Below are 144,179 nucleotides of genomic sequence, written 5' to 3' on the forward strand. Positions count from 1 at the left end.
ATGCAAGCAAGAGAGAAAATGGAATGGGCGATATCGGGATGATCAAAGGGGGGGCTTGCCTGGAAGCTCCGCTGAAAAGGACGAAGAGTCGCCGGTGACGTAGTCGATCACAGTGGCATCAGCATCGGTCTCGGGGTCTACCAAAGAGAAGAGGGGGAAGAAACAGTAAATACAAGTAAATAGATGCATGACAAGTCAACATGCAGAGCTAGGGGTGTTCTAATGCAGGGCTACACGATACCGGCGAAGGAGGGGGCATCCGAGAATGTTTTCTGGAAGTATGGCATTATCAGACAGATGAAACGGAGGGGGACAGTTGCAGGTTTGCTATGCTAGGGGCACGTGGCAAACGAACGGACTGCGTATGCAGATTCGTCTCGTCTTTCTAAGAAACTTTCATGTGCAAAGTATTTTCATCCGACATACGGTTAATTTTATAAGAATTTTTGAAGTTTAAAACATTTTCTAATTATTAATTATTAAATTAATTGGAATTTCAACAGTGGCATATTCTTTTATTCCTAACAACAGCTAACCATTGAGTATGATAGGTGGGGTCCAGAGGCTGAGTCAGCATGCACAGTCAGCAAGTCAAAGGTCAATGTTGACCAGTCAATAGGGGGTGGGACCCAGGTGTCATAGGGTGCTTTTTTAATAGGAGTTTTAATTAGCTAGTTAATATAATTTAGATGGGGTCCACATGTAAATGTTAGAGGGGGTAATTAAACTATTACCTAATTAAACTAAACTTAATGGCCTTGGGCCCACGTGTCAGTGGCAGAGCGGGGTGGTGGTGTTAGCTTAGCGGGGGGTTATCCCCACTAATCAACAGGAGGTCGGCCGGCTCACGCGACAGAAGCCATGGCCTAGTGTGCCACAGGCGATGGTGGGCGAGCAGGCGGCGCGAGAGGCCAAGGAAGAAGAAGGAGGGGGGCTCTCTCCCCCTCTCTCCCAGGGGTGCCGAAACGTCGCCAGGGCAATCATCATGTGACGACGGTCTACTCCAACAACTCCGTCATCTTCACTAACAACTCCATCACCTTCTCCCATCTATATTGATGCGGAGCATCCTATGGACATCACCATGTCAAGAGTTCGTTTGTGATGAGGACATCAATACCATTGTTACACCCACAGCCCCTGCTGCTATACATACTGGACCAATTACTAGAGCTCGCGCACGCCAATTAAATTACCAGGTACTTTCGTTGCTTGGTAATGATTCTAATGTTCATGAGAATATGATGCTGCCTAAATTGGATACATTTGTTTTGCTTACAAATGAAGGGCCTAGCTTTGAGAAGGATGAACATTGGAGCAAGAACAAGCATGGAGATGATGGCATGCGCATGGGGGACAAGAACGGAGTTACAAGTGATGATTTCAGGACATTGAAGCCACCATAATGCGTGCATGAAGCCTTGGACGAAATATACAAGATGCTACTTCATAACTTTCGTCCAGAGGCTATTCTAGGTGCTGCGTCACCTTATTATTGGGCCAGGCCCATGTAATTTTGAAATACTTGAGTATAGGCTATTTTTAGAGTCCGTATGTGTGGGGAAACAAGAGATAGGGTTGGTTTCGGACCCCTGCCCCAAGGGCCACGAAATTCCCCCCTCTTCCTCCATATATACAGCCCTTAGGGCGCCGTTTAGACTTTGGGTTTTGTTTAGATTAAAAGTTCGCATAGCTGCAACTTCGCGTACTTCGTTTGTGTTCAACGACCAGACAAAGGCGTCACAGAACCCCACCTTGATCAATAAAGCTTTCATCTTATATTCGCAATATCCAGATTGCAATCTCAGTTTCTTGCTTGTTCTTCGTTTGCTCGCAGGAAACAGACCCTCGTGGTCAGGTTGATCGTGCTCCGGCGTGGTCAATAACCTCTCGGAGTTGGTTTAGCGATTGCTAAGGCGCGACGTCATCGCACGTTCGTAGTCAGATCGTCAAAGTCGACTTCCACCAAAGCGATATCCATCATCTCATCGAAAGACGGGACACCTTTGCCTCTATCAGTTTGGCAAGTGACACGTGCGACATCTACTTCACATACACAAAGGTGAATCATCTCCTTTACACGTGCTCACTTGACCCCTTCGAAGATGGTATACTACTTGACACTTCTCCCGTGTGCATGCATAGGTATTGTCGGAGCTTCACGGATGCTGAGGAGGAGTGCAAGCGCCAAGGAACAACTACACCATCCGCGAGGGAAGCCTGGAAGCGACGACGGAAGAAGATGGAGCTGCTGAAGCTACAGCGGCCGGACATCCGGCGCCTGTGCAGCCGCCAAGGAGCTGCACCAATAGACGGCCAACAGCATCAGCGGCCGGACATCCGGCACCAGCCCCGGACATCCGGCGCCTCGCCAAAGCCCGCACATCCGGCCCTTCCCCCGGAAATCCGGCATCGACGACAGAAAGCACCCGAAGTTTGGCCACTTCAGCCCGGACATCCGGCCCGAGCCCCGGACATCCAGCGCCTCGCGAAGCCCCGGACATCCGGCCCCCAGCCCGGACATCCGGCGCCTGCCTGCGCGCAGCCACGGGCCAAAGGCCCATGTATCTCTCTTTCCCACTTACCCCTTCGTGGCTTAGACTATATATACTACTCCCCCTCCTCCTAGTTAGGGTTAGCAAAGGATTAGCTCATTTATAGAGATAGAGCTTTGCTCATCCATATCGGATCTACTCCATGAGAGAGACCGCGGCCCCTCTACGGAGACGATCCACCTTGGATTCAAGACCTCCTCACGGAGAAGACCCCCATCAAGACCTCCTCACGGAGAAGAACCGGTTACCCTTTGTATCGTCCTTTGTTGGACTTGGATCTTGTATCTTACCTTTGTGTTCATCGATCTAGCGCATGTGTGATCTATTCTTGTTGGTTGAGTGATTTTTCTCGTGTTTACCTCGTCTATCCCCTCGTGTTCATCACGTTCTTCGTAGGGATCCGCTCCTTTCGTGAAAGATCGGCCATCTTGGGTTCCACCCTACATCATCTTGGATCAGAGCCAGCTTGTCTCATGATATCATCTTGTATCATGAGCCACGTTGATCACGATTTCGGAGCCTCCCCGTTGTGTTTTCTAGCCTAGTTTTCTTGATTTCTTTCCCAATTTCGAAAAATCCCCACCAAAAATAGCCCTAATTTTTTTTGTGATTTGTTGGTTTGATGATGTTTTGTTGATTTTGATCCATGAATTTGCTTTGTTACTAGTGGATCTAGCTTTCCCCCAAATTTCCTCACTTTCCATCCACGAAATCTCTCCAATTTTGCCCTTGAAATCATCAATTTCCGCCCCCAAAATCGAGTTCCTCGAGTTCATCCTCGGATTTGGGGCCCGGACATCCGGCCCGTAGCCCCGGACATCTGCCCCCCCGGACATCTGGCCCGTGCCCCGGACATCCGGCTCCTGGAGCGCATTTTCGCGCGTGGTTCTGGACATCAAGTCCCGGAAATCCGGCCAAAGCCCCGGATGTCCGACCCCTGTACATTTCAGCTTTTCTGTTTCACCGTTTTGTGCATAACTTCCACATCCGGAGTCCGATTTTCGCGTTCTTTAGCTCGTTGAGTAGCTATTGACATCCTCTACCCCTCTAGATAGGTCCCATCACCATTTGACTCCATAAAATTTTGACAACTTTGGCATCTTTGCCTAGGGCTTCCACCACAACTTCCGCATTGCCACCACCGACTTCCGCAACCTAACCAATTTTGTTCCCCTTAGCATTTGTGGTTGTTTGAGTTGTGATTCGAGTCTCCTAAGGTGTTTCGGCTACTTAGGGACGGTTGCTTCTTCATCAACCACCACCATAACTTCCGCATAGGCTTACCCACCATACACTTCCACCAACCCAACTTAACCCAATTTTGTTTGTGTTGTGAGTTGTGTCTCCTAAGGTGTTTCGGCTACTTAGGGACCGTGTTTCGAACTCCGACACCGTGTATAGTCCATCCACTTTACCCTCGACTTCCGCGTTACGTCTCAAAACCCATCATTGCATTTCCGCAATCCCATTGAGCTTCCGCAAAACCACCACCGCTTACACTACCACCGTTTGACTTTTGTCCTTGAGATTTTGAGTTGTGGTTTTTTTCCGTTTCCTAAGGTGTTTCGGCTACTTAGGGACGAGTCTCATCATCTTGGTATCTACATCAAGAACACCGCCACTCATCATCGCCAAGGACGGTAACCTCGACGACACCTTTGTATATTTTCCTTGCAATTGCATTGATAACCCCTAGCCCATTTTGCGTCACTTGCCTATCGAGACTAGCCATTTGGGTATTGCCGGCAACGTTACTTGTGCACATTAGTGATCGACACCTCCCATTGCATACATACCATACCATATTGGTATCATATCATCTCTTGTGTCACAAGTTTGTTCCCGCATACACACTATTGCTATCTTGGTTTGTGCATTTTGCAAAGTGGCCATACATACCAAAATAATAATAATAAGCTTTTAAGCAAAAGAGAAGAGCAAAGAAGCTTGTAAGCAAGTGCCATAGCATCATACCACATTGCATAAGATTGTCATATCCGATCATCTTGGATCAAACACCGGGAACCATACATACATAGCATACTTGGGATAGAAAGTTTATCCATTTTGCATATCATAGGTTGTGCACAAGTGTCGTATCCGCCTATAGAGCAATCGTGCTAGCTTCTCTCTTGAGTTGTGCAACACGAGCGTTTTCCGTGGACTCCACATTTTGTGCTCATTCCTTGGTTGCACGACCCCATTTATCTATCCGTGTGTGTGTTTCCGTGTGCCATTCTTTGCTATTAGTCTACTTGTTTCACTTGCGAATTTGTGAATCTTTTTCAACATTATTGACTCTTGCTAACATTTTGCATCAAATTTTTTGTGCCACTATCCTCACCGAGCTCCACTATAAGCCTTACTTGTGTAGGTGTGAGAAACCGACAAGAATTGGTACCAATTGTGCTATTTCCTTGTTACACATTGAGTGATCATTGATCCATCTTCAACATCGGTCAAGGTACATTTGGTATCGTTCTTCTCTTTCCCCCAGTCACATTTGCTCGAGTCTTGTGATGGATAGGCAAGGTATTTCACCTTCGGTCTACAACAACAACGACAAGTTCGATGCCACGAACAACAACTTCGACGGCAAGATGCAAACTCAAATGGAGGAGATCCAATCCCTCATCAAATCCTACAAGCGATCTTCCTCATCTTCGAGAAGACGCTCAAGAGCACATGCCTCCGAGCTACCATCTCCGGCAAGGTCACATCGGCATCGACACCATCACCACCACGAACGTGAAGGTCAAGAGCTCTACACCAACAACCGCTCAATGACTTCACCATCTCCTTTGGCATCTTCGCCAAGCGTCTTCAAGGCATCTTCGCCTACGGATATACGGCATCTTCGCCAACAAGCACCTCAAGACTACGCTCAAGAGAAGCTCCCCAAGCTCAAGTCCACGACTTCCACGAGCTACTACGACCTCGACACCGACCATGAGATTCCTTTCTATGGGACTCAAGAACCCGAGGAGTATCTCGAGTGGGAGCACCTAATGGATGACTACCTCAAGCTACATCAAGTTCCTCCCGAAGATCAAGTGAAGTGCGTCACAAGAAACTTCCATGACTACGCCTCGACATGGTGGCTTCACACACCTTCGGAAACCTACAACATGAGTTGGCCCAAGACGAAGAAAGCTTTGCGGCGAGAATTTGTGCCTCCAACCTACACGGAACAACTTCTATGCCAATTGGAGAACACCAACCAAGGATCCAAGTCCATCGACGCGTACTTCAAGGAGATGAAGATTGCCTTGCGACGAGCCGACGTGGACGACCCCATGTCAATGAAGTTCCACTTCATGATGGGATTGAACAACTACATCTCCAAGACTATCTTCCTCGAGAACTACAAGTCCCTCGACGACTACTACATTGGTGCTCTCAAGGCGGAACAAGAACTCATGAAGGCCAAGTTTTCTCCACCCCAAGCACACTTCTCAAAGACCAAACTCAAAGACAAGCATGAGGCTAGTACCACCAAGATGTCCAAGCCGAACGAGCTCCAAGACGATGCTCCCAAGTTCGACTTCACCGCCATCCCTCTTTGTGGCATTGATGATGCCGAGTCATCCACGACTCTTTTTCAAGATGGTGCGGCGACGAGTACGACTACGGAGACCTTCAAGGACCAAGCTTTTGAGGCAAGCGACATCGTGACGAGCAAGGATGATGCTTCCATCTTAGGAGGCGAGAGTGATGACGTGCCATCTTCGGCCTTCATCCACGGCGACGGCGATGAGATGGTTGAGTATTTCACTTCGACCACGGCGACGTATGATGACTTGAGTGACTTGTGCCACCATATTGAGAGTGAGAGTGACTTCACCACTAGCCCCATATCCGATGTGTTGCCCCAATTCCCATGTGAGGAGAGCCACAACCACCACCACTTGAGTGAGATGAGTGACTCCACCATACGTGCGATTGAGTGCACCTACTTTGAGGGAGTGAGTGAACCACCACATAGAGAGAGTGAGGCCACTTCGATTTCTAACGACTTAACCTCTACCTCTATTGTGTCTTCTCATTTGGTGCTAGGTCCCATTTATGATGACGCGCCGATTCGCGACGACTTCGTCCTTCCTATGAACATGATGATGGCCATGGTGGAATATGATGCACCTCCCACATGGTTCCATCAAGATGAAGATGACCACCATTTGGTCTTTCCCACCTCACCTACACCACTTGAGTGGAATGAACAAGGTAACATAGGTGACGGTGATGCTCTAGTCCCACTAGTGGACATTCTTGACATTGATTGGTTGAAAAAAATGATGTTGATCCACCTATTACCTTGCTTCATGCTAGTGAGATTTCCCCATGGGATGATTTACCCATTTATGATGAGTATGATGATTGCCATGTGGAGTCTATTAGTTGTGATGCCATGTTATATAGGATTTCTTGTGACAATTCTTTAGGTCGCATCATGTTTGACAATCCGCTTGACTTGTCATATGCTATGCATGAGATCAATCATATGTCATATTTGCAATCTCTTCGTAGTGACTATGCATATGCCATTCAAATTAACCCAATTTGCACATATGGCATAGATGACAAGCCCATGGTTATTGGCATTTGTTTTTCTTGTGATGATATTGACATGCTCCCTTTGCATCATTTATCTCATATGCCATGCCATGACCACCTAGCTTCGGATATGCATTGGTGTGGATGCTGTCCATTTTCTCCATATGATTACAATATTGCTCATGAGGAGACCCCCATAGTTCCCTCATACATTTTAGGCGATTTTGATCCATCCTATCCATTGCATGATCCCAATAATTATGTGCACAATATGCTCCCCATGAATCATAATGATATTGTTGTGCCATATACTAGTATGCTCAATTTGCATCCCCATCGTGTCATACATAACCACTATTCTTTCATGATGGATGACATGTTCTTATACCATGCATCAAATTTCTTTGAGTGATGCTTATCTTGTGCTAACACTCACTTGCACATACACATCATGATGGATGATGTGTACATTTACCACGCGCACAATTTCTTTGGTTTGTGTCTCTTTTGTGTAGGTACCCATGACTACTTGCCAACCTCGCAATCCCACGAGTTGACAAAACGAGCTCTAGAGAGCAATGATGACTTGGGATCCCAGGGATTGCCTTTCCCACCGCTCACTCCGCGCAAACACTTCGCGCATTTCTTTTACATGGCCCTCACATGGTTATGGGTTATTGTCCATTATATATCATTTGCCCATCTTGTCATGTTCACTTTGCATGATATGCCCATTACTATGCCTTTGCCATGCATTTGTGACCCATGCTTTGCATTACACATGATGATTAATTCTAGTACTTGTATGTGTATTTGCAAGCGTGGTGGAGATATTGTTTGTTATTGCCATGATTGCTTTGTGCCCCATGCCTATGATGATACCATGATCTTGATTTGTGTTCGTGCTTGCGATATGTCATGTACATTGCCTATGCCTATTCTTTGCTCACATGACATGATTGCCATGATTTCCTCTAGTGTGTTGCATCTTCGCTCCACTAGTTTGCACGACTTGATTATTATTGCTTGCCTTGTTGCATCACCAATGATTTATACTTGCTCACTTCATGCGGTTGATGACAACTATCTACATGCTTTGCACATGATTGTTATTGCTTCTTGTCATATCTCTCCATATGTTGCCTCTATCATGATAGATGATTTGACATGTATTGAGTGCAACAATGCTATTAGTCTTGCTTATGAGTTTGCCCCCATAGCATTATCACATATATTTGGAGATTTTGACATATTTCTTGTGAAGCCTGCTTGTCTTACCTCTTTGCACCATATACCTAGTGCCATGAATATTGCCATTGTTGCATCATATTATTCGTGCACTTGTGCTTCTAATGGTTATGTGCAAGAGAAGAGAACCATCATGATGGATGATGTGTTTATCTACCATGCGCATACGTTCTTTGTTTTGTTGTGTGCATGTCTAGGATACTTGGACTTTGTGTTGACTTCCGCTTCACGTGAGTTGACCATTCGAGCTCTTGAGAGCGAGCCTCATACATTCGACCACGACTCGTTTCTACGCCACCTTTCCTACCACTTCGGCATTGTGAAGAATGCACAAGGACACGCCATCAAGGTGATATCTTTCTTGAGCATGGATATTGCGGATCATACTACTTGTGTTGCTTGCACCATGAGACTTATTGTTCATCTTGGACCACTTGATTGCACACTTGATAGAGATCTTGCTTCGACTTGTCATTTTCACCGTCCCATGCATCATGATATATATGCCTTGTGTGTTGCATCCAATTCTTGGATTACTTGCTCCTCTCATATGTTTGGTTGCAACAATGTCATCCCTTCACATATGCCATGTCCCATTGCTTGTCACATGATTGACTTGATTGCCTCACACATGATGAACAATTGCTCTTTCTATTGTGTTGAGTGCCACACTATGTTCACTACACCCTATGCACATTATGCTTGGATTGTCTTGCACTTAACCCATGTGTTTAGACATCTCATCTTCTTAGGTGTTGTGAATGATTCCTATGCCTACCATAGACCTTTCATTGAGCGCTTTGCCCATGCTTGCTATGAACTTGAGGTAGATGCTTATTCTCTTGACACACATATTTGCATCTCTACCTCCCATTTACATGCTTGTCCCCATGATATCTTTGCTTGTGCTCGATTGATATGCTTACATGCCATGTCTCAATCCTTTGTCACACCATATGCTTTGCATGATAACGACACTTGTTTGGTGAATCACCTCTTGAATGCTTGGTTTTGCACTAACGCTAACCACATTTGTTTTTCCAAGTGTTTGTTGTCCTTACTCCTTTTGAAGGAATCACAAGATGGTGCGACATTGGAGAGTGCCCATTTCGAGCTTTAAGATGACAAGTACTTGGTGAACGTCCACTTCTACACGGCGAAGCCATCTCTTTCCCATGGTGATTTGGTTTTCGATCCAAGGTCGGATCTTTCCCAAGGGAGGGGAGATGATGCGGAGCATCCTATGAACATCACCATGTCAAGAGTTCGTTTGGCAAGTGACACGTGCGACATCTACTTCACATATGCAAAGGTGAATCATCTCCTTTACACGTGCTCACTTGACCCCTTCGAGGATGGTATACTACTTGACACTTCTCCCGTGTGCATGCATAGGTATTGTCGGAGCTTCACGGATGCTGAGGAGTGCAAGCGCCAAGGAACAACTACACCATCCGCGAGGGAAGCCTGGAAGCGACGACGGAAGAAGACAGAGCTGCTGAAGCTACAGCGGCCGGACATCCGGTGCCTGTGCAGCCGCCAAGGAGCTGCACCAATAGACGGCCAACAGCATCAGCGCCCGGACATCCGGCGCCTCGCCAAAGCCCGGACATCCGGCCCTTCCCCCGGAAATCCGGCATCGACGACAGAAAGCACCCGAAGTTTGGCCACTTCAGCCCGGACATCCGGCCCGAGCCCCGGACATCCGACCCGAGCCCCGGACATCCGGCGCCTCGCGAAGCCCCGGACATCCGACGCCTCGCGAAGCCCCGGACATCCGGCCCCCAGCCCGGACATCCGGCGCCTGCCTGCGCGCAGCCAGGGGCCAAAGGCCCATGTATCTCTCTTTCCCACTTACCCCTTCGTGGCTTAGACTATATATACTACTCCCCCTCCTCCTAGTTAGGGTTGGCAAAGGATTAGCTCATTTAGAGATAGAGCTTTGCTCATCCATATCGGATCTACTCCACGAGAGAGACCGCGGTCCCTCTACGGAGACGATCCACCTTGGATTCAAGACCTCCTCACGGAGAAGACCCCCATCAAGACCTCCTCACGGAGAAGAACCGGTTATCCTTTGTATCGTCCTTAGTTGGACTTGGATCTTGTATCTTACCTTTGTGTTCATCGATCTAGCGCATGTGTGATCTATTCTTGTTGGTTGAGTGATTTCTCTCGTGTTCCCCTCGTGTTTCCCCTCGTGTTCATCACGTTCTTCGTAGGAATCCGCTCCTTTCGTGAAAGATCGGCCATCTAGGGTTCCACCCTACATCATATATTCAGCAGTCCACTCTCCGGCAACCCGTTGTACCCTCTACTTGAACATGGTGCTTTATGCTTCATACTATTATCCAATGATATGTTGCCATCCTATGACGTCTGAGTAGATTTTTGTTGTCCTATCGGTAATTGGTGAATTGCTATGGTTGGTTTAATTTGCTTGTGGTTATGTTGCTGTCTTTTGGTGCCCATCATATGAGCGCACATGTGGATCACACCATAGGTTTGGTTGTACGTTGATAGGACTATGCATGGGAAGGCAAGGGTGACAGCAGCTTCAACCTAAACATAGAAATTGATACATACGAGATTGAAGGGGGGCCAATATATATCTTAATGCTATGGTTGGGTTTTACCTTAATGAACGTTAGTAGTTGTGGATGCTTGCTAATAGTTCCAATCATAAGTGCATAGAATTCCAAGTAAGGGACGACATGCTAGCAGTGGCCTCTCCCACATAAAAACTTGCTATCGGTCTAGCAACATAGTCAATTGCTAAGGGACAATTCTGCAAATCCTACCACCACTAATCCACATTCATTTTACTAAACTTAATTGTTTCTTTATTTAAACAGCACCTAACTTTTAGTTTCACGTTCTTTATTATCTTGCAAACCTATCCACACCTACAAAGTACTTCTAGTTTTATTCTTGTTCTAGGTAAAGCAAACGTTAAGTGTACGTAGAGTTGTATCGGTGGTTGATAGAACTTGAGGGGATATTTATTCTACCTTTAGCTCCTCGTTGGGTTATCAATCGCTGCCTCTCATATAAACGATCCCATATACTTGTGGGTTATCAATCGCCGCCTCTCTTCCACCTCACTTCTGGGCTGAGGCTGTTACCACTTCCGCCTATCTCATCAACATTCAGCCATCTGCTGCTCTATTCCTCTTGAACGTCTTTCTGGTTGTTCTCCCGATTATTCGGCCCTCCGTTTGTTTGGTTGCGTTTGCTATGTTTTGCTTGCCCCTTGTGAACGCACCAAATTGACCACTCAATCTGTTGAGTGTGTCTTTCTCGGATACAGCGATGAGCATAAGGGCTATCGATGTTGGGATCCTGTCGGTCGCCGGATGCGTTTCCCGGGATGTGACCTTTGATGAATCTCGTCCCTTCTACCCGCGTCCATCCTCCTCGGCCTTTTCCACGGAGGACATCTCTTTTCTTACGTTTCCGAATACACCTCCCTCTGTGCCAAATATTCCTACTCCTCATCCTGCTGTTGCAGATCCGATGTCGTCCTCTCCTATGGTTTCTTCTCCTCCCGAGGGAGTCCTAGATTAAGGGGTCCTCTGGCCACCGGCCCATTGGTTATGGGCCGGACTGATAGGCTACTATGGAGCCAAGCTAGAGAGCAGACCCGTGGCCGGATTGAAGATCTTCGGAGCCATGGTGTGCCCTCCAAGTCAAGATTTAGCATGATCGTTCCTTTATTTTAACCGACTGTATGTAATGCTAACCCTACTGGTGCCTATATAAACTGAAGGGTTTTAGTCTTTAGGGCTAGAGCAACATCCAACACCCCATCAACCTAGGATTTAGCTCACCTGATCTCGAGGTAGATCGACTCTGTAACCGTACAATACACACCAAATACAATCAAGCAGGACGTAGGGTTTTACCTCCTAGAGAGGGCCCGAACCTGTGTAAGCACCGTGTTCTTCGTCCCTTGTTCCCCATTGATCCTAGATCCATAGCTCGGGACCCCCTACCCGAGATCCACTGGTTTTGACACCGACATTGGTGCTTTAATTGAGAGTTCCACTACGGATCGCCAAAGGATCGATGGCCCAACTATTCATTGGAAACCCGGCCAGCACCAGGGACATCTTCGTCCCTGGCCAGATCTGGTCGACAGCATCACCTTACGCGCCGACCTCACCGGTCGTTTGGACCAGATTGAGAACCTCACCCGCCGGTGCAACAAAACCCTGGGGCCGTTGCCCAGACTGTGCACACGCACGAGAGCAAGATTACAGCACCAAGGTTAGGCCAAGGTATAAGAGATCAAGATCTTCAAAGGACCAACATACAAATCTAGAGGACCAAGGCCAATCCAGAGAAGTAAGAAATCACCAGAAGAAGAACCTCCCTTGCCGGGCATGAGAGCCTGGCGAGGACGGGGCCACCCCCGGAAGAAAACATCCTAGACATCCCGGCAGGGCCTGCCGGGACTCGCGGAGGCAGAGCCACCTCACCAAACCACCTCACCATGACGCATGTCGTCGATCGATGCGGTGTCAAGCCGCAAAGTGACTGAGTGGCAGCCATTTGCCACATGCAAGCCTCTTTCTATAGGAAATACCTACAGAAAACACCCATCCTGCGACATGTCAAGCGAGCAGGCGTGAAGCCGGCAAAGCAGCCCGGCAAGGCTTGCCGGGCAAGCGATGATGTGACATCGAGCGGCGCATTTAATGCGCTCTGTCAGCTTGCAGAGTTAGGTATGATAGCACTGTTTGTTATCTTATCAGTGCATAATGACTAATTTGCCATTGTGGTGACCCCTTAATCTATAAAAGGAGGCCCATGGCAACCGTAGAAAGGGTTAGAAGGTTGGACGGCCACACACTCATACGCATGTAGCCACTATCGCCCCAAGGCAACCCTGCCGGGCAAGTGTACTAGGCTCCACCACCTTTCTTGCACCATCAATCCACCAAAGCAGGAGTATGGTTTTACGCCTCGTGGCGGTCCGAACCTGGGTAAAACTGCCCGCGTGATCTCTGCCATGCTGCCCCACGTTCTTATGCTCTTTGTGCAACGTCCCATCCCCCCGCCGAACCAGCAAGGGACCTTTGGTCCCATAGGTGGCCGTGGTTTCCCGCGACATCACCTCCGATCATGGAGCCGGCCACCAGAACATAGAGTCCAGCGCCGGCCCTCGGGAAAGCCCTACTCCCGAAGAGCCCGCTGATCCCGACACCTTGACCTCGGATTCAGTGGATACAAAGGGAGCCAACGCCATCCGGGATCTGGCCTTAAAGCCGGATCCCATCGAAGTACCCGAAGAACATCCCGCCGACCATCACCTCGTCGCTACCATCGAAGAAAGGACAGAGGGATCGCGATCTCCGAAGTTGAAGACAGTATATATCCGGGTCTCTAGCCCGGAGACGGACACCCGTTAAGATAAGAGTTCAGACTCAGCCTGTGATACGGGATCCAACCTTGAGTCGGCCCAACCACATACAGGCGTGCGTCCGAACACTATGCGATCAGATCTGGACATAGCCCAGGCGCAGTTTGCCGTTGCCAACGCTCCGGACTCACATCACATGGGAATGCTAAAAATTCTCCCACCCACCTCCCACACAGAATATTGTCCAGATGCGGGAAGACCGGACGTATGGGACCTGATATACGTCAAGCAGCAGCCCGAAGAAACGATCCATCATTACTGGGCCAGATTTCTCCTGGTCAAAATTAAGATAACGGACTGCCGTGGCAAAGAAATAATTGAAGCTCTTCGGTTCAACTGCCGGGATGCAGGAGTCCTAAATGCCCTAGCCCGTCGCCGCGGGCAAAACTTCGCCGAACTATCGGACATGGTACGCAAATACTGCGCCATGGAAAGCACCTGGAGGTTGCAACAAATGCGCAAGGAGTCAGTCCCTGCCCCGCAGCCCAGGAAAACCCAAGCAAAGCGAGCATATGCGAGACAGTCGCCCGAGCATGAGCCTGCCAAAAAGAAAAATAGACCAAGAAAGGTCCTGGACGAATTGCTGGATAAACCATGCCCTATACACTCGGCCCTGCTTAACTCAAATCTGACTCACAGGCTTTGAGTTTGTTGGGTGGTGAGGCAGGTGGCCAAAAGTGGCGAAAATATCCTTAGTCTCACACCCCCTGATAGACGATCAACAACGCCACCCCACGACAACAACATCGTGACAGTTTACGAGATGTTCTCTTCAAAAATCAAAGGGAAAGGGCTCTTCGAGAGCTCAGACGAGTCTACCAGGTGACAACCACACAACCATGGGCGGACACACCTATGACCTTCGATCAGAAGGACGAGCCGAGGTGCCGCCCCCCCCCCCCCCCCCCACGCGCCCGCCGCACTAGTCCTTGACCCCATAATCGATGGCTTCAGACTAACTAAAGTACTGATGGACGGGGCAGTGGCCTGAACCTCATTTACGAGGACACGCTTGACAAAATGCAGCTTAAAAGATCCCGCGTCGAGCACAGTCATACCACATTGTGAGGAGTTATACCCGGCAGGGAGGTGCGCTGTTCCGGACGAATAACCTTGGACGTAGTGTTCACTACTCCCGAGAACTACATATCCGAACCCTTGTTATTCCACACCCTTCCACAACGGATACCACGCCCTCTTGGGACATGAGGCATTTGCAAGGTTCCAGGCCGTACCGCATTATGGATACATGAAACTCAAAATGCTAGGGCCTAACGGCGTGATCTCACTCGCTAGCAATCCGAGCACGGCCCTCCGTGCTGAAAATAAGACCACATCGCTCGCCCTTGAGGCATTTTCTGAGGCCCTCGCAGCCGAAGAATTAACAACGCTCTGCAATACAATCAACAGGGACGACATGGTCCTCAGTAAAAGGCTAAAATCCACATCATTTAAACTAGCTGACGAGATAGTAAAATTCCAAATACACCCGACAGACCCGAACAGAACAGCGTCCGTCGGAGCACAGCTGGCCCCCGCAGTTGATGAAGCGTTGCGCGCATTCTTACGCGAATACTGGGACATATTCGCCTGGCACCCTTCGGATATGCCAGGCATCCCACGGAGGCTGGTGGAGCACAACTTGAACATCATAAAAGGCTGCAAGCCAGTCAAACAGACACTGCATCGATTCTCCGAACCCAAACAACAGGCTATGGGTGAAGAATTGGCAAAGCTATTGGAGGCCGGATTCATCCTGAAATCAAGCATCCTGAGTGGCTAGCAAATCTGGTCATGGTACCCAAGAAGGACAAGTCCTGGCAGCTCTGCGTCGACTTCAAGGACCTAAACAAGGCCTGCCCCAAGGATCCCTTCCCTTACCTCGCATAGATCAGATCATCAACACCACTACCGGACACGACTCACTATGCTTCCTCGACGCATACTCCGGATATCACCAAATAAAGATGAAGGATCTGACCAAGCTGCAACTGCGTTCATCACCCCCTACGAGCCATTCTGCTTTAACACGATGCCTTTCGGGTTAAAGAACGCGGGAGCCACATACCAACGCATGATTCAAACATGCCTGGAAAACCAAATCGTCAAAACGACCGAGGCATACGTAGACGATGTGGTCATTAAAACCAAAAGAGTCGATCAACTCGTGGAGGATCTTCGCTTGACCTTCAAAAATTTACGGGCTTACGATATACGGCTCAACCCAGACACATGCGTCTTCGGAGTCCCCGCTAGCAAACTGCTCGGATTTATTGTCTCCCATAGAGGAATTGAGGCCAATCGAGCTAAAATCAGGGCCCTGTCCCAGCTAGCAATACCAACGGAGCTCAAACACGTTCAGAAGCTAGCAGGTTGCATAGCGGCTCTAAGCCGTTTCATCTCCCGCCTCGGCGAAAAGGCACTGCCTCTCTACGGGCTACTTAAGAAGACAAAAAACTTTGAGTGGACCAATGAAGCAACCGTGGCACTAGAGGAAATTAAAACACTCCTGGCAAGCAACACTATCCTGGCCCCACCAGGTATCGGTGAACCTATGCTATTGTATATATCAGCCACCATTCAAGTGGTACGTGCGGTACTCGTCGTAGAACGGGAATCAGAGGGCCACAAGTTCCAGGTTCAAAATCCATTCTACTATGTGTCAGACGTCCCCACACCGTGCAATTCCCGATACCCACACTACCAAAAGATAGCACATACGGTCTTTATGGCATCCCGAAAACTTTGACACTACTTTCAAGAGTGTTCGGTGATAGTGGTATCTGAGGTACCCCTCGATGATATAATCAATAATAGGGACGCCATAGGCCACATTGCCAAATGGGCCATAGAGCTCCTTCCCTTCGAGATCATATACAAACCACATCGAGCTATTAAATCTGAGGTGTTGACCGATTTTCTATCCGAAGGGACCAAAGCCGAACTCCCCAGGGAATATAATACATATGCACACTAGACGATGTACTTTGAAAGCTCTAAAATGCTAGCCGCACTGGGGGATGGGGTGATCCTAATATCCCCCCAGGCGACAATATCCGGTACGTTCTATAGATCATGTACACGGGTTCCAATAACGCAGCTGAGGCAGTATTGCAAGGTCTTAGGATGGCAACGTCGATGGGTGTTCGGCGACTAGAGGTGCAAGGAGACTCGAACCTCGCCATCTCCCAGGTCAACGGCGAATTTGATGCCAAAGGCCCGAAAATGGCGGCATACAGAAACATCGTCCTCAGGATGTCAACCCGATTTGAGGGTCTAGAATCCCACCATGTCTCTAGAGACAACCACCAAGCCGCGGATGTCCTTGCCCGCATGGGCGCCAAGTGCGACCCAGTCCCTAAAAACACCTTCATAGAAAGGCTCTTCAAGCCATCCGTGGTATTGATGAGGACATCAATACCATTGTTACACCCACAACCCCTACTGTTACATATAATGGACCAATTACTAGAGCTCGCGCACGCCAATTAAATTACCAGGTACTTTTGTTTCTTGGTAATGATTCTAATGTTCATAAGAATATGATGCTGCCTAAATTGGATACTTTTGTTTTGCTTACAAATGAAGGGCCTGGCTTGGAGAAGGATGAACATTGGAGCAAGAACAAGCATGGAGTTGATGGCACGCGCAAGGGGAACAAGAACGGAGTTACCAGTGATGATTTCAGGACTTTGAAGCCACCATAAGGAGTGAATGAAGCCTTGGACGAAATATACAAGATGCCACTTCATAAATTTCGTCCAGAGGCTATTCTAGGTGCTGCGTCACCTTATTATTGGGCCAGGCCCATGTAATTTCGAAATACATAAGTATAGGCTGTTTTTAGAGTCCGTATGTGTGGGGAAACAAGAGTAGGGTTGGTTTCGGACCCCTTCTCCAAGGGCCACGAAATTCCCCCCTCTTCCTCCATATATACAGCGGCACCGTTTAGACTTTGGGTTTTGTTTAGACTAAAAGTTCGCCATAGCTGCAACTTCGCGTACTTCGTTTGTGTTCAACGACCAGACAAAGGCGTCACAGAACCCCACCTTGATCAATAAAGCTTTCATCTTATATTCGCAATATCCAGATTGCAATCTCAGTTTCTTGCTTGTTCTTCGTTTGCTCGCAGGAAACAGACCCTCGTGGTCAGGTTGATCGTGCTCCGGCGTGGTCAATAACCTCTCGGAGTTGGTTTAGCGATTGCTAAGGCGCGACGTCATCGCACGTTCGTAGTCGGATCGTCAAAGTCGACTTCCACCAAAGCGATAACCATCATCTCATCGAAAGACGGGACACCTTTGCCTCTATCAAGTGGTATCAGATTTCCAGGTTGCTCGGTGAGATTTTACAGTTTTTCGTAGTTTAGATCGAGTCTGTTCTTCATACCTACAGTCCACGAAAAAGCCACAAAAAAAATTAGGGTTAGTTCATCATATCCGAACCAATCTGAGCCTTTGCATAATCTTTTTAGGGTTTTTGCTTTGTTGAATTTGCGTTTGCATCGTCGTGTCAAGTTGCTGGTCTTAGAGTCTAGTCTTTTAGAGTTTCGAGTTCTGGTCATAAGTTGTCACGCCGCCGCCGCACCATCATGATCGCCTTGCCATCTACCACCATTGCTTATCCGCCACCGCTCTGAATCCGTATCCATATACCACCACCAATCCGTATCCATATACCACCACCAATCCGTATCCATATACCACCACCGGTCTGTATCCATATACCACCACCGCTGCCAGATCCTACCACCATATATCCACCACCAATCCGAGTTCTTTTCATATTCGGTTTGTTTTAGAGATCCATCTATTTTCCGTTTCGTGTTTCCTTGCCTGAGTAGGTCTCGGAAAAAAAAATCGCCATCATAGTGATTTTTTTGTCGCACTTTTTAGGTCCCGGGCAGTTTTTAGGCCAAAATTTCGGCGACCAAAAATATTTTTTCCCTATCTTATTTTTAGGTCCCGGGGAGTGTTTTGAGACACTCGCCATTATAGTGATTTTTTTGTCGCACTTTTTCGTCGTCGCTGCCCTGATTTCCGAAAATAAAATAGTCAAAAAAAATTTGTGCCCATCCAGTCAGTTTGACCTGGGAAGAGTTTTGAGACACTCGCCATTATAGTGATTTTTCGCAAAAAAAAGAGGAGCGCAAAAAAAAACAGCGCGAAAAAAAAGAGAAAAAAAGATTCTAGAGTGTGCTTTTCCCTTGTTTACGTGCAGCGCCGTGATTTTGTTAGTGTTCTAGGCTCGCGTCTCTAGCACGGTCTAGCCTAGGACCAGCACAGTACCGTCGTTGAGCGTTTATTCAACTTTGCATCTCTGAATTGATTATTGCTGACCATTTTTGCTACCATATTATTAGCCTTCCCAGCTCCACATACATCTACAATATGCGTTTGACTCTCCCTGGTAATCGCTCTATCCAAGCTTTGAGAGTTTTGACTACAACGGTTGCCGATCACCACCTGCTGGTGGGGAAGAACTGGTAAGAATTTGAGATTCGCTTGAAGGATTTGTGACACACCACCATCACCACCACTTCCTAGTAGTCTGTAGGATCATATTCTTTTGTGTTTCTATTGCTGCTAACCATGGCAGGATCACAAGCCAATGAGACTGATTGGGAGAACATGACGAACAAGGAGTTGCATGATAAATTTCAGCAAATGATGAGTGGCCAGGTGGGAGATGTGCTAAACAGATTTGAAGAGGCTATGGAGAAGATAGATGCCGTGGAGAAGTCGTTCGAGACAAAGCTGGATAACAAGTTTACTAAATTACTCAAGCGTCTTCCCCAACCACCACCGGCTGCACCTGTCGCACCTCTACAACAACAACAACCACATCTCCAACGCCGCCTTCCAAATCAAGTGGGACGAGCACAGCGCGTTCCAATTGAGACTGGTCAAAATTCGGGTGCCGCTGCACCTACTGTTGATGCTCTTTGGCTCCTGCTACTGCGGCGGCTGAGGAGGATGACGATTATGCGGGCGATTATGAGGATGAGGTTGATCAAAATCAGAACTACGTGCAGCCACCAGCACCACCACCAGCAGGTCGACCTCAGGTATATATTCGCAACGGTAGGCCGGCACCACCACCTCAGGTACGAGATCATGACCATCTCCCTAAACTGAAATTGAATATTCCACCATTTGAGGATAGATATGTTCCTGATATATATCTTACTTGGGAGTTAGAAACTGAACAACGATTTACATGTTTACAATATCCTGAGGAGAGACGTGTTCCTGCTGCTGTTTGTGCTTTCACTAGCTTTGCATGTGTTTGGTGGTCTGAACATTGTAGATTATATCCTGTTCCAGCTACTTGGGCTGCTTTGAAAACTGCTATGCGTACTCGTTGGGTTCCACCATATTATCAACGTGAATTACTTCAAAAATTGCAGCGCTTAAGACAAGGGAAAAATTCTGTAGAAGAATATTATCAGGAATTACAAACTGGCATGATTAGATGTGGTATTGTTGAGGAGAATGAAGCTATGCTTTGCACGTTTTATGGGTGGATTAAATAAAGAGATTCAGACCATTCTAGAGTATAAGGATTATAATAATATCACTCGTTTATTCCATCTTGCTTGTAAAGCTGAACGTGAAGTGCAGGATCGACAGGCATTGGCGCGAACTAACTTTTCTGCAGGTCGACCTTCATCATGGACACCACGTGCATCCTCTACTTCCACTTCACCATCACCTCCATCAGGTGCCACCTCCAGCCATGATACAAGAAAGCAGGCACAACCACCACTCTCTGCCAAGAGCACACCTGCCGGGCCTGCGCAGAGCTCTTCTTCTTCCATGGCGTCAACATGGCACACAAGTGATATTATTTGTCGTCGTTGTAAGGGAAGAGGACATTATGCGAGAGAATGCAAATCTCAGCGTGTGATGATTGCTACTGAGGATGGTGGGTATGAGTCCGCTTGTGACTATGATGAGGAGACTTTGGCTCTTATTACACGTGAAGAACATGGTGGAGATGATTCTGAAAATGAGACGCAATACATGGCTCCTGAAGACGCTGACAGGTATGAATGTTTAGTTGCTCAACGTGTTTTGAGTGTGCAGGTCACACAAGCAGAGCAAAATCAGAGGCATAATTTGTTCCATACAAAGGGAGTTGTGAAGGAACGTTCTGTTCGCGTCATAATAGATGGAGGGAGCTGTAACAACTTGGCTAGCATGGAGATGGTGGAGAAGCTATCTCTCACCACAAGACCACATCCACATCCTTACTACATCCAATGGTTGAACAACAGCGGCAAGGTTAAGGTAACACGTACTGTTCGTGTGCATTTTAGTATCTCTACATATTATGATTATGTTGATTGTGATGTGGTACCCATGCAAGCATGTTCCTTATTACTTGGTAGACCATGGCAATTTGATAAAAATTCTGTACACCATGGTAGAAACAATCAGTATACTCTTGTGCATAAGGATAAAAATATTACTTTGCTTCCTATGACTCCTGATTCCATTTTGAAAGATGACATTAATAGAGCTAATAAAGCAAAACAGGAGAAAAATAAGAGTGAAATCCTGGCAAAAGAATTTGAGCAGCAAATGAAACCTAATAATAAACCATCTAGTGTTTTTTCTGAAATTAAATTGAAAAGTGCATGTTTACTTGCCACAAAATCTGATATTGATGAGCTAGATTTCAGCAAATCTGTTTGCTATGCTTTTGTGTGCAAAGAGGCATTATTTTCATTCGAGGACGTGCCTTCCTCTTTGCCCCCTGCGGTCACTAACATTTTGCAGGAGTTCGCTGACGTCTTCCCACAAGACGTGCCACCGGGATTACCACCTATTCGAGGGATTGAGCATCAAATTGACTTAATTCCCGGTGCATCGCTACCCAACCGTGCACCATACCGTACCAATCCAGAGGAGACGAAGGAGATTATGCGTCAAGTACATGAGCTGCTCGACAAAGGTTATATACGCGAATCTCTTAGTCCTTGTGCTGTTCCTATTATACTAGTGCCTAAAAAGGATGGTACGTCGCGTATGTGTGTTGATTGTAGAGGCATTAATAATATTACTATTCGTTATCGTCATCCTATTCCTAGGCTAGATGATATGCTTGATGAATTGAGTGGCTCTACAATATTCTCCAAAGTTGATTTGCGTAGTGGATACCATCAAATTCATATGAAATTGGGAGATGAATGGAAAACTGCATTTAAAACTAAGTTTGGTTTATATGAGTGGTTAGTCATGCCTTTTGGGTTAACTAATGCACCTAGTACTTTCATGAGACTAATGAACGAAGTTTTACGTGCTTTCATTGGACGATTTGTGGTAGTCTATTTTGATGATATACTGATTTATAGCAAATCTTTGGAAGAACATTTGGAACATTTACGTGCTGTTTTTATTGCTCTACGTGATGCACGTTTGTTTGGTAACCTTGGGAAGTGCACCTTTTGCACCGACCGAGTATCTTTTCTTGGCTATGTTGTTACTCCACAGGGAATTGAAGTTGATAAAGCCAAGATTGAAGCTATTGAGAGTTGGTCGCAGCCCAAAACGGTCACACAAGTGCGGAGTTTTCTTGGACTCGCTGGTTTCTATAGGCGTTTTGTGAGAGATTTTAGCACCATTGCTGCACCTCTCAACGAGCTTACAAAGAAGGATGTGCCTTTTGTTTGGGGTACCGCACAGGAAGAAGCCTTCACGGTATTGAAAGATAAGTTGACACATGCTCCTTTACTCCAACTTCCTGATTTTAATAAGACTTTTGAGCTTGAATGTGCTGCTAGTGGAATTGGATTCGGAGGTGTGTTATTACAAGATGGCAAACCTGTTGCATACTTTTCTGAAAAATTGAGTGGGCCTAGTTTGAATTATTCTACTTATGATAAAGAACTATATGCTCTTGTTCGGACTTTAGAAACATGGCAACATTATTTATGGCCCAAAGAATTTGTTATACATTCTGATCATGAATCTTTGAAACATATTAAAAGTCAAGCTAAACTGAATCGTAGACATGCTAAATGGGTTGAATTCATTGAAACTTTCCCTTATGTCATTAAACACAAGAAGGGTAAAGAAAATGTTATTGCTGATGCATTGTCTCGTCGCTATACCATGCTTTCACAACTTGACTTCAAAATATTTGGTTTGGAGACCATCAAAGATCAATATGTGCATGATGCTGATTTTAAAGATGTATTGCAGAATTGTAAAGAAGGAAGAACCTGGAACAAGTTTGTCGTTAATGATGGATTTGTGTTTCGTGCTAACAAGCTATGCATTCCAGCTAGCTCTCTTCGTCTTTTGTTGTTGCAGGAGGCGCATGGAGGAGGATTAATGGGACACTTTGGCGTGAAGAAGACGGAGGACGTACTTGCTACACATTTCTTTTGGCCAAAGATGAGACGGGATGTTGAGCGTTTTGTTGCTCGCTGCACTACATGTCAAAAAGCTAAGTCACGACTCAATCCTCATGGTTTATATATGCCTTTGCCTGTACCTAGTGTTCCTTGGGAGGATATATCTATGGACATTGTTTTTGGTTTACCTCGAACAAAGAAGGGGAGGGATAGCATATTTGTTGTCGTGGATAGATTCTCAAAAATGGCACACTTTATACCATGTCATAAAAGCGATGATGCTGTTAATGTTGCTGATTTGTTCTTTCGTGAAATTATTCGCTTGCATGGTGTGCCAAATACTATTGTTTCAGATCGTGATACTAAATTTCTTAGCCACTTTTGGAGATGTTTATGGGCTAAGTTGGGGACTAAACTGCTTTTTAGTACTACTTGTCACCCCCAAACTGATGGACAAACTGAAGTAGTCAATAGAACATTGTCTACTATGCTTAGGGCTGTTTTGAAGAATAATAAGAAAATGTGGGAAGAATGCTTGCCTCATATTGAGTTTGCTTATAATCGTTCATTGCATTCTACTACTAAGATGTGCCCTTTTGAAATTGTGTATGGTTTCCTACCTCGTGCACCTATTGATTTGTTGCCTCTTCCATCTTCGGAGAAGGTTAATTTTGATGCTAAACAACGTGCTGAATTGATCTTAAAAATGCATGAGTTAACTAAGGAAAACATTGAGCGTATGAATGCTAAATATAAACTTGCTGGAGATAAGGGTAGAAAACATGTTGTGTTTGCACCTGGAGATCTTGTTTGGTTACATTTGCGTAAGGATAGATTTCCTAATTTGCACAAATCAAAGCTAATGCCACGTGCTGATGGTCCTTTTAAGGTGTTAGAGAAAATAAATGATAATGCATATAAACTTGAGCTACCTGCAGATTTTGGGGTTAGTCCCACTTTTAACATTGCAGATTTGAAGCCTTATTTGGGTGAGGAAGATGAGCTTCCGTCGCGGATGACTTCATTTCAAGAAGGGGAGGATGATGAGGACATCAATACCATTGTTACACCCACAACCCCTACTGTTACATATAATGGACCAATTACTAGAGCTCGCGCACGCCAATTAAATTACCAGGTACTTTCGTTTCTTGGTAATGATTCTAATGTTCATGAGAATATGATGCTGCCTAAATTGGATACTTTTGTTTTGCTTACAAATGAAGGGCCTGGCTTGGAGAAGGATGAACATTGGAGCAAGAACAAGCATGGAGTTGATGGCATGCGCAAGGGGAACAAGAACGGAGTTACCAGTGATGATTTCAGGACTTTTTAGCCACCATAAGGAGTGAATGAAGCCTTGGACGAAATATACAAGATGCCACTTCATAAATTTCGTCCAGAGGCTATTCTAGGTGCTGCGTCACCTTATTATTGGGCCAGGCCCATGTAATTTCGAAATACATAAGTATAGGCTGTTTTTAGAGTCCGTATGTGTGGGGAAACAAGAGATAGGGTTGGTTTCGGACCCCTTCTCCAAGGGCCACGAAATTCCCCCCTCTTCCTCCATATATACAGCCCTTAGGGCACCGTTTAGACTTTGGGTTTTGTTTAGACTAAAAGTTCGCCATAGCTGCAACTTCGCGTACTTCGTTTGTGTTGAACGACCAGACAAAGGTGTCACAGAACCCCACCTTGATCAATAAAGCTTTCATCTTATATTCGCAATATCCAGATTGCAATCTCAGTTTCTTGCTTGTTCTTCGTTTGCTCGCAGGAAACAGACCCTCGTGGTCAGGTTGATCGTGCTCCGGCGTGGTCAATAACCTCTCGGAGTTGGTTTAGCGATTGCTAAGGAGCGACGTCATCGCACGTTCGTAGTCGGATCGTCAAAGTCGACTTCCACCAAAGCGATAACCATCATCTCATCGAAAGACGGGACACCTTTGCCTCTATCAGGTATGGCAGGGTAGGGATAGTGGCACAACAACCAATGAACTCACCCAGATCGTCCCCCTGAAAATTGAGCCCGATGACCACATCATCAGGGGCTCTGCACTCGAAGAAACACCCTCGGCCCACGATATCATGGCCATAATCGCCCCATGGACCGAGCCCTTGCTTGCCTACCTCCCACAACAGAACTTCCCGATGATCAGACGGAGGGCGCGACACATAGCCCGGTGCTCTAAAGTGTACAAGGTCCATGAGGGAGAGCTCTATAAAAAGAGCACTATGGGAGTCCTTTAGAGGTGCATTCCCGAAGAGGAGGGGCAACAGCTTCTCACTGAGATACATGCCGGCATGGGCGGCCACCACGCAACAGCTTGGGCCCTGGTCAGTAAGGCGTTCCGAGCAGGGTTCTTCTGGCCCACAGCCCGAGCGGACGCATGTACACTAGTCCAACATTGCGTTGGGTGCCACCTATTTGCAGATCAAAGCCATATGCCCCCACAGCTCTTCGGACGATACCGATAACCTGGCCATTTGCAGTCTGGGGGCTTGAGATGGTCGTACTGACGATGACATGTACCTAGGGTAGGGTCATAGGCCTGACCTAGACGCCCTACCCAAAGACACTACCCTAGAGTCAAAGACATTCAAAGTGCAACAGAAGATACCGACTGAAATCACCTTGGAGTGCAATCCACTCGACTAGCTATCCCACTCGGATACCCCAATTCCATTCCACCAAGATAGAGTCACTCGACCAAACGAAGAGTCACTCGGAGTACAGAAGATCTAAAGCCACCCAGGATGGCAACGGTCAGGCATTCACTCCGTAGTCTTGAAGGTCATTTATAGTCCTTTATCTCTAGCGTTACCAGTAACGCCCCGTCTTAGCACACATTGAACCCTGTGTAACCGAGGGCTGGAGGGGTCCGACTCACTGTATATAAGCCACCCCCTCCTCTGGCACAAGGGTTCGCACCCCTGTAACTCTCACGCATAATCCAATCGACCAAGCCTCCGGGCACCGAGACGTAGGGCTTTTACTTCCTCCGAGAAGGGCCTGAACTCGTAAATCTTGCGTGCACAACCTCACTGTAGCTAGGATCTTGCCTCCTCCTACGTACCCCCTATTCTTACTGTCAGACTTGCTCCCACGACAGTTGGCGTCCACCATGGGGCCGGTGTCTTAGCGACTTTTGGTGAGGTTGCAGTTTTTCCGAACTCCATCAACATTGTTTCCGACGGTGGTTTGGCGTTGGGCCGTGAGATCCATCTCGGCGCACTCGTTTTCATCGCCGACGACTCCGCCTGGCTCTAGGAGGCCTCCCTCGACGTCGAGGCCCTTCCCATCTGTGGGGCGGCGCACTTTCGCGCGAGTGCTTGCGGCGTCCTCCTGTGGTAGCCCTCAACCCAGTATCAGTCGGCTCCCGCGTCATCTGCTCTCCCTGCTGTATGCCATCGCATGCGATCTAGTCGATCGCGGCTCTAGCGGTGGGTGCAGCATGCGTTGGCCCACCAGTCGATCACCCGTCAAGTCGCGACAGTCGAACTCGATGAATCTCTCTACGAACCATTCGACCTGTCGACTGGTTCCACGGACACTCTTTCCGAGTGCGGAATCAGCGACCCCGCGTCGGAAGTCCTCATGGTCGACACGCCATACAGTCCGCCTGGGTTTCGTTGCAATGGTGGCAGCGGCGGCGATGGCCCGTCGTACATTCATGATGAGTATGAACCTCAAACCCTCACTTCGGAGCAGAGGGAAGAGTTGCATCGCCACAACGTGGAGGCACTCCAGACCCCCATCATGGGGGAGACCTATGAGGCTCGGGCCTTGGAGACTGCGGGCCTGGCCACCTGGGCTGAGCACACGCGTTTGGAGAACCTTCAACATTCACTCGACGAACGCGCTCGTCGATAGACCCCCGAATCCAGTCGACGTCATCGACAATTGTTTCCGCTTGAACCTCAGGTATATCGCACATCAGTCCAGAATCTTGTAGCTACAACCCATATAGCAGAGTCGATTCAGCCATCCCGTTCAGAGGCTGGTAGGAGCTTGCTGCAGATCCGAGCGTTGCTCCAGGCGGCGGGGGAACAAAACTCAGCCGTTTCTCAGTCGCGCAACAGGATCCACAGCAGATCTATGGTTGCGGACACAGTCCAGTCAGCTCATAGCCCAAGATCGCCTCCGCGGCGTGAGGATTGTGGGCACCGCCAGGATCAGTACCTGGATCGAAGCCACGGACAATATGATCATCGATACGGCCGTGATGACCGTCGTCCAGTGCCTACGCCCCCTCCTAGGGGCGGATCGTATGCGCCCGGCCGGTATGATGACAGGCGCCTGTATGGTGATGGGCGGAGAGCCCCAGTCGACCCAAGGGAGCCTAGGTTTGATGGAAGATCAGTTCTCGTACAAGGTTTGGTCGATAGAGGCCGGGCACACAGAGAGGGACAAGACAGAGATCGTCCGACTGGAAGCAGAGTGCATTTTTCTAGGCCCGAATGTTTCAGTAGAGCCATCCGAGCTGCAGAGATCCCTCCCAACTTCAAATTGGCGACATGTGTTAGTAAGTTCACCGGTGAGTCGAAGCCCGACACATGGCTAGAGGATTACCGAGTGGCAGTGCAGATTGGTGGAGGCAACGATGATGTAGCCATGAAGCACCTCCCCCTGATGCTTGAGGGTTTAGCCAGAGCTTGGTGGAATCAGCTGGCCCCTGGTAGTATTTTCAGTTGGGAAGAGTTGGCCCGAGTGTTCATTAAAACATTCGAGGGCACCTGCAAGCGACCAGCTGGGCTGACTGAATTGCAGCATTGTGTCCAGAAACCGAATGAGAGAGACTACATCTAGAGATGGACTACCCTTCATCATACAGTGGAAAATGTGTCACAGCACCAAGCAGTTGGTGCCTTCAAAGAGGGCGTTCGATACAGAGAGCTCAACCTGAAACTCGATCGCTCAAGAGACATGTCCCTTGCCCGAATGATGGAAATAGCCACTCGGTACGCTAACGGCGAAGAGGAAGACCGACTCCGCAGTGGCAAGAATAAACCAGTCGCCCAGGACACCGGAGGAGGAAATTCAAGTTGGAAGCAAAAGCGCAAAGCTGAAATTGCAGGTCCTGCTGAAGCCGCAGTTTTGAATCAAGGGAAGTTCAAGGGAAAGCCTAAAGGGCCATGGATCCCCAAAAAAGTGAAGGGTCAAGCGGGAAACGATGTTCTTGATTTGCCGTGTCAGATACACACCAAAAAAGATGAAGAAGGTAACTTGATTTACCCCAAGCATACCACTCGAAAGTGTCGACTCCTGATTCAGAACTTCCGAGAGGGTCAGCCCAGTGAAAAGGAGAAGGAATCTGATAAGGAAGAGGACAAAGAGGAAGATGATGGTTACCCCAATGTCAATGCCACTTTAGTGATTTTTGCTGACATCGAGAGCAAAAGTCAACTGAAAGTTATCAATCGAGAAGTGAACATGGTTGCGCCAGCAACTACGACATATTTGAAGTGGTCAAAGACTCCCATTACATTCGACCAGTCCGATCACCCAGCACACGTTGCAACCCTCGGGCGGCAAGTGTTGGTGGTCTACCCAGTACGTTGGGGGCACCCGACTGACCAAGGTTTTGATGGATGGTGGCAGTGGTTTGAACATTCTGTATGTTGAGACCCTTTGAGGGATGGGCATCCCGATGTCCAAGCTCAGCGAGAGCAACATGCGATTCCATGGAGTCATCCCAGGAAAGAAAGCGGATTCACTCGGTCAGATCACTCTTGATGTGGTTTTCGGTGATTCAAAGAATTACCGTAAGGAAAAGTTGACGTTTGAGGTGGTGGATTTTCACAGTGCCTACCATGCTATTCTGGGCAGGCCTGCATATGCTCGTTTCATGGCTCGGCCATGTTACGTGTACCTCAAGTTGAAGATGCCTGGCCCCAGAGGCGTGATCACAGTCACAGGGAATCGGCAGAGGGCAGAAGAGTGCCTCCAGAAGGGCTCAAAGATTGCCGATGAGCAAATGGCAGCAGTAGAAATGGAAGAGTACAACAAGAATGCAGATCCGAGTGATTTGTTGCAAGCTAAGAAGCCTGCTTCAGAGTCCGCATTTCAATCGGCCGATGAAACAAAGCCTGTTCATATTCACCCAACTGATCCCAATGATGCTCCAACCCACATCTCAACAACACTCGATAGCAAATAGGAAGAAGCGCTCATCCAGTTCCTCCGTGAGAACTGGGACATCTTCGCATGGAAACCCTCTAACATGCCGGGTGTACCCAGGGGACTGGCTGAGCACCGTTTGCACGTCGACCCAAAAGCAAAACCTGTCAAAGAGCATCTCCGTCGGTCCGCCATGGAGAAGCGGAAGGCAATTGGCGAGGAGGTAGCTCGGCTTCTGGCAGCTGAGTTCATCCGCGAGATATACCACTCCGAGTGGCTCGCCAATGTTGTCATGGTCCCTAAGAAAGATGATTCACTTCGTATGTGTATCGATTTCAAGCACATCAATCGGGCCTGCCCGAAAGATCATTTCCCTCTCCCCCGCATCGACCAGATTGACGATTCAACTGTGGGGTGTGAGTATTTATCCTTTTTGGATGCATATTTTGGGTACCATCAGATCCGACTGTATGGGCCCGATGAAATAAAAACAACCTTCATCACCCCATTCGGGTGTTTTTGCTATGTTACCATGCCCTTTGGTCTCAAGAATGCTGGCGCCACGTTCATGCGCATGATTCAGAAGTGCCTGCTCACTCAAATCAGTCGGAACATGGAAGTGTACATGGATGATATCGTGGTCAAGTCACGCAAAGGTTCCGTCCTATTGACTGACCTCGCTGAAACCTTTGCGAACTTAAGAAGATATGATATCAAGCTCAATCCGTCAAAGTGCACATTCGGAGTCCCGGGCGGAAAGTTACTCGGTTTCCTCATTTCCAAACGAGGGGTCGATGCAAACCCAGAAAAGGTTGGAGCAATTCTCCGAACGAAACGCCCCGTGCGTGTACACGACGTTCAGAAGCTTACTGGTTGTTTGGCTGCGTTGAGCCGATTCATTTCTCGTCTCGGTGAAAAGGCATTGCCTCTTTACCGATTGATGAAGAAGTCTGATAAGTTCGAGTGGACTCCTGAAGCCGAAGCAGCGTTTGTAGAGCTCAAAGCCCTGCTTTCCACCCAGCCGGTGCTTGCTGCCCCAATCAGCAAGGAGCCTCTACTGTTGTATATCGCAGCCACTGGACAGGTTGTCAGCACAATGCTCACAGTCGAGCGGGAAGAAGAAGGCAAAGCCTACAAAATTGATGCGGAGCATCCCACAATCATCCCCATGGACGCATCTACATCTCCTACGACTCCACTTGGACCAATGACAAGAGCCCGAGCAAAGGCTATCGAAGATAAGGTGAACTCGCTCCTCTCTGAGCTACTACTTTTGACACATGAGACATGGCTACTACCTCAAACGGAAACACTATGTGTGCTTAGGTACTTGGAGGAAAGCCATGGGTCATCTATGTCCAATGGACAAGACGGCGAGGATACCAAGTGCGGAGGACAAGAGGAAGAGCTGTCAAGCTACAGGCTCCGGACAACCGGCCCAGCCCGGACGTTCGACCCCTGGAGGTCGCTACAGCCCAAGGAAACCAGGCCAGCAAACGCTACAGCTGCCGGACGTCCGACCAGGTCTGGACGTCCGACACCTCCCAGGCTCCGGACGACCGACACTACGCCAACCGAATCGAATCTACGGAAATCCGAGGAAGACCGGACGACCGGCAACCGGACGACCGAACACCTACGGACGTCCGAGACCGTCGCAACAGAACCTAAACTACGGATTTCCGAAGAGCTATGGACGTCCGGACACCCGTGAGCCTCCGGACGACCGGCGTCTCCCGGACGACCGGACCCTGGCTGCGTCTAGTTTCGGGCCGAAGCCCATGTACCCCTCCACTTCGCCCCTCTTTTGCACTAAGACTATAAATAGACCTCTCCCTCCTCCTAGTTAGGGTTAGCAATGGTTTAGCTCATATTAGAGATAGAGCTTTGCTCATCCATACGGATCTACTCCTCGAGAAAGACCGCGGCCTCTCTTCGGAGAAGATCCATCTTGGATTCAAGACCCCTCACGGGAAGATCCCCTCGTGGATTCAAGGCCTCCTCATGGAGAAGAACCGGTTACCCTTTGTATCGTCCTTTTGATCGTGGATCGTGTTTCTCTTTGTGTTTCGAGGATCTAGCATATGTGTGACTACATCTCGTTGGTTTGAGTGATTCTCTCATGTTTCCGCTCGTGATTCCCCTCGTTTTCTCCTCGTGTTCTTCGTATTCTTTGCGGGATCCGCTCCTTTCATGAAAGATTGGCTGTATAGGGTTCCACCCTACATCAAAAGTTCAACGCCCAGTGTACTATATTTCTGAAGTCTCGACTCCGTCCAAGCAAAGGTATCCGCATTACCAGAAGCTTGTCTACAAGATTTATTTGACCATGAAGAAAGTTGCACATTACTTCACAGACCACTCGGTTTCAGTTGTCAGCGACGCTCCATTATCAGAAATTCTGAACAATCGGGACGCAACCGGTCGAGTGGCCAAGTGGGCGATTGAACTCCTTCCTTTGGATATCAAGTTCGAGGCAAAGAAAGCAATCAAGTCTCAAGCAATAGCAGATTTCATCGCCGAGTGGATTGAACAGCAGCAACCAACTCAGATTCACTCGGAACATTGGACTATGTTCTTTGATGGGTCCAAGATGTTGAATGGTTCTGGTGTTGGAGTGGTCCTAGTATCTCCAAGAGGTGACAAGTTCAGTTATGTTCTCCAGATTTACTTTGATTCTTCAAACAATGAAGATGAGTATGAGGCACTTCTGTATGGGTTGCATATGGCCATCTCACTCTGCGTCCGTCGCCTGATGGTGTATGGCGACTCAGAATTGGTGGTCAATCAAGTGATGAAGGAGTGGGATATCAGGAGCCCAGCTATGACTATTTATTGCAATGCAGTAAGAAAACTAGAGAAGAAGTTTGAGGGGTTAGAGCGCCACCACATACCCCGAATCAAGAATCAAGCAGCCGATGATGTGGCAAAGATAGTGTTTCTACAATTCCGAAATCTTTATGTGATGTGCTTGGTCTTACCAATCTTGAAGAATGCTCTTTGAATTTGCACTTGGCGGATTCTACTATTAAAAAGCCTATGGGAAGAATTAATGATGTTCTTATTCTTGCAAATAGAAATTATGTGCCCATAGATTTTATTGTTCTTGATATTGATTGCAATCCGTCTTGTCCAATTATTCTTGGAAGATCGTTTTTACGCACTATTGGTGCCGTGATTGATATGAAAGAGGGCAATATCAAGTTCCAATTTCCTTTGAGGAAAGGGATGGAACACTTTCCTAGAACTAGAATTAAGCCACCTTATGAATCAATCATGAGGGCATCTTATGGATCTCGAACCAAAGATGACAAAACTTAGATCCTTGCTTTATGCCTAGCTAAGGGCGTAAAACTATAGCGCTTGTTGGGAAGCAACCCAATGAATACAATTTATTTTTTCTTTTTTGCTTTCTATTCTTGAGTGTTTACACAATTATGCTACTGGTATGATTGTGTTTTGTGTGTTTTAATTAGTGTTTGTGCCAAGTAAAGCCTATATGATCTTCTTGGGTGATAGTTGTTTGATCTTGCTGAAAAAGATAGAAACTTTGCACTCACGATAATAATTTTCATACATCACATAAAAGAGCTTTTGCTCTGCTTCTTTTTGAAGAAGATTAATATACAAATTTCCCTGGTCGTCCTATTTTGGTAGAATTTTTGGAGTTCAAGAGGTATTCTCAAAAGTCAGATTACTACAAACTGTTCTCTTTTGACAGATTCTGTTTTCTTTGTGTTGTGTGCTTATTTTTATGGCTCTATGGTTTTCTTTGATGAGTTTTTGCCATAGAAAAGTTGGAATACAGTAGATATAATACAAAAACAATATAAGAATTGGTTTGATACAACACTTATATTAGTGATTTATTTTTCTTACACTAATGGATCTCACAAAGGTTTTGTTGAGTTTTGTGTGATTGAAGTTTTCAAGTTTTGGGTTATCTTACGATGGATGAAGGAAGGATTAAGAGCCTAAGCTTGGGGATGCCCCAGCATCCCAAGCTATTATCCAAATATGAGCAACCAATGGATCCCCCGAGTGGCATCCCCGCTTTCTTCCAACAACTATCGGTATTTTACTCGAGGCTATATTTTTATTCGTCACATGATATGTGTTTTGCTTGGAGCGTCTTGTACGATATGTGTCTTTGCTTGTTTTATTTTGTGCTTTAAGTCATCAATCCTTGCTGGACACACCTATTTGAGAGAGCCAAAATTATATCTTGACTTGTTAGAATTGCTCTCTATGCTTCACTTAAATCTTTTATGAGCTAGGACTTGCTCTAGTACTTCACTTATATCTTTTTGAGCACGGTGTGCTTTGTTATTTTTTAAGAAATGCTCTCTTGCTTCACTTAGATCTGTTTGAGAGTTAGTGAAATTTTGAAGAAATTCTCTCTTTCTTCACTTAAATTATTTTGAGAGAAAGAAAGAAAAAATTATGCTCATGATCTTCACTTATATTTGTTTGAGCTTGTGAAAAGCAACACATGAAAATTAGTGCCAAAGTGATAGATATCCAAGAAGGATAAAGAAAAAGGAAATGTCATGAAGATCATTGGACAAAATAAACCTGATTCTTAGTAATAGTTTTGAGATATGATGATGTGATATGTGAGTTATGTTGATGAGTAATTGTGCTCTAGTAAGAGTATTGGTGTTAAGGTTTGTGATTCCCTATGCATGCACGAAAGTCAATAATCATGCAATGAAAATTATATCCTACTTGTGGTGCATTATTCGGTGTTAATTATGCTTAATGCTTGCTTATGAGATTATTCGTTTCTTGGTTGGTCGCTTCTCAATCTTTTTGCTAGCCTTCATTTTGCACCAAGTAAGACCTCTACTTGTGCATCCAAAATCCTTTAAACCAGTTTTGCCACTTGAGTCCACTATATCTACCTATATGCGGTATTTTTTGCCGTTCTAAGCAAATTTGCATGTGCCATCTCTAATTTTCAAAATAAACTTCTCTTTTGTGTGTTTGTTTCGCTCGCGGAACGGTAACGGGTGGCTAATATTTTTCATGTTGGATGTGTTATTCTCAAGATGAGTGTTTATTCACTTGTCATTGCACGAGAGTAAGGCAAAGGTTTTAGGGATGCCCAGTCCCGAAATGCAAAAAACATATTTACTTTATGTTGTCAAATAATAAATTTCTTGGAAAGTGTTGGTATGGAGGGCACCCGTGGATACGGCTAGCCATGGAAAGTGAAAGAAATGGTGGAAAAAGGAATAAACTTTTTTTCTGTTTGGGAACCGCCTATGGCATATCTAGCATCGAAAGTGTTCGGAACTCTGAGTCGTTTTCGTTGGTGGGATGGATACACCTCCCAAAATGTTTTTATCTCTATTTTTTCACTTTGAGCTCTGGCACCTCTACAAATCCCTACTTCCCTCCGTGAAGGGCTTTTCTTTTACTTTATGAAATTTTTATTTTGAAATTTGAGTCTCCATCTTCTCTTACAAAAGCACCAACTAGGAGGCAATATGACCGTGCTCAAGTATTGGGTGTAGTTAATATTTGAGTGTGTTTCACGAATGGATCAATGTTTGAGCATGATGGGCTAGGGATAACTTGTTTTAGCATTGATATTTTGAAAGACATGGTTGCTTGTTGATATGCTTGAGTATCTAAATTATTATGTCAAAACTAGACTATTGCTTTGAATCACTTAAAAGTCCAAATGTCCATGCTATAAAGAAAAGAATATGATATGACTTGATGAACAGCACTCAACATCAAAAATTCTATTTTTATCACTTACCTACTCGAGGACGAGTAGGAGTTAAGCTGGGGGAAGCTGATACGTCTCCAACGTATCTATAATTTTTGATTGTTCCATGCTGTTTTATTATCAATCTTGGATGTTTTATAATCATTTTATAGTCATTTTATATCATTTTTTGGTACTAACCTATTGACATAGTGCCAAGTGCCAGTTGCTGTTTTTTCCATGTTTTTTACATCGCAGGAAATCAATATCAAACAAATTCCAAATGCCACCAAACTCCACGATGATTTTTTATGGGCTAGAAGAAAGGCAATGGGCCCTGGTTGCACCTGGGGGGGTGCCCCGAGGGGGGCACAACCCACCAGGGCACGCTAGGAGGCCCAGGCGTGCCCTGGTGGGTTGTGCCCACCTCGGGTGCCCCCGGACCGCCTCTTTGCTCTATAAATACCCAATTATTCTAGAAACCCTAGGGGAGTCGATGAAATATTCATCCAGCCGCCGTAGAGTCCAGAACCACCAGATCCAATCTAGACACCATCTCGGATGGGGTTCACCACCTCCATTGGTGCCTCTCCGATGATGCGTGAGTAGTTCTTTGTAGACCTTCGGGTCCGTAGTTAGTAGCTAGATGGCTTTCTCTCTCTCTCGCTGATTCTCAATACAATGGTCTCTTGGAGATCCATATGATGTAAGTCTTTTGCGGTGTGTTTGTTGGGATATGACGAACTTTGAGTTTATGATCAGTCGTATCTTTTTATATCCATGAAAGTTATTTGAGCTTCTTTGATCTATTATATGCATGATCTCTTATAGCCTCGTATTTCTTCTCCGATATTTGGGTTTTGTTTGGCCAACTTGATCTATTTATCTTGCAATGGGAAGAGGTGCCCGGTAGTGGGTTCAATCTTACGGTGCTTGATCCCAGTGACAGAAGGGGAACCGACACATATGTATCGTTGCTACTAAGGATAAAAAGACGAGATCTATATCTTCCGCCATATAGATAAACGGATCTTGTCTACATCATGTCATCATTCTTATTGCATTACTCCGTTTTTCCATGAACTTAATACACTAGATGCATGCTGGATAGCGGTTGATGTGTGGAGTAATAGTAGTAGATGCAGGCAGGAGTCGATCTACTAATCTTGGAAGTGATGCATATGGAATGATCATTGCTTGGATATCGTCATAATTATTTGAAGTTCTATCAATTGCCCAACAGTAATTTGTTTACCCACCGTTTGCTATTTTTCTCGAGAGAAGCTACTAGTGAAACCTACGGCACCCGGGTCTTCTTCTTCATATATTTGCCTTGCGATCTATTTTTCCTTTGCATTTTTATTCAGATCTATTAAACCCAAAAATACAAAAATATCTTGCTGCACTTTATTTTATTTGCGTTCTATTATTTCAATCTATCACAATTTTCTCTCGTCACGTGCCTTCTGGCGCCGTTACCCGAAAGGGATTGACAACCCCGTTAAAACGTCGGGTTGCGAGTGGCTGTTTACGTTTTGTTGCTTGGTTCTCCTACTGGTTCGATACCTTGGTTTCATTACTGAGGGAAATACCTACCGTTACTGTGCTACATCATCCTCTCCTCTTGGGGGAAACACCGACGTAGTCTTAGCAAACATCATCATGTATCCACACATGTATCAAGTTTCCGGTTAATACAATTTTAGCATGAATAATAAACATTTATCATGGATAAGGAAATATAAAATAACAACTTTATTATTACCTCTAGGGCATATTTCCTCCAGTCTCCCACTTGCACTAGAGTCAATATTCTAGATTACATTGTAATGATTCTAACACCCATAGTTCACATCGCCATGTGACCAACACCCAAAGGGTTTACTAGAGTCAATAATCTAGTTCACATTGCTATGTGATTAACACCCAAAGAGTACTAAGGTGTGATCATGTTTTGCTTGTGAAAGAAGTTTAGTCAACGGGTCTGCCACATTCAGATCCGTATGTATTTTGCAAATTTCTATGTCTACAATGCTCTGCATGGAGCTACTCTAGCTAATTGCTCCCACGTTCAATACGTATCTAGATTCAGACTTAGAGTCATCTAGATCAGTGTCAAAAGCTTGCATCGACGTAACTCTTTACGAGGAACTCTTTATCACCTCCATAATCGAGAAACAATTCCTTAGTCCTCTAAGGATAATTTTGACCTCTGTCTAGTGATCTACTCCAGGATCACTATTGTACCCCCTTGCCAAACTCATGGTAAGGTACACAATAGGTCTGGTATACAGCATGGCGTACTCAAAATGTCTGGGTATCATAACCACTTGACTCAGCTGGGAATTGATCTTCCAGTTGAGAGTGTTATTGACAGAGTTCTTCAGTCACTGCCACCAAGCTACAAAGGCTTTGTGATGAACTATAATATGCAAGGGATGACGAAAACGATTCTCAAGCTCTTCGCAATGCTGAAATCGGTGGAGGTAGAAATCAAGAAGGAGCATCAAGTGTTGATGGTTAACAAGACCACTAGTTTCAAGAAAAGGGCAAGGGAAAGAAAGGGAACTTCAAGAAGAATGGCAAGCAAGTTGCCGCTCCTGTGAAGAAGCCCAAAGTTGCACCTAAGCCTGAAACTTAGTGCTTCTACTACAAAGGAAATGGTCACTGGAAGCGGAACTGCCCCAAATACTTGGCTGATAAGAAGGATGGCAAAGTGAACAAAGGTATATTTGATATACATGTTATTGATGTGTTCCTTACTAATGCTCGTAGTAGCGCCCGGGTATTTGATACTGGTTCGGTTGCTCATATTTTTAACTCGAAACAGGAGCTGCAGAATAAACGAAGGTTGGCTAAGGACGAGGTGACGATGCACGTCGGGAATGCCTCCAAGGTTGATGTGATCGCCGTCAGCATGCTACCTCTACATCTACCTTCAGGATTAGTTTTAGTCCTCAATTAAAGCTCGATTATCACATATTAGTTACAGTGCCGATTCATCTATTCATCTTCTCCATTTATTCCACGGGCATGTATATAATCTCCACTGCTCTTCTCCTACGTTCGTCATGCATGCTTCTTTCCATGTTTCCACAGCAGCTCTATCGTCTTTCCTTCCTCACATCTTCCATCCAGGTACTGATGAGGACATCAATACCATTGTTACACCCACAGCCCCTGCTGCTATACATACTGGACCAATTACTAGAGCTCGCGCACGCCAATTAAATTACCAGGTACTTTCGTTTCTTGGTAATGATTCTAATGTTCATGAGAATATGATGCTGCCTAAATTGGATACATTTGTTTTGCTTACAAATGAAGGGCCTAGCTTTGAGAAGGATGAACATTGGAGCAAGAACAAGCATGGAGATGATGGCATGCGCATGGGGAACAAGAACGGAGTTACAAGTGATGATTTCAGGACGTTGAAGCCACCATAATGCGTGCATGAAGCCTTGGACGAAATATACAAGATGCTACTTCATAACTTTCGTCCAGAGGCTATTCTAGGTGCTGCGTCACCTTATTATTGGGCCAGGCCCATGTAATTTCGAAATACATGAGTATAGGCTGTTTTTAGAGTCCGTATGTGTGGGGAAACAAGAGATAGGGTTGGTTCCGGACCCCTTCCCTAAGGGCCACGAAATTCCCCCCTCTTCCTCCATATATACAGCCCTTAGGGCATCGTTTAGACTTTGGGTTTTGTTTAGATTAAAAGTTCGCCATAGCTGCAACTTCGCGTACTTCGTTTGTGTTCAACGACCAGACAAAGGCGTCACGGAACCCCACCTTGATCAATAAAGCTTTCATCTTATATTCGCAATATCCAGATTGCAATCTCGGTTTCTTGCTTGTTCTTCGTTTGCTCGCAGGAAACAAACCCTCGTGGTCAGGTTGATCGTGCTCCGGCGTGGTCAATGACCTCTCGGAGTTGGTTTAGCGATTGCTAAGGCGCGACGTCATCGCACGTTCGTAGTCGGATCGTCAAAGTCGACTTCCACCAAAGCGATATCCATCATCTCATCGAAAGACGGGACACCTTTGCCTCTATCAAGTGGTATCAGATTTCCAGGTTGCTACTGAGGATGGTGGGTATGAGTCCGCTAGTGACTATGATGAGGAGACTTTGGCTCTTATTACACGTGAAGAACATGGTGGAGATGATTTTGAAAATGAGACGCAATACATGGCTACTGAAGACGCTGACAGGTATGAATGTTTAGTTGCTCAACGTGTTTTGAGTGTGCAGGTCACACAAGCAGAGCAAAATCAGAGGCATAATTTGTTCCATACAAAGGGAGTTGTGAAGGACCGTTCTGTTTGCGTCATCATAGATGGAGGGAGCTGTAACAACTTGGCTAGCATGGAGATGGTGGAGAAACTATCTCTCACCACAAGACCACATCCACATCCTTACTACATCCAATGGTTCAACAACAGCGGCAAGGTTAAGGTAACACGTACTGTTCGTGTGCATTTTAGTATCTCTACATATGCTGATTATGTTGATTGTGATGTGGTACCCATGCAAGCATGTTCCTTATTACTTGGTAGACCATGGCAATTTGATAAAAATTCTGTACACCATGGTAGAAACAATCAGTATACTCTTGTTCATAAGGATAAAAATATTACTTTGCTTCCTATGACTCCTGATTCCATTTTGAAAGATGACATTAATAGAGCTAATAAAGCAAAACAGGAGAAAAATAAGAGTGAAAATCAGATTGTGGCAAAAGAATTTGAGCAACAATTGAAACCTAATAATAAACCATCTAGTGTTGTTTCTGAAATCAAATTGAAAAGTGCATGTTTACTTGCCACAAAATCTGATATTGATGAGCTAGATTTCAACAAATCTGTTTGCTATGCTTTTGTGTGCAAAGAGGCATTATTTTCATTCGAGGACGTGCCTTCCTCTTTGCCCCCTGCTGTCACTAACATTTTGCAGGAGTTCGCTGACGTCTTCCCACAAGACGTGCCACCGGGATTACCACCTATTCGAGGGATTGAGCATCAAATTGATTTAATTCCCGGTGCATCGCTACCCAACCGGGCACCATACCGTACCAATCCAGAGGAGACGAAGGAGATTATGCGTCAAGTACAGGAGCTGCTCGAATGGGGTTATATACGCGAATCTCTTAGTCCTTGTGTTGTTCCTATTAGACTAGTGCCTAAAGAGGATGGTACGTCGCGTATGTGTGTTGATTGTAGAGGCATTAATAATATTACTATTCGTTATCGTCATCCTATTCCTAGGCTAGATGATATGCTTGATGAATTGAGTGGTCTACAATATTCTCCAAAGTTGATTTGCGTAGTGGATACCATCAAATTCGTATGAAATTGGGAGATGAATGGAAAACTGCATTTAAAACTAAGTATGGTTTATATGAGTGGTTAGTCATGCCTTTTGGGTTAACTAATGCACCTAGTACTTTCATGAGACTAATGAACGAAGTTTTACGTGCTTTCATTGGACGATTTGTGGTAGTCTATTTTGATGATATACTGATTTATAGCAAATCTTTGGAAGAACATTTGGATCATTTACGTGCTGTTTTTATTGCTCTACGTGATGCACGTTTGTTTGGTAACCTTGGGAAGTGCACCTTTTGCACCGACCGAGTATCTTTTCTTGGCTATGTTGTTACTCCACAGGGAATTGAAGTTGATAAAGCCAAGATTGAAGCTATTGAGAGTTGGCCGCAGCCCAAAACGGTCACACAAGTGCGGAGTTTTCTTGGACTCGCTGGTTTCTATAAGCGTTTTGTGAGAGATTTTAGCACCATTGCTGCACCTCTCAACGAGCTTACAAAGAAGGATGTGCCTTTTGTTTGGGGTACCGCACAGGAAGAAGCCTTCACGGTATTGAAAGATAAGTTGACACATGCTCCTTTACTCCAACTTCCTGATTTTAATAAGACTTTTGAGCTTGAATGTGATGCTAGTGGAATTGGATTAGGAGGTGTGTTATTACAAGATGGTAAACCTGTTGCATACTTTTCTGCAAAATTGAGTGGGCCTAGTCTGAATTATTCTACTTATGATAAAGAACTATATGCTCTTGTTCGGACTTTAGAAACATGGCAACATTATTTATGGCCCAAAGAATTTGTTATACATTCTGATCATGAATCTTTGAAACATATTAAAAGTCAAGCTAAACTGAATCGTAGACATGCTAAATGGGTTGAATTCATTGAAACTTTCCCTTATGTCATTAAACACAAGAAGGGTAAAGAAATGTTATTGCTGATGCATTGTCTCGTCGCTATACTATGCTTTCACAACTTGACTTCAAAATATTTGGTTTGGAGACCATCAAAGATCAATATGTGCATGATGGTGATTTTAAAGATGTTTTGCAGAATTGTAAAGAAGGAAGAACCTGGAACAAGTTTGTCGTTAATGATGGATTTGTGTTCCGTGCTAACAAGCTATGCATTCCAGCTAGCTCTCTTCGTCTTTTGTTGTTGCAGGAGGCGCATGGAGGAGGATTAATGGGACAATTTGGCGTGAAGAAGACGGAGGACGTCCTTGCTACACATTTCTTTTGGCCAAAGATGAGACGGGATGTTGGGCGTTTTGTTGGTCGCTGCATTACATGTCAAAAAGCTAAGTCACGACTCAATCCTCATGGTTTATATATGCCTTTGCCTGTACCTAGTGTTCCTTGGGAGGATATATCTATGGACTTTGTTTTAGGTTTACCTCGAACAAAGAAGGGGAGGGATAGCATATTTGTTGTCGTGGATAGATTCTCAAAAATGGCACACTTTATACCATGTCAATAAATAGATGATGCTGTTAATGTTGCTGATTTGTTCTTCTGTGAAATTATTCGTTTGCATGGTGTGCCAAATACTATTGTTTCAGATCGTGATACTAAATTTCTTAGCCACTTTTGGAGATGTTTATGGGCTAAGTTGGGGACTAAACTGCTTTTTAGTACTACTTGTCACCCCCAAACTGATGGACAAACTGAAGTAGTCAATAGAACATTGTCTACTATGCTTAGGGCTGTTTTGAAGAATAATAAGAAAATGTGGGAAGAATGCTTGCCTCATATTGAGTTTGCTTATAATCGTTCATTGCATTCTACTACTAAGATGTGCCCTTTTGAAATTGTGTATGGTTTCCTACCTCGTGCACCTATTGATTTGTTGCCTCTTCCATCTTCGGAGAAGGTTAATTTTGATGCTAAACAACGTGCTGAATTGATCTTAAAAATGCATGAGTTAACTAAGGAAAACATTGAGCGTATGAATGCTAAATATAAACTTGCTGGAGATAAGGGTAGAAAACATGTTGTGTTTGCACCTGGAGATCTTGTTTGGTTACATTTGCGTAAGGATAGATTTCCTGATTTGCGCAAATCAAAGCTAATGCCACGTGCTGATGGTCCTTTTAAGGTGTTAGAGAAAATAAATGATAATGCATATAAACTTGAGCTGCCTGCAGATTTTGGGGTTAGTCCCACTTTTAACATCGCAGATTTGAAGCCTTATTTGGGTGAGGGAGATGAGCTTCCGTCGAGGACGACTTCATTTCAAGAAGGGGAGGATGATGAGGACATCAATACCATTGTTACACCCACAGCCCCTGCTGCTATACATACTGGACCAATTACTAGAGCTCGCGCACGCCAATTAAATTACCAGGTACTTTCGTTTCTTGCTAATGATTCTAATGTTCATGAGAATATGATGCTGCCTAAATTGGATACATTTGTTTTGCTTACAAATGAAGGGCCTAGCTTTGAGAAGGATGAACACTGGAGCAAGAACAAGCATGGAGATGATGGCATGCGCATGGGGAACAAGAATGGAGTTACAAGTGATGATTTCAGGACGTTGAAGCCACCATAATGCGTGCATGAAGCCTTGGACGAAATATACAAGATGCTACTTCATAACTTTCGTCCAGAGGCTATTCTAGGTGCTGCGTCACCTTATTATTGGGCCAGGCCCATGTAATTTCGAAATACTTGAGTATAGGCTGTTTTTAGAGTCCGTATGTGGGGAAACAAGAGATAGGGTTGGTTTCGGACCCCTTCCCCAAGGGCCACGAAATTCCCCCCTCTTCCTCCATATATACAGCCCTTAGGGCGTCGTTTAGACTTTGGGTTTTGTTTAGATTAAAAGTTCGCCATAGCTGCAACTTCGCGTACTTCGTTTGTGTTCAACGACCAGACAAAGGCGTCACAGAACCCCACCTTGATCAATAAAGCTTTCATCTTATATTCGCAATATCCAGATTGCAATCTCAGTTTCTTGCTTGTTCTTCGTTTGCTCGCAGGAAACAGACCCTCGTGGTCAGGTTGATCGTGCTCCGGCGTGGTCAATAACCTCTCGGAGTTGGTTTAGCGATTGCTAAGGCGCGACGTCATCGCACGTTCGTAGTCGGATCGTCAAAGTCGACTTCCACCAAAGCGATATCCATCATCTCATCGAAAGACAGGACACCTTTGCCTCTATCAGGTACTACTAAGTCAGATCATTTTTGGTTGATGATACTCTTTTTGTTGGTTCCTAATTCGCTGCAGAACATTGGGCTGGCTCGGGGAATCCTCAAGCCCATTTGTAAACCTTTTCCTCTAACACTGGCTTGGCTCCTTTAGTTTCGTGCAGATGCATTCGTATTAGGTAGTGGAACCGGTTCTGCTGGGTTGCTTGGGGCAATTTTTCTAATAAAGCTCATGATTACCAGGTTAGTATACTGTATACATGTACTGACATGTCTCACGTTATTATCAATGTACATATGCGTGCTCACGATTATAAAATTTGATGTTACTGGCTGTGTTTATAATTCAGAATCTCAAACAATGCTACTGTGGAGTGTTGCTACTGAGGATAAATTTTAAGCAACATATATAATTTACTGATTCATAATAATTATATGTGTTGTAGGAACGAAGCCTACAGAAATCACAGGTAGCGTGAACGGAACGAGATTCCTGCGAGAAGCTGCATACATGAGTGAGGTGACGGAGTTGGGGATTTAGAGAAGCTGGAGGACTTCTGAACGGAGTCTAAGGCATGTTCTTTCATGGATGAAGCCATTTGGAATAACCTGGAGCTGGAATTGAAGGCCACTTCAACAATTAAAATATGTGTATAGCAGAAATAAAGTAGTATAAGTCCATCTAATTCTCCATTACTGGATTTGGTTCTGAAAATATTAGTTCAGCTTTAGCAATTCATACAAGTAAATTCTAGGAGGACGGTGCATGAGATGTTGGTGTTGATATGAGGTGTAGGCTTATAGTTAAATGGTTCTGATGTGAGCAAAGCTTTTTTGATGTATACTACTGGCCACAAGATGGCATAGTTTCTGTATATTATTATGTTCTGTATGTTGCTACTACGTAGGACATAATTTTGGGTGTCTCTGTGGTCGAAAATAAGTTACTGTTATCCAGTTTTGATATTCTATTTCGGAAGAAATCTTAGTTTAACGTCTGTTACTTTGTTCCGTAGGTACCAATGGCATGCATTGATCAAATCCTAGATTCAGTGCCGCCTGCATTAAGAGTTTGTGATGATATGCCATGTTCTTATATTTACTCACCTACCCCTATTTTACACAACCAAGGTTGAGAAATTGATTAAACCAAACATCCATCAGAATTTGCTAAAAATACAATAAGCGGTCTTGTGGAATGACTGTTCATGTGCAGTATTAATTCACTTTTAAGGAGTTTGTTAAGGTCTATTTTTTTGGTTTGTTAATGTATTTTCTCAAATGTAAGTTTATATTAAGATGCCATATTTCTTAAATTGTTCGCTGATGTCATTCTGCATAGCGCCTAAATTCTTTCTTTATTTATCTATAATATATTTTTACAACAAATATCATTTTGCATAGTGTTAGATTATTAAGAGATCATATTCACTCCTTTTCAAAATTATTGCCATTCTATCGTAAAAATAGATGGGCGCAGCAACGCACGCCATCTTTGGTCTAGTAATGGTGTAAAGCACATGAAGAAACTCCATGTGGATGGAGTTTTGAAATCACTTGATTATGAATTATTTGATACTTGCGAACCATGCCTCATGGGTAAGATGACTAAAACTCCGTTCTTCGAAACAATGGAGCGAGATAATGCCTTATTGGAAAAAAAACATACTGATGTATGCGGTCCAATGAGTGTTGAGGCACGCGGCGGGTATCATTATTTTCTAACCTTCAGAGATGATTTGTGTAGGTATGGTATATCTACATTGATAGAGGCTAGGGTGTCCCGTCTTTCGATGAGATGGTGGCTATTGTTTTGGAGGAAGTCGACTTTGACGATCCGACTACGAACGTACGAGGACGTCGCGCCTTAGCAATCGCTAAACCAACTCCGAGAGGTTAATGACCACGCCGGAGCACGATCAACCTGACCACGAAGGTCTGTTTCCTGCAGGCAAATGAAGAACAAGCAAGAAACTAAGATTGCAATCTGGATATTGCGAATATAAAATGAAAGCTTTATTGATCAAGGTGGAGTTCTGTGACGCCTTTGTCTGGTCGTTGAACACAAACGAAGTACGCGAAGTTGCAGCTATGGCGTACTTTTAATCTAAACAAAAACCAAAGTCTAAACGACGCCCTAAGGGCTGTATATATGGAGGAAGAGGGGGGAATTTCGTGGCCCTTGGGGAAGGGGTCCGAGACCAACCCTATCTCTTGTTTCCCCACACATACGGACTCTAAAAATAGCCTATACTCAAGTATTTCGAAATTACATGGGCCTGGCCCAATAATAAGGTGACGCAGCACCTAAAATAGCCTCTGGACGAAAGTTATGAAGTAGCATCTTGTATATTTCGTCCAAGGCTTCATGCACGCATTATGGTGGCTTCAACGTCCTGAAATCATCACTTGTAACTCCGTTCTTGTCCCCCATGCGCATGCCATCATCTCCATGCTTGTTCTTGCTCCAATGTTCATCCTTCTCAAAGCTAGGCCCTTCATTTGTAAGCAAAACAAATGTATCCAATTTAGGCAGCATCATATTCTCATGAACATTAGAATCATTACCAAGAAACGAAAGTACTTGGTAATTTAATTGGCGTGCGCGAGCTCTAGTAATTGGTCCAGTATGTATAGCAGCAGGGGCTGTGGGTGTAACAATGGTATTGATGTCCTCATCAACTTGCGGGTACTCAACGAGCTGACCCGACTTTAGTCACCACATGTGTCATGTATATAAAGTATATAGTATATACCCGTGATCACCTCCCTAGTGATCACGGCCCGATAGTATAGCATGGCAGATGGACAAGAGTGTAGGGTCACTGATGGAACACTAGCTTCCTATACTAAGCAGTAGGATAGCAGGTAAGGGTAACAACTGTAGCAACAATGACAAGCTATGCAGTAGAATAGGATTAACCGAAAGCAGTAACAAGCTACACTCTTCAAATGCAAGCAGTATAGAGAAGAATAGGCGATATCTGGTGATCAAGGGGGGGCTTGCCTAGTTGCTCTGGCAAGTAGGGGTCGTCAACAGCGTAGTCGGCCGGGGCACCAGCAGCGACGTCGGTCTCGTAGTCTACCGGAGAGAATAGGGGGAAGAAACAATGAATATAATGCAAACATAAGCATGACGATGGAAGACATGACAATGCGGGGTGCTAGGTGTGCCCTAACGCGGTAGGAGGTGGTACCGGCGAAGGGGGAAACATCCGGGAAAGTATTCCCGGTGTTTCGCGTTTTCGGACAGATGAACCGGAGGGGGAAAGTTGCGTGTTTGCTATGCTAGGGATGTGTGGCGGACGAACGGGCTACGTATCCGGATTCGCCTCGTTGTTCTGAGCAACTTTCATGTACAAAGTTTTTCCATCCGAGCTACGGTTTATTTTATATTAATTTTAAAAGGTTTAAATCATTTTTTAGCATTTATTTAATTATTTTAATCCAACATTATCCAGAACAGTGCACGCTGACGTCAGCATGACGTCAGCAGTCAACAGAGGATTTGACTGGTCAACTGACGTGTGGGTCCCGTTCGTCATTGACTGTTTAGTCTAATTAGGGTTTAACTAATCTATTAACTGTTTAATTAAACTAAATAGTTAATTAGATTAATTAAATAGTATTAATTAACTTAATTAATTTAGTTAATTAATTAATTGATTAATTAAATATATTATTATTATTATTTATCTAAAAACGTTCTGGGGGCTGGGCCTCGGCTGTCATTGGGCCAGAGCCTTAGCGGTTCGGGCTAACGGGCGCCTGGAGCGGCGCTGGGCACCCGCCCAGGTCGACAGGGGGGAAACGACGATGGGTGCCGGCGGCCACCGTGACGAGCGGCAGCAGCAGCGCAAGGGGCCGGGGCTGCGCGCCGATGCGGCACAGCAGCAGGACCACCGCGGGATGGAAAAGAGGCGGCGGTTCAGGGGGCCGACGAGCGGCTAGTGGTGTGCGTGAGGCGGACGAGGCCGTGGGTGCCCGATGGGCGCGAGCGCCGGGCGCAGCGGGGGGATGCTTGGCCGTTCGTGGCCGTGGACGGGGGCGCGGTGGCCGGGCGGGACGGACCCGAGCGACGGCCAGCGAGGGGGGCCACGGCCGCGGCGAGGCCAGCCGCCAGTGGCCGGAGTGGACGGGACGGGAGGAGCACCGGGCGGCGCCGGAGCAGGCGTGAGGTGAGCGCGTGCTGCCCAGAGCGTGAGCTCCGGCACGCGGGCGCGTGTGCGCGCGGTGGCGCACCGAGGGAGGCGAGGACTGCGCGGGGAGAGGGGAAGGAGGAGGGTGGAGGCCGTGGCCTCTCCGGGATTTGTAGGGCGGGGCAGCGGGGGGGGGGGGGACGAGGAGGTCGTTGGGGACGACGCGGACGGAGTGAAGGCAGGCCGGCGGGGAGGAGGAAGCAGGCCGGCGAGGGAGCTCCGGCGAGGTCCTCGGGCGGTGGCGTCGGGGTGGCGATGAGGCGTGGCCACGACTTCACATGGTGTCGCGCGAGGGAGAGGAGGGCGAGGAGGCAACGGCGACGGCAGGCGACGGCGATCCGGGGCGGTGGCGTCAACGGGATCGGGGCGTGGGGTGCTCGACGACGATGGAGAACGAAAGGGAGTGGAGGGGGTCGTGCGGGGCGACGGGGATGGGCGTCGTGGGTTCGTTCCCCCGATCCAGATCTGGATCGGGAAGGGGGAGAGAACGGCGTGGGGGTGAGTGGGAGCGACGGGGGTTAGGGTTTGACCGGGGTGTGGGTTATGGGGAGTGGGTGGGCTCGCCTGGTGGCCTGATGGCTAGCTGGGTCGAGGCCCGGCGAGGGAGGGGGGTTTTCTATTTTGTTTTAGTTTAGTTACTGTTTTTTATTTTCTATTTTCTTTTATTTCTTCTTTTCTGTTTTATTAAATTTTTGTTTTTATGAAATACCCAAGTTGTACCTAAAATATTATTAACACTTATGCCACTACCTCAATTAACTTGGCACCTAATATAAAATAGTTTGTAAATGTTTATTATTTTATAATCATATAACTAATTGTTTTTGCTGCTATTTTATTCATTTTTGAGTATTTACTCATTTTATACAAGTGTGGTTTCTCCACCATTATTACTTAGCATTTATTTGTCCCATCTTGAACATTTTAGTTTTAATGTTTGAAAACTTTTGATGTTTGTCTTTATTTTAAATTTGAATTTGAATCATTTTTGAACCATCGTGAGATTAACAACAGGAACCGAGGTGACGTGGCATCATTAGCGTGGAATTACTGTAGCTTAATTATCCGGGCGTCACAGTAAGCAAAACAAATGTATCCAATTTAGGCAGTGTCATATTCTCATGAACATTAGAATCATTACCAAGAAACGAAAGTACTTGGTAATTTAATTGGCGTGCGTGAGCTCTAGTAATTGGTCCAGTATATGTAACAGTAGGGGCTGTGGGTGTAACAATGGTATTGATGTCCTCATCATCCTCCCCTTCTTGAAATGAAGTCGTCCTCGACGGAAGCTCATCTTCCTCACCCAAATAAGGCTTCAAATCTGCAATGTTAAAAGTGGGACTAACCCCAAAATCTGCAGGTAGCTCAAGTTTATATGCATTATCATTTATTTTCTCTAACACCTTAAAAGGACCATCAGCATGTGGCATTACCTTTGATTTGCGCAAATGTAACCAAACAAGATCTCCAGGTGCAAACACAACATGTTTTCTACCCTTATCTCCCGCAAGTTTATATTTAGCATTCATACGCTCAATGTTTTCCTTAGTTAACTCATGCATTTTTAAAATTAATTCAGCACGTTGTTTAACATCAAAATTAACCATCTCCGAAGATGGAAGAGGCAACAAATCAATAGGTGCACGAGGTAGGAAACCATACACAATTTCAAAAGGGCACATCTTAGTAGTAGAATGCAACGAGAGATTATAAGCAAATTCAATATGAGGTAAGCATTCTTCCAACATTTTATTATTATTCTTCAAAACAGCCCTAAGCATAGTAGACAATGTTCTATTGACTACTTCAGTTTGTCCATCAGTTTGGGGGTGACAGGTTGTACTAAACAGCAGTTTAGTCCCCAACTTAGCCCATAAACATCTCCAAAAGTGGCTAAGAAATTTAGTATCACGATCTGAAACAATATTATTTGGCACACCATGCAAGCGAATAATTTCACGAAAGAACAAATCAGCAACATTAACAGCATCATCGCTTTTATGACATCGTATAAAGTGTGCCATTTTCGAGAATCTATCCACGACAACAAATATGCTATCCCTCCCCTTCTTTGTTCGAGGTAAACCTAAAATAGAGTCCATAGATATATCCTCCCAAGGAACACTAGGTACAGGCAAAGGCATATATAAACCATGAGGATTGAGTCGTGACTTAGCTTTTTGACATGTAGTGTAGCGAGCATCAACACGCTCAACATCCCGTCTCATCATTGGCCAAAAGAAATGTGTAGCAAGTACGTCCTCTGTCTTCTTCACGACAAAGTGTCCCATTAGTCCTCCTCCATGCGCCTCCTGCAACAACAAAAGACGAACAGAGCTAGCTGGAATGCATAGCTTGTTAGCACGGAACACAAATCCATCATTAACGACGAACTTGTTCCACGTTCTTCCTTCTTTACAATTCTGCATTACATCTTTAAAATCAGCGTCATGCACATATTGATCTTTGATGATCTCCAAACCAAATATTTTGGAGTCAAGTTGTGAAAGCATAGTATAGCGACGAGACAATGCATCAGCAAGAACATTTTCTTTACCCTTCTTATGTTTAATAACATAAGGGAAAAGTCTCAATGAATTCAACCCATTTAGCATGTCTACGATTCAGTTTAGCTTGACTTTTAATATGTTTCAAAGATTCATGATCAGAATGTATAACAAATTCTTTGGGTCATAAATAATGTTGCCATGTCTCTAAAGTTCGAACAAGAGCATATAATTCTTTATCATAAGTAGAATAATTCAGACTAGGCCCACTCAATTTTTCAGAAAAGTATGCAATAGGTTTGCCATCTTGTAATAACACACCTCCTAATCCAATTCCACTAGCATCACATTCAAGCTCAAAAGTCTTATTAAAATCAGGGAGTTGGAGAAAAGGAGCATGTGTCAACTTATCTTTCAATACCGTGAAGGCTTCTTCCTGTGCGGTACCCCAAACAAAAGGCACATCCTTCTTTGTAAGCTCGTTGAGAGGTGCAGCAATGGTGCTGAAATCTCTCGCAAAACGCCTATAGAAACCAGCGAGGCCAAGGAAACTCCTCACTTGTGTGACTGTTTTGGGCTGCGGCCAACTCTCAATAGCTTCAATCTTGGCTTTATCAACTTCAATTCCCTGTGGAGTAAGAATGTACCCAAGAAAAGATACTTGGTCGGTGCAAAAGGTGCACTTTCCAAGGTTACCAAACAAACATGCATCACATAGAGCAATAAAAACAACACGTAAATGTTGCAAATGTTCCTCCAACAATTTACTATAAATCAGTATACCATCAAAATAGACTACCACAAATCGTCCAATGAAAGCACGTAAAACTTCGTTCATTAATCTCATGAAAGTACTAGGTGCATTTGTTAACCCAAAAGGCATGACTAACCACTCATATAAACCAAACTTAGTTTTAAATGCAGTTTTCCATTCATCTCCCAATTTCATACAAATTTGATGGTATCCACTATGCAAATCAACTTTGGAGAATATTGTAGAGCCACTCAATTCATCAAGCATATCATCTAGCCTAGGAATAGGATGACGATAACGAATAGTAATATTATTAATGCCTCTACAATCAACACACATACGCGATGTACCATCCTTTTTTGGCACTAGATTAATAGGAACAGCACAAGGACTAAGGGATTCGCGAATATAACCTTTGTCGAGCTGCTCCTGGACTTGACGCATAATCTCCTTCGTCTCCTCTGGATTGGTACGGTATGGTGCACGGTTGGGTAGCGATACACCGGGAATTAAGTCAATTTGATGCTCAATCCCTCGAATAGGTGGTAATCCTGGTGGCACGTCTTTGGGGAAGACGTCGGCGAACTCCTGCAAAATGTTAGTGACAGCAGGGGGCAAAGAGTACGTCCTCGAATGAAAATAATGCCTCTTTGCACACAGAAGCATAGCAAACAGATTTGCTAAAATCTAGTTCATCAATATCAGATTTGGTGGCAAGTAAACATGCACTTTTCAATTTAATTTCAGAAGCAACACTAGATGGTTTATTATTAGGCTTCATTTGTTGCTCAAATTCTTTTGCCACAATCTGATTTTCACTCTTATTTTTCTCCTGTTTTGCTTTATTAGCTCTATTAATATCATCTTTCAAAATGGAATCAGGAGTCATAGGAAGCAAAGTAATATTTTTATCCTTATGAACAAGAGTATACTGATTGTTTCTACCATGGTGTACAGAATTTTTATCAAATTGCCATGGTCTACCAAGTAATAAGGAACAAGCTTGCATAGGTACCACATCACAATCGACATAATCAACATATGTAGAGACACTAAAATGCACACGAACAGTACGTGTTACCTTAACCTTGCCGCTATTGTTAAACCATTGATGTAGTAAGGATGTGGATGTGGTCGTGTGGTGAGAGACAGCTTCTCCACCATCTCCATGCTAGCCAAGTTGTTGCAGCTCCCTCCATCTATGATGACGCGAACAGAACGTTCCTTCACTACTCCCATTGTATGGAACAAATTATGCTTCTAATTTTGCTCAGCTTGTGTGACCTGCACACTCAAAACACGTTTAGCAACTAAACATTCATACCTGCCAGCGTCTTTAGGAGCCATGTATTGCGTCTCATGATCAGAATCATCTCCATCGTGTTCTTCACGTGTAATAAGAGCCAAAGTCTCCTCATCATAGTCACTAGCGGACTCATACCCACCATCCTCAGTAGCAATCATCACACGCTGAGATTTGCATTCTCTCGCGTAATAACCTCTTCCCTTACAACGACGACAAATAATATCACTTGTGTGCCCTATTGATGCCATGGAAGAAGAAGAGCTCTGTGCAGGCCCGACAGGTGTGCTCTTGGCAGAGAGTGGTGGTTGTGCCTGCTTTCTTGTATCACGGTTGGAGGTGGCACCTGATGGAGGTGATGGTGTAGTGGAAGTAGAGGATGCACGTGGTGTCCATGATGAAGGTCGACCTGCAGAAAAGTTAGTTCACGCCAATGCCTGTCGATCCTGCACTTCACGTTCAGCTTTACAAGCAAGATGGAATAAACGAGTGATATTATTATACTCCTTACACTCTAGAATGGTCTGTATCTCTCTATTTAATCCACCCATAAAACATGCAAGCATAGCTTCATTATCCTCAACAATACCACATCTAATCATGCCAGTTTGTAATTCCTGATAATATTCCTCTACGAAAAAATTCCTTGTCTTAAACGCTGCAATTTTTGAAGTAATTCACGTTGATAATATGTTGGAACCCAAGGAGTACGCATAGCAGTTTTTAAAGTAGCCCAAGTAGTTGGAACATTATTCGGATATAATCTACGATGTTCAGACCACCACACACAAGCAAAACTAGTGAAAGCACAAAGTGCAGCAGCAACACGTCTCTCCTCGGGATATTCTAAACATGTAAAACGTTGTTCGGTTTCTAACTCCCAAGTAAGATATATATCAAGAACATATCTACCCTCAAATGGTGGAATATTCAATTTCAGTTTAGGAAGATGGTCATGATCTCGTACCTGAGCTGGTAATGCAGCCCTACCATTGCGATTATTTGCAAGTGGACGACCGGGTGCTGGTGGTTGCACGTAGTTCTGATTTTGATCAACTTCATACTCGTAATCTCCCGTATAATCATCCTCCTCCTCATCAGCAGCAGGAGCCACAGAAGTATCAACAGCAGCACCAACAGTTTGGCCAGGCTCAAGAGGGACACGGCTCGCTCGGCGGAGGGCTGTTTCGCGACGTGGAGGTAGTCGTCGTCATCGTCGTCGTCGTCGTTGTTATTGTTATTGTTGTTCTTGTTGTTGTTGCAGAGGTGCGGTAGGTGCAGCCGGTGGTGGAAGACGCGCAAGCAGTTCATTAAATCTGTTATCGAGCTTTGTTTCGAACGTCTTCTCAAGGCCAGTGATCTTATCCATGGCCTCTTCAAAATTGTTCAGCACATCTTGCACATGTTCAGCCATTATTTGCTGAAACTTACCATGAAGCTCCTTGTTCATTAAGTTCTCCCAGTCAATCTCGTCGGCTTGTGATCCTGGCATGGCTAGCAGCAATAGAAACACATAAGAATATGATCCTACAGACTACTAACAAGTGGTGGTGGTGGTGGATGTCACAAATCTGTCAAGCAAATCTCAAATTCTTACCAGTTCTTACCCAGCAGCAGTTGGTAATCGGCAACCGATGTTGATGAGGACATCAATACCATTGTTACACCCACAGGCCCTTCTGCTATACGTACTGGACCAATTACTAGAGCTCGCGCACGCCAATTGAATTACCAGGTACTTTCGTTTCTTGGTAATGATTTTAATGCTCATGAGAATATGATGCTGCCTAAATTGGATACATTTGTTTTGCTTAAAAATGAAGGGCCTGGCATGGATAAGAGGGATGAACACTGGAGCAAGACCAAGCAGGGAGATGATGGCATGCGCAAGGGGATCAAGAACGGAGTTACAAGTGATGATTTCAGGACTTTGAAGCCACCATAAGGAGTGCATGAAGCCTTGGACGAAATATACAAGATGCCACTTCATAAATTTCATCCAGAGGCTATTCTAGGTGCTGCGTCACCTTATTATTGGGCCAGGCCCATGTATTTTCGAAATACTTAAGTATAGGCTGTTTTTAGAGTCCGTATGTGTGGAGAAACAAGAGTTAGGGTTGGTTTTAGAGCCCTCCTCCAAGGGCCACGAAATTCCCCCCTCTTCCTCCATATATACAGCCTTAGGGCGTCGTTTAGACTTTGGGTTTTATTTAGTTAAAAGTTAGCCATCGCTGCCACTTCGTGTACTTCGTCTGTGTCCAACGACCAGACCAAGACCGCTTATGAAACCCCACTTTTATCAATACTTCATCCATATTTGCAATATTCAGATTGCTTGATCATATTCTTGCTTGTTCTTCGATTGCTTGCAGGAATAGACCTTCGTGGTCAGGTTGATCGTGCTCCAGCGTGGTCAATAACCTCTCGGAGTTAGTTTAGCGATTGCTAAGGCGCAACGTCGTGCATGTTTGTAGTCGGATCGTCAAAGTCGTCTCCACCAAATCGATAGTTATCATCTCATCGAAAGATCAGGACACCCTCGCCTCTATCAAGTGGTATCAGTTTTCAAGTTGCTCGGTGAGATTTTTCAGTTTTTAATAGTCTAGATTGCATCCGTTTTTCATACCTAGAGTCCAAGAAAAAGACAAAAAAAGAGTGAAAAAGTGCAAAAAAAAGGAAAAAAGTTTCAGAGCGTGCTCCTCCCTTATTTACGTGCAGCGCCGTGATTTTGTTAGTGTTCTAGGCTCGCGTCTCTACAACGGTCTAGCCTAGGACCAGCACAGTACCGTCGTTGAGCGTTTATTCAACTTTGCATCTCTGAATTGATTATTGCTAACCCTTTTTGCTACCATATTATAAGCCTTCCCAGCTCCACATACATCTACATCGTGCGTTTGACTCTCCTGGTAATCGCTCTATCCAAGCTTTGAGAGTTTCAACTACATCGGTTGCCGATCACCGCTTGCTGCTGGGTAAGAACTGGTAAGAATTTGAGATTTGCTTCACGGATTTGTGACACCCACCACCACCACCACCACTTGTTAGTAGTCTGTAGGATCCTATTCTTGTGTGTTTCTATTGCTGCTAACCATGCCAGGATCACAAGCCGACGAGATTGACTGGGAGAACTTAACGACAAGGAGCTTCATGATAAGTTTCAGCAAATGATGACTGAATAGGTGCAAGATGTGCTGAACAATTTTGAAGAGGCCATGGAGAAGATCACTGACCTTGAGAAGTCGTTCGAAACAAAGCTCGATAACAGATTTAATGAACTACTTGCGCGTCTTCCACCACCGGCTGCACCTGCCGCACCTCTGCAACAACAACAACAACTACTACTACTACTACTACTACCTCCACGTCGCGAAACAGCCCTCCGCCGAGCGAGCCGTGTCCTTCTTCAGCCTGGCCAAACTGTTGGTGCTGCTGTTGATACTTCTGTGGCTCCTGCTGCTGATGCGGAGGATGATTATGCGGGAGATTACGAGGATGAGCTTGATCAAAATCAGAACTACGTGCAACCACCAGCACCATAACCTCCAGGTCGTCCACATGCAAATAATCACAATTGTAGGGCTCTCCCTCAGGTACGAGATCATGACCATCTTCCTAAACTGAAATTGAATATTCCACCATTTGAGGGTAGATATGTTCATGATATATATCTTACTTGGGAGTTAGAACCTGAACAACGATTTAGATGTTTACAATATCCTGAGGAGAGACGTGTTCCTGCTGCTGTTTGTTCTTTCACTAGCTTTGCATGTGTTTGATGGTCTGAACATTCTAGATTATATCCAATTCCAGCTACTTGGGCTGCTTTGAAAACTGCTATGCGTACTCGTTGGGTTCCACCATATTATCAACGTGAATTAATTCAAAAATTGCAGCGTTTAAGACAAGGAAAAAATTCTGTAGAAGAATATTATCAGGAATTACAAACTGGCATGATTAGATGTGGTATTGTTGAGGAGAATGAAGCTATGCTTGCGTGTTTTATGGGTGGATTAAATAGAGAGATTCAGACCATTCTAGAGTATAAGGAGTATAATAATATCACTCGTTTATTCCATCTTGCTTGTAAAGCTGAACGTGAAGTGCAGGATCGACAGGCATTGGCGCGAACTAATTTTTCTGCAGGTCGATCTTCATCCTGGACACCCCGTGCATCCTCTACTTCCACTCCACCAGCACCTCCATCAGGTGCCACCTCCAGCCGTGATACAAGAAAGCAGGCACAACCACCAGTATCTGCCAAGAGCACACCTGGCGGGGCTGCGCAGAGCTCTTCTTCTTCCATGGCATCAACAGGGCACACAAGTGATATTATTTGTCGTCGTTGTAAGGGAAGAGGACATTTTGCGAGAGAATGCAAATCTCAGCGTGTGATGATTGCTACTGAGGATGGTGGGTATGAGTCCGCCAGTGACTATGATGAGGAGACTTTGGCTCCTATTACACATGAAGAACACGGTGGAGATGATTCTGATCATGAGACGCAATACATGACTGCTGAAGATGCTAACACGTATGAATGTTTAGTTGCTCAACGTGTTTTGAGTGTGCAGGTTACACAAGCTGAGCAAAATCAGAGGCATAATTTGTTTCATACAAAGGGAGTTGTGAAGGAACGTTCTGTTCGCGTCATCATAGATGGAGGGAGCTGCAACAACTTGGCTAGCATGGAGATGGTGGAGAAGCTATCTCTCACCACAAGACCACATCCACATCCTTACTACATCCAATGGTTCAACAACAGCGGCAAGGTTAAGGTAACACGTACTGTTCGTGTGCATTTTAGTATCTCTACATATGCTAATTATGTTGATTGTTGATGAGGACATCAATACCATTGTTACACCCACAGCCCCTGCTGCTATACATACTGGACCAATTACTAGAGCTCGCGCACGCCAATTAAATTACCAGGTACTTTCGTTTCTTGGTAATGATTCTAATGTTCATGAGAATATGATGCTGCCTAAATTGGATACATTTGTTTTGCTTACAAATGAAGGGCCTAGCTTTGAGAAGGATGAACATTGGAGCAAGAACACGCATGGAGATGATGGCATGCGCATGGGGGACAAGAACGGAGTTACAAGTGATGATTTCAGGACATTGAAGCCACCATAATGCGTGCATGAAGCCTTGGACGAAATATACAAGATGCTACTTCATAACTTTCGTCCAGAGGCTATTCTAGGTGCTGCGTCACCTTATTATTGGGCCAGGCCCATGTAATTTCGAAATACTTGAGTATAGGCTATTTTTAGAGTCCGTATGTGTGGGGAAACGACAGATAGGGATGGTTTCGGACCCCTTCCCCAAGGGCCACGAAATTCCCCCCTCTTCCTCCATATATACAGCCCTTAGGGCGTCGTTTAGACTTTGGGGGTTTTGTTTAGATTAAAAGTTCGCCATAGCTGCAACTTCGCGTACTTCGCTTGTGTTCAACGACCAGACAAAGGCGTCACAGAACCCCACCTTGATCAATAAAGCTTTCATCTTATATTCGCAATATCCAGAATGCAATCTCAGTTTCTTGCTTGTTCTTCGTTTGCTCGCAGGAAACAGACCCTCGTGGTCAGGTTGATCGTGCTCCGGCGTGGTCAATAACCTCTCGGAGTTGGTTTAGCGATTGCTAAGGCGCGACGTCATCGCACGTTCGTAGTCGGATCGTCAAAGTCGACTTCCACCAAAGCGATATCCATCATCTCATCGAAAGACGGGACACCTTTGCCTCTATCAATTGTGATGTGGTACCTATGCAAGCATGTTCCTTATTACTTGGTAGACCATGGCAATTTGATAAAAATTTTGTACACCATGGTAGAAACAATCAGTATACTCTTGTTCATAAGGACAGAAATATTACTTTGCTTCCTATGACTCCTGATTCCATTTTGAAAGATGATATTAATAGAGCTAATAAAGCAAAACAGGAGCAAAATAAGAGTGAAAATCAGATTGTGGCAAAAGAATTTGAGCAACAAATGAAGCCTAATAATAAACCATCTAGTGTTGCTTCTGAAATTAAATTGAAAAGTGCATGTTTACTTGCCACCAAATCTGATATTGATGATCTAGATTTTAGCAAATCTGTTTGCTACGCTTTTGTGTGCAAAGAGGCATTATTTTCATTCGAGGACGTGCCTTCATCTTTGCCCCCTGCTGTCACTAACATTTTGCAGGAGTTCGCTAACGTCTTTCCACAAGACGTGCCACCGGGATTACCACATATTCGAGGGATTGAGCATCAAATTGACTTAATTCCCGGTGCATCATTACCCAACCATGCACCATACCGTACCAATCCAGAGGAGACGAAGGAGATTAAGCGTCAAGAACAAGAGCTGCTCGACAAAGGTTATATACGCGAATACCTTAGTCCTTGTGTTGTTCCTATCATTTTAGTGCCGGAAAAGGATGGTACGCCGTGTATGTGCATTGATTGTAGAGGCATTAATAATATTACTATTCGTTATCGTCATCCTATTCCTAGGCTAGATGATATGCTTGATGAATTGAGTGGCTCTACAATATTCTCCAAAGTTGATTTGCGTAGTGGATAACATCGAATTCGTATGAAATTGGGAGATGAATGGAAAACAACATTTAAAACTAAGTTTGGATTATATGAGTGCTTAGTCATGCCTTTTGGGTTAACTAATGCACCTAGTACTTTCATGAGATTAATGAACGAAGTTTTACGTGCTTTCATTGGACGATTGTGGTAGTTTACTTTGATGACATATTGATTTATAGCAAATCTTTGGAGGAACATTTGGAACATTTACGTGTTGTTTTTATTGCTCTACGTGATGCACGTTTGTTTGGTAACCTTGGGAAGTGCACCTTTTGCACCGACCGAGTATCTTTCCTTGGCTATGTTGTTACTCCATAGGGGATTGAAGTTGATAAAGCCAAGATTGAAGCTATTGAGAGTTGGCCGCAGCCCAAAACGGTCACACAAGTGAGGAGTTTCCTTGGCCTCGCTGGTTTCTATAGGCGTTTTGTGAGAGATTTCAGCACCATTGCTGCACCTCTCAACGAGCTTACAAAGAAGGATGTGCCTTTTGTTTGGGGTACCTCACAGGAAGAAGCCTTCACGGTATTGGAAGATAAGTTGACACATGCTCCTTTACTCCAACTTCCTGATTTTAATAAGACTTTTGAGCTTGAATGTGATGCTGGTGGAATTGGATTAGGAGGTGTGTTATTACAAGATGGCAAACGTGTTGCATACTTTTCTGAAAAATTGAGTGGGCCTAGTCTGAACTATTCTACTTATGATAAAGAATTATATGCTCTTGTTCGGACCTTAGAAACATGGCAACATTATTTATGGCCCAAGGAATTTGTTATACATTCTGATCATGAATCTTTGAAACACATTAAAAGTCAAGCAAAACTGAACCGTAGACATGCTAAATGGGTTGAATTCATTGAGACTTTCCCTTATGTCATTAAACACAAGAAGGGTAAAGAAAATGTTATTGCTGATGCATTGTCTCGTCGTTATACTATGCTTTCACAACTTGACTTTAAATATTTGGTTTGGAGACCATTAATGATCAATATGTGCATGATGCTGAATTTAAAGATGTATTGCAGAATTGTAAGGAAGGGAGAACTTGGAACAAGTTCGTTCTTAACGATGGATTTGTGTTTCATGCTAACAAGCTATGCATTCCAGCTAGCTCAGTTCGTCTTTTGTTGTTGCAGGAGGCGCATGGAGGAGGATTAATGGGGCACTTTGGCGTCAAGAAGACGGAGGATATACTTGCTACACATTTCTTTTGGCCAAAGATGAGACGGGATGTTGAGCGTTTTGTTGTTCGGTGCACTACATGTCAAAAAGCTAAGTCACGTCTCAATCCTCATGGTTTACATATGCCTTTGCCTGTACCTAGTGTTCCTTGGGAGGATATATCTATGGACTTTGTTTTAGGTTTACCTCGAACAAAGAAGGGGAGGGATAGCATATTTGTTGTGGATAGATTTTCAAAAATGGCACACTTTATACCATGTCATAAAAGCGATGATGCTGTTAATATTGCTGATTTGTTCTTTCGGGAAATTATTCGCTTGCATGGTGTGCCCAATACTATTGTTTCATATCGTGATACTAAATTCCTTAGCCACTTTTGGAGATGTTTATGGGCTAAGTTGGGGACTAAACTGCTTTTTAGTACTACTTGTCACCCCCAAACTGATGGACAAACTGAAGTAGTCAATAGAACATTGTCTACTATGCTTAGGGCTGTTTTGAAGAATAATAAGAAAATGTGGGAAGAATTCTTGCCTCATATTGAATTTGCTTATAATCGTTCATTGCATTCTACTACTAAGATGTGCCCTTTTGGAATTGTGTATGGTTTCCTACCTCGGGCACCTATTGATTTGTTGCCTCTTCCATCTTCGGAGAAGGTTAATTTTGATGCTAAAGAACGTGATGAATTGATTTTAAAAATGCATGAGTTAACTAAGGAAAACATTGAGCGTATGAATGCTAAATATAACTTGCTGGAGATAAGGGTAGAAAACATGTTGTGTTTGCACCTGGAGATCTTGCTTGATTACATTTGCATAAGGATAGATTTCCTAATTTGTGCAAATCAAAGCTAATGCCACGTGCTGATGGTCCTTTTAAGGTGTTAGAGAAAATAAATGATAATGCATATAAACTTGAGCTGCCTGCATATTTTGGGGTTAGTCCCACTTTTAACATTGCAGATTTGAAGCCTTATTTGGGTGTGGAAGATGAGCTTCCGTCGAGGACGACTTCATTTCAAGAAGGGGAAGATGATGAGGACATCAATACCATTGTTACAACCACAGGCCCTGCTGCTATACATACTGGACCAATTACTAGAGCTCGCGCACGCCAATTGAATTACCAGGTACTTTTGTTTCTTGGTAATGATTCTAATGTTCATGAGAATATGATGCTGCCTAAATTCGATACATTTGTTTTGCTTACAAATGAAGGGCCTGGCATGGATAAGAGGGATGAACACTGGAGCAAGACCAGGCAGGGAAATGATGGCATGCGCAAGGGGATCAAGAACAGAGTTACGAGTGATGATTTCAGGACTTTGAAGCCACCATAAGGAGTGCATGAAGCCTTGGACGAAATATACAAGCGGCCACTTCATAAATTTCATCCAGAGGCTATTCTAGGTGCTGTGTCACCTTATTATTGGGCCAGGCCCATGTATTTTCAAAATACTTAAGTATAGGCTGTTTTTAGAGTCCGTATGTGTGGGGAAACAAGAGTTAGGGTTGGTTTCGGACCCCTCCTCCAAGGGCCACGAAATTCCCCCCTCTTCCTCCATATATACAACCCTTAGGGCGTCATTTAGACTTTGGGTTTTGTTTAGATTAAAGTTCGCCATCGCTGCAACTTCGCGTACTTCGTTTGTGTTCAACGACCAGACAAAGGTGTCACAGAACCCCACCTTGATCAATAAAGCTTTCCCCTTATATTCGCAATATCCAGATTGCAATCTTAGTTTCTTACTTGTTCTTCGTTTGCCTGCAGGAAACAGACCTTCGTGGTCAGGTTGATCGTGCTCCGGCGTGGTCAATAACCTCTCGGAGTTGGTTTAGCGATTGCTAAGGCGCGACGTCCTCGTACGTTCATAGTCGGATCGTCAAAGTGGACTTCCTCCAAAACGACAACCACAATCTCATCCAAAGACGGGACACCTTTGCCTCTATCAGATGTAGTCAAAACTCTCAAAGCTTGGATAGAGCGATTACCAGGGAGAGTCAAACGCATGATGTATATGTATGTGGAGCTGGGAAGGCTTATAATATGGTAGAAAAAAGGGTCAGCAATAATCAATTCAGAGATGCAAAGTTGAATAAACGCTCAACGGCGGTACTGTGCTGGTCCTAGGCTAGACCGTGCTAGAGACGCGAGCCTAGAACACTAACAAAATCACGGCGCTGCACGTAAACAAGGGGAAAGCACACTCTGGAATTTTTTTCACTCTGTTTTTTTGCGCTCCTTTTTTTGCGAAAAATCACTATAATGGCGAGTGTCTCAAAATTCTTCCTAGGTCACAATGACAGGATGGGCACAAAAAAAATTTGACTGTTTTTTTCTGAAATCAGGGCAGCGACGACAAAAAAGTGCGACAAAAAATCACTATGATGGCGAGTGTCTCAAAAGACTCAGAAAAGCCTAAAAACAGGATAGGGAAAAAATATTTTCGGCTACCAAAAATTTGGCCTAATAATTGCCCGGGGGTCTCCAGACTCTTTTTTTCGAAACCTACTCGGGCAAGGAAAGACGAATCGGAAAATAGATGGATCTCGAAAACAAACATAATATGAGAAGAACTCGGATTGGTGGTGGATATATGATGGTAAAATATCGCAGCGATGGTGGTATATGGTAGCGGTGGTGGTATATGGCTATGGATTGGTGGTGGTATATGGATACAGATCGGTGGCGGATAAGCGGTGGTGGTAGATGGCAGGAGCGATGACAATGGTGCGGCGGCGTCGTGACTACTTGTGAACAGAACTTGAAACTCTAAGGGAAACTAGACGCTAAGACCAGCAACTTGACACGACGATGCAGCCGCAAATTCAACAAAGCAAAATACTGAAAAGACTATGCAAAGGCTCAGATTGGTTCGGATATGATGAACTAACCCTAATTTTTTGTGGCTTTTTCGTGGACTGTAAGTATGAAGAACAGACTCGATCTAAACTATGAAAAACTGTAAAATCTCATCGAGCAACCTAGAAATCTAATACCACTTGATAGAGGCCAAGGTGTCCCGTCTTTCGATGAGATGGTGGCTATCGTTTTGGAGGAAGTCGACTTTGACGATCCGACTACGAACGTGCGAGGACGTCGCGCCTTAGCAATCGCTAACCAACTCCGAGAAGTTATTGACCACGGCGGAGCATGATCAACCTGACCACGAAGGTCTATTTCCTGCAGGCAAATGAAGAACAAGCAAGAAACTAAGATTGCAATCTAGATATTGCGAATATAAGAGGAAAGCTTTATTGATCAAGGTGGGGTTCTGTGAGGCCTTTGTCTGGTCGTTGAAACAAACGAAGTACGCGAAGTTGCAGCTATGGCGAACTTTTAATCTAAACAAAACCCAAAGTCTAAACGATGCCCTAAGGGTTGTATATATGGAGGAAGAGGGGGGAATTTCGTGGCCCTTGGAGGAGGGGTCCGAAACCAACCATAACTCTTGTTTCCCCACACATACGGACTCTAATAACAGCCTATACTTAAGTATTTCGAAATTACATGGGCCTGGCCCAATAATAAGGTGACGCGACACCTAGAATAGCCCCTGGATGAAATTTATGAAGTGGCATCTTTTATATTTCGTCCAAGGCTTCATGCACTCCTTATGGTGGCTTCAAAGTCCTGAAATCATCACTTGTAACTCCGCTCCTGTCCCCCTTGCGCATGCCATCAACTCCATGCTTGTTCTTGCTCCAATGTTCATCCTTCTCCAAGCTAGGCCCTTCATTTGTAAGCAAAACAAATGTATCCAATTTATTCAGCATCATATTCTCATGAACATTAGAATCATTACCAAGAAACGAAAGTACTTGGTAATTTAATTGGCGTGCGCGAGCTCTAGTAATTGGTCCAGTATATGTAACAGTAGGGGCTGTGGGTGTAACAATGGTATTGATGTCCTCATCATACATGATGAAACACAAGTCTGAAACATTTGAAAAGTTCAAAGAATTTCAGAGAGAAGTGGAGAATCATTGTAACAAGAAAAATAAAGTTTCTATGAGCTGATCGCGGAGGCGAATATTTGAGTTATGAGTTTGGCCTTCATTTAAGGCAATGTGGAATCATTTCACAACTCACGCCACCTGGAACACCACAGCGTAACGGTGTGTCCGAACGTCATAACCGTACTTTATTAGATATGGTGCGTTCTATGATGTCTCTTACCGATTTGCCTTTATCATTTTGGGGTTATGCATTAGAGACAACTGCATTCACATTAAATAGGGCACCCTCTAAATCCGTTGAGACGACACCGTATGAACTATGGTTTGGCAAGAAACCTAAGTTGTCGTTTCTTAAAGTTTGGGGATGCGATGCTTATGTCAAAAGACTTCGGCATGATAAGCTTGAACCCAAATTGGAGAAGCGCGTCTTCATAGGATGCCCTAAAAACCTATTGGGTATACCTTCTACCACAGATCCGAAGGCAAGATCTTTGTTGCTAAGAATGGGTCATTTCTAGAGAAGGGTTTTCTCTCGAAAGAAGTGAGTGGGAGGAAAGTAGAACTTGATGAGGTGATTATACCTTCTCTCAAATTGGAAAGTAGCACATCAGAGAAAATAGTTCGCGTGATGGCTACACCAACTAGAGAGGAAGCTAATGATGATGATCATGAAACTTCAGATCAAGTTACTACTGAACCTCGTAGGTCGACCAGAACACGTACTGCACTAGAGTGGTACGGTAATCCTGTCCTGGAAGTCATGTTCTTAGAACACGTACTATGAAGAAGCTATGGTGAGCTCAAATTTTGACAGATGGCTTGAGGCCATGAAATCTGAGATAGGATCCATGTATGAGAACAAAGTATGGACTTTGGTGGATTTGCCCGACGATCGGCAAGCCATTGAGAATAAATGGATCTTCAAGAGGAAGCCAAACACTGAACAAAGTATCACTGCCTACAAAGCTCGACTTGTTGAAAAAGGTTTTCGACAAGTTCAAGGGGTTGACAATGATGAGACTTTCTCACCCATAGTGATGCTTAAGTCTGTCTGAATCATGTTAGCAATTGCCGCATTTTATGATTATGAAATCTGGCAAATGGATGTCAAAACTACATTCTTTAACGGATTTCTTAAAGAAGAGTTGTATATGATGCAACCAGAAGGTTTTGTCGGTCCTAAAGGTGCTAACAAAGTGTGCAAGCTCCAGCGATCCATGCAAGCATCTCGAAGTTGGAATATACGCTTTCATGATGTGATCAAAGCATATGGTTTTATACAGACTTACGAAGAAGCATGTATTTATAAGAAAGTGAGTGGGAGCTCTGTAGCATTTCTGATATTATATGTGGATGACATATTGCTGACTGGAAATGATATATAATTTCTGGATAACATAAATGGATACTTAAATAAGATTTTTCAATGAAAGACCTCGATGAAGCTGCTTATATATTGGGCATCAAGACCTATAGGGATAGATCGAGATGCTTAATAGGACTTTCACAAAGCACATACCTTGACAAAGTCTGAAGAAGTTCGAAATGGACCAGTGAAAGAAACAGTTCTTGCCTGTGTTGCAAGGTGTAAAATTGAGTCAGACTCAAAGTCCGACCACGACAGAAGATAGAGAGAAAATGAAAGTCATTCCCTATGCCTCAGCCATAGGTTCTATTATGTATGCCATGCTGTGTACCTGACCTGATGTGTGCCTTGTCATAAGTTTGGCAGGGATGTACCAAAGTAATCCAGGAGTGGATCACTGGACAATGGTCAAGAATATCCTGAAGTTTCTTGTTTATGGAGGTGACGAAGAGCTCGTCATAAAAGGTTACGTCGATGCTAGCTTCGACACAGATCCGGATGACTCTAAGTCACAAACTGGATACGTATTTATATTGAATGGTGGAGCTGTCAGTTGGTGTAGTTCCAATTAGAGCATCGTGGTGGGATCTACGTGTGAAGCGGAGTACATAGCTGCTTCGAAAGCACTGCATGAAGGAGTCTGGATGAAGGAGTTCATATCTGATCTGGGTGTAATACCCAGTGCATCGGGTCAAATGACAATCTTTTGTGACAACACTGGAGCAATTGCCTTTAGCGAAGGAATCCAGGTTTCACAAGAAAACTAAACACATCAAGAGACGCTTCAACTCCATTCCTGAAAAGGTCAAGGATGGAGACACGGAAATTCGCAAAATACATGCGGATCTGAATGTGGCAGACCCGTTGACTAAACCTCTTCCGCGGGCAAAACATGATCAGCACCAAGACTCCATGGGTGTTAGATTCATTACCATGTAATCTAGATTATTGACTCTGGTTCAAGTGGGAGACTGTTGGAAATATGCCCTAGAGGCAATAATAAAGTGGTTATTATTATATTTCCTTAATCATGATAAAGGTTTATTATTCATGCTAGAATTGTATTGACCGAAAACTTAAATACATGTGTGAATACATAAACAAATACCGTGTCCCTAGTAAGCCTCTACTAGACTAGCTTGTAGATCAAAAGATGGTCAAAGTTTCCTAACCATAGACATGTGTTGTCACTTGATAACGAGATCACATCATTAGGAGAATGATGTGATGGACAAGACCCGTCCGTTAGCATAGCATATGATCGTTCAGTTTATTGCTACTGCTTTCTTAATGTCAAATACATATTCCTTCGACCATGAGATCATGCAACTCCCGAATACCAGAGGAATGCCTGGTGTGCTATCAAACGTCACAACGTAACTGGGTGATCATAAATATGCTCTACAGGTATCTCCGAAGGTATCTGTTGAGTTCGCATAGATTGAGATTGGGATTTGTCACTCCGTGTGACGGAGAGGTATCTCTGGGGCCTATCGGTAATACAACATCAAAAGAAGCGCAAAGTGACTACGGACTTAGTTACGAGATGATGTATTATGGAACGAGTAAAGAGACTTGCCAGTAACAAGACTGAACTAGGTATGGAGATACCTACGATCGAATCTCGGGCAAGTAACATACCGATAGACAAAGGGAACTACGTATGTTGTCATAAAGGTTCGATCGATAAAGATCTTCATAGAATATGTGGGAACCAATATGGGCATCCAGGTCCCACTATTGGTTATTTATCGGAGAAGCGTCTCGGTCATGTCTGCATCATTCTTGAACATGTAGGGTCCGCATGCTTAACGTTCGTTGACAATATAATATTATATGAGTGATATGGGGTGGCCCGATCTTCTCAGTTAGCGGAGGATGTCGATGTTGAACTTGCTGGATAACTTGTGAGATGCTCTCGAACTCTCCGGCTGTTCCCCCATTGCCAATGCAACAGATCTTCAACGCTATGGATATTCGCAACACCACACACTCGCGCACATAGCCGCCGACCACGAAGCAGTTCTGCAATCTCCCAATTCCCAATGGAACGACATATTTTCAGTAGCAAATACACCCTATCGACACGAATTTGGTGTAGGAAAATATTCCTGATCGATGCAAAGAGGAATATGAGTACAGAGGAATGCTTAAAGCAATTCAGTCTGATATGAGTTTAATCAAAACGTGGTCTAGCCCTAAAATCCAGGACTTACAAGGGTACATAAAGACCCCTGGACGTCCAACATAGTGTTGGGGTCGAAATCCAACTTATCTCTAATTTTCCTAACTTAAATGAATCTATCTGGAAAAACTGGCAGAAACAACCGCGGTATTGTTTTGCTGACTCCGACTTGGTCCCCGCGAATCGCGGGCTGCGAGTATACAATTTGGAAAGCACACGAGTCAAGCTTTCCAAATTGTATTTAAACGCCTTATTTGGAGCACGGACACAGATTCTACACGTATATCAATTGCGGGCCTCCTGGCTGTCAATCCGAGTCCGGTTCTGATTTTCCTTCTGTTTATTTTGTGCACCTGCCTCCCTCTCCTCCCTCGTGCACTTGCTGATATTAGACATCAGTAGAAGTTCTTCTTGCTGCAATTCTTCGTCTCCAAGTGCAAAGTTGCCTTCTCTTCAAATCTGATCATACAGATATGCAAAGACTTAGGCAGTATAAAATTCTGATTAACACAAATGTCAGATTCAACTAAGAGTGAATTCACCTGTTGTTCAAGTAGTTTTGCACGTGCTCTTGTAATTGGTTCAATTCTGATTTCTTTGAACTTGTCTTGTGCAATATCATCTTTAATTGAAAATGATGGTAAAGGAGTAGGGATATCCTCATCATCCTCCCCCCCCCCCCCTTGAAAAGGCGTCGACTGCGACGCACCAAGGTCTTCTCCAGTATATGGCATCAAATCAGCGACGTTGAACGTATTACTCACGCCAAACTCTTCAGTCGGAAGATCAATTTTGTATGCATTATTATTAATCTTGGCAAGCACTTTATATGGTCCATCACCTCTTGGTTTCAACTTGGACTTGCGCCGTTCAGGAAATCTATCTTTGCGAAAGTGTACCCACACCATGTCGCCTGGCTGAAACAACACCTCCTTTCTCTTCTTATTAACACGATCAGCCATGTACTTGCCCTTCTTTTCAATGGCTTCTTTAGTCTTCTCGTGTATCTTCCTCACGAAAACTACCCTCTTGGATGCATCCATGTTCACTCTCTCTTGAATTGGAAGAGGCAGCAAATCAAGTGGTGTAATTGGCTTAAAACCATAGACCACCTCAAATGGATAGAACTGAGTTGTGGAATGTACCGCCCTATTATATGCAAACTCCACATGCGGTAAACACTCCTCCCATTCACGCAGGTTCTTCTTTATCATGGATCGCAACAACGTGGATAGTGTGCGATTTACCACCTCTGTTTGCCCATCTGTTTGGGGATGACAAGTAGTGCTGAATAGTAACTTTGTCCCCAGCTTTCCCCAAAGTGTCTTCCAGAAATAGCTCATAAACTTCACGTCACGATCAGAGACAATCATCTTTGGTACTCCATGTAAGCGCACGATGTCCCTGAAAAACAGATTAGCAATGTGCGACGCATCGTCGCTTTTGTGGCAGGCAATAAAATGTGCCATCTTAGAAAAATGATCAACTACCACAAAAATTGAATCATGTCCTCTCCTGGTCCTAGGCAATCCTAACACAAAGTCCATGCTTATGTCTTCCCATGGTGTAGTAGGAGCAGGGAGAGGAGTATACAAACCGTGAGGTTTCAGCTTAGACTTTGCCTTATTACAAGTAATGCAACGCTTCACCAATCTATCCACATCACGCCTCATCTTAGGCCAATAAAAGTGATCAGCGAGCATAAGCAAAGTCTTCTCACGTCCAAAATGACCCATCAAACCGTCGGCATGTGATTCCTGCAACAATAGCAAACGCACGGACGATTCTGGAACACATAGTTTGTTAGCTCTAAACAAATAGCCATCATGTATGTGATATTTTTCCCATGCTTTTACATCTGAACACAATTTATATGGTGCTGAAAAATCAGGATCAGTGGCATATAAATCACGCAAACTCTCTAAACCAGGAACTTGAACATCCAATTGTGTCAACAACATGTTTTTCCTAGAAAGAGCATCAGCAACAACATTATCTTTACCCTTTTTGTATTTAATGATGTATGGGAAAGATTCAATAAATTCAACCCATTTTGCATGACGTTTGTTCAAATTGGATTGGCTTTTCAAATATTTCAGAGCCTCATGATCAGAATGTATGATAAATTCTTCTGGCCACAAATAATGTTGCCAAACCTCAAGGACATGAACTAGAGCATACAATTCTTTATCATAAACAGGATAGTTCAATTGTTTACCATTAAGTTTTTCAGAAAAATATGCAATCGGTTTACCCTCTTGCATCAAAACACCTCTAATACCAATTCCACGAGCATCACATTCAATCTCAAATTGTTTGGTGAAATCAGGAAGTATAAGCAAAGGTGCATTAGCCAAACGACGTTTCAGCTCATCAAAAGCATTATCTTGGGCTGCGCCCCGCACAAAATCAACACCCTTTTTTGTGAGCTCATTCAAAGGTGCAGCAAGTACTGAAATCTTTCACAAGACGTCTATAGAAACCAGCAAGACCGTGAAAGCTTCGTACTTGACTAACATTCAGAGGAGTAGGCCAATTTTTAGTAGCTTCTATTTTTGATTCATCTACCTCGACTCCATGCTTAGAAACAACATATCTGAGAAATATGACCTTATCTTTGCAAAATGTGCACTTATCAAGATTACCATATAGCTCAGCATCACGCAACACTTGCAAAACTTGTCGAATATGATCACTATGTTCGGATTCATTGCGGCTGTAAATAAGTATATCATCAAAATATACAACCACAAATTTACCAATGAAATGCCTCAAAACATGGTTCATTAATCTCATGAAAGTACTAGGTGCATTAGTTAACCCAAAAGGCATGACTAACCACTCATATAAACCAAACTTTGTTTTAAAGGCTGTCTTCCATTCGTCCCCTTCTTTCATCCTAATTTGATGATAACCACTACGCAAATCAATTTTAGAGAAAAAAGCAGCACCACTCAGTTCATCTAACATATCTTCTAAACGTGGAATAGGAAGACGATATCGAATAGTGATGTTATTTATAGCTCTACAATCTACGCACATGCGCCATGTACCATCTTTCTTAGGAACTAAAATTACAGGAATAGCACAAGGACTTAAGCTCACGTGAATGTAACCTGTATCTAGAAGCTCTGTACTTGTTTCTGAATTTCCTTTGTTTCCTCGGGGTTGGTGCGGTATGGTGCTCTATTGGGCAGCGATGCTCCTGGTATCAAATCAATTTGATGATCTATATCTCGCAATGGTGGTAAACCAGCGGGTACCTCCTCCGGAAGCACATCGCTAAATTCCTGCAATACATTAGAAACACCAATAGAGAGAGGGGTCATGTCGTTAGAAACCGAAGTTTGACCCTTGCACAACAGCACAAGTGGTACAGCAGTGGGATCCTCACGAAACTCTCTCAAATCAGATTTGGTGGCTAACATAACTAAGGAATTCACTTCCTCACTTTTATTTTGACCACTCAGATTTGGCTTGTGGCTCTCACTCACCAGAAGTGTAGTCTCTCGCCTATCTAATCTCTCACTCTCTTTTTCAAGATTCACTTCAATTTTTTGACGAGATTCATTTACAATTTGCTGCGGTGTCATAGGCCTCAAAGTAACCTCCGTGCCACGCCAATTTAAATGATATGTGTTGGCTCTCCCATTGTGGCGGACATCTCTATCATACTGCCATGGGCGTCCCAACAACAGGTGACACACGGTCATAGGAACCACATCACACTCAATGGTGTCTTTATATGGTCCGGTGTGAAATTCCACACGCACCATGTGGCTGATCTTCATCTCTCCACTATCACTTAGCCACTGAATAGAATATGGATTGGGGTGCGGTAAATATTTCAATTTTAGCTTTTGGCATAACTCCTTAGTAGCCAAATTGTGACAACTACCACCATCAATTATATCCTTGCATGCCTTACCAGGACCAACAACGGCCTTTGTTTGAAACAAATTGCACCACTGTTCTGCAGGACTAGGCGTAACACTTAGCACTTTGGGCGAGCAAACAATTGTAGGATAGTGTGTAGCATAAGCATCTATTGAACCATCTTCATCTTCCTCCCAAATTTCAGAATCAGGGTCAGCATCATCACCAGTTTCATATTCTGTTGTATCCTCATTAATCAACATAACCTTTTTATTGGGACAATCTCTCTTAAAATGACCCCTTCCACCACATGTATGACAACTCATGTCCCTGTTTCTTGCTGTAGAATTAGTAGAACCAGCAGCACTAGCAACAGGTTGCGCTGGTTTCTTCGCATTAGAGATCACCGAATCTGATTTGGAAGAAGCATTACCACGAAAACGAGAAGTGGAACTAGGAGTAGGCTCCATATTAGGTGTTGTTCGTGGTGTAAAATGACCTCTACTCGCTGTTGTGCGAGATGTAAACTTAGCATCCTCAGCCACTTGTAATTCAGCATCACGTGGTTGGTGTAACAAATCATTCATGTCATAATATTGGTGAAGACGAACAATACGCTTGATGTTATAGTTCAGACCAGAGAGAAATCGCTGCATTATTTGTTCAGGCTCTTCACGCACTCTAGCACGCTGCATAATAAGCTCCATCTCCTGAAAATATTCATCCACGGAAGAAGTACCTTGCCTCAAATTCTGCAATCTGTCATAGAGAGAACGAATATAATTGCGTGGAACAAAGCGAGCACGCATCTCTTCCTTCATAGCTCTCCATGTAACAATGGGAGGTTCACCATCTTCAATTCTGGACTGCACAATATTATCCCACCAAAGCAAAGCATAGTCATCAAATTCAGAAGATGCAAGTTTTATTTTTCTGTCCTCGGTGTACTCATGCATGCGCCATAATTTTTCCACCTTCAGCTCCCAATTGAGGTACTCTTCAACATCAGTAGAACCAACAAACTTGGGGACGGTGAACTTTGGTTTGCCCAGACCATCATCATCGCGGTTGGCTGGTTGTGCAAAAGCATCATCATCAAATCGACGGCGCGCACCAAGAGGAGCAAATCCACGGCCGACGGGCATGGCAGCAGCACGACCACCACCCCGGCCTCCATTACCACGACCACCATCTTGACCAGCAACAACCGGCTCGTGTGGAGCTTGCTGGTCCCGATTAGCTTGCTGTAATTGTGCACGACGTGTTGTAGCACCTTGTACATTGGCAGCATTAGCAGTTGCAACACCATCATTACCACCATGAACACTAGCTTCACCATCATCACCATCACGCTGCTGATTCTGTTGGCGATCAACGGACTGTTGCAACGCAGCCATAGCTTGCTGCAACTTAACTAGAGTCCCCTAAATTTCAGTAGCTTGCCGTTGTGTTGCTGTGATGGTTTCTGTGGCATCCTTGAGGTCCAACTCCATGTTCTGCACATTCTCATTTATAGGATCGGTTGCACACTGAATTTGTCGCTGAAGATGATCACGAAGAGCTTCATATTCATTCCAATGCACCACGGATTTAGGATCCTTTTTCTGTTGTACATCAAAAGACTCGTCGGACATGATTAGGTGATTAGTACTCACAACAAATATAGTGTATGTGGAAAACTCTCAACTCACTCAAAACTGAAAGAAACAAGGTATCTTACCGTTCCAAAGTGAATTAGAAAAGCTTACCAACTTGTATGGGCAGAACGTGCACGGATGTGATGTAGCGAACACCGAGGGTGAAAACTATCACACAACAAACAGGGTATATGGTGGAGCTTGGTTGGAATACCTATCAACACCAATTCACAAATCCTAGTGCTGATCGTATGATAGAGACCCACAGAAACACACACGGTGGAGATAAGTGGGGCAAATGCAATTCTGAAACTGAGCTCAAAATTCTGGAATGTCGGAGTAATGCTCGTGTTGGAAATGCAAAGGAGAGACGCTAGCTAATCGTTCAATTTATACGGGCACAAGATTGCTCAATCTACTAGTGCAATGAACGTGGCAGAAAAACTAAACAAACTCACCAAAAATATATGCAACTTCCACGTGTAGCTTTCTTTTCCTCCTTTTTTTCGTTTTATTTTTCTTTCTCTCTTTTTTTATCAGTAACCTGAGCAATTAGTAACCAATCTGATTTTGCCAAAACAAAAGATGCACTCTCCAAATTCCTATATGAGCAGCCCGCAGAGCAAAGGATATGCTAGTCTCAATAGGAAAGTACTACGCAAAAGAAGAAAGGCTGACTATGGTTATCAAATGAAACACAATCTGATTCAGATAGTTAATCAAACCAAACGAAATCTGACTCGGACGAACAGACTTGACAGCAAGCAAACGATTCCGACGTCAGAAAAGGAAAACTTAGACAATCTACAACGACTCAGATCAGAAAGTAAGTTGCGCAAATAAAAGACTGCGATCAGCAACTAAAACTTGGAACCGATGCTATCTAGGCTATGGCAGAAACTCTAAACCCCAATATTTTTGTATGGCTTTTTCTGTATAGGATGAAAACAAAACTAATCTAAGGGATTGGTGGATGCTCACCGAGATAACGCTGGAAATCTGATACCAAGATGATATGGGGTGGCCAGATCTTCTCAGTGAGCGGAGGATGTCGATGTTGAACTTGCTGGATAACTTGTGAGATGCTCTCGAACTCTCCGGCTGTTCCCCCGTTGCCAATGCAACAGATCTTCAACCCTATGGATATTCACAACACCACACACTTGCGCACGTAGCCGCCGACCACGAAGCGGTTCTGCAATCTCCCAATTCCCAATGGAACGACAGATAGCACTTGACTTTCAGTAGTACACCCTATCGAAACAAATTTGGTGTAGGTAAATATTCCTGATCGATGCAAAGAGGAATATGAGTACAGAGGAATGCTTAAAGCAATTCAGTCTGATATGAGTTTAATCAAAACGTGGTCTAACCCTAAAATCCACGACTTACAAGGGTATATAAAGACCCCTGGACGTCCAACATAGTGTTGGGGTCGAAATCCAACTTATCTCTAACTTTCCTAACTTAAATGAATCTATCTGGAAAAACTGGCAGAAACAACCGCCGTATTGTTTTGGTGACTACGACTCGGTCACCGCGAATCGCGGGTTGCGAGTATACAATTTGGAAAGCGCACGAGACAAGCTTTCCAAATTGTATTTAAACGCCTTATTTGGAGCACGGACACGGATTCTACACGTATATCAATTGCAGGCCTCCTGGCTGTCAATCCGAGTCCGGTTCTGATTTTCCTTCTGTTTATTTTGTGCACCTGCCTCCCTCTCCTCCCTCGTGCACTTGCTGATATTAGACATCAGTAGAAGTTCTTCTTGCTGCAATTCTTCATCTCCACGTGCCAAGCTTGCCTTCTCTTCAAATCTGATCATACAAATATGCAAAGACTTAGGCAGTATAAAATTCTGATTAACACAAATGTCAGATTCAACTAAGAGTGAATTCACCTGTTGTTCAAGTAGTTTTGCACGTGCTCTTGTAATTGGTCCAATTCTGATTTCATTGAACTTGTCTTGTGCAATATCATCTTCAATTGAAAATGATGGTAAAGGAGTAGGGATGTCCTCATCATTGAGTTATGTGAGTTGGTGACCGAATGTTGTTTGGAGTCCTGAATAAGATCACAGACATGACGAGGAGCTCCGGAATGGTCCTGAGATAAAGATTGATATATATAGGACGATACTAATTGGTCTCCGGAAAGGTTTCGGAATGCACCGGAGTTTTATCGGAGTGCCGGAATGGTTCCGGGATGCCACCGGTACTTGGTGGGCCTCATGGGCCTAAGGAGGGAGGCGCACCAGCCCACTAGGGGGCTGGGCGCGCTCCACCTCTCCTGCCCGCGTGCTAGGAAGGAAAGGGGGCGCCAAGGCAGGGCAGCCGTCGGCCCCTCCCCTGCCATCTCCTCCACCCCTAAATAAGGAAAGGGGGAGGCGCCTAGGGCAGGAGCCCAGGGCTGGTTGCCGGCCCCCTTGAGGGCGCCCTAGGGCTGTCTCCCCTGCCCCAGCTATATATATGTGAGGAGAGGAGGGGGAAACACACACCACGATGCCAAGCCGTGTGCGGCACCCCCTCTCCCTCTAGTTCTAGTTCTTCCTCCGTCCACGTCCGTTGTGCTTGGCGAAGCCCTGCGGATAGCACCACCGTTACCACGCCGTCGTGCTGTCGGAACTCATCTACTACTTTGCCTCTCTTACTGGATGGAGAAGGCGAGGGCGTCATCGAGCTGAACGTGTGCTGAACCCGGTAGTGCCGTACGTTCGGTACTTGATCAGGACGGATCGTGAAGGCGTACGACTACATCAACCGTGTTGATAAACGCTTCCGCTTAGCGATCTACAATGGTATGTAGATGCTCTCCCCCTCTCGTAGCTATGCATCTCCATGGATATATCTTGCGTGTGCATAGAATTTTGTTTTGTTTTCCATGCAACGTTCCCCAACACCATGATATCCATGTCCCAACATGGAACAAACTGCACTGCACCTAGCAACGCTATAAGAGGGGGTGAGCAAAGCGGTAACATAGCCGAACAAAGGTTTGCTGGGATGGTGGGAGGGTAAAGGTTGTATCATGGCAATTTGGGAGGCTGACGAACAAGTGGTAGGTAGCGAGACATAGCGATAGCATCGTGACAACTAGCTAAGCAAAGATAGTAGTGATATCCATGGTAATGGCCATCTTGTTTGAAATCCCACTTGGAAGAAGATTGAATCCATGAAGTAGACAAACCATCGTAGTCGAACGAATCCTCACACTCTGAAACGTAACCGGAACTATCGAGAAGAAACACAACCGGAAAGAAGCAAACAACATGGTAAACCAACAAGCATGAACATTTGTGCCCACTCTCAGATTTACCCCTAAAAACATCATGTGCTCAAATTTGCCCTTCTTTCGTTAAGTGCACTTGTAGAGTTGCCCTTCCATACATTCTCCGTCCAGTCAAAGGTCTTTGACCGTTAAGTGCGCGTATAGAAAATATAAAGGTCAAAGGCATTTGACTGGACGAAAAATGTACGAAAGGCATTTCTATAACCACGCTTAACGGAAAAGGGATAAATTTGAGCACATGATTTTTTAGGGGTAAATTTGATTAGGTGGTGTGAGTTAGGGGCTGAAATGCAAATGACCCTAGAAAAAATAAGTAACGCTCCAATACGGTCGGTATGAAAAGACGGGTGAGAAAAAAGGTGGAAGACGAAGCTTCAGAGGCTCGCTGCTCTCAACTTGTAATGATGATGCTAACAAAATGAGAAAAAACATGACACAATATTTTTACTTAGAAACATAATTTCGATGACCTCATCAAGGTGATGCCAGAGTTGGCAACATCTAGTTCACGTCCACATATGGCACAGATCTTGGTCTGTGGCCAAAGAAACGATCGAATGAGGGACAATGTCTAAATTGTTGATGGTATCTGGATTAGTATATTGGTATGACTAATTGGAAAATTTCTCACCGAGCGTGACATAGATTTGTGATGGTCGGTATATATTGAATGACGAGCATGTGCATCATTTGCAATCTTCTTTTATTGAATGGATTCTAATCATTACAGGTGCTTCAGTATGTGAGCAAATAACATAGACCAATGTATGCATATCACATTCGATGTCAATAGAAAACACATGAAAAGGCACTAAGTATTAGTCTCACATAGGATGGATCAAGAAACAAATTAACACGACGGCTTCAATCAGCGGTTTGTAAAAAAAACAATTAAGAATTTGGGGCCCATGTGTGGGTAAGGTAAAAAAAATCTCCGTTGGTCTTTTTCTTGAACACAGTGCAGACGCAGACGCTCGTATATACATGCATATACTCATCCCTATAAACACACCCGCACATCCTACCCTTATGAGCACCTCAGAGACTGAGCCGTCATATCATGTTGAGATTGACGAAGTCACCATAGGCGCCTCATAGTCGACGGGAACATCTCCTCCCATTGAACGCGCATCGCCGGATATCCTGAAATAAATTCATGAATAAATGCGAGCACCAGGCCTTGAACCCTAGTGGGCTGGGATACCACTGTCCATCTAATCATCTAACTATAGATTGTTTCGTAAATTTATTTTGATCTTGGCCACCGCACAACAGACTTATCACTAAACTGCGCCAACACAAAGGAATATTTATAACTTTTAAAACTAATCTAGTCGAGCTGGACCTAAGGGCCGCCCTAACGAGCTACACCATGTACCTATTCCATACAACGTCCCTCATAATCCAACTTGCATATCTCGCAAAAAAATCCAACTCGCTTTCAATTTATTTTCTTCAAAATGCATGAACATTCTTTTTTAAAGCACGCGAACATTTTCTTGAATCACATATACATGAACACATTTTAAAAAAGGGTTTTGAAAAATGTAACAATTTTCAATACATAAACTCTTTTTTGAAAAACAATACAAACATTTTAAAATGCAAGTGCACTTTTTGAAAAATCATGTTTTTTCTTCAAAAAGCGCAAACATTTTTTAATTTACACAACCATTTTTTAAAGCATGCACACACTTTTAAAAATTATAAAAGCATATTTGAGGAAAAAAATACAAACCACTAATTCTATAGCATGCACGTATAGAACTTGAATGCATGTACATATATGGATTCTGTATCCAAGAAATAAAATCTACTGTACCCATTTTTAGCACAAAATAAAAAATCTATCTATACCTTATTTTGAGATCATCTATCTGTACCTAATATTGAGAGATATTCATCGGTCGGTTCTCCAAAAAAAGAATATTCATTGGTTTGTGAAAGATCCTACCGCTCGACATGAGTGCACGCTAGCGCTAGCTAAGGCTACTCATAGTGGGGAGTATCATATAGTAGTATCATGCATATGATACTACCTCCATAGTGCATAGTATAATAAAGTAGTATCATAGATGACCATATTTATTGCCATGCATGACACAAAGTAGCATAGCATTTAACATGATACAGTATCTACCTATGTTACTCTAACCCTCCCTCTTTTCTTTAATTGTGTGCCACATAAGCATGTTTGCTAGTCCCAAGTGCATGTTACCGGTTAGGTTATTCCCACTATGGCCAGCCTAAGACGTCGGTTGATAGCTAGAAGAAATCATCCGCTTAACTGGCGCCCCAGTGTCGTATCAACATCCTAGATAATAAAGAAACAGTTATCCATCCCTCTCTGCCGGCTGCGCCCACCGCAGCTCCCCCGTTCTGCATCCCCATCGCTGGCAGCAACCTCGCCTGAGCACCACCTCGCGCCCTCTCTCCTTTCCCTTTTCTTCCTTTCGTTTCACATCTCTGTGAGAGACTCCCCACAGGAACCGGCCCGCCCCGCCGCCGACATCTATGATGCCTGCACCACCGGATCCGTGGCCTCCACTCCTAGCGCCTGCTCCTTACCGCCAACGTTGCCCCCACTCACTGGCGACATATATGTTTTCCTCATTTATCATCCATCCATCCTATTCCCTTCTTTTGAGATTTCAAATCAGGATCATCTTCTTCCTCGGTTTTAGTTTCTTTGCCCACCCTTTCCTATTGATCCAGCCAGTTTATTGATTTCAACTCACAATAGTATTTAAATTGGTTTATTGAGTGTAGGGGAGCAAGGTGGGATCATGTAGTGGATGATCAAATCCTTTTTTGCACATGGTCATTGGTTAGCTTCGGCTGGGACGCCCCCTTCCGCCTGCACGTGGTCTATTATTTGCCGGGAGATTCGTTTGATGGGCTGAGGCCCATGCTAGCCGATTGAGGCACACTGGCTTGGTTGGGACAGCGAGGGATCAATGGCGTACGAAAACTTCCACATGTACGGACGAAAATTAGGGAGTAATAAGAAGCCTTAACCCTTATGATGTTCATCAGAAGTGAATCTATATGCCAGTCACATATAGCACGATAGCACCAAAGTCATACTTCTGCATAAGTGTATTTCAAATAAGAAGTCACATACATTACAAAAGCAATGAGGTCATACTTCTGCATAAGTGTATTTCAAATAGAAGGGCCTTTAGAGAATGTGGTCCTCAGAGTTTGGGTCTTCCTTTGATTCCAAGTTCTTGCAATATAACTTTATTTCTTGAATCTGCAGACAAATCAGGAATGGGGAAATATTTTTGAATGGATCAATGATGCAACACATCATTACAGGAGCTGAACATGAGCTTAACCAGATTCTTGAAATAAATGCATCACATTACAGACAAATAAAAGGCAATCTCCGCACAGGTTAGCCCACGAGCAGCAAATTAAAAGAGAATAAGTGAACACAATGGATGAGAAAATTCAGTTGGACGGATGTCTAAAGGAAAGGATACATAATGAATATGATCCAGTAAAACTCCCTAAATTAGCCTAGTAGGAGAGAAAAGCTCTGAGTAAGTACATCATTACAAAAAGATAACTGAAAATCTTAACAAAATTTAGTGTAAAATTTAGCAAGAGAGAATATGGCATAGATTCATATAAGCATCTACTAAATGCACACAAAAAGGATAATCTAAAACTAACCATAAAAAATCACATGCAACATGTACTCACAAAGTTACAATTTAATGTAGAATGCTTCATCTTAGGAAAACAGAACGATGCTCATTGTAGCCTTAAACAAATTCAGCTGTCACTGAAGAAATGCATAATAGGTAAATGCCTAGTAATGAAATTTCATATCAATAAGGAAATATAGCTAAGAATTAGAGTAGCACAAAAACTTCAACTGAATTTACGAGAAGCATGGGCTTGCATCAACCATCATGTGTATGATACACATGTTTATTGTAGTTTGAGATAGAACCCAACTGTAGCAGTAAATAGAAAGCTAATCTATAGCCTAGCTGATGTAGGGTGGAACCCTAGGGGCCGATCTTTCACGATTTGGAGGGCATCCCACGAAGAAAACGACGAACACACGAGGGGAAACACTAGGGGAAACGAGAGGAAACACTCAAATCAATGGGATACAATCACACATGTGCTAGATCCATGAACGCAAAGAGGTCACAAAGATCCAAAGACAACAAAGGAAGGATACAAGTAGCTAGTTCTTCTCCAAAAGGAGGTCTTGAATCCACTAGGGGATCTGCCCATACAGCGTCTTCAATCCACTTGGGATCTTCTCCGCGAAGGCCTAGGTCTCCAATGGAGTATGTATCAAGTGGATGAGCAAAGCTCTATCTGTCGGCGTCCTGGGAACGGGGGTACCTAGACTTGCCTGCCTGCGGCCCACGGCATGGCTCCACCAATGGCTCGGTACGGCCCAGCTACGGCGACAACGACTCAAGACTCTCGCGAGGGGCCAAGCCTCGTGAGGCAGACGACACCAAGATCTCCCTGGGGGCGGCCTCCTTAGGCTGGCTCCTGAGGAGCGGAGATATCTATGCAAGGGGCACCTCGCGAGGTTCACGTGACGTGAGCCATGACGACCAAGGCCAGGCGGGCGCCAGCGGGCGCAGTGTACCAGTTTCCTCTTTGGTGCTAAAGAGGCAGGCGCAGGCGAGGAGTCCCGAGGCATCAGGCGAAGGTTTCCATATCGGTGCAACAAGACCAAGACCAGCAGGACGGCAGGACGGAGGTCACCACGGAGCACACTGCGGCGTCACCACCAGAGCCTTTGGCAGGCGAAGACCACCTTTTGTCAGGATAGCTTGTACTAGTTGTCTCCCTTCAAACTTGGCCGTTGTGGGATCCCTTCCCGCCTAACATTTGGGGAGAGGACTAGGGCCTCTATAAATAGGACTAGCCACCACCATAGGAAGGGGACGGATCATTTGGATCACCCTCACACACACCAGCTCATCGAGCTCAAGAACACCTCTCCTCCTGAGGCTGTTCATCCATTGTACTAGTTCATCCTTAGCCCTCGAGGCAATCCACCACCACCACACTGGAGTAGGGTATTACACCACAACGGTGGCCCGAACAAGTATAAACCTCTATGTCTCGTGTTCCTTGGGTTCGTCGAGCTAGGCCGTGAGATCGTTGAGCGAGCGATCTAGAGAGGGAGAAAGTCCTTCGTGCGCAACCCAAAGTTCGAACCTCACAAGGGTTTGCCGGAACCCAGAATCAGACATTTGGCACGCCAGATAGGGGTGCGCCGAAGCCTTTCCTCCGTCGATCCATGCTCCACCAGTGCCATGGCTGATGCTCGCCAGGCCCGTGCTGAGCGCCGGGCCGCTCTCAACGCTCGCGTCGCCCAGACGGCGCCCGTCGGCGGGCCTCCCCGTCGCTTTCCGTCACCCGCTGCCAACGCTGCCACCGGCCCGGTAGGGCACGAGCAGCAAGCTTCATCGCTGCACCCCTCTGTGCGGCGGGACGGAAGCACTGCCACCCCGTCGCTGATTCCGGCCGGCTCGTTGTCCCACGCTCGCTGTGCACCCATGGACACGCAGGCCGCGCTGCTTATGGCGCGCGAGCTCCTGCGTTACGGCCCCGTCGACGACCTCTACGAGGACTGGCTGGACCGCATCGCCGAGCTCGTCAGCGCCGTTGTGGGCTCTCCCGTACCGTCCCTGTCGCTACCTCGCCCGCCTCCCGCTGCCGGCGACGTAGCCCAGGGAGCACCTCCACCGCCTCCACATCAAGACGGCGCCCTCGCACCAAGACGCGCGGCCCCGCGGCGCGACCCACCGTGCAGGGCGCCCGCACACGAAGGAAGCTGCCATGAAATCCCACGGCCGCAAGAAAACGCTCCTGCACTCCCAGCAACACCACGTCAGGACCGTGCGCCGCCTGTGGCAGCGGCGCGTGGGTACCAGGACCAGGCTCCGCCTCCACGACGGGCTCCAGTGACTACAGCAGGTTGTCATGCCTTCACTCCCGAGCTGCGCGGCGTTGTCTGGCCCGGCAAGTTCAAGCCCGATCTGCCTCCGCGCTATGACGGCACCCCCAACCCTGCCGAGTTCTTGCAGCTCTACGAGTTGAGTATTGAGGCAGCCAACGCCGACGAGAAGGTCATGGCGAACTGGTTTCCCATGGCCCTCAAGGATGGCACGCACTCGTGGCTCCTGAACTTGCCCGCGGGATCGATCTCCTCATGGGGCGAGATGCGCGAGCGTTTCGTCGCCAACTTCCAGGGCACTCGCGACTGCCCGCCGACCGCGGGTGACCTGCAGTGCATCAAGCAGCAGCCAGGGGAAACCCTACAGAAGTACATCCAGCACTTCAACAGCGTTCGCCTCAAGATCCCCAAGGTGACGGACGAGGCCATCATCTCAGCATTCTCCGATGGCGTCCGTGATGTCAAGATGAAGGAGGAGCTCGCCATCCACAAGGACCTATGCACGGCTCTGGAGATGTTTAACATGGCAACCAAGTGCGCGAGAGCTGAGGAAGGGCGCCTCGCCCTCCTTGAGCTTCCAGCTGCCGACCCGGAGGACAAGAAGGCCAAGACCAAGGATGTGAAGCGCAAGGGAGCAGCCGTGCTCGTGGCCGAGCTAGATATGAAGCGCGGCTGCGACAACCCGGAGTCGTCCAAGGGCAGCCGTCCATTCTGCGCCTTCCACAACGTACACAGCCACAACACCAACGACTGTCAGGAGCTCAGGGCCATCCATGATGGGCGCTTCGGTCGACGCCCTGAGCGCAATGACCGGCGCTACGGCCGAGGAGGAGGACGAAGTGGAGGACGCTGGGACGACCGCGGCTCCCGCTAGGAGTGGTGCGACCGGCCTCGCGAGGACCGCTGGCAGGACCAGCCTCGCGAGGATGCCTGGAGGGACCAGCCTCGCAAGGACTGTCCTCAGGGCAAGGCTGGCCTCCCTCCGCTACCACCACCACCGAGGAGGAACAACGACCATCACCAGGACGAGGGGGCTGGGGGCTTCCATGAACCTCGCGCCATCGCCTGCATCTTAGGCGGCGCTCAGGCCCCAGCTTCCCAGCGCATCTTCAAGCAGTTTGCCCACAAGGTGAACGCGGCCCTCCCCACGCTCGAGGCCGCACGCCCGCTCAGGTGGTCCAAGTGCACTATCACCTTCAGCTCGTCTGACCAGCTCAAGTGCGCGGCAACCGCCGGTGCCCTCCCGATGCTCTACTTGCCCGTCATCAGCAACGTCCAAGTCACCAACACCCTCATCGACAATGGCGCAGGGCTCAATGTCCTGTCCGTCGAGGCATTCGACCGCCTCCAAGTGCCATATGATCAGCTAAAGCCCACCAAGCCCTTCTCAGGAGTGACCGACGGCTCCACCACCCCGATAGGGCAGATTCGCTTCCCTGTCACCTTCAACCAGCGCGATAACTACCACACCGAGCTCATCGACTTCGACGTCGCCCACATCCGCCTGCCGTACAATGCCATCCTTGGATATCCGGCAGTGGCCTCATGGCAGTGACCCACCATGGCTACAACGTCCTCAAGATGCCAGGGAACCGCGACATCATCATGATCGCTTGCGAGGAAAAGGACGCGGTGTGCTCTCTCGAGCGCGCCTACCAGGCCGCAGCAGCCGAAGACCCAGACAACGAAGGCACCCTAGACCCTCCTGAGGCCGTCCCCAAGAAGAAGAAGCAGCTGCCCCATCAAGGGCCTCAGGAGAGCGGCGTCTCCAGCGGCACCACCTCAGGACTTGCGCCCGCAGATGGGGCGCCTCCTTCCCTCGCATAGGAAGGCGCGCCCGGCGCCCTCCTCAGGCTGGGCTCGGGGGCTCTCTTCTAGAAGGCCTCAGACCTAGCCAACGTCACGAGGGAGGCGCTCGGGCACCACGTAGAGGCCTGCTTCGCTGCACGCTTCCCACAAGAGGGAACAAGGCGCGGAGTGCCTCGTGCTCAGGAGTTCATCACCAAGGCGACCGAGGAGCTTCAAGAAGCAATGATAGAGGCAAAGGTGTCCCGTCTTTCGATGAGATGATGAATATCGCTTTGATGGAAGTCGACTTTGACGATCCGACTACGAACGTGCGAGGACGTCGCGCCTTAGCAATCGCTAAACCAACTCCGAGAGGTTATCGACCACGCCGGAGCACGATCAACCTGACCACGAGGGTCTGTTTCCTGCGAGCAAACGAAGAACAAGCAAGAAACTGAGATTGCAATCTGGATATTGCGAATATAAGATGAAAGCTTTATTGATCAAGGTGGAGTTCTGTGACGCCTTTGTCTGGTCGCTGAACACAAACGAAGTACGCGAAGTTGCAGCTATGGCGAACTTTTAATCTAAACAAAACCCAAAGTCTAAACGACGCCCTAAGGGCTGTATATATGGAGGAAGAGGGGGGGGGGGGAATTTCGTGGCCCTTGAGGAAGGGGTCCGAAACCAACCCTATCTCTTGTTTCCCCACACATACGGACTCTAAAAACAGCCTATACTTATGTATTTCGAAATTACATGGGCCTGGCCCAATAATAAGGTGACGCAGCACCTAGAATAGCCTCTGGACGAAAGTTATGAAGTAGCATCTTGTATATTTCGTCCAAGGCTTCATGCACGCATTATGTTGGCTTCAACGTCCTGAAATCATCACTTGTAACTCCGTTCTTGTTCCCCATGCGCATGCCATCATCTCCATGCTTGTTCTTGCTCCAATGTTCATCCTTCTCCAAGCTAGGCCCTTCGTTTGTAAGCACAACAAATGTATCCAATTTAGGCAGCATCATATTCTCATGAACATTAGAATCATTACCAAGAAACGAAAGTACCTGGTAATTTAATTGGCGTGCGCGAGCTCTAGTAATTGGTCCAGTATGTATAGCAGCAGGGCCTGTGGGTGTAACAATGGTATTGATGTCCTCATCAAGCAAGGACCACGCGCGGTGACCGCCGCCCACCACCTGGCCCAGCTCTGCGTCCTGGCGAGGACGACGAGCTGCGCGTCTGCGTCGACATCCCAAGCCTCAAAAGGGCGGCATCTCAGGAGCGTTTCTGTCCTTCGCGCGTTGGTCGGTGTGAGGGACCACCTCACAGCTATGTTTGCATGCCCTTCGGCTTGCCAAACACGGCTGTCACCTTCCAGCGCCACTTGCGGAGTGTTCTGGCAGCTCAGGAGGCCAGGCATCACGCTGTCCTGGCGGAGATGGCGACCGTTCTTCAAGAGCCGCCCGGGCCCCCAGAGCCTCCTGAGGCTCAGGACCCTGGTGACTCGTGAGGGGCAACTTCGTCAACACGCATCTTCAGCTACTCCAACACCTCTTCAACAACGATACCAGGTGACATTTTCTGGTTTATTCAGTTGGGGGCGCTGAGGGAGTCCTGGACTAATTGGTCCTCGGGCGTCCGGCCTGTTAGCCATGGGCCGGACTGATGGGCTGTGAAGATACAAAGACTGAAGACTCTACCCGTGTCCGGATGGGACTCTCCTTGGCATGGAAGGCAAGCATGGCGACCAAATATGAAGATTCCTTTCTCTGTAACCGACTTTATGTAACCCTAGTTCCCTCCGGTGTCTATATAAACCGGAGGGTTAGGTCTGTAGTGGCGAACAATCATAATCGTAGTCATATAGGCTAGACTTCTAGGGTTTTAGCCATTACAATCTCGTGGTAGATCAACTCTTGTAATACTCATATTCATCAAGATCAATCAAGCAGGAAGTAGGGTATTACCTCCATAGAGAGGGCCCGAACCTAGGTAAACATTGTGTCCCCCGTCTCCTGTTACCATCAACCTAGACGCACAGTTCGGGACCCCCTACCTGAGATCCGCAAGTTTTGACACCGACATTGGTGCTTTCATTGAGAGTTCGGCTGTGACGTCGAAAGATAGGATCGATGGCTTGCCTTGTTCTCAAGGACAATGTCACCTCCGGAGGAGCACTGGCCCCAGGCCAGACCCTCCGACTGGGCGGCTTTACCATGACCGCCCTTTCGGCCATTAATCCGACGATGACTTCTCGGATCATCAAAAATCCCCTCCATGTTGACTCCAAATACTCCAAGCAGATGGATCCGGCGGAGTTGTCGTCCTTAAACGAGCTCCTAGATCGCATCGCCGCCCTAGGAGTCGCTACAGACTATGATCGGATTGGGCTTAAACCCGACCAAAGAAAAATTAAAACTCCGCCGATCACCCATCAGATAGCGGTAGTAGAGGAGCAAGATGACAACTCTTCCTCTATACAGAGGACGAACTATGTTCGGATCTTCCAGCTTGAAGGACCGGACACCTGCCGGCAGAATGACACGCCTTGTCCTACGAACATAGAATTGGACGACAAGCCTAAAAAATCAGTCGACATCCCGAAGCCCGAACTATTAAGTTCGGAAGTTCTTCAGACTCCGGATCCCAAATTGGGTCAGTATTCAGATTTAAATCGACCCACCCACCCAGATATAAGCGCTCTCATGGGCATACGACAGCAGTCTCAGGAAACGGTCCATCACTTCTGGGCCAGATTCCTCCTTGTCAAAGACAAGATTAAAGATTGCCGCGACGGAGACGCGATCTCAGCGTTCCGCAACAATTGCACGGATGAAGGAATTCTTAATGCCATCAACCGCCGTCGCGTATCACACTTCACAGACTTGGCAACCATAGTACACAAGTACTGCGCAATGGAAAGCGCCTGGAAAACTCAGGCGGCCCGCTAGGAACCACCGGTTTCCACCCAACCCCTCGTTCAGGCGAAAAGGACGCACCCTCGTGGCACGCCCGGCCCAATAGTAAAGCAATATAAGCCCATTACAGGGCACGGAACCATTCTGGAGGGATGGCTTGATGGTCCATGCAAAACACACACAACACCGGATACCATATCAACTCACAGCCTTAGAGCACGTTGGATACTCCGGCAAGTGGCCAAGAGCGGCGAGGATATCCTCGCCAAAAACACCCCAGAGCAACACCCCCCCCGAAGACGACGACCTCAGTGTATTGACGGTCTTCGAGACCTTTGCTTCAAACAATAAGCGCAAAAGGGCACTCCGCGACCTCGCCGAAGTCTGCCAAATCACAGCAATAAACCCTTGGAACGACACGGCTATATCTTTTAATGCCGGTGACGAACCAAAATTCAAGACAGTCCGGGCACCAGCCGCCTTGGTCCTCAGTCCTATTGTGGACGGTTTTCGGCTCACTAAGGTTCTCATGGACGGCGGCAGCGGACTAAACCTCATTTACGAGGATACACTCAGCAAAATGGAAATAGACAGGAGCCGCATCGAGCAAAGTAGCACGACCTTCCGAGGAATTATTCCCAGTCAGGAGGCGCGATGCGCGGGAAAAATCACGCTCGACGTGGTATTCGGCACACCGGAGAACTATCAGTGCGAAGAATTGACCTTCCAAGTGGCCCCTTTCAACAGTGGATATCACGCCCTATTGGGGCGAGATGCGTTTACACGCTTCCAAGCTATACCTCACTACGGGTATATGAAGCTCAAGATGCCCGGGCCCAATGGCATAATCACTCTTACCAGTGATCCGGACATAGCACTCCGCGCCAAAATTAAAACCGCATCCCTGGCCCTTGAGGCATTATCTGAAGCCCTCGCGGCCGAAGAATTAACCACACTGCGCTCCATGGAGGATAGGGACGACGTAATCCTGGACAAACGACCCAAATCCTGATGAGGACATCAATACCATTGTTACAGCCACAACCCCTGCTGCTATACATACTGGACCAATTACTAGAGCTCGCGCACGCCAATTAAATTACCAGGTACTTTCGTTTCTTGGTAATGATTCTAATGTTCATGAGAATATGATGCTGCCTAAATTGGATACATTTGTTTTGCTTACAAATGAAGGGCCTAGCTTTGAGAAGGATGAACATTGGAGCAAGAACAATCATGGAGATGATGGCATGCGCATGGGGAACAAGAACGGAGTTACAAGTGATGATTTCAGGACGTTGAAGCCACCATAATGCGTGCATGAAGCCTTGGACGAAATATACAAGATGCTACTTCATAACTTTCGTCCAGAGGCTATTCTAGGTGCCGTGTCACCTTATTATTGGGCCAGGCCCATGTAATTTCGAAATACTTGAGTATAGGCTGTTTTTAGAGTCCATATGTGTGGGGAAACAAGAGATAGGGTAGGTTTTGGACCCCTTCCCCAAGGGCCACGAAATTCCCCCTCTTCCTCCATATATACAGCCCTTAGGGCGTCGTTTAGACTTTGGGTTTTGTTTAGATTAAAAGTTCGCCATAGCTGCAACTTCGCGTACTTCGTTTGTGTTCAACGACCAGACAAAGGCGTCACAGAACCCCACCTTGATTAGTAAAGCTTTCATCTTATATTCGCAATATCCAGATTGCAATCTCAGTTTCTTGCTTGTTCTTCATTTGCTCGCAGGAAACAGACCCTCGTGGTCAGGTTGATCGTGCTCCGGCGTGGTCAATAACCTCTCGGAGTTGGTTTAGCGATTGCTAAGGCGCGACGTCATCGCACGTTCGTAGTCGGCTCGTCAAAGTCGACTTCCACCAAAGCGATATCCATCATCTCATCGAAAGACGGGACACCTTTGCCTCTATCAAGTGGTATCAGATTTCCAGGTTGCTCGGTGAGATTTTACAGTTTTTCGTAGTTTAGGTCGAGTCTGTTCTTCATACCTACAGTCCACGAAAAAGCCAAAAAAAATTAGGGTTAGTTATGTATATCCGAACCAATCTGAGCCTTTGCATAATCTTTTTAGGGTTTTTGCTTTGTTGAATTTGCGGTTGCATCGTCGTGTCAAGTTGCTGCTCTTAGAGTCTAGTCTTTTAGAGTTTCGAGTTCTGGTCATAAGTTGTCACGCCGCCGCCGCACCATCATCATCGCCTTGCCATCTACCACTATTGCTTATCCGCCACCGCTCTGAATCCGTATCCATATACGACCACCAATCCGTATCCATATACCACCACCGATCCGTATCCATATACCACCACCGCTACCATATACCACCACCGCTGCCATATCCTACCACCATATATCCACCACCAATCCGAGTTCTTTTCATATTCGGTTTGTTTTTGAGATCCATCTATTTCCCGTTTCGTGTGCCTGAGTAGGTCTCAAAAAAAAAGTCTGGAGACCCCCCGGGCAGTTTTTAGGCCAAAATTTCGGCAACCAAAAATATTTTTTCCCTATCCCATTTTTAGGTCCCGGGAAGTGTTTTGAGACACTCGCCATCATAGTGATTTTTTGTCGTACTTTTTCGTCGTCGCTGCCCTGATTTCCAAAAAAAATAGTCAAAAAAATTTTGTGCCCATCCTGTCAGTTTGACCTGGGAAGAGTTTTGAGACACTCGCCATTATAGTGATTTTCGCAAAAAAAAAGAGCGAAAAAAAACAGAGTGTGCTTTTCCCTTGTTTAGGTGCAGCGCCGTGATTTTGTTAGTGTTCTAGGCTCGCGTCTCTAGCACGGTCTAGCCTAGGACCAGCACAGTACCGTCGTTGAACGTTTTTTAAACTTTGCATCTCTGAATTGATTATTGCAGACCATTTTTGCTACCATATTATAAGCCTTCCCAGCTCCACATACATCTACATCGTGCGTTTGACTCTCCCTGGTAATCGCTCTATCCAAGCTTTGAGAGTTTTGACTACAACGGTTGCCGATCACCACCTGCTGCTGGGTAAGAACTGGTAAGAATTTGAGATTCGCTTGAAGGTTTTGTGACACACCACCATCACCACCACTTCCTAGTAGTCTGCAGGATCATATTCTTTTGTGTTTCTATTGTTGCTAACTATGGCAGGATCACAAGCCGATGAGACTGATTGGGAGAACATGACGAACAAGGAGTTGCATGATAAATTTCAGCAAATGATGAGTGGCCAGGTGGGAGATGTGCTAAACAGATTTGAAGAGGCTATGGAAAAAGATAGATGCCGTGGAGAAGTCGTTCGAGACAAAGCTGGATAACAAGTTTACTGAATTACTCAAGCGTCTTCCCCAACCACCACCGGCTGCACATGTCGCACCTCTACAACAACAAAAACAACCACATCTCCAACGCCGCCTTCCAAATCAAGTGGGACGAGCACAGCGCGTTCCAATTGAGACTGGTCAAAATTCGGGTGCCGCTGCACCTACTGTTGATGCTTCTTCGGCTCCTGCTACTGCGGCGGCTGAGGAGGATGACGATTATGCGGGCGATTATGAGGATGAGGTTGATCAAAATCAGAACTACGTGCAGCCACCAGCACCACCACCAGCAGGTCGACCTCAGGTATATATTCGCAACGCTAGGCCGGCACCACCACCTTAGGTACGAGATCATGACCATCTCCCTAAACTGAAATTGAATATTCCACCATTTGAGGGAAGATATGTTCCTGATATATATCTTACTTGGGAGTTAGAAACTGAACAACGATTTACATGTTTACAATATCCTGAGGAGAGACGTGTTCCTGCTGCTGTTTGTGCTTTCACTAGCTTTGCATGTGTTTGGTGGTCTGAACATTGTAGATTATATCTTGTTCCAGCTACTTGGGCTACTTTGAAAACTGCTATGCGTACTCGTTGGGTTCACCATATTATCAACGTGAATTACTTCAAAAATTGCAGCGCTTAAGACAAGGGAAAAATTCTGTAGAAGAATATTATCAGGAATTACAAACTGGCATGATTAGATGTGGTATTGTTGAGGAGAATGAAGCTATGCTTGCACGTTTTATGGGTGGATTAAATAAGATATTCAGACCATTCTAGAGTATAAGGATTATAATAATATCACTCGTTTATTCCATCTTGTTTGTAAAGCTGAACGTGAAGTGCAGGATCGACAGCCATTGGCGCGAACTAACTTTTCTGCAGGTCGACCTTCATCATGGACACCGCGTGCATCTTCTACTTCCACTGCACTAGCACCTCCATCAGGTTCCACCTCCAGCCGTGATACAAGAAAGCAGGCACAACCACCACTATCTGCCAAGAGCGCACCTGCCGGGCCTGCACAGAGCTCTTCTTCTTCCATGGCATCGACAGGGCACACAAGTGATATTATTTGTCGTCGTTGTAAGGGAAGAGGACATTATGCGAGAGAATGCAAATCTCAGCGTGTAATGATTGCTACTGAGGATGGTGGGTATGAGTCCGCTAGTGACTATGATGAGGAGACTTTGGCTCTTATTACACGTGAAGAACATGGTGGAGATGATTCTGAAAATGAGACGCAATACATGGCTCCTGAAGACGCTGACAGGTATGAATGTTTAGTTGCTCAACGTGTTTTGAGTGTGCAGGTCACACAAGCAGAGCAAAATCAGAGGCATAATTTGTTCCATACAAAGGGAGTTGTGAAGGAACGTTCTGTTCGCGTAATCATAGATGGAGGGAGCTGTAACAACTTGGCTAGCATGGAGATGGTGCAGAAACTATCTCTCACCACAAGACCACATCTACATCCTTACTACATCCAATGGTTCAACAACAGCGGCAAGGTTAAGGTAACACGTACTGTTCGTGTGCATTTTAGTATCTCTACATATACTGATTATGTTGATTGTGATGTGGTACCCATGCAAGCATGTTCCTTATTACTTGGTAGACCATGGCAATTTGATAAAAACTCTGTACACCATGGTAGAAACAATCAGTATACTCTTGTTCATAAGGATAAAAATATTAATTTGCTTCCTATGACTCCTGATTCCATTTTGAAAGATGACATTAATAGAGCTAATAAAGCCAAAAAGGAGAAAAATAAGAGTGAAAATCAGATTGTGGCAAAAGAATTTGAGCAACAAATGAAACCTAAGAATAAACCATCTAGTGTTGTTTCTGAAATTAAATTGAAAAGTGCATGTTTACTTGCCACAAAATCTAATATTGATGAGAGAGATTTCAACAAATCTGTTTGCTATGCTTTTGTGTGCAAAGAGGCATTATTTTCATTCGAGGACGTGCCTTCCTCTTTGCCCCCTGCTGTCACTAACATTTTGCAGGAGTTCGCTGACGTCTTTCCACAAGACGTGCCACCGGGATTACCACCTATTCGAGGGATTGAGCATCAAATTGACTTAATTCCCGGTGCATCGCTACCCAACCGTGCACCATACCGTACCAATCCAGAGGAGATGAAGGAGATTATGCGTCAAGTACAGGAGCTGCTCGACAAAGGTTATATACGCGAATCTCTTAGTCCTTGTGCTGTTCCTATTATACTTGTGCCTAAAAAGGATGGTTCATCGCGTATGTGTGTTGATTGTAGAGGCATTAATAACATTACTATTCGTTATCGTCATCCTATTCCTAGGCTAGATGATATGCTTGATTAATTGAGTGGCTCTACAATATTTTCCAAAGTTGATTTGCGTAGTGGATACCATCAAATTCGTATGAAACTGGGAGCTGAATGGAAAACAACATTAAAAACTAAGTTTGGTTTATATGAGTGGTTAGTCATGCCTTTTGGGTTAACTAATGCACCTAGTACTTTCATGAGACTAATGAACGAAGTTTTACGTGCTTTTATTGGACGATTTGTGGTAGTCTATTTTGATGATATACTGATTTATAGCAAATCTTTGGAAGAACATTTGGAACATTTACGTGATGTTTTTATTGCTCTACGTGATGCACGTTTGTTTGGTAACCTTGGGAAGTGCACCTTTTGCACCGACCGAGTATCTTTTCTTGGCTATGTTGTTACTCCACAGGGAATTGAAGTTGATAAAGCCAAGATTGAAGCTATTGAGAGTTGGCCGCAGCCCAAAGCGGTCACACAAGTGAGGAGTTTCCTTGGCCTCGCTGGTTTCTATAGGCGTTTTGTGAGAGATTTCAGCACCATTGCTGCACCTCTCAATGAGCTTACGAAGAAGGATGTGCCTTTTGTTTGGGGTACCGCACAGGAAGAAGCCTTCACGGTATTGAAAGATAAGTTGACACATGCTCCTTTACTCCAACTTCCTGATTTTAATAAGACTTTTGAGCTTGAATGTGATGCTAGTGGAATTGGATTAGGAGGTGTGTTATTACAAGATGGCAAACCTGTTGCATACTTTTCTGAAAAATTGAGTGGGCCTAGTCTGAATTATTCTACTTATGATAAAGAACTATATGCTCTTGTTCGGACTTTAGAAACATGGCAACATTATTTACGGCCCAAAGAATTTGTTATACATTCTGATCATGAATCTTTGAAACATATTAAAAGTCAAGCTAAACTGAATCGTAGACATGCTAAATGGGTTGAATTCATTGAAACTGTCCCTTATGTCATTAAACACAAGAAGGGTAAAGAAAATGTTATTGCTGATGCATTGTCTCGTCGCTATACTATGCTGTGACAACTTGACTTCAAAATATTTGGTTTAGAGACCATCAAAGATCAATATGTGCATGATTTTGATTTTAAAGATGTTTTGCAGAATTTTAAAGAAGGAAGAACCTGGAACAAGTTTGTTGTTAATGATGGATTTGTGTTCTGTGCTAACAAGCTATGCATTCCAGCTAGCTCTCTTCGTCTTTTGTTGTTGCAGGAGGCGCATGGAGGAGGATTAATGGGACACTTTGGCGTGAAGAATACGGAGGACGTACTTGCTACACATTTCTTTTGGCCAAAGATGAGACGGGATGTTGAGCGTTTTGTTGCTCGCTGCACTACATGTCAAAAAGCTAAGTCACGACTCAATCCTCATGGTTTATATATGCCTTTGCCTGTACCTAGTGTTCCTTGGGAGGATATATCTATGGACTTTGTTTTAGGTTTACCTCGAACAAAGAAGGGGAGGGATAGCATATTTGTTGTTGTGGATAGATTCTCAAAAATGGCACACTTTATACCATGTCATAAAAGCGATGATGCTGTTAATGTTGCTGATTTGTTCTTCCGTGAAATTATTCGTTTGCATGGTGTGCCAAATACTATTGTTTCAGATCGTGATACTAAATTTCTTAGCCACTTTTGGAGATGTTTATGGGCTAAGTTGAGGACTAAACTGCTTTTTAGTACTACTTGTCACCCCCAAACTGATGGACAAACTGAAGTAGTCAATAGAACATTGTCTACTATGCTTAGGGCTGTTTTGAAGAATAATAAGAAAATGTGGGAAGAATGCTTGCCTCATATTGAGTTTGCTTATAATCGTTCATTGCATTCTACTACTAAGATGTGCCCTTTTGAAATTGTGTATGGTTTCCTACCTCGTGCACCTATTGATTTGTTGCCTCTTCCATCTTCGGAGAAGGTTAATTTTGATGCTAAACAACGCGCTGAATTGATCTTAAAAATGCATGAGTTAACTAAGGAAAACATTGAGCGTATGAATGCTAAATATAAACTTGCTGGAGATAAGGGTAGAAAACATGTTGTGTTTGCACCTGGAGATCTTGTTTGGTTACATTTGCGTAAGGATAGATTTCCTGATTTGCGCAAATCAAAGCTAATGCCACGTGCTGATGGTCCTTTTAAGGTGTTAGAGAAAATAAATGATAATGCATATAAACTTGAGTTGCCTGCAGATTTTGGGGTTAGTCCCACTTTTAACATTGCAAGTTTGAAGCCTTATTTGGGTGAGGGAGATGAGCTTCCGTCGAGTACGACTTCATTTCAAGAAGGGGAGGATGATGAGGACATCAATACCATTGTTACACCCACAACCCCTGCTGCTATACATACTGGACCAATTACTAGAGCTCGCGCACGCCAATTAAATTACCAGGTACTTTCGTTTCTTGGTAATGATTCTAATGTTCATGAGAATATGATGCTGCCTAAATTGGATACATTTGTTTTGCTTACAAATGAAGGGCCTAGCTTTGAGAAGGATGAACATTGGAGGAAGAACAAGCATGGAGATGATGGCATGCGCATGGGGAACAAGAACGGAGTTACAAGTGATGATTGCAGGACGTTGAAGCCACCATAATGCGTGCATGAAGCCTTGGACGAAATATACAAGATGCTACTTCATAACTTCCGTCCAGAGGCTATTCTAGGTGCTGCGTCACCTTATTATTGGGCCAGGCCCATGTAATTTCGAAATACTTGAGTATAGGCTGTTTTTAGAGTCCGTATGTGTGGGGAAACAAGAGATAGGGTTGGTTTCGGACCCCTTCCCCAAGGGCCACGAAATTGCCCCCTCTTCCTCCATATATCCAGCCCTTAGGGCGTCGTTTAGACTTTGGGTTTTGCTTAGATTAAAAGTTCGCCATAGCTGCAACTTCGCGTACTTCGTTTGTGTTCAACGACCAGACAAAGGCGTCACAGAACCCCACCTTGATCAATAAAGCTTTCATCTTATATTCGCAATATCCAGATTGCAATCTCAGTTTCTTGCATGTTCTTCGTTTGCTCGCAGGAAACAGACCCTCGTGGTCAAGTTGATCGTGCTCCGGCATGGTCAATAACCTCTCGGAGTTGGTTTAGCGATTGCTAAGGCGCGACGTCATCGCACGTTCGTAGTCGGATCGTCAAAGTCGACTTCCACCAAAGCGATATCCATCATCTCATCGAAAGACCGGACACCTTTGCCTCTATCAGAGGTGGTCGAATGTGAGACGTAAATCATCTATTAGTGACTCGACGTGCTTAGTTTTGATGACGACGTCGTCCACGTATGCTTCAACTGTCTTGCCGATCTGTTTCTCCAGGCATGCTTGAATCATGCGTTGATAGGTTGCCCCGGCGTTTTTGTGCCCGAAGGGCATAGTGTTGAAGCAGAATGGTCCATATGGGGTAATGAATGCCCCATACGGCGTAAATCGTCCAATGAAAGCACGTAAACTTCGTTCATTAGTCTCATGAAAGTACTAGGTTTACTAGTTAACCCAAAAGGCATGACTAACCACTCGTATAAACCAAACTTAGTTTTAAATGCAGTTTTCCATTCATCTCCCAATTTCATACGAATTTGATGGTATCCACTACGCAAATCAACTTTGGAGAATATGTAGAGCCACTCAAGTCATCAAGCATATCATCTAGCCTAGGAATAGGATGACGATAACGAATAGTAATATTATTAATGCCTCTACAATCAACACACATACGCGACGTACCATCCTTTTTAGGCACTAGTATAATAGGAACAACACAAGGACTAAGAGATTCGCGTATATAACCTTTGTCGAGCAGCTCCTGTACTTGACGCATAATCTCCTTCGTCTCCTCTGGATTGGTACGGTACGGTGCACGGTTGGGTAGCGATGCACCGGGAATTAAATCAATTTGATGCTCAATCCCTCGAATAGGTGGTAATCCCGGTGGCACGTCTTGTGGGAAGACGTCAGCGAACTCCTGCAAAATGTTAGTGACAGCAGGGGGCAAAGAGGAAGGCTTGTCCTCGAATGAAAATAATGCCTCTTTGCACACAAAAGCATAGCAAACAGATTTGCTGAAATCTAGCTCATCAATATCAGATTTTGTGGCAAGTAAACATGCACTTTTCAATTTAATTTCAGAAACAACACTAGATGGTTTAGTAGTAGGTTTCATTTGTTGCTCAAATTCTTTTGCCACAATCTGATTTTCACTCTTATTTTTCTCCTGTTTTGCTTTATTAGCTCTATTAATGTCATCTTTCAAAATGGAATCAGGAGTCATAGGAAGCAAAGTAATATTTTTATCCTTATGAACAAGAGTATACTGATTGTTTCTACCATGGTGTGCAGAATTTTTATCAAATTGCCATGGTCTACCAAGTAATAAGGAACATGCTTGCATGGGTACCACATCACAATCAACATAATCAGCATATGTAGAGATACTAAAATGCACACGAACAGTACGTGTTACCTTAACCTTGCCGCTGTTGTTGAACCATTGGATGTAGTAAGGATGTGGATGTGGTCTTGTGGTGAGAGATAGTTTCTCCACCATCTCCATGCTAGCCAAGTTGTTACAGCTCCCTCCATCTATGATGACGCGAACAGAACGTTCCTTCACAACTCCCTTTGTATGGAACAAATTATGCCTCTGATTTTGCTCTGCTTGTGTGACCTGCACACTCAAAACACGTTGAGCAACTAAACATTCATACCTGTCAGCGTCTTCAGGAGCCATGTATTGCGTCTCATTTTCAGAATCATCTCCACCATGTTCTTCACGTGTAATAAGAGCCAAAGTCTCCTCATCATAGTCACTAGCGGACTCATACCCACCATCCTCAGTAGCAATCATCACACGCTGAGATTTGCATTCTCTCGCATAATGTCCTCTTCCCTTACAACGACGACAAATAATATCACTTGTGTGCCTTGTTGACGCCATGGAAGAAGAAGAGCTCTGCGCAGGCCCGGCTGGTGTGCTCTTGGCAGAGAGTGGTGGTATATGGATACGGATCGGTGGTGGTATAATGATACGGATTCAAAGCGGTGGCGGATAAGCAATTGTGGTAGATGGCAAGGCAATGATGATGGTGCGGCGGCGGCGTGACAACTTATGACCAGAACTCGAAACTCTAAAAGACTAGACTCTAAGACCAGCAACTTGACACGACGATGCAACCGCAAATTCAACAAAGCAAAAACCCTAAAAAGATTATGCAAAGGCTCAGATTGGTTCGGATATGATGAACTAACCCTAATTTTTTTTGTGGCTTTTTCGTGGACAGTAGGTATGAAGAACAGACTCGATCTAAACTACGAAAAACTGTAAAAATCTCACCGAGCAACCTGGAAATCTGATACCACTTGATAGAGGCAAAGGTGTCCCGTCTTTCGATGAGATGATGGATATCGCTTTGGTGGAAGTCGACTTTGACGATCCGACTACGAACGTGCGATGACGTCGCGCCTTAGCAATCGCTAAACCAACTCCGAGAGGTTATTGACCACGCCGGAGCACGATCAACCTGACCACGAGGGTCTGCTTCCTGCGAGCAAACGAAGAACAAGCAAGAAACTGAGATTGCAATCTGGATATTGCGAATATAAGATGAAAGCTTTATTGATCAAGGTGGGGTTCTGTGACGCCTTTGTCTGGTCGTTGAACACAAACGAAGTACGCGAAGTTGCAGCTATGGCGAACTTTTAATCTAAACAAAACCCAAAGTCTAAACGACGCCCTAAGGGCTGTATATATGGAGGAAGAGGGGGCAATTTCGTGGCCCTTGGGGAAGGGGTCCGAAACCAACCCTATCTCTTGTTTCCCCACACATACGGACTCTAAAAACAGCCTATACTCAAGTATTTCGAAATTACATGGGCCTGGCCCAATAATAAGGCGACGCAGCACCTAGAATAGCCTCTGGACGAAAGTTATGAAGTAGCATCTTGTATATTTCGTCCATGGCTTCATGCACGCATTATGGTGGCTTCAATGTCCTGAAATCATCACTTGTAACTCCGTTCTTGTCCCCCATGCGCATGCCATCATCTCCATGCTTGTTCTTGCTCCAATGTTCATCCTTCTCAAAGCTAGGCCCTTCATTTGTAAGCAAAACAAATGTATCCAATTTAGGCAGCATCATATTCTCATGAACATTAGAATCATTACCAAGAAACGAAAGTACCTGGTAATTTAATTGGCGTGCGCGAGCTCTAGTAATTGGTCCAATATGTATAGCAGCAGGGGCTGTGGGTGTAACAATGGTATTGATGTCCTCATCAACCTCCGTGCATATGACATCAAGCTCAATCCGGAAAAGTGTGTTTTCGGCGTCCCCACTGGAAAACTGTTGGGCTTCATCGTTTCCAATAGAGGAATTGAAGCAAATCCAGCCAAAATCCGAGCTTTGTCATAATTGGCTACGCCCACGGACCTTAAACAGGTCCAAAAACTCGCCGGATGCGTGGCAGCTTTAAGCCGCTTTATCTCCAGATTGGGAGAAAAGGCATTGCCACTCTATCGCCTTCTCCGGCGCACCGATCACTTCGAGTGGACGGATGCAGCAACGGCCGGACTGGAAGAAATAAAAGCCCTTCTAGCGAGCAACCCAATCCTGGCCGCGCCGAACGTCGGTGAACCCATGTTATTATACATATCGGCAACACACCAGGTGGTGAGCGCCATGCTCGTCGTCGAGCGAGAGCAGGACGGACACAAATCCCCGCTCCAGAAGCCGGTATACTACGTATCCATTGTCCTCACACCATGCAAATCCCGGTACCCTCATTATCAAAAGATAGCATACGCGGTCTTCATGGCATCCCGGAAGCTACGACACTACTTCCAAGAGTGTTCGATCACGGTGGCTTCCGAAGTACCACTCAAATAAACAACTGCGATGCTACGGGCCGGATTCCCAAATGGGCCATTGAGCTCCTTCCATTCGACATAACATACAGACCGCGTCGAGCCATTAAATCCCAAGTACTGGCGGACTTCATCGCCGAATGGACAGAGGCCGAACTCCCTAAAGAATACGGCACATACTCCAACTGGGTTATGTATTTTGATGGTTCCAAAATGCTAGCAGGATTAGGAGCGGGCGCCGTTTTAACGTCCCCACTGGAGACGTAGTCCAGTACGTACTCCAAATATTATACACAGGCTCCAATAACGCAGCCGAATACGAGGCCTTATTGCATGGTCTTCGGATGGCTGTCTCCATGGGCATACAACGCCTGGAAGTGCGCGGGGACTCAAACCTCGCAATATCTCAAATAAATGGGGACTCAAAGTTTCATCACGTGGCTCGAGAAAGTAATCAAGCGACGGACGTCCTTGCTCGCATCGGCGCCAAGCGCGACCCCGTCCCACCTAACAACTTTCTGGAAAGGCTTTTTAAGCCGTCCGTGGTGTGGCAAGGGGAGAGCGGCAATACCAGTCCTGATCCGAACACAACCCCAGACTCCGAACACACCGATATCATCGGGGGCTCAGCCACCGAAATAACACCGTCGGCCCATCTCATCATGGTAGTCATTGCCACATGGACCGAAACCTTCTTGGCCTACCTTAATAGGAGAGAACTCCCTGGGGAATGAGGCTCGCCGCATTGTCCGGCATTCGAAGGCCTACAAGGTTCACGACGGAGAGCTCTACAAGAAAAGCTCTACCGGAGTCCTTCAAAGATGTATCTCCAAGGAAGAGGGGCAGCAGCTCCTGCTGAAATTCATGCCGGTCTCGGCGGTCATCACGCTGCAGCTCGGGCCCTTGTTAGCAAGGCCTTCCGTACAGGTTTTTATTGGCCGACGGCCCGAGCAGATGCACAGGACCTTGTCCAACGTTGCGTCGGATGCCATCTCTTCGCCAACCAAAGCCATATGCCCCCCACCGCTCTACAAACGATCCCCATCACTTGGCCTTTTGCGGTCTGGGGGCTCGATATGGTCGGACCCCTTAAAGGAGGAAGCCATAAGAAAAAGTATCTGCTGGTCATGGTGGATAAATTCACTAAGTGGATAGAGGCCAAGCCATTTAAAACGGCCGAGGCCAGGCCAGTGATAGAATTCATATCCGGTGTTGTGCACCGTTATGGTGTTCCACACAGCATCATCACCGATAATGGCTCCAATTTCACAGCCGATGAGGTAAAAACCTGGTGTGCTAATATGGGCATTAAGCTCGATTACGCCTCTGTCTATCACCCGCAAACAAACGGCCAAGTCGAACGGGCCAATGATCTTATTATGAGCGGCATTAAACCCAGACTAGTGTGGTCTTTGAGAGAATCAGACAAGCACTGGGTTGAGGAGCTCGACTCCGTACTCTGGGGGCTGCGGACCATGCCCAACTGCACTACTGGATACACACCTTTCTTCATGGTGTACGACGCGGAGGCTGTGTTGCCCTGCGATATTATTCATGACTCACCTCGAGTGCGCATGTACGAAGAGAGAGAGGCCGAGCTTGATCGGCAGGACAGCCTAGATGCCCTGGAGGAGGAGCGCGATATTGCAAAAGCCTGTTCCGCAATTTATCAACAACAGGCCCGCAGATATCAAAGCAGAGAAGTACGGGCCAAGAATTATTTTTTGGCAAACTCGTTATACGCTTGCCGGAGAAGAAAAAGGACAAACTCAAGCCCAAATGGGAGGGTCCCTTCATCATTGACGAAGTTCTCACTGGAGGAGCGTACCGCCTGCGTGATGCATGTGAGAATCGCCTAGAGCCGAACCCCTGGAACGCGGCCAGACTCTGAAGATTCTATGCCTAGCGCCGAACTATTTGTTCGTCTCCCGCTCCCTGTTGTTTCCATTATTTTTTCCTCTCTTTTCCTTTTTCCTTTTTTTCTAGCCTTAAAGCTTTCGCGCGGCTAGACCGTGCACCTGTGACGTACACACCCTCGAACATGTACGTCCATTATTCCTGGGGGCTTCCCGGACAAAAGCTTATTATTATTTTCCGAGCATCAAGCTCATCACATATGCGTTTTTTCCCATATGTACCTTTTCTTTGCCATTATATGCATCGATATGACTTAAGTTTTGGCCAAGCTGGGTTGCCTGGCTCCTGTGCTTATGCCCTACGTTCCCGTTAGTTCGGCTAGGGCATAAAGGGAGCACCTCTGTGATTGTTACTGAAAGGTGATCCGGATGTGTACCTCAGACTGGGTGAAGCCGAAAGCTAGCGTTCTTAAGGGAATATTCGGTCGGTGGATTAAAGACGTTTTTGCATTCACCCCATTGTGAACCCCCAAATGTTATGTATACTGCAATTTTTCCAATCACAGTCCGGACATGCATTTTAACGCATGCACACCCAGGGAAAGGAACCCTTAACGGAACTATTCTCTCTGGAAGATGTTTCTTACAATCATAATGTAATATAACATAACTTGCCAGATACAACTTGTCTGTTCAAGCAACTATGACCCCTACGCCTGTGATGTAGGGTGGAACCCTATATGGCCGATCTTTCACGAAAGGAGCGGATCCCAATGAAGAACATGAAGAACACACGGGGAAACACAAGGGAAAACACAAGAGGAACTCTCAAACCAACAAGATATAGTCACACATGTGCTAGATCCACGAACACATAGAGACCACACGGTCCAAATCCAACAAAGGACGATACATAGGGTAACCGGTTCTTCTCCGTGAGGAGGTCTTGATGGGGCCACCCAAGAGGGGGTCTTGAATCCAAGGGGATATTCTCCGTAGAGGGGCCGCGGTCTCTCTCGTGGAGTAGATCCGTAATGGATGAGCAAAGCTCTCACACAAACATGAGCTAATCCTTTGCGTCTAACTAGGAGGAGGTGGAGGAGTATATATAGTCTAGGGACACGAAGAGGTAAGTGAGGGGTACATGGGCTTCGGCCCGCAACACTGTGCACAGACATGCGTCGGACGTCTGGTGGGTGTCGGACGTCCGGAGGCTCGGGACGGTCCGGACGTCCGGAAGTCTTCGGACTTCCGTAAATAACGTTCTGTCGCCGTGGCGCCGGTCGTCCGGTGGCGCTCGGTCATCCAGGGCCTGGGAGGTGTCGGACGTCCGGTCTCGGTCGGTCGTCCGGTCGTTGTAGAGTTGGGGGCTAGGCCTTATGGCTAGGGCGGCCTCCAGGCGTCGGACGTCCGGCGAGGTCCGGTCGTCCGGAGGCTGTAGACTTCGGGCAGCTTCTTCTCTTGGTCCTTGTACTTGGCGTCCTCGCTAGCTCGTCCGTTCGATGTGGTGGCTCCGTGGCATTCCTCTAAGTACCTGATAATGCATAGCACACACGTTGGAGGTAGTAGCCATGTCTCACATGCAGAACGTGAAGTTTCGGAGAGGAGCGAGTTCACCTTGTGTCCAATGGCGTATGTTCGAGGTCTTGTCATATGTATCCTTGGGGCTTGGAGAGTAGTCGGAGTATACACGGGGATGAACGTGGGATGCTTCGCATCAGCCTGGTTTCCACACATACCCCGGTCTATTTTACCGCTCAGGTATTCGGAAATACTCCGCACCTTCGGGTCGAGAGGTCAAAGCGAAAAGGTCTGCCATGACAATCGTTTTACAATTCAGCTAGAGTTACATATGTCAAGCAAAGTACATAGTCACTTGGACTCAAAAATTTCCTCCTCTATACCGACCAGCAGGCTGTCTAACTTACAATCCTGCTGGGAATACTTGGCGGCTACTTCTACTTGGTCATATACTAAATTATCGAGAACTTCTTTCCCATCTGACCCTAGAGGTCTGACCCGGGCCATATGACTCGGATCAAGCTTGGTATACCGTGTTTTCACCATGGCCCAGGCCTCTCGTGAACTTTCCTGGTAGGCCGATATTTTCCATAATCGGAAACGCCGCCGCGCTCCCTTGAATAGTTGTACAAGCTCCTCCATACTTCCTGGAGGGGAGGCGGATGGCCATAAGGCCTTGGCAACACTTCGCATCGCCTGCCGAGCTTGCTCATGCATTTGCGACAGCTCTTGCAGCAGATCGCCCGACGATCCGGACATCTCCTCTTCAGGACGGCCCGTCAGCATACCTACAGACATAACTCTATCAGTTCTTTCATCTCCGAATTACTCGAAGGTAAGTTTGACCACATATTTAACATGCCGCCTCGTAGCCTTTTATTTTCCTTCACGGATTCAGCCAGCTGGGCCTGCACATCTTTCAGTTCTTCGCCCAGCTGGGTGTTGGAATCCTGGAGCTTGTTTTTCTCCTCCCAGGCTCGGGTCAGCACACGTTCGCCTGCGGCGAGTAGCCTTTTGGACTCCTTCTCTCCCGCTTGAGCGGCTTTCAGTTGCTCCTCCAGTTGATCTGACAATCCTGTCATGTGATAAGCAACAGTATTAGGACAGCTGGCATACAATTATCATTCCTCGATGGAGGGGAATATTACCAGGTCACGCCATCTTGGATTTCTCCAGCTCGGCGGTAACAGCAGTTAGCTGTGCCCTACACCTTTCTAGCTCTTGAGACAACAGGTGGTTCTTCTCCGTAAGCACCTGGTTGTACAATGATCCTTAAATCAGTTATATCAACTGATCCAAGTCTCGGGGGCTACTTGTATATGATTATCATATTGGAACAATGTAAACTTACCTGCACATCTTTTAAATGTTGATTTGTGGCTCTGGTAAGCCCATCTCGAGCAGCTCGGATGTATGCATCAGCCGAGCTGAAGGCATTTAATGCCTCTTCTGAAAAGCTGGGGTCTCGTAAAAGGGCCCTCCGGCACCGATGATTCATGGCGCTCTCCACTTCCAAGTTCATGACGGATACATCATCCGAATCCTCTACTGAGGGACAATCTGGCCTCGCCCCCGTATCAGCCCCTGTCTTCACAGCAGGATCTGGATCCTGGCTGTTGGGAGTATGACCGGCCGGACCCCCAGACATAGTCCGGTGAACTCTTTTCCTGATATAGGACAAACGAAAAAGTCACAGTTGGATGCGACTGGCAAGGGGCATATTTACAAATCCATACCTCTTCGATGAAGGCTCGGCCGTGCCTTCGTTCGCCTTCCTCTTTGAAGGCTTGCCCGGTGTGGGGGCCGCTCTCTTTGGAGTTGCCCCTTGGGTAGCATGGCGCGCCGAACGCCTCCCCTTTTGAGCACGGGACAGTGCAGTGGGTGAGGCAGAGCAAGGGAACTCTTTCGGAGGAGATGTCTCATGATTACTTACGTGGGAAGCAGGGAGAAGATCGGGATAATCGGCAGTGATGGCCACTTCTGTGCCGTCATAGCTCGCCTGGTAAAACACCCCGTCCTCGAGCATGAATAATTCACATGTCATAGCACAAGCATGAAAGCAAGATATGAGGAAAGTATCATCAATGTATTGGCGAGAGGCCATATGTGAATAGCAATGAGTTATAATGACTCTCCCAACACAAGAATCAACAATAGCATGAGGCACATGATAATCATGGCAATAGCAACAAGGATCTCCACCAAGCATGCAAATACACATAGGAGTAGCATAATGGCGAATCATGGGTAGATGCAAGCAAGGGTCACAATTGCATGGCAAAGGCATAGAAACAAGCATAACATGAAGAGTGAACATGATAGAATGGGCATAAGGTGACAAGTGGTAAATAGCCCATAGCCGTGTGAGAGACAAGTAAAAGAGATGCGCGTAGTCCTTGCGCAAAAGGAATGGTGGTAAGGATAGTCCACGGGATCCCAAATCGTCGGTGCTCTCAAGAGCTCGTTTCGTCAACTCTTGGGATTGAGAGGTTGACGATTATACATGAGTACCTACACAAAACAAAGGCAAAAGGAAAATTGTGTGTGCGTGGTAGATGTACACATCATCCATCATGATGCATACGTGTATGTGTTGGTTAGCACAAAATAGCCAATGCTCAAATAAATGAGATGCGTGATATAGAAACATGTCATCCATCATGAGAGGTTGGTTATTATGTATAGCATAATGGAGACTCAAATTATGTAATGCATCACAAGAAATATGTAGAGCATTGTTATTCATGGAATGCATATGGTGCACGCAATTATGGGAATCATGCAAAGTATGGAATGAATCAAAATCTCCTAAGGAAACTACGGGGGTCTCCTCATGAGCATTAGTGGAAACATCACATGGAGAATATTCACAACATTCAAAACAATGCATATTTGGAACAATGTCATCATGGCATGGTATAGTAGATGAATTACGCAAATCATGTAAAGGAAGCATGGCAATATCATCACAAGAAAAACAAAAGCCAACGACCATCATCTCGTCATCTATGCCATAAGTGCAAATGGGATTTATTTTAATGGGGCATGCATAGTTACTATGTTGAGATTGAAATGATGCAATATGGGAGATCTCACTCATAGCATATGACAAGTTCAAAGGATTGTCAAACATGGCGTGACCAATAGAATTTTCACAAGATATCCTATGGAGCATAGCATCACAACTAGGCAACTCAACATGCTCATCATCATATTCATCATAAATTGGTAAGTCATGACATGAAGAAGTCGCACTAGCATGAAGCATGGGAATAGGTGGATCAACATCATGCAAGCAATCATTGGTAAGATAGTCCGCTAGTGGGACAAGTGAAGTACCATTACCTATGATACCTTTGGAACATCGCTGATGTGTTGTAGGTGAGGTGTCGAATACCAAGTCGTGGTCATCTTCATCTTGATGGTACCATGTGGGGGGTGCATCATCGTCCACCATGGCCATCATCTTCTCCATTGAAGGTTTGGACTCGTCGAGGATAGGCATGTCGTCATGTAGGAGACCTAGCACCAAAGAAGAAAACACACTCGGAGTAGAGGTTAAGTCGTTAGAAATCATAGTGGCTTCACGTGCCGTGTCAACTACCTCACTCTCTGAGTGTTGTGGCTCACACACTCCCTCAAGGATGCTCTCACTCGTATGGTTGGTGGAGTCACTCAAATGGCTCTCAACCTCACATAGGATGTGTCATGCTCTCAAGTGTGGGGCTAGTGGTGGTCACACTCGTCCTCTCATAGGAAATGCACTCAATGTCACATATGGTGGAGTCACTCATATGACTCATGGGTTGGTGACTCTCCTCACATGGCAATTGGGACATCTCATTATATATGGGTGTCGGAGAGATGTTGGTGCAAACGTCTCCATGCTCAATCATGTCGTAGTCGTGGCCGTGGATGAAGGCCGAAGATGGCACAACATCACTCTCCTCTAAGACCAAAGATAAGGTCTCATGTGCGCTCGTGTAGCTTGACTCGGAGTATGAGTCCAATATGGGCGCCGTCTTCGTGTTGTTGAAGAGGTTCGTGCTCGTCACCGTGGTCGAAGGGGATGGCCCTAGCTCGACCTTCTTGTCACCGTCTTGTAGTTGGTGGCCCATATGATGTGGCACCTCGGAGCTCGTCTCCATGACCGAAGGGAATTGGCCATGCTCGGCATCTTTCTTGAGGGGCTTGCGAAGATGGAAGTGTCACCCTCGCGTATAGGTGGTCGCCTTGTTGTTGAAGATGTTGATGTAGGCGAACTCATGGGAAGTAGGCGAAGATGTCGTATGTCCAAAGGTGAAGATGCCTTGAGAACACTTGGCGAAGATGCCGAAGTGGTTGGTGTAGCCGTAGCTCCGTATTGGTGGTGCTCGTCTCGCGGTCTTTTCTTGTGCTCTTGATGCTTGGCCTTGGCATGAAGTAGGGCTTGTTGGGACTTGTGCATTTGCGCTTGTGGAGCATCTTCATGATGATGGTGTCGTTGTCGCACTTGAGCTCATAGTTGATGTCGTTCGTCGTCGTCGTGCATATGATGCTTGGAGGTGACTTGCCCTTCATGGCGATGTAGATCACGAACGTGATGGTGGTCGCCATGGAGATGTGGACGTGAACGACTTGCGCTTGTATCTTGTTTGCGCTCCGAAGACTTGTGACTTGAGGATGATGAAGGGGAAGAACGGTTGATGAACAAGGTCTGAATCTCCTCCATCCTTGCATCTTGCTCCTCCTTTTGTTCGGAAAGCTTGTTGTCGATGTAGTCCCTTTTCCTTGCTTCGGAGTGATGAATGTCGATGGAGAGGTTCTCGATGCGCTCTTGCAATCTTGATTGTGCGCCTTGCATTTGTCGTTGTAGATCAAAGATTGACGATTTGGTGATGTAGTTGTTCACGCAGTCATTGTTGTCGAAGACCGGAGATGAAATGCCTTGCCTATCCATCACAAAACTCGAGCAAATATGAGTGAGAGAAAGAGAAGAACTATACCAAATGTACCTTGACCGATGTTGAAAATGGATCAATGATCACTCAATGATGTAACAAGGAAATAACACAATTGGTACTGATCTCGTCGATTTCTCACACCTACACAAGTAAGGCTTATGGTGGAGCTCGGTGAGGATAGTGGCACAAAAATTTGATGCAAAATGTTAGCAAGAGTCAATAATGTTGAAAGAGATTCACAAATTCGCAAGTGTAACAAGTAGACCAATAACAATGAATGGCACACGGAAACACACACACGGATAGATAAATGGGGTCGTGTGATGAGGACATCAATACCATTGTTACAACCACAACCCCTACTGTTACATATAATGGACCAATTACTAGAGCTCGCGCACGCCAATTAAATTACCAGGTACTTTCGTTTCTTGGTAATGATTCTAATGTTCATGAGAATATGATGCTGCCTAAATTGGATACTTTTATTTTGCTTACAAATGAAGGGCCTGGCTTGGAGAAGGATGAACATTGGAGCAAGAACAAGCATGGAGTTGATGGCATGCGAAGGGGAACAAGAATGGAGTTACCAGCGATGATTTCAGGACTTTGAAGCCACCATAATGCGTGCATGAAGCCTTGGACGAAATATACAAGATGCTACTTCATAACTTTCGTCCAGAGGCTATTCTAGGTGCTGCGTCACCTTATTATTGGGGCAGGCCCATGTAATTTCGAAATACTTGAGTATAGGCTGTTTTTAGAGTCCGTATGTGTGGGGAAACAAGAGATAGGGTTGGTTTCGGACCCCTTCCCCAAGGGCCACGAAATTCCCCCCTCGTCCTCCATATATACAGCCCTTAGGGCGTCGTTTAGACTTTGGGTTTTGTTTAGGTTAAAAGTTCGCCATAGCTGCAACTTCGCGTACTTCGTTTGTGTTCAACGACCAGACAAAGGCGTCACAGAACCCCACCTTGATCAATAAAGCTTTCATCTTATATTCGCAATATCCAGATTGCAATCTCAGTTTCTTGCTTGTTCTTCGTTTGCTCGCAGGAAACAGACCCTCGTGGTCAGGTTGATCGTGCTCCGGCGTGGTCAATAACCTCTCGGAGTTGGTTTAGCGATTGCTAAGGCGCGACGTCATCGCACGTTCGTAATCGGATCGTCAAAGTCGACTTCCACCAAAGCGATCCATCATCTCATCGAAAGACGGGACACCTTTGCCTCTATCAAGTGGTATCAGATTTCCAGGTTGCTCGGTGAGATTTTACAGTTTTTCGTAGTTTAGATCGAGTTTGTTCTTCATACCTATAGTCCACGAAAAAGCCAAAAAAAATAGGGTTAGTTCATCCTATCCGAACCAATCTGAGCCTTTGCATAATCTTTTTAGGGTTTTCGCTTTGTTGAATTTGCGGTTGCATCGTCGTGTCAAGTTGCTGGTCTTAGAGTCTAGTCTTTTAGAGTTTCGAGTTCTGGTCATAAGTTGTCACGCCGCCGCCGCACCATCATCATCGCCTTGCCATCTACCACCATTGCTTATCCGCCACCGCTCTGAATCCGTATCCATATACCACCACCAATCCGTATCCATATACCACTACCGATCCGTATCCATATACCACCACCGCTACCATATACCACCACCGCTGCCATCTCCTAACACCATATATCCACCACTAATCCGAGTTCTTTTCATATTCGGTTTGTTTTAGAGATCCATCTATTTTCCGTTGCGTGTTTCCTTGCCTGAGTAGGTCTCGGGAAAAAAAACTCTGGAGACCCCCGGGCAGTTTTTAGGCCAAAATTTCGGCGACCAAAAATATTTTTTCCCTATCCTATTTTTAGGTCCCGGGGAGTGTTTTGAGACACTCGCCATCATAGTGATTTTTTGTCGCACTTTTTCGTCGTCGCTGCCCTGATTTCCGAAAAAAAATAGTCAAATTTTTTTTGTGCCCATCCTGTCAGTTTGACCTGGGAAGAGTTTTGAGACACTCGCCATTATAGTGATTTTTCGCAAAAAAAAAGGGGAGCGCAAGAAAAAAAGAGCAAAAAAAATTTCCAGAGTGTGCTTTTCCCTTGTTTACGTGTAGCGCCGTGATTTTGTTAGTGTTCTAGGCTCGCGTCTCTAGCACGGTCTAGCCTAGGACCAGCACAGTACTGTCGTTGAGCGTTTATTCAACTTTGCATCTCTGAATTGATTATTGCTGACCATTTTTGCTACCATATTATAAGCCTTCCCAGCTCCACATACATCTACATCGTGCGTTTGACTCTCCCTGGTAATCGCTCTATCCAAGCTTTGAGAGTTTTGACTACAACGGTTGCCGATCACCACCTGCTGCTGGGTAAGAACTGGTAAGAATTTGAGATTCGCTTGAAGGTTTTGTGACACACCACCATCACCACCACTTCCTAGTAGTCTGCAGGATCATATTCTTTTGTGTTTCTATTGCTGCTAACTATGGCAGGATCACAAGCCGATGAGACTGATTAGGAGAACATGACGAACAAGGAGTTGCATGATAAATTTCAGCAAATGATGAGTGGCCAGGTGGGAGATGTGCTAAACAGATTTGAAGAGGCTATGGAGAAGATAGATGCCGTGGAGAAGTCGTTCGAGACAAAGCCGGATAATAAGTTTACTGAATTACTCAAGCGTCTTCCCCAACCACCACCGGCTGCACATGTCGCACCTCTACAACAACAACAACCACATCTCCAACGCCGCCTTCCAAATCAAGTGGGACAAGCACAGCGCGTTCCAATTGAGACTGGTCAAAATTCGGGTGCCGCTGCACCTACTGTTGATGCTTCTTTGGCTCCTGCTACTGCGGCGGCTGAGGAGGATGACGATTATGCGGGCGATTATGAGGATGAGGTTGATCAAAATCAGAACTACGTGCAGCCACCAGCACCACCACCAGCAGGTCGACCTCAGGTATATATTCGCAATGGTAGGCCGGCACCACCACCTCAGGTACGAGATCATGACCATCTCCCTAAACTAAAATTGAATATTCCACCATTTGAGGGTAGATATGTTCCTGATATATATCTTACTTGGGAGTTAGAAACTGAACAACGATTTACATGTTTACAATATCCTGAGGAGAGACATGTTCCTGCTGCTGTTTGTGCTTTCACTAGCTTTGCATGTGTTTGGTGGTCTGAACATTGTAGATTATATCCTGTTCCAGCTACTTGGGTTGCTTTGAAAACTGCTATGCGTACTCGTTGGGTTCCACCATATTATCAACGTGAATTACTTCAAAAATTGCAGCGCTTAAGACAAGGGAAAAATTCTGTAGAAGAATATTATCAGGAATTACAAACTGGCATGATTAGATGTGGTATTGTTGAGGAGAATGAAGCTATGCTTGCACGTTTTATGGGTGGATTAAATAAAGAGATTCAGACCATTCTAGAGTATAAGGATTATAATAATATCACTCGTTTATTCCATCTTGCTTGTAAAGCTGAACGTGAAGTGCAGGATCGACAGCCATTGGCGCGAACTAACTTTTCTGCAGGTCGACCTTCATCATGGACACCGCGTGCATCTTCTACTTCCACTGCACTAGCACCTCCATCAGGTTCCACCTCCAGCCGTGATACAAGAAAGCAGGCACAACCACCACTATCTGCCAAGAGCGCACCTGCCGGGCCTGCACAGAGCTCTTCTTCTTCCATGGCATCGACAGGGCACACAAGTGATATTATTTGTCGTCGTTGTAAGGGAAGAGGACATTATGCGAGAGAATGCAAATCTCAGCGTGTAATGATTGCTACTGAGGATGGTGGGTATGAGTCCGCTAGTGACTATGATGAGGAGACTTTGGCTCTTATTACACGTGAAGAACATGGTGGAGATGATTCTGAAAATGAGACGCAATACATGGCTCCTGAAGACGCTGACAGGTATGAATGTTTAGTTGCTCAACGTGTTTTGAGTGTGCAGGTCACACAAGCAGAGCAAAATCAGAGGCATAATTTGTTCCATACAAAGGGAGTTGTGAAGGAACGTTCTGTTCGCGTCATCATAGATGGAGGGAGCTGTAACAACTTGGCTAGCATGGAGATGGTGGAGAAGCTATCTCTCACCACAAGACCACATCCACATCCTTACTACATCCAATGGTTCAACAACAGCGACAAGGTTAAGGTAACACGTACTGTTCGTGTGCATTTTAGTATCTCTACATATGCTGATTATGTTGATTGTGATGTGGTACCCATGCAAGCATGTTCCTTATTACTTGGTAGACCATGGCAATTTGATAAAAATTCTGTACACCATGGTAGAAATAATCAGTATACTCTTGTTCATAAGGATAAAAATATTACTTTGCTTCCTATGACTCCTGATTCCATTTTGAAAGATGACATTAATAGAGCTAATAAAGCAAAACAGGAGAAAAATAAGAGTGAAAATCAGATTGTGGCAAAAGAATTTGAGCAACAAATGAAACCTACTACTAAACCATCTAGTGTTGTTTCTGAAATTAAATTGAAAAGTGCATGTTTACTTGCCACAAAATCTGATATTGATGAGCTAGATTTCAGCAAATCTGTTTGCTATGCTTTTGTGTGCAAAGAGGCATTATTTTCATTCGAGGACGTGCCTTCCTCTTTGCCCCCTGCTGTCACTAACATTTTGCAGGAGTTCGCTGACGTCTTCCCACAAGACGTGCCACCGGGATTACCACCTATTCGAGGGATTGAGCATCAAATTGACTTAATTCCCGGTGCATCGCTACCCAACCGTGCACCATACTGTACCAATCCAGAGGAGACGAAAGAGATTATGCGTCAAGTACAGGAGCTGCTCGACAAAGGTTATATACGCGAATCTCTTAGTCCTTGTGCTGTTCCTATTATACTAGTGCCTAAAAAGGATGGTACGTCGCGTATGTGTGTTGATTGTAGAGGCATTAATAATATTAGTATTCGTTATCGTCATCCTATTCCTAGGCTAGATGATATGCTCTGATGAATTGAGTGGCTCTACAATATTCTCCAAAGTTGATTTGCGTAGTGGATACCATCAAATTCATATGAAATTGGGAGATGAATGGAAAACTGCATTTAAAACTAAGTTTGGTTTATATGAGTGGTTAGTCATGCCTTTTGGGTTAACTAATGCACCTAGTAGTTTCATGAGACTAATGAACGAAGTTTTACGTAGTTTCATTGGACGATTTGTGGTAGTCTATTTTGATGATATACTGATTTATAGCAAATCTTTGGAAGAACATTTGGAACATTTACGTGCTGTTTTTATTGCTCTACGTGATGCATGTTTGTTTGGTAACCTTGGGAAGTGCACCTTTTGCACCGACCGAGTATCTTTTCTTGGCTATGTTGTTACTCCATAGGGAATTGAAGTTGATAAAGCCAAGATTGAAGCTATTGAGAGTTGGCCGCAGCCCAAAACGGTCACACAAGTGAGGAGTTTCCTTGGCCTCGCTGGTTTCTATAGGCGTTTTGTGAGAGATTTCAGCACCATTGCTGCACCTCTCAACGAGCTTACAAAGAAGGATGTGCCTTTTTTTGGGGTACCGCACAGGAAGAAGCCTTCACGGTATTGAAAGATAAGTTGACACATGCTCCTTTACTCCAACTTCCTTATTTTAATAAGACTTTTCAGCTTGAATGTGATGCTAGTGGAATTGGAATAGGTGGTGTGTTATTACAAGATGGCAAACCTGTTGCATACTTTTCGGAAAAATTGAGTGGGCCTAGTCTGAATTATTCTACTTATGATAAAGAACTATATGCTCTTGTTCGGACTTTAGAAACATGGCAACATTATTTATGGCCCAAAGAATTTGTTATACATTCTGATCATGAATCTTTGAAACATATTAAAAGTCAAGCTAAACTGAATCGTAGACATGCTAAATGGGTTGAATTCATTGAAACTTTCCCTTATGTCATTAAACACAAGAAGGGTAAAGAAAATGTTATTGCTGATGCATTGTCTCGTCGCTATACTATGCTTTCACAACTTGACTTCAAAATATTTGGTTTGGAGACCATCAAAGATCAATATGTGCATGATGCTGATTTTAAAGATGTATTGCAGAATTGTAAAGAAGGAAGAACCTGGAACAAGTTTGTCGTTAATGATGGATTTGTGTTCCATGCTAACAAGCTATGCATTCCAGCTAGCTCTCTTCGTCTTTTGTTGTTGCAGGAGGCGCATGGAGGAGGATTAATGGGACACTTTGGCGTGAAGAAGACGGAGGACGTACTTGCTACACATTTCTTTTGGCCAAAGATGAGACGAGATGTTGAGCGTTTTGTTGCTCGCTGCACTACATGTCAAAAAGCTAAGTCACGACTCAATCCTCATGGTTTATATATGCCTTTGCCTGTACCTAGTGTTCCTTGGGAAGATATATCTATGGACTTTGTTTTAGGTTTACCTCGAACAAAGAAGGGGAGGGATAGCATATTTGTTGTCGTGGATAGATTCTCGAAAATGGCACACTTTATACCATGTCATAAAAGTGATGATGCTGTTAATGTTGCTGATTTGTTCTTTCGTGAAATTATTCGCTTGCATGGTGTGCCAAATACTATTGTTTCAGATCGTGATACTAAATTTCTTAGCCACTTTTGGAGATGTTTATGGGCTAAGTTGGGGACTAAACTGCTTTTTAGTACTACTTGTCACCCCCAAACTGATGGACAAACTGAAGTAGTCAATAGAACATTGTGTACTATGCTTAGGGCTGTTTTGAAGAATAATAAGAAAATGTGGGAAGAATGCTTGCCTCATATTGAATTTGCTTATAATCGTTCATTGCATTCTACTACTAAGATGTGCCCTTTTCAAATTGTGTATGGTTTCCTACCTCGTGCACCAATTGATTTGTTGCCTCTTCCATCTTCGGAGAAGGTTAATTTTGATGCTAAAGAACGTGCTGAATTGATTTTAAAAATGCATGAGTTAACTAAGGACAACATTGAGCGTATGAATGCTAAATATAAACTTGCTGGAGATAAGGGTAGAAAACATGTTGTGTTTGCACCTGGAGATCTTGTTTGGTTACTTTTGCGTAAGGATAGATTTCCTAATTTGCGCAAATCAAAGCTAATGCCACATGCTGATGGTCCTTTTAAGGTGTTAGAGAAAATAAATGATAATGCATATAAACTTGAGCTACCTGCAGATTTTGGGGTTAGTCCCACTTTTAACATTGCAAATTTGAAGCCTTATTTGGGTGAGGAAGATGAGCTTCCATCGAGGACGACTTCATTTCAAGAAGGGGAGGATGATGAGGACATCAATACCATTGTTACAACCGCAACCCCTACTGTTACATATAATGGACCAATTACTAGAGCTCGCGCACGCCAATTAAATTACCAGGTACTTTCGTTTCTTGGTAATGATTCTAATGTTCATGAGAATATGATGCTGCCTAAATTGGATACTTTTGTTTTGCTTACAAATGAAGGGCCTGGCTTGGAGAAGGATGAATATTGGAGCAAGAACAAGCATGGAGTTGATGGCATGCGCAAGGGGAACAAGAACGGAGTTACCAGTGATGATTTCAGGACTTTGAAGCCACCATAAGGAGTGAATGAAGCCTTGGAAGAAATATGCAAGATGCCACTTCATAAATTTCGTCCAGAGGCTATTCTAGGTGCTGCGTCACCTTATTATTGGGCCAGGCCCATGTAATTTCGAAATACATAAGTATAGGCTGTTTTTAGAGTCCGTGTGTGTGGGGAAACAAGAGATAGGGTTGGTTTCGGACCCCTTCTCCAAGGGCCACGAAATTCCCCCTCTTCCTCCATATATACAGCCCTTAGGGCACCGTTTAGACTTTGGGTTTTGTTTAGATTAAAAGTTCGCCATAGCTGCAACTTCGCGTACTTCGTTTGTGTTCAACGACCAGACAAAGGCGTCACAGAACCCCACCTTGATCAATAAAGCTTTCATCTTATATTCACAATATCCAGATTGCAATCTCAGTTTCTTGCTTGTTCTTTGTTTGCTCGCAGGAAACAGACCCTCGTGGTCAGGTTGATCGTGCTCCGGCGTGGTCAATAACCTCTCGGAGTTGGTTTAGCGGTTGCTAAGGCGCGACGTCATCGCACGTTTGTAGTCGGATCGTCAAAGTCGACTTCCACCAAAGCGATATCCATCATCTCATCGAAAGACGGGACACCTTTGCCTCTATCATCGTGCAACCAAGGAATGAGCACAAAATGTGGAATCCACGGAAGACGCTCGTGTTGCACAACTCAAGAGAGACGGTAGCACGATTGCTCTATAGGCGGATACGACACTTGTGCACAACCTATGATATGCAAAATGGATACACTTTCTATCCCAAGTATGCTATATATGTATGGTTCCCGGTGTTTGATCCAAGATGATCGGATATCACAATCTGATGCAATGTGGTAGATGCTATGGCTATTGCTTACAAGCTTCTTTGCTCTTTCTCTTTTGCTTAAAAGCTTATTCCGTTTTTTGGGTATGGCCACTTTGGCACAATGCACAAACCAAGATAGCAAATGTGTATATGTGGGAACAAACTTGAGGCACACGAGATGATATGATGATACCAATATGATATGGTATGTATGTAATGGAAGGTGTAGACCAATGATCACTAATGTGCACAAGTAACGTTGCCGACAATACTCAAATGGCTAGTCTCGATAGGCGAGTGACGCAAAATGGGCTAGGGGTTATCAATGCAAAGGCAAGGGGAATAGACAATGGTGTCGTCAAGGTTACCGTCCTTTGCGATGAGGAGTGGCGGTGTTCTTGATGTAGATATCAAGATGATGGAGACTCGTCCCTAAGTAGCCGAAACACCTTAGGAAACGGAAAAACCGCGAACTCAAAATCTCAAAGGCAAAAGTCAAATGGTGGTAGTTTTGCACTCAGCAATGCGGAAGTGGAATGATGGGTTATGCGAGTCGAAGTTGAAGGTCACCGTCCCTAAGTAGCCGAAACACCTTAGGAGACACAACTCACAACTCAAACAAAATTGGGTTAAGTTGGGGTGGAAGAAGTGTATGGTGGGCAAGCCTATGCGGAAGTGGTGTTGGTGGTTGATGAAGAAGCAATCGTCCCTAAGTAGCCGAAACACCTTAGGAGACTCAAATCACTACTCAAGCAACCACTAATGCTATGGTGAACAAAATGGGTTAGGTTGCGGAAGTCGGTGTTGGTGTAGCGGATGATGTGGTGGAAGCCCTAGGCAAAGATGCCAAAGTTGTCAAAATTTGATGGAGTCAAATGATGTTTGTGGTATTTTTATGGGAAGGGGGATGTCAAGAGCTTCAAAACGAGCTAAAGAACGTAAAAATCGGAGTTCGGATGAATTAGTTATGGACAAAACAAAAATATGCCGAAGTCAATATCTACAGGTTGCGGACGTCCGATCGGGTTCAAAAATACGTAAATTCTATTCTGTTGGCTGGTTCCGGTCGTCCGGTGGATGACGGACGTCCGGTGCTTCGAGGGGAGTCCGGACGTCCGTAAAACGCCGGTCGTCCGGTGAATCGGGGTCAACACGGGATTTGAGATCCGGGGCGCGATTTTGGGCGGAAAATGGAGATTTTGGGGTCAAAATTGAGGAGATTTCGTGGATGAAAGATGGGGAAACTTGGGGAAATGCTAGATCCACTCGAAACCAAGCAAATCCATGGATCAAAATCAACAAAACATCATCAAACCAACAAATCACAAAAAAAAAAATTGGGGCTATTTTTGTGGGGAATTTTTGAATTAGGGAAGAACACACCAAAATCAAGCTGGAAAATAAAGAGGGGAGGCTCCGAAATCGTGATCAACGTGGCTCATGATACCAAGATGATGTAGGGTGGAACCCTATATGGCCGATCTTTCACGAAAGGAGCAGATCCCAATGAAGAACACGAAGAACACACGGGGAAACACAAGGGAAAACACAAGAGGAACTCTCAAACCAACAAGATATAGTCACACATGTGCTAGATCCACGAACACATAGAGATCACACGGTCCAAATCCAACAAAGGACGATACATAGGGTAACCGGTTCTTGTCCGTGAGGAGGTCTTGATGGGGCCACCCAAGAGGGGGTCTTGAATCCAAGGGGATCTTCTCCGTAGAGGGGCCGCGGTCTCTCTCGTGGAGTAGATCCGTAATGGATGAGCAAAGCTCTCACACAAACATGAGCTAATCCTTTGCTGACCCTAACTAGGAGGAGGTGGAGGAGTATATATAGTCTAGGGACACGAAGGGGTAAGTGAGGGGTACACGGGCTTCGGCCCGCAACACTATGCACAGACAGGCGTCAAACGTCTGGTGGGTGTCGGACATCCGGAGGCTCGGGACGGTCCGGACGTCCGGAAGTCTTCGGACTTCCGTAAATAACATTCTGTCGCCATGGCGCCGGTCGTCCGGTGGCGCTCGGTTATCCGGGGCCTGGGAGGTGTCGGACGTCCGGTCTCGGTCGGTCGTCCGGTCGCTGTAGAGTTGGGGGCTGGGCCTTATGGCTGGGGCGGTCTCCAGGCATCAGACGTCCGGCGAGGTCCGGTCGTCCGGAGGCTGTAGACTTCGGGCAGCTTCTTCTCTTGGTCCTTGTACTTGCCGTCCTCGCTAGCTCGTCCGTTCGATGTGGTGGCTCCGTGGCGTTCCTCTAAGTACCTGATAATGCATAGCACACACGTTGGAGGTAGTAGCCATGTCTCACATGTAGAAAGTGAAGGTTCGGAGAGGAGCGAGTTCACCTTGTGCCCAATGGCGTATGTTCGAGGTCTTGTCATATGTATCCTTGGGGCTTGGAGAGTAGTCGGAGTGTACATGGGGATGAACGTGGGATGCTCCGCATCAGCCTTGTTTCCACACATACCCCGGACTATTTTACCGCTCAGGTATTCAGAAACACTCCGCACCTTCGGGTCCAGAGGTCGAAGCGAAAAGGTCTGCCATGATAATCGTTTTACAATTCAGCTAGAGTTACATATGTCAAGGAAAGTACATAGTCACTTGGACTCAAAAATTTCCTCCTCTATACCGACCAGCAGGCTGTCTAACTTACAATCCTGTTGGGAATACTTGGCGGCTACTTCTACTTGGTCATATACTAAATTAAGGGGAACTTCTTTCCCATCTGACCCTAGAGGTCCGACCCGGGCCATATGACTCGGATCAAGCTTGGTATACCGTGTTTTCACCATGGCCCAGGCCTCTCGTGCACCTTCCCGGTAGGCCGATATTTTCCATAATCGGAAACGCTGCCGCGCTCCCTTGAATAGTTGTACAAGCTCCTCCATACTTCCTGGAGGGGAGGCGGATGGCCATAAGGCCTTGGCAACACTTCGCATCGCCTGCCGAGCTTGCTCATGCATTTGCAACAGCTCTTGCAGCAGATCGCCCGACGATCCGGACATCTCCTCTTCAGGACGGCCCGTCAGCATACCTACAGACATAACTCTATCAGTTCTTTCATCTCCGAATTACTCGAAGGTAAGTTTGACCACATATTTAATATGCCGCCTCGTAGCCTTTTATTTTCCTTCACGGATTCAGCCAGCTGGGCCTGCACATCTTTCAGTTCTTCGCCCAGCTGGGTGTTGGAATCCTGGAGCTTGTTTTTCTCCTCCCAGGCTCGGGTCAGCACACGTTCGCCTGCGGCGAGTAGCCTTTTGGACTCCTTCTCTCCCGCTTGAGCGGCTTTCAGTTGCTCCTCCAGTTGATCTGACAATCCTGTCATGTGATAAGCAACAGTATTAGGACAGCTGGCATATAATTATCATTCCTCGATGGAGGGGAATATTACCAGGTCACGCCATCTTGGATTTCTCCAGCTCGGCGGTAGCAACAGTTAGCTGTGCCCTACACCTTTCTAGCTCTTGAGACAACAGGTGGTTCTTCTCCGTAAGCACCTGGTTGTACAATGATCATTAAATCAGTTATATCAACTGATTCAAGTCTCGGGGGCTACTTGTATATGATTATCATATTGGAACAATGTAAACTTACCTGCACATCTTTTAAATGTTGATTTGTGGCTCTGGTAAGCCCATCTCGAGCAGCTCGGATGTATGCATCAGCCGAGCTGAAGGCATTAAATGCCTCTTCTGAAAAGCTGGGGTCTCGTAAAAGGGCCCTCCGACGCCGATGATTCATGGCGCTCTCCACTTCCAAGTTCGTGACGGATACATCATCCGAATCCTCTACTGAGGGACAATCTGGCCTCGCCCCCGTATCAGCCCCTGTCTTCGCAGCAGGATCTGGATCCTGGCTGTTGGGAGTATGACTGGCCGGACCCCCAGACATAGTCCGGTGAACTCTTTTCCTGATATAGGACAAACGGAAAAGTCACAGTTGGATGCGACTGCCAAGGGGCATATTTACAAATCCATACCTCTTCGATGAAGGCTCGGCCGTGCCTTCGTTCGCCTTCCTCTTTGAAGGCTTGCCCGGTGTGGGGGTCGCTCTCTTTGGAGTTGCCTCTTGGGTAGCATGGCGCTGAACGCCTCCCCTTTTGAGCACGGGACAGTGCAGTGGGTGAGGCAGAGCAAGGGAACTCTTTCGGAGGAGATGTCTCATGATTACTTACGTGGGAAGCAGGGAGAAGACCGGGATAATCGGCAGTGATGGCCACTTCTGTGCCGTCATAGCTCGCCTGGTAAAACACCCCGTCCTCGAGCACCACGAATATATCCGCATCCTCTTCGAATCCGGGGTCAAGGTCCCGATTATGGCCCTCTGGCTGTGGGGCGGGGCTGTGAAGCCCCTCGGAGATCTTTCGCAAGTGTTGTTAAAAATGGACGGATTAATATTCATTGGAAGTGGCTCTGGGAGTGGAGTGAGTAGAGGAGAGGGGTTGGGACTTACCCAGCTAGGAGGATTGTACATGGAAAATCCATCTCCGCGCTTGATACGAAGAAATTTCTCTTCCTCCCCTTTGAACAGTTCGGCCAATATTTTGGCCAGAGTGGCGGGGGTGTCCGGACCCTTCCGGCCGCAGCGGGAGGCGTCATCCTCCCCATTGTAGTGCCACATGGGAAGCCCTCTGTATTGGAGTGGCTGAACCCCCCGCACTATGGAAGTCGCCATTACCTTGACTATTGATAATCCGGACTGGGCGAGCGTCTTTATCTTGCTCATGAGTTGACGAACTTCCGCACTATCTTCCTCCTCGAGGCTCCGAGGGCGCCAGCTGTGGCGTTTCTTCAAAGGAACTCTTGTAAACTCGGGAAGACCCCTCCGAACTGGGTCAGGAAGTGTGACGTCCTCGATATAGAACCATTCGGAAGGCCATTCTTCGGATGCTTTCTTTGGTGTGCCGGACAGGTATCCGGTCTCGGCGATGCGCCATACCTCGGCTCCGTCCACTTCAAATATGGATCCCTCGTGGTTACGCGGGACAAGACAGAATAGCTTTTTCCACAATTCAAAATGGGCTTCACAACCCAAGAATAGCTCGCAAAGAGCGACGTAACCCGTGATATGCAGGATGGAGGCGGGAGTGAAGTTGTGTTGTTGGAGGCCATAATACTCCAGAAGCCCTCGGAGGAACGGTTGAATTGGAAATCCGACACCTCTTAGCAAATAGGGAACAAAGCACACTCGTGGCCCCCAGATGGATTGGGGAAGTTCTCCGCCTGGGCCCCGTCATTGAAGGAGGTCAATCCTACCCGAACAGGGACCAGATCTGCGGGGGGAAGAAATCCCTGTGTTTGCAGCTTCACCAGCTGACCATGGGATACGGAACATCTCTCCCAATCGCCTTTTTCTGGGCCGAAGGAGCGGGAGGAGGAGCTGGGAGCTATAGCCATGTTGGAGTGGTCTTTTCTAGCAAGCTCTGAGGATTTCTTCCAGGTGGTGCTGGATGGATCTGAGATCCAATCTCTTTAAATAGACACTCCTCCCTACATGGTCGGGGTGTTATATGTAAAAACACCCTAACCTCTCGCATTTGCTCGACATGTGGAAGCTGAAGTTGTTGATACACACAAGCCGAGGGGTACGACATTAAATGGAAAGCCGAATACATCACTTTGAAATCATCGGAGGAGGAACCCGCCTTGCAATGACGAAGACTATCTGCGCGCCGGACACCTCGTCATTGAAGTCTGGTTTGGGGGCTACTGAGGGAGTCCTGGACTAAGGGGTCCTCGGGCGTCCGGCCTGTTAGCCATGGGCCGGACTGATGGGCTGTGAAGATACGAAGACCAAAGATTCTACCCGTGTCCGGATGGGATTCTCCTTGGCGTGGAAGGCAAGCGTGGCGACCAAATATGAAGATTCCTTTCTCTGTAACCGACTTTATGTAACCCTAGTTCCCTCCGGTGTCTATATAAACCGGAGGGTTAGGTCTGTAGAGGCGAACAATCATAATCGTAGTCATACAGGCTAGACTTCTAGGGTTTTAGCCATTACGATCTCGTGGTAGATCCACTCTTGTAATACTCATATTCATCAAGATCAATCAAGCAGGAAGTAGGGTATTACCTCCATAGAGAGGGCCCGAACCTGGGTAAACATTGTGTCCCCCGTCTCCTGTTACCATCAACCTAGACGCACAGTTCGGGACCCCCTACCCGAGATCCGCCAGTTTTGACACCGATAGGCGCCCCTCGGGCTGCATCATCCCTAGGCCGCATGGGTCCATCCCTGTGGCATGTATCGTTCTTGCATATATTTGAACTAGCTTGCCTCCTTGCATGAGTTACCTTGCGATCATAACCTGCTTGCCCGTGGCCCTTCGCGGCCACCCGTATTGCAGACCGGCCTCCTGCTCATCTCGCAACGGGGGCTACACATGCTGGCACGGCGCTTGTGCTCGTGTCCGTCCCTGCAACACTGACAAACCTGAGTGGTCGAGCTCTGGCTCGCGGCACGCCCCGCGCACGTCACCTCACCAGTCCCTCAGTGCCTTCATCTTCTTGCGGAAAGACCAGCAGCAGAGCAGCAAACGCGATTGCAAGCTGTATTCTCCCCTCGTGCTAACCTGCAGTAGTCTCCGGAGCCTAACTACGGGCGGCACTGCCAGCTCCTTCCTTTTCTCACGCAATTCGCTTGCGCGTTAAAGGGGGGCTCCTGAGCATCGCGTCTCAGGAGCTCTCACTGACTCTCCAGCCCTCACCCCTGGCCTTGACCACGGCACCGCGACCTGGCATACCAGCGGTGGCTGATCTCGCTCGAGGGTCGGGACCCGAGGATGCAAAGCACTTAGAAGAGCGTGAAAAGGGGGAAGCTGCCGCGGGCCTAACCTAGCCATACCACCACCGCCGACGTGCAATTCGGGCGCTGTGCAATGAATCGCTTCAGGCTTGCTAAGGTAAGTCATGCATTCAAGTTGGCCCAGCACCGCGGCTCAGGAATTTCGACTCTTGTAGCCTTGCTCCGGCAATGCCGCCTTCCTTTTCTGCCTTTAGGAAGCTGCTTGCATGCCAAGGGGGACCTCTTGAGCATCGCGCCTCAGGAGCTCTTACCGGACTTTGGTCTGCTCACCTACTGGCCTTGACCACGGCATCGTGACCTGGCATACCAGCGACGACTGAAGCCTGCCTGGGGACTGGGACCTGTCGGCGTAGAGCATTAAGCTACCGCGAGGACGAAAAGGGGGGACAATGCCAAAGCAAGACGCGCAATCACGAATTTCATAATGGGAATAACATTGATGCAAAAGCACTACAGATTCTTTACACACCCCCGCGGGGTTCATCTCGGTTCCTCGCAGGGAACAAAAGAAGAAGGCTTCCAGGAGTCATATCTACAAACGTCGCCGCCGACGCCATCATCAACAATGGGCCACGGGGGGCCGACGCCAACCCCATCCAGATCAATGACGACGACGAGCAGACGCCGTTGCTGCGCTTCGAGCACGACGAGAGCTCGGGGGCACGTAGCTCTCGTCGCTCGTCTCCGGAGTATCGTCGGGCTCAGGAGAGTCGCTTGACTCCCAGGCGCCATCGCTGCTGCTGGAGGAGCTGTCAGCAGGACCAAGGGCGGGCCCAGCGCCTGCGGCTGCGCCGTCCTAGCGACCCCCTCCAGGGCAACACTCTAGGCAGCAGCCTTCCTTGTCGAAGGCCTTGAAGAACATCGTGGAGGCGCCGTCGTACTCGAAATGGATGGTGAGGGCCCCCTCCACACGGCAGGCGCGGGCGACCTCGCCCCATCCACGGGTCATGAAGATCTTTCCCGGGGAGACGACCTCAACCTCCGCCCCCATCACCGGGATGCTGAACTCGGCATGCTGCAACCACAGCTCGAGCGGCCCCCTCGACGACATCTCTTCGGTGAAGAATAGCGAGAATCTGATCCACGTGCGCGGGGGCATCGCCGCCCACACCACGAGCTCGCGCGAGGAGCCCTCGGCGTGAGTTCATGGGCCGGCGGCACATGCCACCATGGCCGTGGTGCAAGCGGCGCGGGGCGCTGCCTCCTCCTCCGGAGCCTTGCCCTCGGGCGTACAAGGGCAGCAGGTAGCCAGGAGGAGGCCGCTCATACCAAGGCCTCGTCATCTCCGGCTTCACGACGACGTCGCGGGTGCGGATCAACCTCTTCTTCGGCGGAAGCGACCCCTGCTCTTCGTGGCGGGTTTTCCCTTTCTCAGCGGCGGAGAATCTCCTTATCGGCGCCATGGGTGTCGCAGCAATACGGCAAAGCAAAGAGGAAGAAGAAGAAGCAGGCGGAGTGGAGAAGGAGATGAGCAATGGGGGCTCCGCCCCCCTCCTCATTTATAGCCAGAAGGAGGCCAACCGCCGGCCTCCACGATCGCAGGTAATGATGGTTTTTCTTCTGCATGCGGCAAGGACTCGTCAAGTCGAACGGTTGCCGAGGCAGCATGGGGAAGCGGAGGCGCCCATGTCTCGTAAATCGCCGCGCGTCGACCAAGGCCGCAGGCGGTTGGGTCCCACGGTGCTCCACACTTGCCCTTTGGCTTCGCCTCGAAGCCACGTTCGAGCGCTCCTTGGGCCCGGGGGCTACTATCGGCATCCTGGGAACGGGGGTACGCAGACTTGCCTGCCTGCGGCCCACGGCGTGGCTCCACCAACGGCCCGGTACGACCCAGATACAGCGACAACGACTCAAGACCCTCGCGAGGGGCCAAGCCTCGCGAGGCGGACAACACCAAGACCTCCCTGGGGGCGGTCTCCCTACGCTGGCTCCTGAGGAGCGGAGATATCTATGCAAGGGGCACCTCGCGAGGTTCACGTGACGTGAGCCATGACGACCAAGGCCAGGCGGGCGCCAGCGGGCGCAGTGTACCAATGGTTTCGAGCGAGGGAGGGGTGGTGTGTGTCTGTGTGAGCAGAGATTTTGGGGAGTGTGTGGTGTGTGTGGAGGGGGGGCAAGGTGGTGTTTGAGGAAATACCGCGGCAATTGAAAATTTGACTAGGCGGGAGTAACAAGGCGGGGCTACTGAAAATTTGGATCAAGAGCGAGCAAATTTTTTTGAGATTGCGAGGGATGCAGAGGCGGGAGTAAAATGCCGGGGCAACTGGAAAGTTGAATCAAGGGCGAGCAGATATTTTTGAGATTGCGAGGGATGCAGAAGCGGGAGTAAAATGCCGGGGCTACTAAAAATTTGAATCAAGGGACTAAAGCAAAGCGGGAGTAACAGACATCGCACACGGTCCGCACATACTAATCGTGTGCTATCAGACATTAAAACCTTCCAGGCGGTAGATATTTTCGAGATTACGAGGCAGTAGATATTTTCGAGACCAGGAGGCAAGCCTTGTGGAGCCCAATCAACTGTGCTGATGTGAGGGACTGCAGGGCACGGGCGTGGCATACGGGTAGTCTGACTGAACCATGTCTGTTGCGTACCAACTCGCAGACGGTTTCTACATCCAACTCATGTGCTGTTTATAAATTTGGCAAAAAGAATAACGCGGGAGAGGGTCAGAACACGAACAGACTTGCATGTGGACCAAATATATGTATGAAAAGGGTGGTTTGATGTTCGAATACCCAATGCACAACTTTGATGTGGCACCTGTCGCACAAAAGCACGGTATTGCTAGTCAGCCGCCCTCTACAAACCCCACTTCGTGTCGGTCGTAAGGGAATCCTAGCTACGAATGCATGCCCCCAAATAGCTAGGTCTGAAATCTCACCCTACCGTAACACAAAACCTATAGGAGTCCATCATACACGACCACAAATGTGTGCTTGTGGCACGAGATTGGTGAGACCACATACGAACCACATGCGGGTGGCCCTACTATATGTATGAAAAGGGTGGTGTGTGATATTTAACTACCATTCACAACTTTGATGTGGCACGTGTGCCTCGCAAATTAACCGGACTTCCCCGACCCCATGGAGGTTGCAGGTACCGTGAAGTAGCCCCCCCCTACACACGCACACACACACACTTCGGGGGGAGGGCATCTCACCAAGACATACTGTAACACGGACCAAGCAGAATCCAACTTGGTCATACAACCTCTCCCCGCTCGTTGTTGGTCAAAGTGACGGACGTCCACACGGCCCCACAAAATGGGCTAGCTTGTTGCTGATAACCTCACGAGGGAGTACTGTATGAAGACAAACCCACTCTGTGCATGTGGCCCAAGTATGTATATGGAAGTGGTGTGTGTGGTGTTTGATACCCAATGCGGAAATTTGATGTGGCACCATGCTTTGGAACCATAAAATCCCCACACCGAGCGAGGGTTCACGACGCGTAGCATGCGCTCAAACTTAATTAGGCTTGGAATGGGTCAACCTACTATACGATAACTCGAAACAAAGAAGAAGAATCCACCCTGGTAACCTTTCTTGTCGTTGGTCGAAATGATGGACGTCCACGCGGGCCCACAAATATATATAGGCTTGCCGCCCAAAACCAAGCGAGTGAGAGTGTGTCCAAAGACAACCATTATTGCATGCGTGTGTCCCGAACATATTTATGGAGGTGTGTGATGCATGCATATGTGTTGAATACCCGACCCAATGCACAACATTGATGTGGTGCATGCGTTGAAAATCGCAGAGGTCCCCACACAGAGCAAGAGGTCGTTCATGACGTGTCGTGTGCTCGCCCCCCCCCCCCTTCGATCCAGTGGGATGGATTCATGTGTATAGACGCGCTATTATATATATGTAATCTCACGTCATCATCAATATCAAGACAAAACGAAAAACTAATCCCCTCCTAAGTCAAATTAGTTAACCTCTCTCGCGTTGTCGATGAAAGTGATGGACCAAGCTGGTCACCCCCCCGACACGTACTATATATACACCTAGTAACACAACCCTAAAAGAATTAATCCTCCTTGTTCATCAAATGGACCTCTCTCTCTCGCTGGGTCAAAGTGATGGACGACGAACTCGTGGGCCCAACACAGAAGCGAAGCGTACGTTGCACGCGAGTTATCATCCTATACAGGACTACGTACCACCGTCTGCATGTGGCCCAAAGAGATGTTTGTGTGATGTTTGAATACGCAATGCACAACATTGATGTGGCACCACGTATATAGGAAACGAAAAAGTCCCCACAGAGAGCGCGAGGTTCATGACGCGTGGTATGTGCTATATGTACGCCCCATTCGACGCATGATATTTATGTACTTCTACTGTATAGCACAAACCAAAAAAGAATCATTCCTTGATGATCGGATTAACCTCTCTCTCTCTCATTGGGTCAAAGTGATGGAGGACAACCTCGCATGCCCATGGACGGAAGCGCCACACGCGAGTGAGTTCCTATATATAGGGCAACCACCGCCTGCATGGTATTGCATGATGTTTGAATACCAATATAATGTACAACTTTGATGTGGCACCTGCCTCAGGAACCGGAAAGTCCCCACATGGAGCGAGGTTATGACACGCATATATATAGAGTATTCATGTTTCCCCCTCTTTGGCATGTACATACTCCTATACCGTGCATATACGTAACACAAACCAAAAAAGAACCATCCTTGTTGGTCAAATTAACCTCTCTCTCGTTGTACATTCTACTGGTCGATGACGACCTCGTGGGCCCACAGAGAGAGGCACACAGCGTGCATGCGCCCGTGTGTTCTGTGATGTTTGAATACCCAATGCACAACTTTGACATGGCACATGCTTCGCAAACCGGAAACGCACTACACCAAGATGAGTGTAGTCCCCTCACTTCAAGCCGATGGGAGTGTGTACGCACGTGCTCGAACTTTGATATGGAATCCCACAATGATCCACACCTATAACATCCCAAAATTCTAAATTCTAGAATGTTATATTAAATAAATAGTTTTGGTTGATTGCTTGATTGTGTGTGGTTGCCTGTGTGAAATTGAGTGAAATTTGAAACTTTTTGAAAGTTAAATGAGAGGGAATAAAATGACTTTCCCAAAACTTTCACTTTGCTTTCTGATCTCCATGAATTCAAATTTATTTCATCACAAAACCCTAGAGAGAAGATGACATGACTTCTTCCATTTAAATAAATGAAAAGGGTTGTTGAAAAGATTTGAATTTCATTTGGAAATATTTCAAATTCAGAAACTTTATGCAACTCAATGATTTTCATGAGAGAAGATAAAATGACTTCTTCAAATCATATAAAATATGAGTTGGGAGTTTAAAATAATCAAATTTAAAGTCCCTTTGAAATTATTTTTCAATTTGGGGTTATTTGGTTCTATTCAAATTATTTTTCTCCAAAAATAAAATATATGAAAAATAGGGTAAAATGATTCCCTACAGTAGAAAAATGGAGAGAAATAAATTTGAAATTATTTTGGTATTTTCTAAAATGATTTTATTGGGTTTTATTGCAACAGTAGCACTCTTTGCTTTATTTAAATTGTTGTGGATTTTATTTGACGTTAGAAAAATGTTCATGTTGTAGAAAATCTTTTTCTGAAATTTTTGATATATTATATGCCTATAGTATACTTTTGTTTTATATCGTTTTATTATTTTGTTTTTGTCTGCAAAATTATTTTAAAAAAAGCTGTACCGCCGACTGGGCCGGCCCAGCTCCAGCCAAGCCGCGGCCCATCCAGCGCCACTCGCCCCGATCCCGGGCGGGACTCCGCACGCCGCCGCGCCGCCATGGACGTCGTGTCCGTCCCGGACACCGCGCGGCCTTGCCCCGCCCGCACGCCACCACCCCGCCTCCCTTCTATATAGCCGCCCCCGGCCTCTCTCTCCTCCTCCGCAGCCCAGCGCTGCATCTCGCCGCCGCGTAGCCACCCGCACCGCCGCCGCTGCACTCCGCCCCGCAGCGCCGCAAGCCGCCGCCGCCCGAAGCCGCCGTCGTTCGCCCGTCGGCACCGTACTCCACCGCCGCCGATGACCCGCCGGAAACCGCCGGTAAAAGCTCAAGTTTTTCTTTGGGTTTTTTTAAACCCTAGATCGGTTTTTTTCTAGAAAACCTTGATCTTTTTTTTAGGTTTAGTTATTTAGTGAACGTTCGCTGTTTTGTTTCAGAAAATGAACGTTCGTTATTTAGTCTTTTTTCTTTTTCCGTTAGTTTTAGTCAGGGACCTATCCACGATTATTTATTTTTCAGTTTAGTCCCTGATCTTAAAACGATCACAACTTTTTGCTCGTTTATCCAAATCCAACGAAACCAATGCCCACTTCTTCGTTACGATCCCCTCTGTCCAGTTAACCAACTTGAACATGTTTTTTGAGAATTTAAAATTTGGTTTCAAACAGATTTGAATTCAAACTTCTTTTGTTCATAACTTGAGATTTACAACTCCGATTTAATTGATTCTTTTTGCTAATTGAAGCTCTTGACCTAAACTTTCTGATAAGACCAATTCAGCCAATTTTGGTACTGTTAGAAATTGTTTTATGTTGCAAGAGTTAATTGCTTGTTTTCGATGTTTCCCGAGTTCTTTTCTTCGATTATTTTGCATGAGTGCTTATGTATGCAATTGCTTGCTTACGATAGATTGATCGGAGTGTGCTGAGTAGAACTATCAGGAGTTATGAGTATGGATCATCTTCATCAACAGTACAAGGCAAGTTCACACTTTGATCATACCCCCTTTATTACCCAGTTTTATGCATTAGTTTCAACCCTCAAACATTGCATGAGTAGGTTTTTGATAACATGTGGGTATTGGGAAGTAGTTGATGAGGTAGGAACCTATTGTCTTTTACCAACCCTGGGATTATACGTTATGCTTATACTGTTATGCCATGCTCGTAGACGTGGATTGGTTTGTGAGGTTCATGGAAGATGTGAGAGTTATATTAACTAAGGGAAACTTAAGGTGGCTACTTTAATACACATCTGGGTGGATTGGTTGGGGCACCCTGGGGATACCAGTGGCTTGCCCGGGCACCTGGGGAATCCAGTGTTGTCCTAGGAGATCCCGGGGTATTCGTGTGATCATCCTATTGGAATGCCACCCAGGCTCAAAGGGATCATAAGATTATTCATGCTGGAAACTTCCATGTGCAGCCACAAGCCATTATGGGCTCTAGCATAGTTGAGTATGTTGTGTGACCTCTTTCAGTGGTAGACTAGCAGATGTAGGGGATGTAGGTGGTACGGTCTACCCGTCGTAAAGAGTTAATGCTTCTGAAAGACTGTGCTCGGTCATCCGTTTCTCAAACACCATGTAGTGCGAGAAATTCAACGGAGGAGATCGTGTCCTGTGGGGAAAAGTGTGCAAACCTCTACAGAGTGTACAAACTAATCATGATTAGCCGTGTCCCCGGTTATGGACGTTTTGACTATCTGGTATTTGAATTATTGATTGATCTCATCACTCTATTTAATGAAATTGTGGGTTATTAATTATTTGGGATTGAGTTGGGGTTACCTTCTCAATAATTTCAACAAACTTTGTAGTTAAATAAAATATATTCCTTTGTTGTAGGGAAAAATTAGCTTTATGCCAAAAAATCAATCATAGAGCCTCCACCAGCCAAATATGCATGTAGTGATAGCCATTATTCATCATTGCTCTACAGTGTGAAATTGCCAGTACATTCAATGTACTGACCTGCATGGCTGCAACGTCTCATGTTGTAGGATTCTTACGATGAGTAAGTGATACGTTAGGATTACGATGCCTACACTCAACTTTGTCGTTAATGTTGATGGGAAGCCACAACCTAGCTGTTACTTCCGCTATTTGGATTGAGGTAATAGTATTTACGTTACTTTATACATGTGATTTACCTTTGTTATAAATCCTCGAGTACTGTGTGTGTCAGCATATCGATCCAGGGATGACACTTAAGCACAGAGACTTGATCCATTCGGGTCGGGTCGCTACAAGATGGTATCAGAGCACATGTTGACTCTAGGACGTGACCCCTAGAAACTGGCAAGCCCTTAGGAAAAGATTTTCTCTAAAACTTTATTTTCAAAAAGATCTTTTACCTCTCTTCTTTTTTGAGCTTTATCAAATATTCCCTTTTAGTTAGACTATACCCTCTCCTGTTTTGACCACCCGAAGATTCGACTGATGAGACCACTCCAAGGAGTACAAGATATCGGACAACTAAGACCACCTCAGAATGAAGAGGATTTTACCGAGCATTATAATAATGGAAAGTACAACGGTTGAAGACTCCGTAGACTAGGAGAATTTGAAGGCTCTGAAGAATTCCCAGATTGGTATGACCTAGTGATGAGGACATCAATACCATTGTTACACCCACAGCCCCTGCTGGTATACATATTGGACCAATTACTAGAGCTCGCGCACGCCAATTAAATTACCAGGTACTTTCGTTTCTTGGTAATGATTCTAATGTTCATGAGAATATGATGCTGCCTAAATTGGATACATTTGTTTTGCTTACAAATGAAGGGCCTAGCTTTGAGAAGGATGAACATTGGAGCAAGAACAAGCATGGAGATGATGGCATGCGCATGGGGAACAAGAACGGAGTTACAAGTGATGATTTCAGGACGTTGAAGCCACCATAATGCGTGCATGAAGCCTTGGACGAAATATACAAGATGCTACTTCATAACTTTCGTCCAGAGGCTATTCTAGGTGCTGCGTCACCTTATTATTGGGCCAGGCCCATGTAATTTCGAAATACTTGAGTATAGGCTGTTTTTAGAGTCTGTATATGTGGGGAAACAAGAGATAGGGTTGGTTTCGGACCCCTTCCCCAACGGCCACGAAATTCCCCCTCTTCCTCCATATATACAGCCCTTAGGGCGTCGTTTAGACTTTGGGTTTTGTTTAGATTAAAAGTTCGCCATAGCTGCAACTTCGCGTACTTCGTTTGTGTTCAACGACCAGACAAAGGCGTCACAGAACCCCACCTTGATCAATAAAGCTTTCATCTTATATTCGCAATATCCAGATTGCAATCTCAGTTTCTTGCTTGTTCTTCGTTTGCTCGCAGGAAACAGACCCTCGTGGTCAGGTTGATCGTGCTCCGGCGTGGTCAATAACCTCTCGGAGTTGGTTTAGCGATTGCTAAGGCGCGACGTCATCGCACGTTCGTAATCGGATCGTCAAAGTCGACTTCCACCAAAGCGATATCCATCATCTCATCGAAAGACGGGACACCTTTGCCTCTATCAAGTGGTATCAGATTTCCAGGTTGCTCGGTGAGATTTTACAGTTTTTCGTAGTTTAGATCGAGTTTGTTCTTCATACCTATAGTCCACGAAAAAGCCAAAAAAATTAGGGTTAGTTCATCCTATCCGAACCTATCTGAGCCTTTGCATAATCTTTTCTGTGTTTGCTTTGTTGAATTTGCGGTTGCATCGTCGTGTCAAGTTGCTGGTCTTAGCATCTAGTCCTTTAGAGTTTCGAGTTCTGTTCACAGGTTGTCACGTCGCCGCTGCCATATATATCACCACCGCATCATCATCATCGATGCTGCCATATACCACCACCGCACCAACTTCATCGCCGCTGCCATATACCACCACCTCAGGTACGAGATCATGACCATGTTCCTAAACTGAAATTGAATATTCCACCGTTTGAGGGTAGATACATTCCTGATGTATATCTTACTTGGGAGTTAGAAACTGAACAACGTTTTACATGTTTACAATATCCCGAGGAGAGACGGGTTGTTGCTGCTGTTTGTGCTTTCACTAGTTTTGCATGTGTATGGTGGTCTGAACATTGTAGATTATATCCTATTCCTAGGCTAGATGATATGCTCGATGAATTGAGTGGCTCTACAATATTTTCCAATGTTGATTTGCGTAGTGGATACCATCAAATTCGTATGAAACTGGGAGATGAATGGAAAATAGCATTTAAAACTAAGTTTGGTTTATATGAGTGGTTAGTCATGCCTTTTGGGTTAACTAATGCACCTAGTACTTTCATGAGACTAATGAACGAAGTTTTACGTGCTTTTATTGGACGGTTTGTGGTAGTCTATTTTGATGATATACTGATTTATAGCAAATCTTTGGAAGAACATTTGGAACATTTACGTGCCGTTTTTATTGCTCTACGTGATGCACGTTTGTTTGGTAACCTTGGGAAGTGCACCTTTTGCACCGATCGAGTATCTTTTCTTGGCTATGTTGTTACTCCACAGGGAATTGAAGTTGATAAAGCCAAGATTGAAGCTATTGAGAGTTGGCCGCAGCCCAAAACGGTCACACAAGTGAGGAGTTTCCTTGGCCTCGCTGGTTTCTATAGGCGTTTTGTGAGAGATTTCAGCACCATTGCTGCACCTCTCAACGAGCTTACAAAGAAGGATGTGCCTTTTGTTTGGGGTACCGCACAGGAAGAAGCCTTCACGGTATTGAAAGATAAGTTGACACATGCTCCTTTACTCCAACTTCCTGATTTTAATAAGACTTTCGAGCTTGAATGTGATGCTAGTGGAATTGGATTAGGAGGTGTGTTATTATAAGATGGTAAATCTGTTGCATACTTTTCTGAAAAATTGAGTGGGCCTAGTCTGAATTATTCTACTTATGATAAAGAACTATATGCTCTTGTTCGGACTTTAGAAACATGGCAACATTATTTATGGCCCAAAGAATTTGTTATACATTCTGATCATGAATCTTTGAAACATATTAAAAGTCAAGCTAAACTGAATCGTAGACATGCTAAATGGGTTGAATTCATTGAAACTTTCCCTTATGTCATTAAACACAAGAAGGGTAAAGAAAATTTATTGCTGATGCATTGTCTCATCGCTATACTATGCTGTCACAACTAGACTTCAAAATATTTGGTTTGGAGACCATCAAAGATCAATATGTGCATGATGCTGATTTTAAAGATGTTTTGCAGAATTGTAAAGAAGGAAGAACCTGGAACAAGTTTGTCGTTAATGATGGATTTGTGTTCCGTGCTAACAAGCTATGTATTCCAGCTAGCTCTCTTCGTCTTTTGTTGTTGTAGGAGGCGCATGGAGGAGGATTAATGGGACACTTTAGCATGAAGAAGACGGAGGACGTACTTGCTACACATTTCTTTTGGCCAAAGATAAGACGGGATGTTGAGCGTTTTGTTGCTCGCTGCACTACATGTCAAAAAGCAAAGTCACGACTCAATCCTCATGGTTTATATATGCCTTTGCCTGTACCTAGTATTCCTTGGGAGGATATATCTATGGACTTTGTTTTAGGTTTACCTCGAACAAAGAAGGGGAGGGATAGCATATTTGTTGTCGTGGATAGATTCTCAAAAATGGCACACTTTATACCATGTCATAAAAGCGATGATGCTGTTAATGTTGCTGATTTGTTCTTCCGTGAAATTATTCGTTTGCATGGTGTGCCAAATACTATTGTTTCAGATCGTGATACTAAATTTCTTAGCCACTTTTGGAGATGTTTATGGGCTAAGTTGGGGACTAAACTGCTTTTTAGTACTACTTGTCACCCCCAAACTGATGGACAAACTGAAGTAGTCAATAGAACATTGTCTACTATGCTTAGGGCTGTTTTGAAGAATAATAAGAAAATGTGGGAAGAACGCTTGCCTCATGTTGAGTTTGCTTATAATCGTTCATTGCATTCTACTACTAAGATGTGCCGTTTTGAAATTGTGTATGGTTTCCTACCTCGTGCACCTATTGATTTGTTGCCTCTTCCATCTTCGGAGAAGGTTAATTTTGATGCTAAACAACGTGCTGAATTGATCTTAAAAATGCATGAGTTAACTAAGGAAAACATTGAGCGTATGCATGCTAAATATAAACTTGCTGGAGATAAGGGTAGAAAACATGTTGTGTTTGCACCTGGAGATCTTGTTTGGTTACATTTGCATAAGGATAGATTTCCTGATTTGCGCAAATCAAAGCTAATGCCACGTGCTGATGGTCCTTTTAAGGTGTTAGAAAAAAATAAATGAGCATATAAACTTGAGCTGCCTGCAGATTTTGGGGTTAGTCCCAATTTTAACATTGCAGATTTGAAGCCTTATTTGGGTGAGGGAGATGAGCTTCCGTCGAGGACGACTTCATTTCAAGAAGGGGAGGATGATGAGGACATCAATACCATTGTTACACCCACAGCCCCTGCTGCTATACATACTGGACCAATTACTAGAGCTCGCGCACGCCAATTAAATTACCAGGTACTTTCTTTTCTTGGTAATGATTCTAATGTTCATGAGAATATGATGCTGCCTAAATTGGATACATTTGTTTTGCTTACAAATGAAGGGCCTAGCTTTGAGAAGGATGAACATTGGAGCAAGAACAAGCATGGAGATGATGGCATGCGCATGGGGAACAAGAACGGAGTTACAAGTGATGATTTCAGGACGTTGAAGCCACCATAATGCGTGCATGAAGCCTTGGACGAAATATACAAGATGCTACTTCATAACTTTCGTCCAGAGGCTATTCTAGGTGCTGCGTCACCTTATTATTGGGCCAGGCCCATGTAATTTCGAAATACTTGAGTATAGGCTATTTTTAGAGTCTGTATATGTGGGGAAACAAGAGATAGGGTTGGTTTCGGACCCCTTCCCCAACGGCCACGAAATTCCCCCTCTTCCTCCATATATACAGCCCTTAGGGCGTCGTTTAGACTTTGGGTTTTGTTTAGATTAAAAGTTCGCCATAGCTGCAACTTCGCGTACTTCGTTTGTGTTCAACGACCAGACAAAGGCGTCACAGAACCCCACCTTGATCAATAAAGCTTTCATCTTATATTCGCAATATCCAGATTGCAATCTCAGTTTCTTGCTTGTTCTTCGTTTGCTCGCAGGAAACAGACCCTCGTGGTCAGGTTGATCGTGCTCCAGCGTGGTCAATAACCTCTCGGAGTTGGTTTAGCGATTGCTAAGGCGCGACGTAATCGCACGTTCGTAATCGGATCGTCAAAGTCGACTTCCACCAAAGCGATATACATCATCTCATCGAAAGACGGGACACCTTTGCCTCTATCACCTAGGAAGGCTACCCTTAGGGAATTTGTCAGGCTATTGAAGTTGTGAATACCCGAGATCAAGGTGTGTCGGAAAAAGACCGGAACATGGAGCGTTAAAACTCAATGTTTTTGTCAACAAAATCCCAAGGCAGGAGATATCAACTATGGGATGATAGCTCATGGCAATGACATGGGCATAAATACGGCTATCCAAGATGTTATCGATCGTTTGTACTGTTGTCACCGTACTGAGTTAAGCATGCATTTCTTCGGAAGGATTGGATGGTAGAGGGCTGATGGAGCACCTATCAGCAAAAGATGAAGTTTTAACCTTAGCTGGTGTATCACCAGGATCTGGAGTATTACATCAAGAATTTTAAGATGGACCTGCAGGAAGCAGTATTTGACAAGGAAGCATTTTGTGAAGAACTCAGGACCCAGAAGCTGAAAGTAGCCAAGCTGGAGGAGCAAAACCTCGAGATACCGGAGATTCGTCAGGAACTGAAGGACAGTAGTACCATGGCTCATGCCAAGAATGTTGAAACCCAGAAGTTTGGAACGCAACTCCAGAAATATTGAAGGACGTCATGAGAGACTCCGCGTTAACAGAGATGATCTGGCAAAAGAACTTGAGAAGGACAAGCACGATCGGAAGAAGCCATCAGAGACATGCAGAAGACTTGAAGAGTTTGGCGACCTTGAAGATTTATTGACCTTTGGAAGACCAAACCCCTGTTATATACCTACGTTAGATGAGACGATTGTGAGTTGTCATTTGTTTGATGTTTTTCCGACAGCCACAAATAAAAATATGTCTCTTCAAACTATGGTTTGTATTGTGTGTATCCCTCTCTATCTCTCTCATCTCACCCCAAAACCCTTGGAACCAATAGAGGATGAATGGAGATGCCCTCACATTTCCGGGACCGATAAGCCAATTGGAGACGGACCGATGGATTCAGAACATGGAAGGTCACATGAAGAATGACACTATAGCCGGAAAGGATATGGCCCAACATGCTCTTCAGTGCTTTGAAAGAGGTGCTGCTACTTGGTGGAGGGTGTACCAAACCATCAATGGATGGCAAGGAGTAACCGCTTGGAAAGAATTTAAGTTGACTCTGCTAAAAGTCTCATCTTGTGTCTCCGAAATTGAAGCCTTATGGAATTGATATGAAGAAACCATGCGCATGCAAGCTCTGTGGAGAAATAGGACACAACCATAAAGAACACAAGGATGAATGCCCTCGTTGTGAAGAAAGACACCCAGCTGAAGAATGCCCCACTAGGCAGATTACTTGTTTCTTGTGTGAAGGGACTACCCACTACCCTACTTAGTGTCACATTTACCCCATGGTTCGACGAACCATCCAGCAGAAGAAAGAAGCAATGAAAGGATCCCTCATGATGCGGAGCATCCTACGGTCATCCCCATGGACCTACCATCGTCTCATCAAGAGCCAAGAGGACCTATGACACGAGCACGAGCTAGAGCTCTCGAGAACGAGGTGGCTTCTTTCCTTAGTGATATCACATATGACCCACTCGAGACATGGCTACTACCTAAGTCCGATATGCTATGCATGATTAGGTGTCAAGAGGACCCTCCCGGAGATGTACATGAAGACGGACAAGTCGCCAAATCCATGGATGAAGAGAACCAAAGGCAAGAGTCAAGAACACCTCCCAGGCCCCGGACATCCGGCCCCTGGAGCATCCTCCTCAGCAGCCTTCCAGCCGCCCCACATCTACAGGCCCCGGGCATCCGGCCCGAGCCCAGAAATCCGGCCAGAAGCCCGGACATCCGGCGCCACACACCCGAACCTACAGAAGCTGCCTCCAGCAGCCCGGACATCTGGCCTCCTAGCCCGGACATCCGGCCCGTCGCCCGGACATCCGGTCCCGTATGTCTGCGCACAGTAAAGGGCTGAAGCCCGTGTACCCCTTCGCCCCCCTAGACTATATATACTCCTTCTCTTCCATCTTTCTAGGTTTAGCATTGGTTTAGCTCATATGTGAGATAGAGCATTGCTCATCCTTTACGGATCTACTCCACGAGAGAGACCACGGCCCCTCTTCGGAGAAGATCCCCTTGGATTCAAGACCACCTCACGGAGAAGACCCCCCATCAAAACCTCCTCACGGAGAAGAACCGGTTACCCTTTTGTATCGTCCTTTGTTGACTTTGGATCGTGTATCTCCCTTTGTGTTTCGTGGATCTAGCACATGTGTAATCGAATCTTGTTGGTTTGAGTGATTCTCCCGTGTTTTCCCTCGTGTTTCCCCTCGTGTTCTTCGTGTTCCTCTTTGGGATCCGCTCCTTTCGTGAAAGATCGGCCATCTAGGGTTCCACCCTACATCATCTTGGTATCAGAGCCACGTTGATCACGATTTTCGGAGCCTCCCCATTGTCTTTTCTAGCCTGATTTGTCGTATTTTTCCCTAATTCGAAAATTGCCCCACAAAAATAGCCCCAAATTTTTTTGTGATTTATTGGTGTGATGAAGTTTTGTTGGATTTGATCCGTGGATTTCGTGTGTTGCAGGTAGATCTAGCTTTCCCCCAACTTTTCCCCATTTCCATCCACAAAATCTTCCGAATTTTGCCCCGGATTTGACCTCACCACGCGGCGTTCATCAAGTTCGTCCACGGATCCAGAGCCCGGACATCCGGCCCGACTGCCCGGACATCCGGCCCTCAGCCCGAACATCCGGCCCCTGACAGCATCACTTCACTCCACCACTCCGTTTCCCGCCTAACCCCCGCCCAATTTTGTTCCGGTGCCAACACCCACTTCCGCATAACCCCACCATTTCCACATAGCACCACCATAGCTCTCCCACTACCAACTCCGTCAATTTTGACCCATTTTTCTTTGAGAATTTGAGTTGTGGTTTCCGTGTCCTATTGTGTTTCGGCTATTTCGGTACGGTTCGGCATCGACATCACCGCCGCTCATCTTCGCCACGGATTCGGACTACTACGAATGACTACATCATTTTGGTCATCAACATCATCTCGGTATCGTGATATCATCATACTTTCTTGCAATTGCATTGATAACCCCATAGCCTTACTTTTGCGTAGCTTACCCATCGAGACTAGCCTTTGAGTATTGCCGGCAACATGACTTGTGCACATTAGTGATCATACTTCCCATGGCATACATACCATATCATCGTGGTGCATATCTTGGTACCATCTCTTGTGTCACAAAGTTGTCATTGCATACACAATTGCTATCTTGGTTCGTGAAGCATTGCATGAGAAAAGAGCTCAAACAACAAAGAGCCAAACAAGCTTTTAAGCAAAAGGGGAAGATAAGCAAAGAGCTTATAAGCAAGAACCATAGCATCATACAACACTAAGATTGTCATACTCGATCATCTTGGATCATCCCCTCGGAATACCATACATATAGCATACTTGGGATAGAAGTTGTTGCATTTTTGCTTAGTAGGTTGTGCACAAGTTCGTATCCGCCTATTGTGCAATCGTGCTAGCGTCTCTCTAGTGTTGTGCAACACGAGCATCTTTGTGGATTCCACATTTTGGCTTACCCTTGGTTGCACAACCCCACTTATCTATTTGCGTGTGTGTTTCCGTGTACCTTATCTTACTTGGTCTACTTGTTGCATTTGCAAATTTGCGAATCTTTTCCAACATTATTGAAGCTCACTAACAATTGCATCAAATTCTATGCCACCATCCTAACCAAGCTCCACCATAAGCTTTTACTTGTGTAGGTGTGAGAAACCGACAAGAATTGGTACCAATTGTGCTATTTCCTTGTTACACATTGGAGTGATCTTTGATCCATCTTCAACATCGGTCAAGGTACATTTGGTATTGATTCTCTTTCTCCCACTCATATATATTTGTTTGGAATGATGGATAGGCCAGGTTCTTCTACCAACCCACTCTTCTTGGAGCAAGACGATGACATGTCATCCTACGTCACCAAGAGCCACCTCTTTGATGCACAACGAGCTTTGCATCAAGAGCAACAAGAAATGAGAGACCACATCGACCATCTCGCCACCGACTTGCGACTCTCCGAGCAACGTACAAGAGACTACTTCGACCACAAGATCGACGAACAAAAGCAAGAGAGCAATGCAAGAATGGACGAGATTCGCGTCTTGTTGGTCAACCGCTCTTCTACCTCGTTGTCCTACTCAAGACGGAGCCGCTCAAGTCGACAATCCGACGACACTATCTCCGGCTCAAGTACCCCGACATCGAACACTCTTCGTCGTGCCGTGCGTCAAGATCGTCAAGCAAACCGCAATCCTCTACACGACACCGCCTCTCGAGAGCATCGACATCGTCAAAACCAAGCTACATTGGCGCAAGCACAAGCACGGCAACGCCAACAGCAAACAAGAACAAGAGGAACAAGCGCGACAACATCAAGATGCACAAGACGCCGAAGCACAACGTCAAGAACAACAACTACGGGAAGCTCAGGCACTTGAGGCGCAACATGCCCTTCGAGATTCAAGTTGAGCCGTAGCCAACCGAGGCCGACAAGCTCGCCTACAAGAGGAAGCACTTCGCGACGAAACTCAATAAAGGATTTATCAATCACGTGTGCATCGTCAAGTTCCACAAGTTCCTCGTCAAGATCGACAAGCGCCTCCTCACGCGAGACAAGAACATCAAGTCCATCGAGAGCATGAAGACAATGGACCTCCTCCAAGACAAGAGCAAAATGAGGTCGACAACCCTCCTCGCCAAGAGCAACATGAGATTGTCAATCCTCAACCCCAACACAATGAAGAGCAACGATATGGCAAGCTAAAGTTCACTATGCCCAAGTTCACCGGAAGCAATGACCCCGAAGAGTACATCTCATGGGCATTGAAGGTTGACAAAAAATTCCGCTTGCACAACTACGAAGAAGAGAAGAAGATCGCGAGGGCATCCCTTGAGTTCCAAGACTACGTCCTCATTTGGTGGGAACAAGTCATTGAGCGCCGAGAGGCCAAAGGTGAACCGCCAATCACCACTTGGGCGCAAATGAAGGATGTCATGAGAGCACGTTTCGTGCCAAACTACTACAACCGCGACCTCTTCAAGAAACTCCAACTACTCAAGCAAGGAACCAAGAGCGTTGAAGAGTACTACAAGGAAATGGAGATTGCCATGATACGAGCCAATGTCACGGAAGATGATGAGCAAACTATGGCACATTTCTTGAATGGACTCAATCATCCTATCAAGAAGATCGCCAACTCCATACTCGAACCTCATCGAGCTAGTGCATCAAGCTACCAAAGCGGAACGTCAAGTGCAAGATGACATCAAGTATGCCAAGTTCTCATCCAATTCCTATGGCTTCTCCAACAATCAAGCTTCACCGACTCCGACACCTTCTACATCAACCAAGCCATCTGCAAGCAACGGCGACAAGGCGAGTTACAACAAAACTTCGACAACCTCAAGTCGTCCTCCTACTACAAGCAACTTCAAGTCGAAAGCTTCATCATCATCTACCCCAACCGATGAGACCATCAAGACGAGTTCCTTCAAATGCTTCACATGCGGCGGCCGAGGCCACAAGTCCTTTGAGTGCACAAACAAGCGCACCATGATACTCAACGACGACGGAACCTATGACTCCATGAGCGAAAGAGAAATGGAAGCCCTTGATCAAGTGGCCATGCACCGGCAAGTGAACAATGACGATGAAGATGATCAAGTCTTTTGTGACGAAGATTCGAGCCCCGCTCTTGTTGTCTCCATGGTCTTGACTCTTCAACATCAACAAGAAGAAGACCAAAGATGCCATATCTTCCACACCAAGGCCGGCATCAATGGAAGGTCTGTCAAGGTCATCATCGATGGAGGGGGTTGCCATAACTTAGCAAGTGAAGAACTATGTTCCAAGCTCCAATTGGTCAAGATGAAACACCCGCACCCTTACAAAGTTCAATGGCTAAGCGACAACGGCACCATCCAAGTCGAGCATAGAGTACAAGTCTCTTTCAAGATCGGTGCTTACGAAGACACTTTGGAGTGTGATGTCCTTCCGATGACCGTTTGCCACCTCCTTCTTGGATGGCCATGGCAATTTGACCGAGGTGTCATCCACAATGGACGTACAAACCACTATAGCTTCAAGATGAAAGGGAAGGAATACGTGCTACGCCCTATGTCTCCAAGCCAAGTGATCGCGGGCAAGCAAGCCACCCATCGTGGAGAACATAGTGAGAGAGCGAACCACCAAAAAGAGGGTGAGCGCCACAAGCCCAAATTGAGTGCCTCCATGATTAGCGAAAAGACAAACTTAGTTCTCTTTGCCACCAAACGTGAGATGAGAGAAGTGTGTGAGAACCCATCATGTGTCCTACACTATGTACTTTTGTGCAAAGATGAGGCACCAAAAGCTAACACCTCTCACAATCTTCCTCTAGTGTTATCTTCTCTTTTGCGGGAATTCCAAGACGTTTTCCCCGACGAGCTACCTTCGGTTCTACCTCCACTACGAGGCATCGAGCACCGCATCGACCTCATCCCCGGAGCACCACTTCCAAACAAGGCTCCCTACCGAGTCAACCCCGAAGAAACCAAAGAAATACAAAGGCAAGTAAAGCATCTCATAGATCATGGACATGTGCGTGAAAGTTTGAGTCCTTGTGCCATACCGGTCATTCTTGTGCCCAAAAGAGACGGTAGCTTTCGCATGTGTTCCGATTGTAGACCCATCAATGCTATCACCATTCGCTATAGGTACCCCATTCCATGCCTTGACGATATGCTAGATGAACTTAGCGGTGCCACTATTTTTTCCAAAATTGATCTTAAAAGTGGTTACTATCAAATCCGCATACAAGAGGGTGATGAATGGAAAACCGCTTTCAAAACAAAGTTTGGTTTGTATGAGTGGTTAGTCATGCCTATGGGTTTATCGGAAGCACCCGGTACTTCCATGCGTCCTATGCATATGTGTTTCGCCCTTACATTGGTGAGTTTGTTCTAGTCTACTATGACAATATCCTTGTTTTTAGCAAATCTCTCAAAGAGCATGTCACCCACCTTCGCACCGTGCTACAAACTCTTCAAAAAGAGCGTCTTTATGCTAATATGGAAAAATGCCTTTTTGGTGTTGATAAGTTTGTTTTCTTGGGTTTTGTAGTATCTTTTAAGGGTGTTCATGTTGATGAATCTAAGATCAATGCTATTAAAACTTGGCCCCAACCAACCAATTTGCAACAAGTGCGTAGTTTTCTTGGTTTAGCTGGTTTTTACCGTCGTTTTGTGAAGGATTTTAGCACCATTGCATCTCCTTTACATGCTTTGAGCAAGAAGAATGCACCCTTTGTTTGGGGACCATCTCAAGATAGTGCATTCAATGAGCTTGAGAATTTGCTTACTCATGCTCCCGTGCTTGCTTTACCCAACTTTGACAAACCTTTTGAAATTCATTGTGATGCTAGTGGTAATGGCATAGGAGGTGTGTTAACGCAAGAGAAGCGCCCCATAGCATACTTCGGTGAGAAACTCTCCGGAGCGCAACTCAATTACCCCATCTATGACAAAGAGCTATATGCTTTAGTGCGAGTTTCGGATGAATGGTAACATTACCTTCGCCCTCATGAATTTATCATCCATACCGATCATGAAACGCTTAAATACCTTAAGGGTCAAACTAAGTTGAACAAGCGTCATGCTAAATGGAGTGAGTTTATTGAGTCATTTCCTTATGTCATCAAGTATATTAAAGGTAAGGAAAATGTTGTGGCGGATGCGCTTTCCCGTATATGCATGCTTGTTACTCAACTTGAATTGAATGTCATTGGCTTTGAGCACATAAAAGAATTGTATGAGCATGATCCTACTTTTGCTATTCCTTATGCCAAGTGTTTGACGCATACACCTTGGGAACGCTATTACATCAAGGATGGTTATCTTATGAGAGCTAACAAACTATGCATCCCCGAGCCTTCTCTTCATTTGTTGCTTTTGCAAGAATCTCATGGCGGAGGACTAATGGGACACTTTCGACGCGACAAGACATTTGCTACGCTCTCCAAGAACTACTTTTGGCCCAAGATGTTTCGCGACGTCAACC

General features: G+C 45.7%; 1 protein-coding gene and 4 pseudogenes across 1 annotated transcript; 4 read left to right on the forward strand and 1 right to left on the reverse strand.

Annotated features, from left to right (window-relative positions):
- Positions 1-16,920: 16,920 nt before the first annotated feature.
- On the forward strand, positions 16,921-29,307 carry LOC141021754 (uncharacterized). The gene is made up of 5 exons (XM_073497612.1): positions 16,921-17,136; positions 21,504-22,086; positions 22,249-22,341; positions 22,777-23,156; positions 29,026-29,307. Exons 1-5 carry the CDS (start codon positions 16,921-16,923, stop codon positions 29,305-29,307), a joined length of 1,554 nt encoding a protein of 517 aa, XP_073353713.1.
- A 2,553-nt stretch (positions 29,308-31,860) lies between these two features.
- Positions 31,861-43,851, forward strand: LOC141021755 (uncharacterized; annotated as a pseudogene).
- A 9,357-nt stretch (positions 43,852-53,208) lies between these two features.
- Positions 53,209-67,765, forward strand: LOC141021756 (uncharacterized; annotated as a pseudogene).
- A 150-nt stretch (positions 67,766-67,915) lies between these two features.
- Positions 67,916-72,793, reverse strand: LOC141021757 (uncharacterized; annotated as a pseudogene).
- A 31,217-nt stretch (positions 72,794-104,010) lies between these two features.
- On the forward strand, positions 104,011-119,485 carry LOC141021758 (uncharacterized; annotated as a pseudogene).
- The last annotated feature ends 24,694 nt before the right edge of the window (positions 119,486-144,179 follow it).

Source organism: Aegilops tauschii, chromosome 4 (assembly GCF_002575655.3).
Source record: "Aegilops tauschii subsp. strangulata cultivar AL8/78 chromosome 4, Aet v6.0, whole genome shotgun sequence".
Classification (NCBI taxonomy): domain Eukaryota; kingdom Viridiplantae; phylum Streptophyta; class Magnoliopsida; order Poales; family Poaceae; genus Aegilops; species Aegilops tauschii.

What these genes read in the sequence shown, in the direction of transcription:
- LOC141021754 (XM_073497612.1), top strand. Translation starts at nt 16,921, where the DNA reads ATGGGTGTTCGGCGACTAGAGGTGCAAGGAGACTCGAACCTCGCCATC. An exon ending in TGGGCGCCAAGTGCGACCCA is followed by an intron (nt 17,137 to 21,503) that starts GTCCCTAAAAAC and finishes GTGTGCAAAGAG; the next exon opens with GCATTATTTTCATTCGAGGA. An exon ending in TTGGTCGCAGCCCAAAACGG is followed by an intron (nt 22,342 to 22,776) that starts TCACACAAGTGC and finishes AACATATTAAAA; the next exon opens with GTCAAGCTAAACTGAATCGT.